Source organism: Monodelphis domestica, chromosome 7 (assembly GCF_027887165.1).
Source record: "Monodelphis domestica isolate mMonDom1 chromosome 7, mMonDom1.pri, whole genome shotgun sequence".
NCBI classification, from domain to species: domain Eukaryota; kingdom Metazoa; phylum Chordata; class Mammalia; order Didelphimorphia; family Didelphidae; genus Monodelphis; species Monodelphis domestica.
Window position 1 is genome coordinate 93,369,123 of NC_077233.1, and position 142,935 is coordinate 93,512,057.

At 45.5% G+C, this 142,935-nt stretch overlaps 1 protein-coding gene and 1 long non-coding RNA gene across 3 annotated transcripts; one reads left to right on the forward strand and one right to left on the reverse strand.

Annotated features, from left to right (window-relative positions):
- Positions 1-12,738: 12,738 nt before the first annotated feature.
- Positions 12,739-62,370, forward strand: COL7A1 (collagen type VII alpha 1 chain). Its single transcript, XM_056805097.1, has 119 exons — positions 12,739-13,157; positions 13,878-13,960; positions 14,400-14,580; positions 14,769-14,928; positions 16,665-16,758; positions 16,848-17,009; positions 18,670-18,833; positions 18,931-19,060; positions 19,298-19,414; positions 19,580-19,726; positions 19,831-19,947; positions 20,245-20,394; positions 20,517-20,651; positions 20,868-21,014; positions 21,197-21,322; positions 21,525-21,668; positions 21,799-21,918; positions 22,052-22,195; positions 22,380-22,505; positions 22,739-22,885; positions 23,007-23,129; positions 23,831-23,983; positions 24,528-24,659; positions 25,051-25,197; positions 25,407-25,543; positions 27,072-27,198; positions 27,402-27,548; positions 27,655-27,827; positions 27,946-27,981; positions 28,073-28,099; positions 28,243-28,278; positions 28,365-28,424; positions 30,068-30,130; positions 30,544-30,579; positions 30,849-30,884; positions 30,987-31,055; positions 31,199-31,267; positions 31,469-31,495; positions 31,603-31,656; positions 31,821-31,883; positions 32,908-32,967; positions 33,187-33,222; positions 33,438-33,482; positions 33,745-33,780; positions 35,317-35,361; positions 35,508-35,543; positions 35,734-35,772; positions 35,963-35,995; positions 36,283-36,336; positions 36,433-36,492; positions 36,589-36,624; positions 36,729-36,809; positions 36,960-36,995; positions 37,367-37,411; positions 37,590-37,661; positions 37,768-37,812; positions 38,065-38,091; positions 38,537-38,584; positions 38,729-38,809; positions 39,288-39,323; positions 39,422-39,457; positions 39,685-39,765; positions 40,139-40,174; positions 40,495-40,557; positions 40,966-41,010; positions 41,227-41,262; positions 41,388-41,423; positions 41,674-41,769; positions 41,992-42,027; positions 42,141-42,176; positions 42,644-42,691; positions 42,804-42,839; positions 43,146-43,259; positions 43,600-43,800; positions 44,098-44,133; positions 44,252-44,296; positions 44,731-44,799; positions 45,905-45,949; positions 46,214-46,276; positions 46,822-46,866; positions 47,569-47,604; positions 47,989-48,024; positions 48,723-48,767; positions 49,075-49,107; positions 50,665-50,727; positions 50,909-50,944; positions 51,061-51,132; positions 51,287-51,355; positions 52,013-52,048; positions 52,182-52,223; positions 52,494-52,538; positions 52,673-52,717; positions 52,962-52,997; positions 53,207-53,266; positions 53,830-53,946; positions 54,329-54,400; positions 54,590-54,625; positions 54,730-54,789; positions 54,981-55,025; positions 55,545-55,580; positions 55,956-55,991; positions 56,092-56,148; positions 56,518-56,589; positions 56,825-56,896; positions 57,161-57,196; positions 57,366-57,446; positions 57,748-57,801; positions 57,918-57,971; positions 58,193-58,255; positions 58,503-58,565; positions 59,315-59,431; positions 59,626-59,703; positions 59,997-60,050; positions 60,187-60,235; positions 60,451-60,486; positions 60,762-60,854; positions 61,006-61,080; positions 61,170-61,343; positions 61,809-62,370. Exons 1-119 carry the CDS (start codon positions 13,144-13,146, stop codon positions 61,832-61,834), a joined length of 8,787 nt encoding a protein of 2,928 aa, XP_056661075.1. The 5' UTR covers positions 12,739-13,143; the 3' UTR covers positions 61,835-62,370.
- Positions 29,878-35,795, reverse strand: LOC130455483 (uncharacterized). Of its 2 annotated transcripts, XR_008913480.1 has the most exons (6): positions 35,049-35,790; positions 33,871-34,045; positions 33,402-33,514; positions 32,027-32,242; positions 30,968-31,083; positions 29,878-30,394 (listed from the first exon to the last, which is right to left on the reverse strand). It is a non-coding gene; the product is annotated as an uncharacterized LOC130455483 (long non-coding RNA). The 2 variants fall into 2 exon arrangements; XR_008913479.1 differs by having other exon boundaries at positions 33,871-35,795.
- Positions 62,371-142,935: the final 80,565 nt, after the last annotated feature.

Here is a 142,935-nt window from a genome sequence, read left to right on the forward strand (position 1 = left end):
GTCCTGCTGGAACTTTTGATTCTCAAAAGCTGTGCTTATAAATACTTACAAATACTACTTGATCATCTACTCCAAACTACACTTGAGCAGGAAATCCCTGTGGGCTTTTAAAATTTTGTGTGTTGGGTGGGATTTTGATTTACCCATCTCTATTGCTTTAGTTCCTGAAGTGGAACTTTGTGCCAGGACCACTCTTTGCCTCTAGTTGTGCTTTTGGGTGAGGAAGATGGCCCTCCTAGGTCTTGCCCTGTGTTCCCAGAGTTTCTTTACTTCTCTTTCTACCTCATTGGGTTCTGCCCTCCCTGATACTTTGAGGTTCTGAGTGGGGGTGTTTAGAGTCCTCTCTGTCATCTCAGGACAAAAGCATTGGGAACCTTGGAGTTCCTGGGCCTGAGCTGTCTTGATCTGAGCAATGCTGGCCTTAATCCACATGATGCTGGTCCCTATTGCTTCTGGTCTGCTCCCTGAAGCTCACAAGATTTCCAGGCTAAGATTTTCTGGCCACTCTAGGGCCTTCTTCAGAAACCCTTAGTTCTTGAAGTGCCCAAACACAAAGCCTTGTGGGTGATGTTTTCCTCTGATGTGTTGGCTCTAGTTTTTCTGTATAGTTCTGAGGTAAAATAAGTCACTTATAGTCTCTTTGGGGATTTATTGGTAGTTATTCAGTCTGGTGTAAACGTTGCTTTTTTGCTAGAGTAGGTACTTGGGAATTGGGAACCTTGCTTTTCATTCAGATGCACATCTTGGCAAGAGCTCAGTGATCTCTCAGTTGCCAAATTTGATGGTCTTTTCTCTACCCTAGTATTTCTTTTTTTCAGCATCTTATATTTTCCTAATCGCATGAAAAGATGAATTTACTAAAATTTTGAGTTACAAATTATCTCCTTTCCTCCTCCTCTCTTTCCTTCTTGAGACAATAAGCAATTTGATATAGGCGTACATGTGATATCATGCAAAACATTTTCATATCAGTCATGTTATTCTGCCCAATATTTCTTTACCTGTCTCCTACATAGGGGCTGTTCTACCACTTTTTGGTAACCTCACCTGTACCTATCAGTGTCACTATTATCTCTATGCAGAGGACTCACAAATAATAAAAATATTCAACTCCAGGGGCCCCCTGTCCTTCAGTATCCCATCACCAGTTGCCTTTTGGACATTTCAAACTGGAGGTCTCAGAGGCATCTTAAAACTCACTAGGTTTATAATTGAGCTCATCATCTTTGCCCCTAAACCCTCTCATCTTTGAAACTTCCCCATTTCTATTAAGACACCATCATTGTTCTTATCCATCAAGGTTGCTAACCTTGGCATTATCCTGGATTTTTCACTTTCCCTCCTACCACATATCCCATCATTTGCCAAATTTGGATATTTCTTTCCTTTAAAACATCTAGCTACCACTTTAGTTCAGGGCCTTATTACCTCTCTCCCAGATGATCACAACAGCTTCCTAATTGGTCTCCTGATCACAAATCTTTTCCCTACCCCGATCCATCTTACACACTATTTTCACTAAATCCAGAACTATTTACAGTGGCTTCTGATTTCCTTTAGGATAAATTATAAACTTATTTAGCTTTTAAAGCTTAAACAAGCTGGTCCCAAACTCTCTCCAGGCTCACTGACCATTCCTCCCCCTTGAAACTCAGACATCCAGACAAACCAGCCTTCTGTCCCCAACATATGGCACGGTCTCTTGCCTTTGACCATCCCCTCTAACCAGAATGCTTTCTCCCTTACCTCTGCCTCATGGATATCTTTTCTTCCTTTAAGATGCAGCTCATGGAGCATCTCCATGCACCTCTTCCCCAGCTACTAATACCTTCTTTCCCAACTACTTGTACTTAACTATTTTGGATATATTAGCATTCTATTGTTACCATTTATTTATATGTACCTGTTAGAAAGTATGCTTACTGCAAATTTTGTTGTTCAGTTGTGTCTGACTGATTCCAAGCCCAGTACTCTATGCATAGCACCACCGAACTGTCCTTACTGTATGTTGTTCATTCTTTTTCCTTATATTCCCAAGGCATACTAGAGTGCCTGGTGTATAATAGAAACTCAGTAAATAATTGCTTATTGAATGATTGATTGTAGACAGCTTTTCATTTTAGAAAATGTTTCCTTATAATGAGTCAAAATTTGATCCTCTGTAGCTTCTCTGTAATCTCTTTCAAATAATGCCTTTCAGGTATTTATTATTTAAAAATTTTAAATGAAAAGAAATGCATTAAATGCCTCCTGTGTTCGAGGCACTCCTCCCTAAGACCACTTCTCCAGGCTAAACCATCCCAACCCAGTTCCTACAACCAGTCCTCCCATGACACATTCTACTAGAATTGAATGTCCTGCCTTAGTGGCTGACTGTCTTTTCCCCAGCTCCCTTGGTCTCTGTCTACTTTGGCTAGTTTCTCCCTCACGGCCTTTTTGATGTATCTGTAGCTCTCCAAATCAAAATGCCCTTCTTGCTGCTGCTCCCCTTTTTGTGTTTCCTTCCCATTTTAGAAGGTAAGCTGCTTAGGGGCAGGAAATGTCGTTGTGTTTATTTGTGTCCTAAGCACTAAGAACTGGGCTTGGAGAGGCTCTGACTTCAGTGACAGTGCATCTGTCATATGAGGACCAGCCTGGCTCAGGCCAAAGAGCCCCCTCCCTAGACGACTGGTCACTGAGTAACAGCTTGGCTTCTTTGTGTCTACATGCTTCCCCTTGGGGCTGGGAGACCGTGGAGAGGGAAGGTGGGAAGCAAGGGCCTTTTCACTCCAAATGGAAAGTTTCCCCAACTTTCTGAGCCCGGCTGTTTGGTTTTAGGATCTGCCTTCCTTCTAGTGGAGGGGGTGGGATCGCACCACAGCTCAGCGGGAGCCTTTCATCTCTAAACTGGGTCTGGGATGTGGCTGCAACAGATGTTCCACCTCAGCACTGGGACTCTGGGGGTGGGGGAATGATTGGCCCAGCTGAACTGGAGGGATAGGGAGCAGGGAATTTGGCCAGAGGAGCCTTCTCAGGTCTTCTAGGGAATATGGGGGAAATGTCTTAGGGACGTTAACACAGACTTTGTGCTGGATCCAGGTGGAAGAACTCTTCCCTTATGAACAAACAGAAGGAGGTGTTTGGGGGACCTGGGCAGGGGGAGGGCTTCAGGGAGATGGGGGTGGGGAGGGGAACACGAGCTGAGGTTTCTATGTTTACTTAAGGACTTGGCACTGAATGAGGCCATGGCAGAGTGCAGATTGTTGCAGGAGATTTTGTCCAGGAACCAAAATGAGTTAGATTCAAAAAATAGTTTTATCTTTTTGTCACGTAGTGGCCACTTGGTGTGGGTTGGGCATTGCCTTGATACTCATTTTATAGGTTTGGGGAATGAGCCTCTCCTGTGGGCAGCTCTGGTCTCTAGATTGGTGTTCCTTGAACACTAGACCTTGACATCCAAATCCCTGAAGTCTCTAAGGCTCCCCAGGCTGATGGGCCTTCTGTCAGCTCTGCCCCTGAGCCCAGAGAGGAACCCTGGGGAAGCTCTTCCCTTATGGCTGGCCCTGGGAGTAGCCCCTACAGTCTGCATTTGGGCAGAGAGGAAAGGAGCCTGCACAGGGGAATTGCTTTCTGTAGGAAGTGCAAAGATGCATTTCCCTCCCCCTATTGCCTCCTTCCAGGCTCACCAGTTTGATTTCAGTCCTACAGCCCCAAGCTGTGTTTTTCCACTTGGTTTCTAAGTATCGTCTGGACAAGGGGAATAAAAAAAAAGTCCATCTCTTGTGAGAGCAAACAAAGCTGAGTCACAGCACCCAGAAACAGCCTGGTGAGCTCAACAGGGCCCAGGCAGGGCTGGGGTTCTGAGCCCCTCTCCCCTCAGGGTTCATGTCTGAACATCCTGAGTGTACGAGGCATGTTAGGAACTGTGCAGCCCGTCACGTCATCCCCTGAATCTGAAGCTGTCAGGCTGTAGGGCTGGGGCTGTTGAGCCTTCATCAAATTAACTTTTTAAATCCCTTTGGAACCAATGAGCAGAGGCCAGAGTAGCAGAAGCTCCCTGGCCTGTCAAATGGAAGAGGCATGGGCCTAGGGCAGCATGATACTTCTGAAAATCCAAATCCGTGCCTGGGGAGGCATGTTGGCTGATGTTTGCTCACATAGGTTAGAGGCTCTTTACATTATTTGTTGAGAGACAAGAGGGAAGAAGATGCCTTTGAGTTCCCTCTGAAAGTCTTGGCTTTCTCCCACTCCTTGGCCTACCATGATCCTCCCCTTTGCTTTTTTCTCATGTGCATGTTTCGGTCAGGTGTGTTCAAGTAGCCTGGTGTAGTGAAATGGAAACTGAAATTAGGCTCAGGAGACCTGGATTCCAATCTCAGTTCTGCTACTAAAGATTGGTGTGACCTTGGATGAGTCAGTTCTTCATTTCAAGCCCAAATGTCATCATTTGTTAAAATGAGTACATTAAACTAAACTTATTACATATTTAAATCTTAGGATCGTTGTGTTGATTCTGGTTGACCTGAGCCTTCTTCCTGGCTCCCCTCACCCTTTTCCCAAAACTTCTGAGCTTCACTAGGATGGATTTTCTGTGCTTGTTCTCTTTCCTTCTCCTAGGGCCCCTTTTACTTGCTCCAGAATAGCCTCATACTTCCTGTCCATTATATTCATATACCAAATATATATCAATATTCATATCCTTCCTTCTCCAGAAAGCCTTCCTAGATGCCTCACTTCCAAGTAGAGATGGTAGGCTTTCAGTCTGATAAATTCTTACTTTGAGACATAGATAATAGGGGTTCACCTTTCACATTGGCTGGCTTGTTTCTTTTTTCTTGTGAGTACCATTCTGGAATAAGATTATATAGCTCTACTGAGTTATCGGAGGACAAAAAATCCTCAGACATTTTCCCCTGCCCTTGAGGTGCTTTTAGTATGGCTGGGGAGACAGAACTTGAACACCTGGAACACAATAGATAATTGCATCAGACTGAGGGGTTCTGAGTTGGGGGAACTCAGTAACCTAAGCTATTTAGTGACTTAGTCCTGGAAGGCTTCCAGTCAGATGGGACCTCAGCAGGACCTTGGAAGATGGGTGGCAGTTGAATGGTGAGAAAGGAGAGCATCCCAGGCGGAGACAATGGCTTGAAGCAATCAATAAGACATCTTATTCTGCTTGAGAATAGCTCTAATTAGAAGATTTTCCTTACAAATAGAAAGATGGCTCCTTGAAACTTCTTCCCACTGGTCCTAGGTCTGCCCCCTGAAACCAATAGCAAGCCTAATTCTTCTTCTGTAGCGTGAAAGGACCAGCAGGCCTGGATTGGAATATCTCTGTTAGGAAGTCATGAGAAATCAAGACTATAAAAGTAGAGTTATAGAATCCTAGAGCTGGAAGGAACCTTATAGTGGGTCTAAGCCCAACTTATTCTAGAAACATAATGCTTCCTTGCAACATCCCTGACCAGTGGCCTCTCAAATTCAGCTTGGACTTTCAGAAATGAACTTGGTACCTCCCAAGGCAGTTCCATTCTACCTTCCGACAACTGATGGTTAGGAAGTTATATAAATCTTCCTCTCTTAAGCTTCTCCTCATTGTTCTGAGTTGTCCTCTGAGGCCAAGTAGAGAGACTTCTACACGACAGTCCTTAAATCCTTGAAGACCTCACCACCCCAAATCTTCTCTTCAGCCTAAACATCACCCACTACTTCATTTGGCCTTTTCTCCTATGACATTGCTTACATTTACTTCCTCTTCCTCTGAATGACTCTCCTAAACACACTCAAGTTGTCAATGTCCTGCCCAAAACGTGGTCCTCAGAACTAGACACAGTATTCCAGAGGTAGTAGTCAGTCTGACTAGGGCAGAGAACAGTTGGACTCTCATCTCCTTGCTCCTGAACCCCAGAGCCTAAGAGCACATCAGGGTTTTTGGCTGCTACATCACAGCATTGACTCATCCTTGAGCTTGTGTTCACTGACTCCATGCCCCAGGCCCTTTTCACATTAGCTTCCCTCTAACCAGGTTTTTATAAAAAGGACTATCTTTCAGTGAACACATTCATTTTTTCTCCTTCCTACCTCCTCCCTCACTGAAAAAAGAAAAAAAAAACTTGTAACAAATATGAGAAGAAAAGCAGAACGAATGACATTGGCTATGTCTTAAAACAAAACAAAACAAAACAAAACTAGGTTGTCACCTAGTACTTATATGGCTGTTTTTTTCCTCCTCCTCTATTAAAAAAAAAAGAACAACAAACCCTTACTTTCTATCTTAGAATCAATACTGTATATTGGTTCCAGTGCAGGGCTAGCAATTGAGGTTTAATGATGTGCTCAGGGTCATCTAGCTAGGCATTGATGGGTCAGATTTGAACTCAGGACCTACCATCTCTAGGCCTGACTCTCAATCCACTGAGCTGCTCCGGCTGACTTCCTAATCTAAGATTGATAACTTTTTAAAGTTACTTTCCCCCTAATGTTAGAGTCATAGCTACCCACATTTATTTTAAATTCACTCCATAATTTCAATTTATCATTCTTGGTGGAACCTGAGTCTGGCATGCAGCATATGCTTATGAAATGTACTGGTATGGTCAGAACTATGTTTAAACCAAATCAATGATAATAACATTGAAAGGAATATGGCCAAGAACTGAATGCTTTGATGTACTACCAGAAACCACTCTTCAGGTTGACTTGGGAAATTAATGAATATTCTGGTTACCATCATTTTGCTAATTATGGATTTTTCTATTTTACCATTTTTCAACCCACTTCTCTCCATCCATGGCTTCTCTGATGTCTTCCTGAAGTCCAAGTACTTTGTATTTATAATATTCATCACATTTTGTGTTCTATTAATCCTGCCAAGAAAGCAGGTAAAGTGAATGTGGCATGATTTATTCTTAGTGAGCCTATGCTGGGTCCGAGTAATAACTGACTTCCTTTTGTAAGTGCCGAAAAATTATATGTCAAATTCACTAAGGGATTCAGTGATGCTTCACATACAGAATGTCTCTGAGTCAGGGTAACACTTGGCTATCTCCAGACCTGTGGTACCTCTATGTGACTTGTATTTGTGTCTCTGCTCCTTAGTCTTATGCCTGACCCACAGTAAACATGTAATAAATGTTTGCTGCCTGTCTTGTTGCCTCTTCTCCAAAGGTCCTAGACCAATCTCCTTAGGATTTGGGTCTGCTAACTTTAATTTAGAGCTGGCAACTCCATGATTTCTTCTTATCTCATTGTGTGTCTTGGATTTCAATTCTTGCTTTAGCATTTTGGTCCTGTCCTTCCTAGGTCTGAATATAGTGGTCCTTAGTGATGGTGACTGGGAGAAGGGGAAGAAAGGAGCCAGATAATCATTGTACAGTTCTTCCTTTCCCCTCTAGAACATTATCATTGATCTGTCTGTTGTTCAGCCATTTTTAGTTGTGTCCAACTCTTCATGACTCCATTTGGGGACTTTATTGGCAAAAATACTGGAGTGGGTTTGCCATTTCCTTCTCCAGTTCATTTTATAGATGAGGAAACTGAGGCCAACAAGATGGAGCGACTTGCCCAGGGTCACACAGCTAGTGTCTGAGGATGGATTTTCTTCCTGACTCTAGGCCTGGAACTCTATCCACTTTGCCACCTTGCTGCCCCATTATCCCATCTACTCTGAGCAATAGTACTATCCTTTGTGATCCTTCCCTTTGTATCCAATGCAATCGATCATCTTTCTGAGCCCAGGAACAGAGTTCAAGATAGCCAGAGTGTAAGCAACATGGCTTGGAAAAGACCTGGAAGTGACCAGTGAGTGGTTGGTCATTCAGCTTTTGCTTAGAAACTTACAGTGATGGGGAGATCACTACCTCCTAAGGCAGATTTTTCCTTACAACAAGCATAAATAGGTCTCCTTGAACCTTCCTTCTTCCTTTTGTTTCCCCACCTCACCATCCCCTTAAAATGCTCCTGGGTATCCCATCTGGAGCCAAGAATAAGCCTCTTCTACCATTAGCCCTTCAGACATTGTAAAGCCATTGATCATACTCTATACATTACATGAATTCCTATTTTCATCTTCCTTATTATGCCTCTTTTCAAAGAAGGTGGTCAAGAGGACCTCATCCAAGGACTGAAGGCCTAGGTAGCCTCAGAGGTGGAGGCTACACTCCCTAACCTCTTTTGGGTGTGAGACACGCCTAGAATCTCCGGTTTTCCTCCACTCTTTTGATTTTGGGGCATTGAGAATCTCCAAGAGGCCACACTTGAGGCTACTGGAAGAAGTTGCCGATTCCATCCTCACGACTCTCCAGAACATCTGCTCCTTGAACTTGGTGCCAGAGTGGGTTGGGGGGATGGGGAAGCACTTCCCTTCAGGCCTCATGGATGACTTGGGCCACAGGGGGTGCCAGATGTCTCAGCCTCGGAGGTCAAACTCCCAGGACCTCAGTGGAGCATAGCCCCAGGGCCACTGACGCACCAAGACTTTGGGCTGGCATCAAAACTCTCAGTGTCAGGGCTGGGGAACAGCTGGCAGCCAGGACTCCAGTTGGCACAAGCATCCATGGGTCCAGTTTGGTTGGAGGGTAGGGACGGTTGGAAGAGGCCTGGAGATCCGGTTACACCTGAGGATGTTTAGTTTGGAGAAGGGATGACAGAGAGGACGAGGATGGCCTTCAGGTGTTTGAAGGGCTGCTGTACAGGAGGGTGTTCATAGAGGAGGTTCGTGTACAGGTTCTGTGATTCTGTGTTGGGGCTCTGAACTTGGGCCTAGCCCTGGCCCTTTTAGGTGGCCAGGAAACTGAGTAGCCAGAGTACTGAACTTGTAGGGACTGGGCATTCAGGCACTTAATATGCCCTTATATGTCTTGATCCCCTTTCCTTCTCATACAGCATTGGCATGCAAGAGAAAAGGAAGCTGGGGGAGGGGAGAGGGAGTTGGTAGCCAATTCCTCAGAAGCAGCTCCCCCCTCCACCTGCCTGACATCACCCCCTTACCCCACCCCTGGACCGGAGGAGGAAGAAATAGGGATTGCTCCCCCATCCTTGGGCCTGGACAGAATGGGCATTCCAATATTCCCCCTCTCAGACCAGAGAGATTCTGTGCCCCCTGGCTCTGGGCCAGCTCCCCCCACCCTCTCCCCTGAAGTTATGTGTGGGTCTGGAAGGTGTGGGCTTGAGGCCCAGGCATAGGGAGGCACAGGGCAGGTGATGGCAGGCGGAGAGCAGCCATCTCCAGGTGGCAGCTGGGCAGGTGCTGACTCGTCTCTGAGGGATCCCTGGCAGCAAAGGCTCCAGTGGCTTCCCCAACCCAACCTTTGTCCCCCAGAAACTCTGGATTCTGGGGGAGCCGGGGCCAGCCCTCCAGTGTATTCCATTTCCCCAGGAGGCTCGGAGTAGGCCCTTTGCCAAGACAGAAGCAGCTTCCCTTGGCATGAATATTCGACCGCTCCTTCTCTAGTCTGGAAAGGGCAGTACTGTGTGGTGGAAAGAGTGGAGGGTTTGGAGTCAGAGACCTTGGGTCTGAATCCTGGCACTGCTCCTCAAAACCTATATACCCCAAGACTAGAAGCAAGGCTATGGCCCATAGAATTGGGCCAGCGATTCGATGCCCGAGTCTAGCAATGGAGGAGGCAGAGATTTGGGGAGTTTCAAGCTTGGGAGAATGGTTGTACCACTAGGCTGTATTGGCAATAAATTGATTCCGTTATCAAGCACTGGAAGACACCCAGCAGGTAAATGGAGAAACTTTGCCTAGAAATCAGGGCTAGAGAGGGGTGCAAATGTCTTGGGAGCAGAGCTGTAGATAGCAAAGGCATGACAGATAATGTGGTGGAAAAAGTCTGGAGGCTGGAAATAAGGAGACTCGGGTTCTATTCTCAGATCTGCCCTGAAGAATAATCAACATATAACTGTAATATATGGGAATAATAGTTTCTTCTTTTTTTTTTTCAAAGCTTGCAAAGTGCTTTGCCTACACCCTCTGGTTTGATCCTCACGACAGCTCTGAGAGGTAGTGCTATTATATCCCCATTTTACAGACAAGAAAACAGGCACAGACCGAGTAAGTGATTTACCCAATTTCAAAGAGCCCATAAATGTGTGAAGCAGGATTTTGACCCAGACCATCGGCTCTGTGGCCTTGGGCAAGTGACTCTTCTTTGTGACCTCACTTTTTTCCCTTTATAAAAGGAAAAGGTAATAAATAAATAAATAGATGGATAGATAGACAGAGAGATAGATAGATAGATGGATAGCTAGTCAGACAGACAGATAGATAAATAGATGGAGAGATGGATGGATAGATAGATCAATCGATAGATGGATGGATGGACAGATAGACAAATAGATGGATAGATAGATAGATAGACAAATAGATGGATAGATAGAGGGATGGATGATAGATGGATGGATGGACAGATAGACAAATAGATGGATAGATAGATCCATAGATGGATAGATAGATAGACAAATAGATAGATAGAGGGATGGATGATGGATGGATGGATGGATGGATGGATAGATCAATCGATAGATGAATGGATAGATAGATAGATAGATAGATAGATAGATGGATAGATAGACAGAGGGATGGATGATGGATGGACAGATAGACAAATAGATGGATAGATAGATCCATAGATGGATAGATAGACAGGGATGGATAGATAGATAGAGGGACGGATGATAGATGGATGGATGGACAGATAGACAGACAGACAGGCAGACAGACAGACAGACAGAGTCTCTAATACTGTGATTTTGATTTTAAAATCTCCCCCAGCTCTTAGTCTCTGTGCTATGTTCTGAGGGCTCTTCCAGTTCTGAAATCTGTGAAGGAAGGGGGAACACGTTTCTTCTGTGTAGACACACTGAAGGATGCCGAGTGAGCCTGGCCTGACCTGGAGACTGGGACTAATTTATTGAACTCAGGCTTTTTAAGGGTAGCCTGAAGCTTCCTGCCCTGAAGTCCCTCCATATGTGCCACCTCCCCCAGATGGGCTGCTGCTGGGGAGATTCCTTTGCAATGAGCTGTCCCTGTGGGTGGTCCATCCCCTTTCCATCTGGGAAGGGTGATTCCCTCACCCCCAGCCTCCCCCAGCCCCCTGCCTCCTCTAGGGACACAGCTGGATGGCATCCTCTGTCTAGAAGGGGCCGAGGGGGACCTCGGGATGAGGGCTGCCACACAAATGTCTGGGGTCGTGGGTGCCATGGATAAATGTGACTTTGTCCATACAGTTCCCACAGGAGGAGCCCTGGCTTCTATGGGGGGCCCCCACACCAGGATCCCTGTTCCAGTTCTGCCACTGATTTCCCCCTTCCCTCCACTCTCTCCACCATAGGTCTGTTAGGGAGGGGTGGGTTTGCAGCACTTCCAGGTGTCCAGGATGGTTTCTAGACTCCCCCCACCCCCCAAATCAATGCCAGCTCCTGAGGTGAGTCAGAGGCTCTATTTTGCTTAGAGCCTCAGTCTTCACTTCTAAAAAATGGATTTGAGCTATTTCTGACTGGGTTGAAGCTTGGAATCCTCCCTCCTCCCAATCCCCCAAAGGCTTACCTCCCTCCCCCTTCCTGTGCCTGAGAAGGGAAAAGGTTCCCTGCCTGCCCCCAGGCCTTGTCTGCGGTTATTTTAGTGCGTGTGTGTGACTAGGGAGAGGAGGGCACTGGGTATGAGTCACCTCCAGCTGTAACCTCCATCCCTCCTGAAACGTCCCAGATCCACACCATCCAATTGCCCCGATGTCTTTGGGACCCCTACATGCCTCCGGCCAAGATCCCCTTCCCGTGCCCTTCAGAAGACCACAAGTTTAGAGCAAAAGGGACCAGAGAGGCCACCTTGTCCAACCCCCTCATTTACAGAGGAGAGGTCCAGGTCCAGAGGGGGAAGTCAATGGTAAAGGGTAGAGCTGAGATTTGAACTCACATCTTCAGATTCCAAATCTGGCACCTTCCACTGTGCCATGTTGGCACTCAATGAGTTCCAACTATTCATTCTCCCTCTCATAGGACTAGCTAGGTGGCTTCTGTGGCTAGAGTGCCCATCCTGGAGTTAGGAAGACTCACCTTTCTGGGTTCAGAAAGTGCCTCAGACACTTATTGGTGGTGTGACCCTGGGCTAGCCCTCGTGGCCTCAGTTTCCTCATCTGTAAAATGAGCAGAAGGAAATTGCAAACCACTCCAAAATCAATGCTGAGAACCCCGAATGGGGTCAGGAGGAGCTGGACGTGACCAAACTACAACGAATGTCATACTAGTATCCATGTTAACATATCTATGAAGTAATTTTTCTATATCCGGATGGGGTAACATGCTCAGGTGAGACAACCTACCTAGGGTCACCTAACTCCTAAGGGTTAGAGGCAGGATTGGAACCCGGGTCTCCTGATTCCAAGCCTCCTGCTGGGCTCGACTGAAAAGGAGATCGAAACCAACCTAGTTTTCTCATGTGGCCACTTCCTAGTCGGGGTGCCTGGGGTCAGTTTCTAGGGGGGCAAGATATTCACTTGTGTCGGAGGTGAGGGCGAGAACGTGAGGGATCTCAGAGGAGGGAGGGGTCCCTGGGCCGGGGGAGGGCTAGGGGGCAGAGGAGAAAACCGAGGAAAGCTTCCCGGAGGAGGTGGGATTTGAGGGCACTTGAAATGCTTGACCAGGACCCGGAGACTACATTTAGAGTATGTCTTCAGATAAACCCCATTTTATAGAGAAGGTGCCTTTGCAGGGGGAGACTCGCTCTACCTGGGAGCTGGCCTCCCCTGACCACCCCTTCTTCCCCCACAAGCACCAGGGGGGACTCTTCTGCAGGGCGAGTTTGGGGCCGGGGGAGCGCAGGGAGAGAATCCCATTCCCGAGTTGGCGGGGTGGCGAGCGGCGGACCGGGTCCAGGGAGAGGACTTGTCGGGCCACTGGCAGACTTCCCTCCCCGGCCCAGGCTGGCCCGAGGCGGGATGGGGTCTGGAGAGGGGGGAGTCAGCCCCTTCCCGGGGCGGCGGCGGCAGGGACGGGATTTGTCCAAGCCAAGAAGCTGGGCGGTGTGCGGGGCTGGGGGCCGGCCTGCCTGGGTCCGCCCCGCCCCTCCCCGCCCCCGCCCAGCGGGATCTCGGGGACTTTTCTCCCGCGGAGGCAGGCGGCGGGGGCAGCCGGAGGACAGAGCTGGCCCTGCCGGGCCCCGGACGGATGGACAGCTCCAGGTAACTGCCCAGCCCCAGGGGGTGGGCGTGGAGCGGAGAGTGGATCCCAGTTTCCCCGTCTCCTAGGACTCTACGGGAGGCCGGCCGGGACGTGACTGCAGGGTGTTAGGGCTGCTTCCCCTCTCGCTCCCGTTCTTCCCGGGACCCCCACCCCCAGGGACCCTCCTGGCAAAGATTCTCCCAGGGAGGGAACCTGGCAAACTCCCCCAGAGGAAGAGCGAGACCCTCGTGGAGGAGGACTCTGGGAGAGGAGCCCACGCACGCTCCTCAGGAGAGAGCCCCCCTCCTAGAAATCCCCCTCTCCGTCAGCCAGAAGGAACCCCCAGAAGCCCAGCCCTCTCCCTCTTTCTGGCTGCTGCTGCTGCTGCTGCTGTTCTCGGCACCTCGAGCCTCCCAAGTGCACCCAGACTCTTCCCACCCCTCCTCCCGGGAAGAAAAAGCCCCTACGGCGGTCCGGGGCGGGCGGGCAGTCAGGGGTCCAGTCTACAGCCTTCCTGCCGCCTGTTCCCTCCTCGGGGCTTTCCCCAACTTCTGCTGGGGATTTGAGGGAAGAAGCGGCCTCTGCCATTACCTGCCCCGCGTCAGACGCCAACCCGGTGTGGGGTGAGGGGGCCAGGCGGGGGCCTGGGGGTCCAGTTCCCTCTTTTCCCCGAGGATCGGACTGGAAGCGAGGCTGTTAGAAAGCAGCCCGATCCCTGGGCTCCAATCTCGCCCCCGCAGGATGAGGCGGTGGTTCCTGCTCACTGCCGGGGTCATCGGAACCCTGTTGGTGCCCGGGAAAGGACAGGCGGAGAGAGGGCGAGGTACGGACAGGGCCCAGACCACCTCGTCCCTGAAACCTCCCCGGAACTCTGGGTTCCTCCACCTCTGCCTTCCCCGCGGGCCTGGGAGGAGAGGAGAGGTCCACCCCCAAACGCTCCCTTCTACCTTCAGCTCCTGATTTGTTCGGGCAGGGGGATCCCTGTTCCTTCTGGGAAACACCCCCAATAGGCTGGACTGGGGCAGAATGGGGGAAGGACCTGTGTCCCCCCAGGCCTGTGCCTTCTGTCACATCTTTCAAAGTTCTGTGCTCTTCCCTGTGACTCCCATGATCCATGGCTCCCACTGACCCAAACCCTCCGTGTCCCGGGTTCGGGGGTCTGCCCGTCCTGGGGGTCCTGGCATCTCCCCTGTTCCCGAAGCTACCCTTGCCACCCCACTGAGTAGCATCTGAATTCCATGAGCTTATGTCCCTAACCCTAGTGACCTGCACCAACCTCTATTCTGCTGACATTGTCTTCCTGCTGGACGGATCCTCCTCCATTGGCCGAAACAACTTTCGAGAAGTTCGGGCCTTCATGGAGGGGCTGGTGCTTCCCTTCACTGAGGTCACAGGGGCTTCCGGTGTCCGCTTCAGTGTGGTGCAGTACAGCGATGACCCACGGTGAGGCCTGGGCCACCTGGAACCCTGAGACCCCCAGAACCCCCCCCCCCCCCAGCTTTTCCCCAAGATCTCCCGGGGCTCCTAAGACCTTAGAAACTCCCAGAGACTCCTAGAGACCTCCAGACCCCCAAATCCCCGAGGAGCCTTCAGAGGCTCCTAGAAGCCTCCCTTCCTCCTTCTTTCCTCAGGACTGAGTTTGGCCTGGATACCTATGGTTCTGGTAGTGATGTGATCCAAGCCGTGCGAGAGCTCACCTACAAGGGAGGAAACACTCGCACTGGGGCGGGATTCAGACACATTGCCGACCATATCTTTGTGCCTCAGCTTGCCCGGCTGGGTGTCCCCAAGGTGAGCCCCAACCTGGTCCCCCAGTTTTTTACTTCCGATTTCTGTCCCGGGCCTCTGCCCCCTTGGAATTCCTCCCGGCTTCCCAAGCCTGATATGAGTGGACTGACTCTTGAGCCTGGCTGGCTCTCTCTTGACAGTCTGGCTTCGGTGTCCTCACTCCACTGAAATGACTCTCCAAAATTACCGGTAATCTCCGTTAGTCTGATGCCTTTTCCCAAGTCTCATCTTCACTGAACTGGCCCTGGACCGTTCTTCCCAAGGGATTCGTCTCTTCTCTCTGGTTTTGTGATTCTGCTTTCTCTGGGTTCTCCTCTTCCCCGGCAGCTTCCTCTTTAAGAGGATCATTACCTCTATCATGCCCCTACCTGTGGGCTATCCCAAGGCCCTGCCCTCTGCCTCTTCTCTTTCACTTGATGACCTCATTGGTTTCCATGGGATTAGTTTGCATGCCTCTGCAGCGGACAGATCTCTCTATCTGTAGATCTCTATCGCTGTCTATGGGGAGATAGATTTAGCATCTCTATAGACATCTTCATATCTAGCCTTAATCTTTTTTTTTAGCTTGAACCCCCCATCATCAACTGCCCATTCGATCTTTCCACCCAGATAGACCATAGGTATCTGAAACTCAATGGATGCAAAAGAGAATCCATCCGTCCCCCCAAACCCACTGCTCTTCTGAACCTCATTTCTGCCATCATTCTTCCCGGCACTCAGGTTCAAGATCTCAGAATCATCCTTGACACGTTTCTCTCCCTCCCTCTCTGTCTCTCTCTGTCTGTCCATCTGTCCATCTGTCTCTCCCTCCCCTCAATTCTAACCCTACAACATCCCTCTGTTCAGTTTCTCTACCCACTCAGCCAGTCCCCTAATTCAGGCCCTCATCCTTTCTGTCCAGGATTATTTGTCTCAAGTGCCTTCCCGGCTCCCCTACATCCTCCACCCCGATGCCCAAGTAATTGTCCTAAATCACAAGTCCGACCATGTCTCTCTCGTACTCAACAAAACTCCTGAGGCCCTCTTATTGCTGGGCTCCATACAGTCCCCTCTTTAGCATTTAAACTCCTTCACAGTCTGGCCCCCATCTTGCCTTTCCAGTCTGGTTCTGCATTACTCCCCCAAAGTGGTTTTTTAGCATTTCTCCCTCCCCTCCGTGTGCCATTGCCTGTCCTCCAGTCCTAGGATGCACTCAGCCCTCCTCTTAGAATCCCTTTGAAGACTCAATTCAAAGGGCAGCCTTCTCATGAAGTCTTTCCTGACCCCTCTAAGTGCTAGCCCTACCTTCTAAATGTCCTCTTCCTATTCATTTTATAGTCATTTTTCTGGGTGTCCCCTCAGTAGAATGTAAGCTCTCTGAGGACAAGTGCTTTCTCATTTTTGTCGTTGAATACCTAGTGCCTGGCACATGGTAGGCACTTAATAAATGCTCATTGATCCTAGCTGTGTGACCCTGGGCAAGTCATTTAACCCCTAAAACCTAGCCTTTGCTGCTCTTCTGCCCTGGAACCAATATATAGTATTGATTCTAAGATGGAAGGGAAGGGTTTAAAAAAAATGCTTATTGAGTGATTGATTATCCCAGAACTCTGACTGACCCTAACTTCTGACTCTGCTCTCCTCTGTCTTCCTGGCCCTAATCCTGACTCCACTCACCCCTGGCTTTATTGGCCTCTACTGGCTATTTCCATCCCTTCACCCCTTACCCTGGGTACGTCCTTCCCTTATCCTCTCTCTAGGTTTGCATCCTTATCACTGATGGAAAGTCTCAGGACCAGGTGGAGCCAGCAGCCCAGAGGCTGAAGAGGCAGGGGGTGAAGGTGTTTGCAGTGGGTGAGTAGGGCCGTGGGGGTTTTGTGTGGGGGTGCCTGCGGAGAGGGGTGCAGGGCCGATGAAGTGAAACTCTCCCACTGGATGCCCAGGGATCAAGAATGCTGACCAGGGAGAGCTTCGAAGGGCAGCCTCAGAACCACCGGATGTTTTCTTCTACTTCGTCAATGACTTTAGCATCCTCAGCACCCTGCTGCCCCTCGTGTCCCGTCGAGTCTGCACCACCACAGGGGGCACCCCCCAGATCCTACCCCGTGAGTACCCCTATTGGAGATCCCCCCAGTTTCTACTAAATTACCAAGCGATCTTCTCTTTTCCACCATCAGGATTCGTTTCCTCTCATTGCTCACAAACACGGTCCTCACTTCACTCAAATGGAGAGAATCAGGAAGGGGTCTAGGCTTGTGTGCAAACTTGAATGTCAACAAGGCTATTCCTCAGTGCCTTCTGTAAGCAGAACACTGGGATTACTCAGTATCAGGGGAGATACAAAAATTTAGATTAAATGGAAGCTTGCAGTCTGTGGGGAGAGAATCTACAAACATGAAGAGCTCCAGGGGCCTTCCATCCCCTACCTGAAAATCCAGTCTCAAGCAAATTCCTTTACTTATCAACAGAGAAAGATGTTTGTATTGTCTTCCTCACAGGCCTTGAACCTTGTATCTGTTACTTAGGATTGTAGAGTTAATTATGGAAGGGATCTTTGAGACCATCTAGACCTTTTACAGATGAGAAATCGTTCCAGAGAACAATGACTCAGTCAAGGTCACACGAGTGGCCAAGTCAAAGAGTAGGAGTTCTAAAGACCAGTTACTCTAACTCCAAATTCAACATTATTTTTCATCATAGCACAGGGAACTTCTCCCTTTCTGGGCCTGTTTCTTCCTTTGAGCTGTTCTAGTGTAGATTCTACCACTTAACTACCTGTGTGAGCCTGGGAAAGTTACTTAATCTCTCAGTCCTCAATTTTTCTCATCTGTAAAATGACAGGATTAGATTAGGTGATCTCTAAAGTGGCATGGATGTCAGGAAGATCGGAATTCAAATCCAGCTTCAGTGAGTAGCTGTGTAACTCTGCCTCAGCTTTCTCATCTGTAAAATGAGCTGGAGAAAGAAATGGCAAACCTTTCTATTATCTGCCAAGAAAACCCAAATGGGGCACAGAGTCAGACAAGACTGAAAATGACTAACTAACCACCACAAGGTCCCTTCCAGCTCTAGGTCTATGATCCCTAAATGAAAGGTAGCATTTTAAGGAGCAAAGAGGGAGAAAAGGACATTCTAGGCAGAGGGGGCCTCCTTGGTAAAGGCACATAGGTACAATACTGAGGGATGTGGACAAGGGATGGCGACTAGTTCAGTCTTAATAGAAAATAGGGCTTGGAGGCGGGTAATAAGAGGTAAGACTAGGAGGGAGAGGGAATCGGCTTGTAGATGGTTTGAAATCCAGGGGCAGGAATCGGAACTTTATTCAGGAGTCTATATGGAGCTACTGAAGATTTCTGAGCAAAAAATTAACCAGATCAGATCGATGTGGTAGGGAGGCTATTGGGGTATTCCGGATACTTAGGATTGAAGGGTTTTGAACTGAGATGGACCTTCAAGATCATCCAGTCTCTTCATTTTGCAGATGAGGAAAAGGATCTGCTAGGTTGATTGACTTGTCCAAAGTCACAGAGATAAGTGTCAGAGTCAAGATCACAGGAGCATAAGCCCAGACCCAAACCTTCTGTCTCCCCACTACACCTGCAGCCCCCCCGGACCAAGGCAGCCAGCCCCTTGTCCTGAATTGGGATGACACCCTATTCCACCCAATTTAAAGTCCTTAAGACCTAAGCCCCGACATTGACCTTTGAGCATGCCTACCAGTCACTTTGGGGGATGGATGCCATGGTCCCCTCTGTCTCCCTGCAGCAGAGGGCCCCCACTCTGGCCCCCGGGATCTGGTGCTCTCACAGGCAACCAGTGAATCCCTCTTGGCTGAATGGACAGCAGCTAGTGGTCCTGTGATCAGCTACAAGGTCCAGTATGTCCCTCTCACTGGGCTGGGGCAGCCTGTGCCTGACCAGCGGCAAGAGGTGAGGAACAAAGAGGAGCAAAAGCTTGGGAGCAAACGGGGGGCTCAGAGGTGGAGGAGCAGTGAACCCTGAGTTCTGTGTTCTCTGGGGGGAGCAGGTGACTGTACCAGCAGGGGAGACAAGGGTCCGGCTGCAAGGTTTGCGGCCACAGACTGAATACCAGGTGACAGTGGTTGCCCAGTATGCCAACAGTGTGGGGGAGGCCGTGAGTAGGACTGCCCAGACTGGTGAGTGATATCTCTCATTGATTTCCTCTGGGGGTCCCCCAAGGCTTCTTAACTCTTCCTCCAGTCTGAATCTGTGACTGACTTCCATAGTCTCCCTATTCCCCCAGCCTGGTACCTCCATGCCTCCCTGGGACTCCTGTCCTCCCAGATTCCCTCCACCCCCATCCGAGGGTCCCTTCCTGGGCTCCTTGGCTTCCGATCTCACCCTACAAGTCCTGGACACCTTCTCCCTCACAGCTGCCCTGGAGGGGCCCAACATCTCCATCCAGAATGCCACAGCTCATACTCTCCTGGTGGCCTGGCGGGCTGTGGCTGGAGCCAGCGGCTATCGAGTGACCTGGAGAAGTTTAGAGAGTAAGATGGGAGGATCGGGGAAAGTGGGGGATCCCTGATGTACCATCCTATGAATAGTCTCCTTCTTCATGGTCGTTTGTCTCAGTCGTGCCTTGTGCCTTCTCACTCCCAACCCAGCCTCTTATCTCCCTTGTCTTGCACTGAGAATATCCCTGCTTCTCCCAGGTGGGTCCTCCCAGCAGCTGGACATCGGCCGAGGCCAAACATCTGCCCTCCTAAAGGGCCTGAGCCCAGACACAGAATATGTGGTGACTGTGACCCCTCTGCACGGCCGGACACCAGGGCCTTCTGCGTCGCTGACAGCACGAACCGGTAAGGATGGGAAGCCGCATTGGGGGAGCCTTGGAGGGAAGGGGAGACCTGGATTTTGCTGGGAGGTTCAGTGAGGAGCTAACCTTTACTGTGTCCTTGGCCAGAGCTGGGCATCATTCAGAACTTACAGACGGTCATCTTGGGGCCCACATCCATCCATGTATTCTGGACCCACATCCCTGAGGCCCAGGGATATAGGCTGGAATGGAGACGAGTGAGCGGTTAGTAAGGGACCGTGGGGGGTGTTGAGAAGGGGAGAGTCTAGGCCTGGACCTGAACCATTCTATTCACCCCAGCTGATACCAGCCCACCCAGAGTGACTTTTGCCTGGTTCTGAACACGAGGGAGGCAGAGACTGTCTCTGAGGGGGCTCTGGGACAGTCTGAGGGAGAGGAAACGGCCCTTAACCTGGGGGGGCCCCGATCTGAAGAAGAGACGCTTCCCCCGCCCTGGTCCAAGGGGCATTCGGCATCCCTGGCATGGCTCGAGTGTTCAGGCCTTTGAACCTGCCCTGCCAGGCTCGGAGCCAACGCAGACGGTGGTGCTGCCCACGGAGGTGACGAGCTATCAGGTTCAGGGGCTGCAGCCAGGCACCGAGTACCGGCTCACACTCTACACCCTGTATGAGGGCCGCGAAGTCGCCACCCCTGCCACCATCTCTCAGACTGGTAAGCCGGGCGGGCCCAGGCGAGGACACAATAGAGGGGTGCTCTGTGCGGGGTCAGTGGTGCTCCTATCAGGGCCCAGGGGGAGGGCTCCGGATTTCAAGGACTTCTCCCTTCCCACCTAGTGCTAGAACCGGCTCCGGGCCAAGTGTCCGATTTACAAGTGGCCGAAGCATCCCCGTCCAGGCGATCGGTACGAGTGGTCTGGAGCCCTGTGCCTGGTGTCTCTGGCTATCGTTTCGTGGTGCGCAACACACAAGGTGAGTGGGGAAGCTGGGCGCTGGGGCCCGATGTCCACTCCCTCCTCAGCCAGTGGCCCCCCTCCCTCCGATTCCCTTCCTATTGGCTCCTCTCTCGGAAGCTGTCCCAGAATGACCCTACCCGGGGTGCCAGGGATCCAGAATACTGTGTCCCCCTTTCTGGCCAGCGAGGGTCTCTGTCCCCGTAGCCAAGCCTTGCTTCCTCTGGTCCCCTAGATGGCTCTGAGAAGACCCAGAGGCTTCCTCCTGACCAGACAAGCTTTGAGCTGGACAGAGTCCAGCCTGGTGTGAGCTATGTAGTGCGCGTGTCAGCCCTGGCAGGAAATCGAGAAGGCACTCCTGGCACCCTCACTGTTCGGCTTGGTGAGGCGGGGATATGTGGATGTCTGCCCTCTGAGGGCTCTGACTTCTGGGGGTGCCAAGCTCCTGGAAGAGCTGGGCCTGGGGTGGGGAGGCTTGGGGGCGGGGATGGGCTAGGACAAAGCGGGCAAAGTGTGAAGTGGTGACTGGTGGGAGGGTCTCATCAGCCCTTGCCCTGTTCTTAGATGCGGAGCCCTTGCCCAGAGTTCCCAGATTTCGAGTGGTAGCGTCTGAGCCAGGCCGGGTCCAGGTGTCCTGGGGGTTGGTCCCTGGAGCTAGCGGTTATCGGCTCACTTGGCGCCTGAGAGATGGTTAGTTGGGAAGTGGGTGGGTGGGGGGCGGTGAGGGGGGCCTGAAGGGCAGGGCAGGATGGGAGGGCAATGGGTGGGGGGCGAGAGAGGAGCTTGATCTGCACGGGGGAAGGAAGGACCTTTAGAGGGCTGTGGGGTAGGGAGGTTGGCCAGAGCACCAGGAACAGCATCTCTGCATGGATTCATTCCTCTCTGGAATCAGGCCACGAGTCCTCCAGGACCCTGCCGGCCGCCTCTACATCCTTTGACATTGTGGGACTTCGGCCGGGGGCCTCGTACCAAGTGTCAGTGTCCGCCCTACGGGGTGTTGACCAGGGCCCCTCCTCGGTCATCACCATCCACACAGGTGAGTCCTCATCTCCCTGCCACTTACACGGTCCCCTCTTGCGCTTCCCCTGGGCTCCCACGACCTCCTTCTTTCCGGTGCCTTCCCTCAGACTCCCTCTCTCCCCAGTCCACCTCTGTGTCTCCCCCAGATTCTCCAGGGTCCGTGTCTGCCCTTCGTGTGATCCATGCTGGGAGCTCATCTGTCAGGGTTACCTGGACGGGGGTCCCAGGAGCCACAGGCTATAGGGTCTCTTTGCACTCGGGCCGAGGTGGGCAGCCCCTGTTCACGAGGGTTTCCGCAGTGGGCTAGTCTGGGAGGATGGTGGGGGCCTTGGTGTCTGATGGGGCTTGGAGGGGCCTCCCGTCGGGCTGGCGGTCATGGAATGCATTCTTGGTCTCCAGGGCCAGAACAATCCCAGCTGGTCCCTGGGGACGCTTCCTCAGCCCAACTCGAGGGCCTGGAACCAAACACCGACTACACCGTGCGCGTCACAGCCCAGGTGGGCAGCTTGGAAGGGCCAGCTGCGTCTGTGGCCGTGAGGACGGGTAAGCTCCGACCAGCTCCTGAACCCAACAGCGCTGCCCACATTCTCTATCACAGCGCTTCTGGACCCGTTACCCCAAGCCCCCGGGCTCCCAGCTCCACTCCCGGCCGGGCTCCCAGCTCCAGTGCCCCAATTCTGCTCTGGGTAGCCGTCTGACGGGCGCTCCTGGGCCCCTTGTCCCGCAGCCCCAGAGCCCGTCGGGGCTGTGTCCAGGCTCCAGATTCTTGACTCGTCCAGTGACGTGGTCCGCGTGACCTGGGTGGGAGTTCCTGGTGCCACTTCGTACAGGCTGGTGTGGGGCAGGAGAGAAGGTGAGCCCTGGTCCTCTGGGCCGGAAGTCGTCCAGCCCCTGACCCTCTTCACTCCTCTCACCCTCTCCTAGACCCTAGAGACGCGGTCTTGTCACCGCCCAGCTCTCCCTCCCTTTAATGAGCTCCTTAGGGCGGCCTCTTCACAGTCCGTCTGGGCCTCCTCCCTTGGGGCCACGCCTCCCCTCCCTCCCTTCTATCTCTGCCCCTCCCCCCATTCTTGTTCTCCTCCACAGGCGGCCCAGAGAGCAGCCAGATGCTCCCGGGAGACACGGACTCAGCTGAGATTGGGGGCCTGGAGGGAGGGGTCAGTTACACAGTCCGAGTGACAGCACTGATCGGGAACCGCGAGGGGGCGCCTGTGAGCCTCACGGTGACCACACGTATGGCCGCGCGGGGGAAGGGTGGTGCTGGAAGGGGCGGGACCTCTGGAAGGGGCGGGGCCTGATCCCGCAGACTGACTTGGGCTGGCTGACCCCCTCTCCTCTCTATCTTTCCCTGCAGCCCCGGTATCTCTTTCTGCCCCGGGCTCCTTTCGGCTACAGCACAGTGAGGAACGGGTGCTGCGCCTGGCTTGGGACCCTGTGCCCGGGGCGGGTGGGTTCCGGCTCCGTTGGCGGCCCGAAGGTGAGGGGTGTGCAAGGCAGACCCCCCCCCCTCACGCACTCAAAAATACCTAGTTGGGGCAGGCTTAGGAGCCAGAGCCCTGCCCAGCCCCCTCCACCTCCATCTTCCACGTCTCCTCCTCCACTCCCATCTCAGGACCATCTCCCTTCATCCTCTTTCTCCAGGCTTTCCTTCCATCATCATCTTCCATTTTTGTTCCTCCCTATCTCCATTCTGCCACTCTCCAAAGCCCCCCTCTCATGGCATCTCCTGCTCTCTCCCTCTTATCTTTTCTCCTATTTCTGTGTCCTCATCTTATACTTCTTTCTTCTCACATCTCCAGTCTTTTGCCTCTTCCTGGTTCCTCCAACCACCTTATCTCCTCTGGTCAGCTAGGTGGCACAGTGGACAGAGTGCTGGGTCTAAATTCAGGAGGAGCTGAGTTCAAATCCAGCCTCAGACACTACCTAGCTATGACCCTGGGCAAGTTATTTAACTTCTGTTTGACTTAGTTTCCTCATCTGTAAAATGAAGACGATAAGAGAACCTACTTACTATGGTTGTTGAAAGGATGAAAAGAGATAGTAATTGTAAAGCCTAGTGCCTGGCACTTTACTTAGTGAGAGTGCTATATCAATGTTATTTACTTTTATTATTATTTTTCTAGTCTCCATCTGTTCTCAACTCCTTTTTCTCTACCTTCTTCCCCCATTCTCCTGTAGGAGGCCCAGAGCAGTCCAGGGTCCTGGGCCCAGAAGTCAGCCGCTATGACCTGGTAGGGTTGGAGCCAGGGACACTGTACCACGTGACCCTGAGCACCTTGGGTCCTTCTGGATCAGGGGAGAGCACACCAGTGTCCCTCTCTGTCCAGACTGGTAAGAGACTGACTTCTGGAAGCTCTTTTCCCCAAACTGAAACTCTCATCTCTATGTTACTTCCCCTTCTCCCTATGGAATATACCACCATCCTTGAACCAAGTACACCTTTCTTTTGGGGCAATTCCTTCCTGACCCAGGCAGTCTGTTGTAGCAGAAAGATGCCTGTATGGGGAATCAGAGCTCCTGGGGTCCAAGTTCTGCCACTATGATCCCAAGTAAGACAATTCCCTTCTCTGGCCCTCAATGGAGATGGGATTGGTTGATCTCTAAGTTTCCTTCCACCTCTAACAACTCAGATTCTCTGATCTTTCCCTCTTCTCTTTCCTCCTCCTTCATGAAGGTTCTTTAGGACATCCATTCCCCACCCCTCATTCTTTCCTGCCCCCTACTCTTCCCCTACCCAAGTTCAAAGTCTGCCCACTCTCTGAATCTTTCCTTGTTCTCAATCCCACTCAAGCCCCACATCTCCCCTTCCAAGACAGCATTCCTAACACGATTTACCTCCCATGACCCAGTACCCGACTCCTGGTCCTGCCCACAGGCCTTCCCTCCCTTACCACTCACCTTCGTACTGTGGAGACCTCAATGGATTCAGTGACCCTGGCTTGGACCCCGGTTCCAGGAGCATCTAGTTACATCCTGTCTTGGAGACCACTTCCAGGCTCTGGCTATAGTAAGAGTGTCTGGCAATGGGCAGGCTAGAGGGACTCTTCAGTGTGGGTGTTGGGGAAGACTTAGCTCTTCCTACCAGCAGCCTATTCTCTTGGGAGATAATATACTTGGGTAGAGGGTTCTCAATGCTATGTTGGGAAGAAATCTCCAGGCTTTATGTGGGAAAAAAGTTCTAGTGCTGTTGCTTAATATGGGCATCCTCAGGGCACTTGGAACATCTGCGAGTTGGGATACTGTGTGTGTACCTAGGTTTTTATGAGGGGGCCTTAGAGGTCTAATGGAGTCCATGGAGTCTTGGGGAGCTGTCTAGTGGCAGGAATCCATTGTGTATTGGGGGGATGTCCCTCATATTTAATCTGTATTTTATCTCCTCTTATTTTCTACCTTGGTAGCTGCCCCTGGGTCCCAACAGACACTTCCAGGCTCCTTGCATTCCCAAAAAGTGACAGGACTAGAACCCGGCGTCTCCTACACCTTTTCCTTAACCCCTGTCCAAGGAAGTAGCCGAGGCCCTGAGGCTTCACTCACCCACCATCTTGGTAAAGAGGGCACAGGGCAAGCATTTTGAGTGGGTATAGAGTTGGGGGATTGGTAGAAGACAGATCCATTGGCCAGAGATTCAAGAGGGAGAACTAGGTCTGCTAGTTATAAGGGATGGGTGATGCTAAGAGGGATGATGGTGTTCCTGGGGAGCCAGTGATAATGGGAACCTCTGAGCACACCTTCTCCCCCCACCCCCCGCCTGCAGGTTGCTCACATGGCCGGGCGGATGTTGTGTTCCTGGTCCATGCCACTAGGGACAATGAGCATCACTCAGGGGTTGTGAAGTCTGCCCTCAGCCGCCTGGTGTCTGCTCTGGGGCCTCTTGGGCCAGATGCGATGCAGGTATTTCTTTGTCCTCGGCCCCAGCCCAGGAAGGGTTCCTTCCTGCTGCTCCCACTTCGAGTTACAAAGGCAGACGTTTCACCTGTAGAGAGGCACTCTACCTGCATGCGTACTTGGCCCCTTTCTGGCTTCTCTTCTTTTTCAGGAATTCTTCCTTTCTTCCTATGCCCAGCTCATTCTGTTCCTGCGCTTTACACCGTCGCAGAACATCAGGTCTAGGAGGGATCTTACACACATCACATCCTTATGTCATAAATAGAGAAACGGAGTCCCTTGCACCAGTGGTCACATAGCCAGGGCTTGGCAGAGCTGGGAGCTCCGATCTCCTGACTCCCAGGCCAAAGCTTTTCCCATTACATCGTGGTGCCTCCACGGGACAAGAGAACAGATACCATTAACTAGAGAATGAAGGGCTTTTGTGGATCAGGCTGCATCCAGTGGAGTTCATCTGTAGTGTAGTCCAACCTTGCTTAGGTAATTGCCATGAAGAGTCCGGCCTGCAGCCCGAGGACCTCGCTTCTGTTCTAGACCTGCTGTTTGCTGAGTCACCCTGGCTTGTCCTTCCTGAATCTCAGTGTTCCAGCTAGTCCCGCCATTCCGTGGTCCTCTGATTCCATAATTTGTTATAGATGTAAAACCTTAAATAGTTCTTTCCCTGGGTCTCCCAGAGTCGCCATTCCCCTTTCTGCTCCCAAGTTCCTGGTCGAGAGCCTGTCTGGCCTTTTATTGCTAATTTGCTCTCGGGCCTCAAATGAATGCTTCCTTTTGACTCCGGGTTCCTGGAAGTTGTGGGATGTCTCCCTGATTGGGCCTCTTTTCAAATAAACCCCCTTGTCAAATGAAGTAATATTTGTAAAAGCCTTAGCACCGGGCCTGGCACTTAGGAGGGGCATAATAGAGGCTCATTTCTTTCCTTTCATTCACTGCCTCTTCCATCTCCAGGGTACAAGTGAGCTTCGTAGCCCAGCAAATGTGGACCACTGCTTTAACTTCTTTAAACTTTACTCTCCTGTAGTCTTTTCCGGGCATCCTCCGTCATTCGGCCCTTCCCCACGCCTCCCCTTGGCCTAGAATTCCCTCTGAGCTGTCCTGAGTCTTTCCTCTGGGGTGCTCCCTTCCATTTCAGTCAGCATATCCGCCTGGCACCCCTCTAGCGCCTTCTCTCTCTAGACAGCCCCTTCCCTCCTCCCCCATCCAGCCCATCTCCAGGGCTCATCCCAAGCCAAGGCCTTTCCTCTACGCCTCGCGGCTAACCGTGGTGGATTAAACAAGCCCTGCTCTGCGGGGCTCTGGAGCCCCGTGTAGGGGGTGGATGCACAGCGCCAGGGGTGGACTGGACGGCAGTCCATCAGGGAGGGCTGCAAACAGAAGTGCCAAGGCAGTTTGGGGTGGGGGGAGACCGTGATCCTTAGCAGAGGCGTCAGCAAAGGCTGATGGCTCAGGCTTTCGAGGCTGGGTTGAAGAATGTCTGTGACTCGGTTCCAGCCTGACGGGACACCTCTCGGCTCTCCGGTCTCCTCCCTTGCAGGTTGGGCTCATGGCCTACAGTCACCGACCTTCCCCCCTGGTCCCCTTGAACGGCTCCTATGACCGAAACTCCATCCTTCAGCGGATCCAGGGCATCCCCTACACAGATCCGAGTGGGAACAACCTTGGTGAGGGGCCGGGCAGGCGAGAGGAAGGTCCCGGAGCTGCCACACAGACTAGGGCCCTTCTCGCCCCTGCCTTCCTTTCTTCTTTCCAGGCTCGGGACGGTTCTTTGGGCTCTCTGTCACCGGCTGTCCCCAAGCATCTGGAATTTGGCGGCTGGGGTAGGGGCGACCCTGGGGTTCCGGCCTAAAAGTTCCTTTTCCCGTAGGTGTTGCCATCACTACGGCCTACAGGTACCTGTTGGCCCCTGGCAGCAGCGGGCGACGCTCCCACGTGCCAGGCCTGCTGGTGCTGGTGGTGGATGGGCCTTCTGGGGACGATGCCATCAGTCCCGCTCGAGAGGCCCAGGCTGCAGGTGAGGGGCTCAGCTTTGGGAGGGTAACTTTACGAATTAGGGGGGCTATTGTTCCCCCTTTAGGAGGGATGGACATAGAGATGACCCTCGGGGAACCCTCTGGCAGGGCTCTCCGTGCTCGTCCTGGGCATGCCCGGCGCCCAGCCAGAGCAGCTGAGGCGTTTGGTGTCTGGTGTGGATCCTGCCCCCGTCTTCATGGCTGTGGACAATGCCCGTAGCCTGGAGCAGGCAGTGGGCGGCTTGGCGACGGCTCTTTGCCAGGCGGCCTCTGGCACTCAGGTGAGGGGTGCACGGGCAGGCAGAGGGGACCCGGGACCTCAAGGCTGGGATTTGGAAGGTGTCTCTGGGGGCGACTTGGATGGCTTTAGCTCCAAGGAGGCCTTTTCTGTGTCCACAGCCGAGGCCTGCGCCCTGCCCATCACAGTGTCCAAAGGTGCGTGTCCAGGGGCTCTGGGGCAGGGAGGAGGGACGGGAGCTGGAGCCTGGATCTGACCCTTTCCCCTCTGACCCCCGTATGTCCTCAGGGCCAGAAGGGGGAGCCTGGAGCCACAGTGAGTAGGCACTGGGGATGGGAGGAGACCGGACACGATTGGAGTGACTGGGAAGGCTTCTGGGAGGGGAGGCGGGGGTGAGAGTCCCACTGGGGAGGGGACGGTCCGTGGCTCCCGCCTCACTGTGCCTTATGTCCTCTCAGGGCCAGAAAGGACAAGCCGGCCCCCCTGGAGACCCGGTAATTGCCCTCCGTTATTCTTCCCCCACTACTTTCCTGTGTCGTCAGACCCCTCCTCCCCTCTCACTCACTCTCTTTTCTCTCAGGGCAGAAGCGGCCCTCCAGGACCTCGGGGGTTACCGGGAGGTGGCGAGAAGGGGGAGAGGGTGAGTAAGGAATGAGTGACCGCTGTCTCGGGTCCTCCCCACCCCCATCACGCTCCTGACTCTGGGCACCACCGGATGAGGCGTCCTCCCCCCACATGCCCTAGGCAGGCTCCTTTGCTCCATCCCAATCAGGCTAGGCACATGACAAAGTCCCAGAGACGCGTCCAGCGCACTTCACTTAAAGTCAGCCAGCATTGTTCAGCGACTACTGGGCGTGAAGCCCTGAGAGGAGAAAGGAGAAAAATGCCTCCCCCTGATCTGGTAGCCAGGAAGGAGACAGACACCTATCGGGAGGAAGGGCCTCAGGAATAGTCTAGGAGGGAGAGCTCACTAACAGCTGGGAGAAGTCAAGGAAGGCTTCATGGAAGAGGTGGCCCCTGAGCTGAAAGAAACTCAGAGAGAACCTGCACTACAACATACACAACGATTACAGCAGTGCAAGTAGGGATAGGGACTGGACCCGAGATTTTCTCCATCTCCAGAGCTGTCAGATGAGGATATCTAGCAATGTAGGTCTGCCTGTCCTCTGCAAAGAGGGTCACCTGGAGCTCCAAGAGGAGAGATGACTTATCCTAGGTCACCCAGCCAGGATGCCAAGTAAAGAAAGAACAAAAACAAAACACAACTGAATACTGTCTAAATGCCTTCTTTGCAAAGGTCAGGGACTGAGAGAACTTTGCAAGAATGTTAGATGGTGCCAACATGTTAGTTTTGTCCCTGCCTCCCTCCCTTCCTCCCTCCCTCCCTTCCTCTCTCCCTTCTTCCTTCCTTCCTTCCTTCCTTCCTTCCTTCCTTCCTTCCTTCCTTCCTTCCTGCCTTCCTGCCTTCCTTCCTTCCTTCCTTCCTTCCTTCCTTCCTTCCTTCCTTCCTTCCTTCCTTCCTGCCTTCCTTCCTTCCTTCCTTCCTTCCTTCCTTCCTTCCTTCCTTCCTTCCTTCCTTCCTTCCTTCCTTCCTTCCTTCCTTCCTTCCTTCCTTCCTTCCTTCCTTCCTTCCTTCCTTCCTTCCTTCCTGCCTGCCTTCCTTCCTTCCTGACTTCCTTCCTTCCTTCCTTCCTTCCTTCCTTCCTTCCTTCCTTCCTTCCTTCCTTCCTTCCTTCCTTCCTTCCTTCCTGCCTTCCTGCCTTCCTGCCTTCCTTCCTTCCTTCCTTCCTTCCTTCCTTCCTTCCTTCCTTCCTTCCTTCCTTCCTTCCTTCCTTCCTGCCTGCCTTCCTGCCTTCCTTCCTTCCTCCTCCCTCCCTCTCAGAGTTAGAAAGATGAGCTCAAATTTGGCCCCAGACACTTCCTGGCTGCGTGACCCATGTCAAGGCACAATCTTTGCCTCAGTTTTCTTATCTGTAAAATTGGGATAATAATACCTACTTCCCAGGATCATGGGGGGGGGAACCAAATGAGATATTTGTAAAGTGCTTAGCACAGTGCCCACAAGTAAGTGCTATAGTTATGTTTTTAGCTATTTTTATGATTGTTTTTATTAGACGAATATAAGTTATGAATGTTAGAATATATTAAAGAAAAACCGTTTCTGAGTCCTCAGGAGAAGGTAGGGTGGGCAATCCTCAGCCCTCTCTATAATGCTCTGTGTTCTAGTTTTAACTCTGGACCATTTCCTCTCACATTGGTCCCTGAACTTTTTGTTTCTTAAAGGGCTTCCCCGGCGTGGATGGGCGACCAGGCAGCCCTGGGAACCCTGGAAGTCCTGGCGTGACAGTGAGTAGATCTCGTGTCCATTAAAGTTCCCTTTTACATGGTGCCAGGATGAGGACTTTTGGTGCCTGGGGCAAAGTGGAGGGATGGCGGTGGTCCTTGGTCCTGCAGACTCCCATGGCTCTCCCCGGGAGGTGGTGGGGTTGGTTCCAATTTCTTGCATTCCTGCTGGGTAGAGTAGCCCACAGGGAAGGATGTGGCATGTGTGTTTGGCAGATGGCAGAGGGGGGAATCCTCCTGTGTAGGGTCCACAGAGGACCAGAGAGCCTGGGATGAGGGTGAGAGGGAAGCACGTTCATCCCTGAGGCGAGTTCCTTAGAAAACTCTGGTTTGCCCACCCTTGGGATAGCTCTGCTCATTCTCTGCTCCATGTCCATACACATGACATGAAGACTGATCTCTGGTTCTGGTTGCAGGGCTCTCCTGGCCGACCTGGCTCTCGAGGAGAAGCGGTAAGGAGCATGCATTCCCCCATCACTTCCCCCAGCCCTTGATGCCCCATGGCCTTCCTCAACCTAGGTGCTTTGCCTTATTTACATCCCTCAAATCCATAGCCCACCTTTAAAGGGACCAGCCAGGGATCTGCTGTCTAATGATGGATGTAAGGGATACAGGAAGGCTCCATGAAGGAGGAGGAGGAATATTTACCCGGATCTGCTTCCTTTGATTTGGGGGGCATCTCTTTCCCATGACCACCCCCTCATTTCTCTTTGTTCTGCAGGGGGAACCAGGCCTGCCAGGGCAGAAGGGGGAGCCGGTAAGTGGTTCTGGAAAGGATGGAGGGCAGTGCCCTTTGGGGGCTGAGGAGAGTAGTGACCGCCATCCATGATCTCTCCTTACTGCTTGCTTGCTCCTGCAGGGGAAGCCTGGGTCTGTTACAGGAGGAGGGGCAGGGCTGCCAGGCAAGAAGGGGGAGCCAGGTGTCCAGGTAGGTGGGGGCTCTGGGACGACTGTGGCTAGGGATGGAGGAAGAGTGGGTTGGAGTTGGGTTGGGACAGGAGGGAAAGATTCTAGAAACCTGCTCTTTTATGACTCTGTTCCTCTCCCCTCCCCTCCCTCGCCTACCCATAGGGACCTCCAGGCCCCCGTGGCTCAGATGGGGACCCAGGCCTGCCGGGGCCCCGAGGAACATCAATAAAGGTGTCATCTCTGAACATTCATCTCTCCCAACCCCCTCACTGCAAATTCCCCCATGTAGCCTAGACCTTAGTGGTCTCCAGGGGGGAGGTGGATAATAGGGGGTTTTGAAGCGTGTGGGAAGGGAAATGGAAGGGGCTGGGGAAAGGGGGAGCTCTGGGGCAGGGGAGTATTCCAGGGAGTCACTCATGATTTGCTTTGCAGGGTGACAAGGGTGATAGAGGAGAGCCGGTAAGTGAATGGGGGAAGGATGGGCATGAAAAGGCATCTAGGGGGAAGGGCTGAGACTTGGGGAGCTCCCATCTTCCCTTTACCCTAACAGAATCCTCTTGTCCCAGGGCCTTCCTGGACCAGGCAGTGGAGGTGTTGGAGGGGGTGACCCAGGGCTGCCGGTGAGTGGGGGGCTGTGGAGAGACTTTTCCTTGGGGAAAGGGTTGAGGGACATACTTCCTGAAGTGAGTTACTGGGGGGCTATTTCCTCCTGGGTTTGGGGGACTCAGGGTCTGACCCATTTCCTCCCCCCGTGATACCTGTGCTGATACTCTTGTCCTCCCAGGGCCTCCCAGGAAATCCAGGGCCCATGGGTCCCCCTGGACCCCGTGGGGAGAAAGGAGACAAGGTAAGGGAGTAGAGGAGCTGGGCACAGGCTCCCCAGTGATGCTGAACCCTTCTCTACTTTGCCCGTGACTTTCGTTCTCGAGCCTATCCCCAGGCCTCTCTGACCCTAAGTCACAGCCGGGCCACCCTTTAGTAAGTCCTTACTGTTTGCAGATCTCTTTGCTAGGTTCTAGAGGTGGTAAAGCATTTTAGCTGAGAGAGGCAGGGAACCCTCAGAAGCTCAGTCTGATTGGCGGATAAAGGACAGACAAATCCTTTTTATGCTCTGGAACATGGGCAAATTTCCCCGGAGAGCGACCGTGGGAGCTGGGAATGGAGGGAGGCAGGGGTCACCATCAGGGCTGAGTCAGGGAAAGCTTCCTGGAGGAGACAGCATTTGAATGAGGTTTTCAAGGATGGACGGGGATACAGGAGGCAAAGAAGGGGGAGAGATGTTCTAGGCCAGGGAAACAGTGTGAGTAAAGGCAAGCTGGGGCGGGGCAGGGGTGTTGGCACAAATACGGGGAGCACCAAATTAGAGGGTCCTGAATGCCAAACAGAGAACTCTGAACTTTGTCTGGTAGCTACCTTCACAGTTCAAGTCAACAAACATTTATTAAGCACCTGATGTATGCAAAGCTCTTCCCAGGGGTTGGCGAAGGTACCAGACATGATAGTGTGAGAGGCAGCGAAAAGAACACATGATCTGGAGTTCTAGAGCCTGCATTCAAATCCTGCCTCTGCTAATTTGTATACATTTGTATGACTTCTGGCCGATTCTTTGCTCTCTCGAGAGCTGAGCTTTCCTGTGATACACTGAAGGGTTTGGACTGCATGGTGTCCAAGGGCTCTCCAGTCTATGCCGCTATCATAAGGCCCTCCTGGAACTCACGCTCTCGAGTGGGGACTTGGCCTCCCCTTACTTCCCCCTCTGGCCTTTTCACTGACTCTTGGGAGGGGGTGTCCATGAAAGCCTGCACTAAAGCCTTCCCAGCCCTCCTGGGTGGCTCTCATACCCACCCCAGCACTGGCTCTTCTGTCCTTAGGGTGAAGGCGAAGATGGATTTCCGGGGCTCCCAGGGCGACAAGGGAACCCAGGAGACCGAGTGAGTAGAGACGGGTAGGAGCAGAAGGGGAGGGAGACGACGTGGCGGAGATCCCAAATTTGGGAGGATGCTGACTGCTCAGGACTCGGAGAAAGGAAGATGGGATGGAGAAGGCGCTGCCGTGATCGGCATCTCGCCAGCCCGGGGACAGTGTTGGGGAGGAATATGTGCTATCTGTGTCTGAGCTGGCCTCCATTCACTAAACCTCACCTCCTCTAGGGTCCTCGAGGACCACCAGGAGAACCAGGAAGCAAAGTGAGTTTTAGGGGCAGAGGGAGCCACCAGGGGTCAAGAACCTGGATTTGTTTTGGGGCTGTCGGTACTTCTGTGGGGAGACCACGGTTGGGGTAGGACTGAGGCGAATGGGTGAGGAGGGCCAGGAAGAGAGAGGGGACGAGGATCTGAGGCCGAGTCCAGAAGTTAGTGCTTCCTACCTGTTTACCTTTATTCTCTGCCATTTTCTCTTCCAGGGAGACCCAGGCCAGCCAGGGTCATTGGGGGAGGCCGGAGAGAAGGTGAGTCCATATGCTGGATGGAGGGAATGATTCTGGAAGATGAGAATCAGTGAGGAAATCCCATGGGTGGTAGGGCTGGAGCTTCCTTGGACATGGGGTTCCCTTGTTCTAGCTAGGAAGCTATGAGATAGACAGTCTGGGGAAGTCTGAACTGAATGTATGGCCTTGGGTCAGTCACTTACTCCTCTGAGCCTCGGTTTCCCCACTTCTAAATTGGGAATGTAAACTGAGAATTAAGCTGATTATTTTTTTCTCCCATCAGGGTGATCGGGGCTTCCCAGGTCCACCTGGGCTGCAGGTAAGCCCCTTCTGTGCTGCCCCCTGTCTTCCCTCTATCTCGCCCACCCTTCATGGAGCTTGGGAATCATTCCCCAGACATGTTGCCTACCAGAGGGCTTCAGGAAGTGTTGAGGTCACGTTGTGTTGGCTGAGGAGGACCCGTGTGGTACAGCAGAAGGTTCCTGAGCAGGGAGTCTGGAGACCTGGCTTCAAGTCCCAGCTCTGCCCCTGACTTGCTATGTCTATGTAAGCTTGAGAGTCGATTGAGATGTCGAGGAAGGAGCCTTGGAACAAAGGATGGGGAAGGGGATGAAGGAATGGGACATCCTGGCATCTTGGATCAGTCACTTCCCTTCTCTCTTAAAGGAGAGCATTGGTCTTAATAATCTCTAAGGTCTCTCCTAGTCCCAAATCCTCTAATCCCCAAGCCCCTTCCTCTGTCTGGGGTTGTTTCTTCCCTGGGACTATTGAGAGGATTGACCTTGAGCTCCAGGACTCCTCTTATCTTGGGCACGTTGTGGCTCTCAGATTGGTTGGCTGGGTTGGGGGCAGGGTGTGGAGGTATCCATCCGTGTCTTCTATTACTTCTCTACCCCAAAACTCCTCTTCCAAATCACCCGTCCCTTCTACTGGCTCACCCAATACTTGGCTCTTTTTTATTTCCGTCTTTTTTTTTAATCCTTACCTTCTATCTTAAAATCAATACTGTGTATTGGCTCCAAGGCAGAAGAGTGGTAAGGGCTAGGAAATGGGGGTTAAGTGACTTGCCCAGGGTCACACAGCTAAGAAGTGTCTAAGGCCAAATTTGAACCCAGTCCTCCTGATTCCAGGTTTGACCCTTTATGCACTGTGCTATCTAGGGGCCTCTTAATCCCTTGGATCTAGAGGCTTCTCTGGATCTTTCTGGCCCCCAGTTCCCCTAAAGGTGATGGAGTTGTTAGACCTGATTTGTACCTCCACAACTTTCCCAGTACTTCAAAGCCCCCCTTCCTAGCCCCTTCATGGTCTCCTTGCTCCCCGACATCCTTCCCCATTGCCTTGGACCTCATCCCCTTCCCTTTCTTGCCCTTGTTGCCCCAAATAACTTCTCTTTGATTCCCCAAGCCCCTCCGCGATTCACAACCCCACCCCACGCCCCATGACCAGGCCACTGCCCCAGAGAGAGCTTTTCGAGGAGCTCTTTCCTGGGCCCTTTTCTTCTTCCTTCCAATGTATTCTTATGGCAGCGACTCCCTTCTGAGTAGTCCACATGAGCCACAGACTCTGAAGGGTGCTCATAGGACACACCAGATAGGCCTGAAGAGGAGGCCATGTATGATGGCAGACCAGATTGGGAAGAGAACCTAGGAGCATCCCGACCCTGGACAGATTCTAGAACAGAGATTATGGGATGGACCCAGTGCCTGGAACACTCGGTCTAGAGGAGCGAACACAGGAGAATACGTTCAGGGGAGCAGCTTGTGAACTTGATATTTTCATCCCCTGCCCGTCTGGCTGTAGCCCCAGGGGCACATGGGAGGAAGAACCCCTCCTTAGGGTCTGTGTCTCTCAACAGGGGGAGCCTGGCTTGTCAGGGAGACCTGGAGCTGAGGGTCCGGAGGTGAATATGGGGGATGAGAGAGAAGGGATGGAAAAAGATGGGGAAAGGCCGTGGTGGAGGGGAGAGGGAAAGGAAGATGGGAGATGGGGGCTGGGGCTCCCTTTCTCCCTCCTTTCCCTGAGAAGAGCTGCTTTGTCTCTTCACAGGGACCTCCAGGACCAGCTGGTCGAAGGGGAGAGAAGGTAACTCAACCTGAGCTCAAGCCAGGCTAAATAAATCCTCATAAGGCTGCCCCTGTGCCCCCCATTCCGGGTACTGAGCCCCTGCCCCAGATCTCTAAGATGTTGGGGAATATGACCATATTGTCACATGGGAAGGGACCCTATGTCCTAGGGGACCCCCATCTTCATCCCATAACTCTCCCCATTTTAGGGAGAACCTGGAGAGCCTGGCAAACCTGGAGAGGTCATGGTGAGTAAGGATGCTGAGGCTGGGGGGGGGGACTCGAGGGTAGAGTATTGCCCCAAGTCCCTTCCTCTGGCATATCCAGCTACCTCATAAAGAGCAGGATGTGCCCTCCCCCCACACCCCAGAAACCCAACATTCCTTGGGAATCCATATGTTCCAAAGGGCCCCAACTTCCTTATCTCTTTGGTTTCAGGGACTTGATGGTGCTGGAGTGAAAGGAGAGAAGGTAGGGGAAGAGCTGGGGCCACTGGGAGTTTTGGAGGATCTGATTTCTTTAATGTCCTGGATAGGGTGCCAGAGGGCCCTGGGAGGAGGGTTGTGCATCTGGGGGAGGCGCAACCAAATTGAAACAATGAGAATAAAGGGAGTGCAAGGGTGGAGTTCAGTGCTATAGGGAGCTATATTGGGGATTGGGGGGTGTCTGGGGACCATGAGGGACCTGGGGGTGCTGCTCTTGCAGCACTGAGACAGCTTGGGGGGTGGAAGCTGGTCTAACATCTCTGTCGTCTGCAGGGGAATCTGGGGCCAGAGGGACCCCAAGGAGCTCCAGGACCCAAAGGGGACCGGGTGAGTAGGTGGAGCCGAGGAGGGATTTGGAAGATGAGAAAGTGGGTCACATAGATTTCTCTTACTCATCTCTTCCTTCTACCTTTTTTCCCACAGGGTCTACCTGGAGTTGGTGTTCCTGGGGATCCTGGCCCCAAAGGAGAGCTTGGAGATCGTGTAAGTGAGTGGGAGGATGAGGGTCTAGGGGCAGAGGCCCAAGGAGGCTGACTCCAATGCTCACACCCCGACTTTGTGTCTTCTCCATCCCCACAGGGTGCGATTGGCCTCACAGGCAGAGCTGGGCCCAAGGTGAGACTGTGACGATTCAAGAGACACGTATTAAGTGCCTACTACGTGCAAAGCATTGCGTATTTGTGTGTCCGAGCGCCTCCTAACTCTGGCCTTGTCCCCAGGGCGAGGTTGGGGCTTCTGGAGACAAAGGGGAGCCTGGACGCCCGGGGCCTCCAGGACCCGTTGGCCCCCGAGGAAGAGACGTAAGACGGGGATTATAGTAGGGGGCCAAAGGAGAGGAGATATTGGGAGATAACTAGGAATTGGAGAATGGCAATGTTGGGGGGGCTGGTTGGAAAAGTACAATGGGGTCAGCAGTGAGGGTGAGAGGATTTTACTGTCTTCTCCCGCAGGGCGAAACTGGAGAGAAGGGGGATGAGGGCCCTGTGGTAAGATGCCCCCCTCCTTCCCATTTCTAGGGCTCCTTATTCAGTGATGATCGATGACCCTTCAGCCCTTAACTATGGATACAAAATGGGCCCGTCTTGGGACTGGGGAAAACTCCCTAGGCCACTTTGCCCTTTCTCCTGCCTCTAGCCGAGCAGCACAGGAGGGGAAGGGGGCTCCCTGCCCCTCTGCACAAAGTCGGCGCCCCCTTCTCAGACAGAAGCATGAGCCCCACAGTCTGCTGCCTCCTGGGTCTGGCCTTCTCTAGATCAGTGGCTTTCTGTTAAATTTCGACATCTGTCTCTCGCTGGGTCAGCCTCTTCCCCCATTTGTCTCTGTCTCTTCTTCTATAGCTCTGTGTTTCTGTTTCCAGGGCGAGACAGGACTGCCTGGGAAGCCTGGAGACCGGGGTCTTCGGGTAAGCAGGGCTTTCCCCCACCCTTGAAGTTTTCCCCCGTATGGCAGGAGAGGCATCAGACCGGCCGGCCAGGAATTGAGATCTTAAAAAAGGAGGGCTGAAGCTGGGAGAGGGGCGCGTGTCTGTGAGCTTGCCTTGGGGGGAGATCACCAAGTCCTGCTTCTTCATATCTGTTCAGGGCATCCCCGGCATTCGGGGCCCACCTGGTGAGAAGGGAGACCAGGGTGATCCCGGAGAGGATGGACGAAATGTAAGTCTCGCACCCAAGCCTCCCACTCTCATTCCCCCCTTTGGTCCCCGATGACCTCTTCCCCACTCCTCGGTTTACTCTCTTGACTCCTGACCCTTCCAACCAGGGCAGCCCAGGACTAACGGGTCCCAAAGGTGACCGAGGAGAACTGGTGAGTGACCCTCTCCTGGGGTCTGTGGGAATCGGAGTTTGGGATTTGGAGTAGGGAGGGGGGTGTCTCGTCAGGGGCGAGCTTCCTGCTCCTGAGCTATTTGTAGGGGACCGAAGGATGTCCAGAAGGGAACTGAAGGGAGAGTTGGGGCTGTACCTAGCAGTCAGGGTGAAGGAACTCAGGCAGTGCCCGGCCCTGGGAGGGGTCATCCTTTTCCTTGATTTCTCTGATCTCAATTTATTTCTAACACAGGGGCCACCAGGACCCCCTGGGAGATCGGTAAGTGGGGAGTGCATGCTTCCTCCACAGCCCTGCTTTATGGCCCTCTGCTATGCCTTCCCTAGGTGTGCGCCTGTGGTTTTTATTAAAAGAAGCAAATTTTAGTTAGCAAAATTTGAATTTCAAATTAAACGAACAAAACATTTAAATTCAATGAGTGAACATTTATTTTCTCTTCCTCCTGTCAGTTAGTGAAGTTGTGCATTGGTCCAGCTAGTCTGGAAAGTAATTTGCCATTAGGCCCCTAAAGTGAATAGACTGCATGTCCTTTGACCTATCCATACCTCCCTAGGTGTCCCCAGGCATCCTGTGTGTGTCCCCATGTCTCCCGGCATTCCCCTAAGATGCCTTCTAGGTCATGGACTCCTCTTATTTCCCCTCCTATATCCCCTCCTATCCCTATATCCTGGGTCCCTCCCATGCCTGTCCCCTTCTGTGCTTCTAGGTGGATGCAGGGCCTGGAATTCCAGGGGCTGGAGAGAAAGGAACAAAGGTATGAGGGCGTGTGTGTGTGCATGTGTGCGTGTGTGCGTGCGTGCGTGCGTGCATGTGTGTGTGTGTGTGTGTGTGTGCAGCAGCGCCTCCCTGGCTGGTGGTGGGGCTGACAGCCCCCTCACTAAAGCTCCTCTCGTTCTAGGGGGAGGCCGGTGATCCTGGAGAGGATGGGGCCCGGGGCCCCAAGGGTGATGCTGGACCCCCAGGATCTCCTGGGGAGAGGGTCTGTATCAGGCGGATCCCTTGGGGAGGTGGGGGGAGAGCGGATTTTATTGGGGCTCCTGGGAAGGCTCCCCAGACTTTCTCTGACCTGATAGAAAGGCATATAGTCAATTGCGTGGTCCCCGAGCATCTGTTAAGCATTCACTGTGCCAGGCACTGGGATAAATGCCGGAAATGCAGACAGGCAAGAACAGGGTTCGTGCCCGCAAGGAACTTGGGCGGTACTGGAGAAGACACCAGTGAATGGCCATGGACATACAAGATTGCTCCACGAGCAGGCAGGGAAGGAGGCCTCCTGTGGAAGCTGGGATTTGAGCCGGCTCTGGAGGGAGCCCGGAGAAGCCGGAGTCGGAGGGGACGCGGCCCAGGGGCTGCGCAGTGAAGGGGGAGAGAGGACGTGAGCAGGGAGGATTTGCCAGGGGAAGTGAGGTTTGGGAGCTAGCTAAGAGGGTCACGGCCTTTGCCCTTCCTCCTCACAGGGCACTGAAGGATTACGAGGGCCCCCTGGACCCCGGGTGAGTGCATCCTTCCCATCCCTGCCATGCTGCCTTTCCCCACGCCTTTCTCAACGTCTCCTGCCTTCTGACCAGTCCTTCATATTTGTTTTGTTCAGGGGGAACCAGGTGACCGAGGCCCAGCTGGGGAGAAGGTGAGGAGGCCTGAGAAGGAGCTGGGCAAGAGGGAGTCCGTGTCCCACCCCTCCCCGAGCTGGGTGCAAGGGGATGGTGAAGGTGGCTCTTGGGGCCTCCATTGCCCAGCCGTGTTGGGGGGGAGTGTGGAGAGAGAGGGTGCTCCTGCTCACCTGCCCACTCTTTAGGGGAAGGTCAGGGACAGCCGTTTGGTGGGTTGTCCCACATGGCTCTTTTCCCTCCCCAGGGTGAGCGGGGAACCCCTGGGTCTGATGGTCGGAACGGACTGGATGGGAAGCCAGGAGCAATAGGACCCCCTGGCCTGAGGGTGAGTCTGGGAGTCATGGAGGGACAGGGGCCTCCTTCCCATCCTCCGAGAGGAGGTGGCCTTCCAGCCCCATTGAACCCTCTCCTTCAGAGCAAGGCTCCGTTTCACCCTCGTCATGTTTTACAGAGAAATTGGGAGGGATGGTGCCAAGACGGCCCAGAGGCCTGGAGTCCATTTTCCCCATCTCAGACATCCCAGACCAGGGTCTGCTCCCCAAGTGTTCTCCTCCTCATTCTCAAGGCCCCCCCCCCACGTCGTGACCACTGGTCACATGATCCAAGGACACACTGGCTACCAGGCCCACTGACCCCTTTGTCTCTGGGCACAAGTGACCCTGGAAACCCCTGACTTTCCTCCCTCTCTCTCTTCCCAGGGTGACACGGGAAAAACTGGGGAGCCCGGAAGAGATGTGAGTTTGTCCCTAGGGGCAGAATACTGTCCATGGCTTTGCCCCCACTGTACTCTTGGGCCAGTTTAGGAGCCCCTGGGAGAGGAGGGAAGAAGGAGCAGAGAGAGGCCAGAAGGGGAAAAGACAGTAGGGGTGTGGGCGAGTCAGGGGGCGTTGTGGAGCCCTTTCCCTCCAGTTTGGGGGGGTGTGTGTGGTGGCCTCAGCTCTCCTCCTGGGGGAAGCCTTAGCCCCATCCTTGGGTGAGGGTGTCCTTTGGGGGTTTGGGAAAGGGGATGCTCCATCCTTAGCTCTGCCATACCAACAGACAGGGACTGTTTCAGGGACTCCCAGGTTTGAGAGGAGAACATGGACCCCCTGGACCTCCTGGGCTTCCTGGAGTGACTGTAAGTCTTGCTGGCCTGAGGCCTCATCCTTTCTTCTTGTTCCATCCAGTACTGGATTCCTTCCCTTCCCCCTCACCTATGTTGGGCTTATTTTGGGACTTTTATTTATTTATTTAAAAAATCCTTTCCTTCCATCTTAGAAGTAATACTGTGCACTGGCTCCAAGGCAGAAGATGGGAGTTAAGTGACTTGTCCAGGGTCACACAGCTAGGAAGTATCTGAGGTCATATTTGAACCCAGAACCTCCCATCTCTGGCCCTGGCTTTCAGTCCACAGAGCCACCCAGCTACCCCCAATCTTGGAATTTTTAAGCCGAGTGGGGTGATTGTTAAAAGTTATAACTCTGATCTTGACTCTTGAGGGACTCCTGACCTTAATCTCTGATGTTTTCTGACTCTGTTCTGATAGGGGAAGCCTGGAGATGATGGCAAACCAGGGCTGAATGGGAAAAATGTGAGTCTGGAGTGGGACTGGAAGGGGGATTCCTGGCCCCCAAATGGTCCATAATCACATACGTATGGACAGTCATACTGGACATGTGGTCAGATGGACACATATGGTCACACTCAATCATTCCACATGCGTGTATTCTATGATAACACAACTCTAGGCCTTGGGGATGGGGAGCTAATATTCTGCCCTGAGGGTGCGCCTTCTTTCTCCACTCAGGGAGAACCTGGAGACCCTGGAGAAGATGGGAGGAAGGTAAAGAGCCCTCCCCCTCCCCCCTGCATCTGGAACCAGCCCTAATAATTCTCCTTCTCCCAACTCCCATTCTCACTCAGTGGGGCCTGGGCCTGGGCCAACTCTGAGCTGTCTGTCTCTGTTAGGGTGACAAGGGCGAAGCTGGATCCCCTGGAAGAGATGTGAGTGGGCCCTCCTTTGAGATTCCTCCTGGTACATGATCCTTGTCCCCACCCCCAGGCTCTCCATGTAGGAGCCCTCAATCTCTCCCCATAACCCTGGCTGCTTCTGCCTTGCCCTGGGATATAGAGTCCCTTGAATAGGGCCTTTCAGGATCCATCATTTCTCGGGACGGGGAGGACACATGGTGGTGAGGGGGGAGTCCCGGAGGACAGAAAGGACTGTCAGTGATATGTACTTTGATCTTTCCAGGGTCGGGATGGTTCCAAAGGTGATCGTGGGGATGTAGGCACCCCAGGACTACAGGGACCCCCAGGACTCCCTGGCCCAGTTGGTCCCCCAGGCCAGGTACTCTCTCTCTCCTCTGCCTACATAGAGGCACATTCCGGGCATCACAGAGAAGATGACCACCCAGGGAAACTGAGTCTGGAGAGGAGATCCAGGATCCTGGCTCCTTCCCTAAGATTTGGAGGCTCTTTTTCTGTGGGCATGGGGGCAGGATGGGAGAGGTGTAAAACAATCCCAGGAGTCCCCGTGCCCTCTAAGATTTAGTTTGTCCATCTCTCTCAGGGGTTTCCAGGTGTTGCTGGGAGTCCAGGACCCAAGGTAAATTTGCTTGGGAAGGGATGAGAAAGACCCCTCCCTCCTTTCCCTCTCCCCCCATAGCTCTCGGTTGGTTGAATTGACACTCCACTTCCCTCTCCCAACTTTATCCTCAGGGTGACCGAGGAGAAGCAGGAGCCAGAGGTGAACAGGTGAAATCCCTCCTTCCTTCTTCTGAGTTTGTCCCTGGCCCACTCTGCCTACCATATGGGCTCCTTCCTCACTCCTGAGCCTTCATGAGTTCTGCCTGGCGCCCTAGCAGGTGTAACGTGACACACCTGCCTGCACATCCTCCCCTCAGACCCAGACCCCGTGAATTCCGGGTGCACACCAGCTCCTCCTGCTTGCTTGCACAGCCTGCCATCTGCCTGACCCTAAATTCCCTTCTTCCTGGGGCCCACATGGACTTCTCTGGGTTCCCTCTTGGCTGCATAGGAACGTGGGAGAGGAGCTGGATCGCTGGGAGTAAAAGACGTTAGAGAAAGGTCTCCCAGCATCTGGGGGTCTGGCAGCACTCTGAGCAGCCGGCACTGCTGGGGGCCCTCCCCTCGAGGAGTGTGGGAAAAGAGGGAGCCTCGAGGGAACCTGGGGGACCCTCACCATGCTATTTCCCCCTTAGGGACTCCCTGGAGAGCGTGGCCTGAAAGGGGAATCAGGCTCTGTGATGGTGAGTGAGACACTGAAGGGGAGGTCTGTGTGTGTGGGGTGAGCATTCACTAGGAGCCTGCCCAGGTGGGATGACATGGGATCATAACCCCATCTCTTCCGTGTCCCCCCAGAACCTAGAACAGTCCCTGGAGTCCCTCGGCATCAAGGTAAGTTGCTGGGAGAGCGGCGGCTAGTATGAAAATGGAGAGGGGAAGGGATAGCCGTCCCCGTGGACGTCCAGAGGAGGGCCCAAGGCCCAAGGCCCGGCAGGTAGAGGATGGGGTGCTTTAGGAGGGTGCTCAGCACTGGATAGCCCTGGGAACAGGTGAGATATGAGAGAAGAAGCTTCCTTACAGGGTCCTCTGGTGAGAGAAGAGGGGCTTGGACATGGGTGCGTGTGTGGCGGCTGTGTGTTTCCTATTTAACCCCCGAGGGGTCTCAGATCTTTTCCAAATCCCTTCTCCCCTTCCAAGGTGTCTACCCTTCGACAAATTGTGCGAGAGGGCGCAGAGGACTTCCATGGCTTTCCTGACCGATTCCGAGGTCAGAAGGGGGAGCCTGGAGAGCGTGGCCCAATGGGCAAGGAGGCAAGTGGGAGAGCTAGGGAGGATGGGAGGGGCAGTGTGGTGTAGTGGTAAGAGCACTGAATTTAGAGTTAGGTGAATTCTAGTTCTGTGACCTCGAGCAAATGCTTTTTCTTGGCCTTTGCTCGTCACCTCCAAAATGAAAAGATTGGATTAGGGGATTTCTAAAGTCCTTTCCAGTGCTAGACTGATGGTCCACTGTCACAAGGGACCAGTGATTTGGGCTCTTCCAAGGAACAGCCGTAGCTAAGTCATTGGGAAGTTAGTTGTAGTAGATCTTCTGATGAGGGGTTCTGGGAACAGGGATTCTTTGGGGACTCACAGAATCATCCTCCTGTGTTAGGGGCCTGTCGGCTTGACTGGAGAACGAGGCTCGAAGGGGGACAGAGGAGACACGGGTCCCCAAGGGCCTCCAGGCCATGCTCATATAGAGAGAGGACCCTCTGGTCCCCCTGGTCAGCCGGGGGAACCAGGCAAACCTGGTATCCCTGGGCTCCCAGGCCGAGCAGGAGAGCTGGGGGAGGCCGGCCGGCCGGGGGAGAGGGTGAGTATGAAGGACAGAGAAGAGGGAGGTGAGGAGTGTGGCGTTGCTGTTGGGGAGAGAGGGCAGGAGGGAGATGTGGGAGGGGGACTGTTCATCCCCGACACAGCCCCATCCCAATATTGCTTTGCAAGGTCATGGGAGTGGGGAGTGAGAGGGGGATGAAGGAGGGAACCACTGGGGAGAGGGGGGCAAGCAGGAGGCTCTGGAGAGGCTGAAGGAGGGCTGAGAATAGGGGCAGGAGGGATGGGGAAGGGCTCATTCTTGACACAATCCCTACAATATGATTTGCTTTTTCAGGGTGAGCGTGGAGAGAAAGGAGAGCGTGGAGAACAAGTGAGTAGGTTGGAGGGTCTTGGGAATCCACGGGGCCTTAGTTCCCCCCTTCCTAGGAGTTCCTGCAATGGGAAGAGGGAGGGGATGGAGGGTTGACTCCTTTTCATCTCATCTACAGGGCAGAGATGGGTTACCAGGGCCTCCTGGACCCCCTGGGCCAAAGGTGAGGCATCCCCTAGCTGTCTTCTGACATCTTCCTAGTCCTGCTGACCTGTCAGTCGCCCCCCTAAGAGGCCTCCCTTTAGAAGAAAGACTCCTAGACTTTCCCCTTGACCCCTGGGGTGGAGTGGTCCGAGAACCTGGCTTCCAGCCCTGTCCTACCTTGGGCCTTCTGTCCTGGGCTTACCCATGGGGTGAAGGGGCTCTACCAGACGAGCTCCCAGATCCCTTCCAGCGCTCCGTCCTATTCATATTATCAGTGCCCCAAGGACGGAATTCCCTGCCGGTACATGTCCCGGGCCGCCGCTGCTGGTCACCACAGCCCGACCCAGACTCCTTATGGCACTGGGGGTAGACATGCGGCCCATTTATCCATCAGCTCAGGGAGACTCTTCGTGAGGGGCTTGGCTGATATGCCCTTATTTCCTCCCTCTCCAGGTTGACATGGAAGGGACAATTTCTGGAATCTCTGGGGAGCCCGGCCCCCCTGGGCTCAGGGGAGCTAAGGTGAGGCTGGCCGGAAGCGGTGGTGACCTGCTCCCCCTGAGCCCCTCATTCCCCTACACAGTTGGGGGTTTTTGTAGTTAGTTGGGGTCTCCCCCTTGCTTTCTGTCTTAGTAACGACTCTAAAACACAGGGGTAAGGGCTAGACAAATGGGGTTAGGTGATTTGCCCAGGGTCACACAGCTAAGAAGTGTCTGGTGCCAGTTTTGAACCAGGTCTGATGCTCTATTCATGAAGCCACCTCGCTGTTCCTTCCCCTATACAATTTTAATGGAAGGGGATATAAGAGAACCTGGGCCCAAGCCTGGCTCCCTTCCCTTCCCTGGGAGCAAAACGCAGCTTTCTGGTGCTCCCTACTCCAGCATGATGTAGTGGAAAGAACACTTGGGAGACCTGGGTTCAAATCTCAGATCCTCCATTTACTATGTGTCATCATGGTTACGACATTTCATCTTTCTAAGCCCTCAGTTTTACTCATCTGTAAAAAGGGGATGATAATGCTTGCACACAGGGGAAAATACTTTGTAAAACGTAAGGTACAAATTGATATTTGCCCTGTTTTTATATTCTGAAGGTAAGCACTCCCTGAAATGAGCATTCCCATAGGTGAATATTAGGAGAATGAAACTGTGAATCTCTATTTTATATTATTTGCTTCTTAAAAGAAGTAAATAGTAAATTCAGTGTGTAACTCATACCACTGGCCTGTTTTTCCGAGCCTCCTTCTGAACCTCCTTCTGCTCTCTTTTGTGCATTTAAAAATGTTTCAGTGACTCTCTCTGTCTTTGGCATCCCTGTTGCCATCTCCCTCCCTCAGAAAGAGAGGAGGGAAATTTTCTCATAACAAGTAAGGAAATCTATACAGTGGCCATGGTCAAAAATGTCTATTTCCTTCTGCATCTCAAGGTACAATTGGAATGAAAACTCTTCCTCCCTTTTCCTCCTTCCTTTTTTATGCTTCCTTTGTCCTCTTCCTCCTTCGCTTCACCTCTGCTGGTCCTGGGCTTGATGATGAATTGGGTGGGCAGTTGGGAAGGCCCGAAGGGAGATGGGAAAGGGTGGGTTCCAGGTCATCCAGGAGTCTGATACAGTTTTCTTTCCCCATTAGGGTGAACCAGGCAGAGATGGTGAACGAGGCCCCAAAGGAGACAAGGTGAGAACCACCCCGGAGCCCCCCCCCCCCAAAGTGGCTTCTCTGGTTGCTTGGCATGTCTTGAGGGACTATAGAAAAATCTGCCAAGCCATTCCTCCCCTCCCAGGGGGGACTCTAGTCTTCCTGGTCATCACAGGGCTCACCAGGGCTTATTATAGATCAAATGTGAATCAATAAATACCTGTGGGCTCCCCTCGAAGGGTGAGGCCGTGTACCCCGGACTGGATTTAGTGCCAAGGTTTAGTCCCTGATTCTGAATTGCAGGGAGAGTACGGAGCCAAGGGGGATCGTGGAGAGGCCGGAGAGAAGGGCCGAGATGGCAGCCCGGTGAGCATTACCCAGATTCTCTGGGCGTTGGGCTCCATGGGTGGGAGGCTGTGTGTGAGGGGAGCTTTGCTTGGGCCTTCACAGGGGCAGACCCAGGAGAGCAACCAGGAGAGTGTGTGGGCTCCCTGGGAAGGGGTGCAAGGTGGACATAATGTAGGACCCCAGCACTGTGCATGTATGTGGGGCATACATTGTATGTGTGCACAGGAGTGTGCATGCATATGCATCTATGTGGATAAGCCATGTGAATGTGTGTGTACGTGTGTAACTATGTTGGCAGGATAATTTGGGGTACCTCGTCCTGTGTGTAGAGGCCACATGGACTGCAATGCGCATAGGACTGCATGGATGGAAATGTTAACCAGGAACCTGGTCCCTGGGGGGGCAGTGGTAGCGATAAAGATGGAGGTGGTGGTGTCCATTTTCAGGGCTCCCGAGGGCTGACTCAGAGGGGGTGAAGGGTCAGTGCCCTGGAGCTTGGAGGGGAGTTGCAGGAGGTGGAAGCTTCTCCCTGGGCTCTTCAGGGTTAATATTGTTCTCTCCAGGGTCCTTCTGGAGAGCGAGGCCCATCGGGGCTAGAAGGAAAGCCGGTGAGTGGGGATCTGGGTGAAAAGAGGCTGGATCAGGCCACGGTTCTAGTGTAACGATGACCTCATAAAGGTGGAATCGGCGAATAATTCGGTTGCCCTGCCAAGCTCGAGGTGCGTCTCCATCATCAAGCTTTGGATCAAGCGAGGAGGATCGTGGGGAGCTAGCTCAGAATACTTTCCAAGGGGCCGTAGTGCTCAGCCTTTGGAATAGCTGGTCCCTGTTTTTCCTTCATTGTTAGACAATTAGGGGTGCAGACAAGGAGATGGAAGAAAGTGGCCAAGAGAGGGTTATATGATATTATATCCTTTGATTATACATCACAGACTCATCAATCACAGATCTAAAGCTAGGAGGGACTGACCAGTCCTCAGGACCAAGTCCCTCATCTTGCAGATGAAGAAGCTGAGGTTGACAGAGCTTAAATGAATGATTCAGAGTTATAAGGCTAGTCGGTGTCCTAGGCAGGGTTAGAGCCCAGGTGCGCTTGACTCCTGGGTCCGGTGCTACCCCTTAGAGGGAATCTTGCCAAAAAGGCCTGGGGACAGCTTCCACCCTCAGCCTTGGATTGCCAGAGCTTTCTCATGATTCCAAACAGCCATGGTTGGCTTCCACTGAAAGGTCATAGGTCAGTCTCCCCCAACCTATATGGCCTCTTAGGCCTCTCTGAAGAAACCCTCTCATCTCATCTATTCTCCATGTAGGGTCCTCAGGGTGCAAGAGGAGCTCCCGGTCCAGCAGTGAGTAACCCCCTAGGCCTTTACCTGATCTTCACTTTCTAGAGGACCCCCTCCCCCACCTTCTGGGGACTCCCCTGCTCTTCTACCCGGGGACCCCTTGGGAACCTTTCTGTTACTGTTACCCCAAGGAACCCCTTTGCTCCCCACTTCCAGGCCACCCTCTCTGTTTCTAGTCCCCGGGAACCTCCTTCACCCATCTCTTCTTCCTCTTGACTGGTTCCCCACCTTCTTCTTGGGGCTCCCCTTTCACTCTGAGATCTTCTTGGTCTTGTAAAACAGGCTACCTCAGTTTCTCCATCTGTTTCGTTCAGGCAGTACTGCGGGTGGAAAGGCTGTGAGGGCTGGCCTTAGGTCTTTCTCATTAGACTCCTTCCTTCTTCCTAGGGCAACCAGGGGGACCCTGGACCACATGGTGTGCCGGTGAGTGAGGGAGGGGTAATGCCGCCGGGGCAATGGCATGGAAGGGAGGTTTTTTTTCTTTCTTCTAATGAGGAATGGGAAGGGAGGGAGAGGAGGTCTGTGATGGCGACGGGGGCTGCCCAGAAACCATCGGAATGACCCGGTTGGGGTTGCCGGGACAGAACTGATGGCCCCGATGAGCAGCATTTCCTGGTGGCCAGTCCAGTGTAGGGAGGCGGCGGTAGGTGACCCACCTCTAGGCCCAATCTGGGCTGGCCCGTAGCTACCAAACGCATGTCCTCCTCTGGGACAATCCTGCCTGCTCCGGGTCTCGCCTTCTCCACTCGGAGGGCACAAGAGCCAGTGAGGACTGTTGTTCGGGGACGTCACGGCTCTAGTTCAGGCCCAAGCCCTCTGGGGAGGCCACCTGGGGCTGCTTGACCCGAGCTCGTAAAGGGGCGAGAAGCCCCGAGACGGCTTGGGAGGGAGCCTGCTGGGCAAGGTGCCTCCCGCCTAGGCCCCATGTCCTGAGGAGCAGCTGAATGGAAGGGGGTTAAGAGAAGCACCCTGGAAGCGAGGCCTGGCTGCGCGGCCTGCCTCCATCCCTTCTTCTGAGGTTATCCTGGGAGGAGGCCCCAAGGTCTTGTCTTAAACGTTCTCTCTGCTTGTCCACCCCTGGCCCTGGCCCTCTGACCCCTTACGTTGAACCTTCTCCCCAGGGACTTGCTGGCCCCCCGGGACCTCAGGGCCCCTCCGGCTTGAAGGTCAGTGACAAGTGTTTCTGCACATTACTTGTGACTCATTCATGTGGGCTGTCTGATGCAGGGACCTGGCAGGGAAGGCTTCAGACTCCCAGAGGAGACGGAAAAGAATGTGGGGTGGCAGGAGCGGGGAACGTCCCCTCTAGTCCTTTATGCACAGAAAACATCCAGCAGGGGACAGCCTGTAGCTGGAAAGATGGAGAGATCGGCCCCTCGGGGGCATCCGAAAACTTGGGGACAGGAAGGGTCTGGTCTGTGGGAGTCTCACATTGGGTTTTCGGTTTCATGGGATCACTTGGCTTGTTTGCAGGGGGAGCCTGGAGAGCCTGGACCACCTGGGCGGGTGAGTGACCCCTCCCATAGGGACTGCTCATCTAGGGTCAGTGTAGGGGAGTCATGTGGATGGGGACATGAAAGGGTCATTTCTTTTTGCACGTTTCCCATATTCACTATTTGAATCTTGATCCAGCTTTGGGGGAAGAGGGGTAATGAGGTGGGGAGAAATCTTGATAAAATTTTGTGTGTTTGTCAGAGAGAGAGAGAGAGAGAGAGAGAGAGAGAGAGGGGGGGAGAGAGAGAGAGAAAGAGAGAGACAGAGACAGAGAGAGAGGGGGGGGGAGAGAGAGAGACAGAGACAGAGAGACAGAGAGACAGAGAGAGGGAGAGAGAGAGAGACAGAGAGACAGAGAGACAGAGAGAGAGACAGAGAGAGACAGAGAGAGAGACAGAGAGACAGAGAGAGAGGGGGAGAGAGAGAGACAGAGAGAGAGACAGAGAGACAGAGAGAGAGGGGGAGAGAGAGAGAGACAGAGAGACAGAGACAGAGAGAGAGGGGGAGAGAGAGAGAGACAGAGACAGAGAGAGAGGGAGAGACAGAGACAGAGAGAGAGGGAGACAGAGACAGAGAGAGAGACAGAGAGAGAGACAGAGAGAGAGAGAGAGAAAGAAAGAGACAGAGACAGAGAGAGAGAGGAGAGAGACAGAGAGAGAGGGGGAGAGAGAGAGAGACAGAGACAGAGAGAGAGGGAGAGACAGAGACAGAGAGAGAGGGAGACAGAGACAGAGAGAGAGACAGAGAGAGAGACAGAGAGAGAGAGAGAGAAAGAAAGAGACAGAGACAGAGAGAGAGAGGAGAGAGACACACACACACACACAGAGAGAGAGAGAGAGAGAGAGAGAGAGAGAGAGAGAGAGAGAGAGAGAGGGAGAGAGAGACAGAGACAGAGACAGAGAGACAGAGACAGAGACAGAGACAGAGACAGAGAGACAGAGAGAGAGACAGAGACAGAGAGGGAGAGAGACAGAGACAGAGAGGGAGAGAGACAGAGACAGAGACAGAGAGAGAGAGAGACAGATAGAGAGAGACAGAGAGAGAGACAGAGAGACAGAGACAGAGACAGAGAGAGAGAGACAGAGATAGAGAGAGACAGAGAGAGAAAAACAGAGAGACAGAGACAGAGACAGAGACAGACAGAGAGAGAGAGAGAAAGAGCGAGAGTGAGTATGTCTTTGTATGAAATCTATGATAGACCTATAAGAATATACCAGCCCTTACTCTGTGAAGTGAAAACAAATTAGTTAAAAGAAAATACAACAAAATTCCATGGATCTGCCTTATTCCAGATCTACTTCAGATCATCGTTAGATGTTTAACATTTTTGTATCATGTAAATAAAAATGAAAAATATAGTTCCATAAAATGAAAATTAAGAAATTTTCATAGAACAAAAAGTAGGGGACTGACGTTACTGTTTTCTCCTGATCCGGTCTCCTGATGAGTGGAGGTGAGGTCTCCCATTAGAAACTCAGACTCTGTGGGACGGAGGGAACTCTGGGAGTGGGGGAGGTAATTCCCTCTGACCGACCTCAGCTTCTTTGTCCATCCCTGTCTTCATTGTAGGGCCTGCCTGGTCCCCCGGGGGTTATGGGTCTGTCTGGCCCCCCAGGTTCCTCGGGCCTTGTGGTGAGTAGCGATGTCTGTCTCCCAGCTTCCTGGGCTTTGTCTAACTCCCAGCCCTGTGTCTGGGGGTGTTTCTCCTTTCCGGTCTCTACACACATTGTATGTCCCGTGCCTGTCCTGTTCTCACTGCCTTCACATCTCCTCCTCTCTTCCCTCCCATCATGTTCCTTTCTCCTCCCTTCAGGGTCCCCAGGGTGCCCCGGGTTTACCAGGCCAAGTGGTGAGTCCTTGGGCCAGGAAGGGGGGCAGGAGTTGCCAAGGGAGGTAGGGTGGGTGGAGGGGAAGGGGGCAGGAGATGGTAACAGATAGAGAGGGTTAATGCGTGTTTCATCGTAGGGGGAGACGGGGAAGCCTGGAGTGACGGGCCGGGATGGCAAAGATGGAGAAAGGGGAGCTCCTGGTGTCCCGGTATGTTCGAGGGCTGGAAGGAGGAAGATCATGGGGAGAAGGAGGAGGGGTGAGAGGGATGGGGTACAGTGTTGGGGGGAGTGACAAGGATGAGGGAGTTGGGACAGGCAGATGGGCAGGGTAGAGGTCAAACTCTAATGCTCTTCTGGGGCAGGGACCACCTGGCCTGTCTGGCCCTGTTGGACCCAAAGGGGAGCCTGGAGCTACAGGACTGCCAGGACAGGTAACTGTGACAACATGGCCCCATCCCCTGCCTATCATCTCTTCCCCTGCACTCCCTCTACCCCTAGTCATATCTCTAAACCCCAACCATTCAAGCCACCCCAGGGCTTTGGGCATGTCTTCTTGGTTTTGAAAAGAACTCCAAATCAAGAGTCAGAAGCCCTGGGTTCAGGTTCTGAATGTGTTAGTAACTAGCCCTGTTTTGGGCAAGTCACCTACCCCTTGGGGCCTTCCTTAGTTTTTTCCTTTGTAAAATGAGAAGGAGCTGTTGGGAGGATCAAAAAAGAAAAATACTTTGTGCTCAGGAGACTCAAATTTGGGGTCAGGGGAGGTGGGTCCAAATCTAGGTTCTTCCATTTACTAGACACGTGTGACCTTAAATCGCATCGCTGTTGGCCTCAGTTTCCCCACCTGGATAAGGGAGGATTCCCTTCCTACTTAAACTTCATGATCGCAACAACAATATTAACGAAAATCTGCCGCTAAGCCTTTAGTTCCTATTCTTGTGTAGGGCAGGGTTTTCTTCCCATTCTACAGGAAGCTTAAAAAGCAAAAATTCGTCCTAGTCCTCTCCCTGCCCCCCCCCCCCCCATATGCCTCCGATGCGGGGACATAAAGAGCTGGTACAGTGGGTCATTGCGTCTCTCTCCCCTCCCAGGCTGTGGTGGGGCCGCCTGGTATGAAGGGTGAGAAGGTAAGTGAGTTGAGTCCAAGGCCCAGGGAGGAGTGGGACAAAGACTTGGGGTCAGGTGAAAAGTCTGGGGAGGGGAATGAATCCGGGTCCCCAGAGCCTCCTCTGTTCCTGATTCCCATCTCCTCTTTCTCAGGGAGCCCCTGGAGGCCTCGCTGGAGACCTGGTGGGAGAACCTGTGAGTGTCTCCTGGGTACCTGGGATTTCCATAACCTGTAGTCAGTGCCCTCTAATGCCTTGGACAACCATCATAACCCTTACGATCACCCCTAGAACGATCTCCCGGCCCTGATCAGTGACTCTCCCAGGGCGTCCGTACTGACCCCCGAGATTCCCCCAAGAATGGCCATCTGTGGCCTCCCCTGGCCGCCCCTCCTTAGTCCCCTGATCAGTGGCTTACCCCTGACCCTCTGCCATGGACCCCCATTCCCTGATCCCATCTCCGCAGGGATCCAAAGGAGACCGAGGACTTCCTGGGCCTCGAGGAGAAAAGGTGAGGACTGGACCCCTCTCTCCGAGTTCACTGATGCGAGGTGGGAGGGAGGGGGAGCTGGAGTACTTGGCTCTGGAGAGGAAGGGGAACCCATGCTTGGTCGGGGCCCCCCACTTCCTTTCTTCCTTCTGCAGGGTGAGGCTGGACAGCCCGGAGAACCTGGAGACCCTGGAGAAGATGTAAGTTGGGATGGGGCCAAGGAGCACATCTAAGAACATGTAAAAAGCCAGACACACTTAGGGGGCAGTTGTGCCTTTATATATCACACATATGTTATACACGCAACCTACACACACACGTGTGTCTGAGCACATGTGTCGACTGTCATGCCTGAGCACACACATGCATGTATTCCCATGTTGGAGCACATGTGTCCCAGGTCACACATTAGAATTCTCCACTTCATGTGTTTGTCTTTCACAGGGCCGGAAAGGGGCAGCAGGACTTAGGGGTGAAAAGGTGAGAAAGCCGACCTTCCCCTCCACCCGCATCCCACCACGGCCATTTCCCCCCAATTCCATCCTTCCAGCTGGGCTTTCCTCCTCTCTCCTCCTCTCCATCCCCTGGAGCTCTGGGCTCCCTCCCCCTTACTGTAGTCGTTGTTGGGAATGAGCCTATCCTGAAGGTCTCTTAGAATCCTCTGCATCAAGTCCCCCTTCTCTCCTCAGGGCTCCATGGGCGTTGGGATTCAGGGCCCCCCTGGATCAGATGGGCCTCCAGGCCTGAAGGTGAGAGCACCCCCTCCCCGGCTTGAGCTGGCAGTTGAGGGGGAAGCAGGACTAGAGAAGAAGACATCCTTGGAGTGCTTTGGGGACAGGAGAAACTGGGAATAAGAAGATGGGAATCGTGGAGGCAGCTGGGTAGCTCAGTGGATGGAGAGCCAGGCCTAGAGACGGGAGGTTCTAGGTTCAAATGTGGCCTCAGACACTTCCCATCTGTGTGACCCTGGGCAAGTCACTTAACCTCCATTGCCTAACCCTTACCACTCTTCTGCCTTGGAACCAATACATAATATTGATTCCAAGATGGAAGGTAAGGGTTAAAAAAAAGGGGGGGCGGGAATCTTAAGAGATACTAGGGTGGGAGTGGAGAAAAGCCAACATTTTGAGTTCTGTGACTTGGGCAAGTCCTGTTTGGAATTTAGTTTCCTCCCTGGTAGAAAGAGAGGACAGACTCAGTATCTCTTGGATTCTGTCTGGTTCCATGACCTGGAGGGGTGAATAAGGACCACCAGGAGGTAGGATGGATGAAAGGGACCCTGCCTCATGATCTGGGCCTCTCTTTACTTTAGGGTGACTCAGGCCTTCCAGGCCCTCCTGGACCCCCAGGAGCACCAGGTGTTGTCGGATTCCCTGGACATGCAGGCCCCAGAGGAGAGCCTGGGCAGCCGGGCCCTTCTGGAGAGCGGGTAAGGGGGCCTGTGGGATGGGTGGAATAGGGGATGCTCCCCAGGGGAGGAAATCTTGTAGCCATTCACACAGTCAGCATATCTGTAGAGGGAGCACTTTATTTCTGGAGAGACTGAAGAGAAGCAGAGACGGGTCCTACCGTGGAGAGTTTACAGACCCGGGGAGACAGCTGAGAAACAGAACTGCCAGGGAAGACACAGTCTGGGGAAAATGGAAGAGCATTAGACCCAAGGGAGGAAGAGAGGATTTAGAAGGGGTTCTCTGTAAGGCCTCTAAATTGGGAGAGATTGGGGAGATTCTCACCATGGAAGGCAGGCCCCCCAGCTTTATTTTACTGTGTATGGGGGCCCTAGTTCCCTCACCCTCTCATTTTTCCTTCAGGGTTTGATGGGTCCTCCTGGGAAAGAAGGGGCCCCAGGGCCTTCTGGGCTCCCAGGACCAACTGGGCCAGCGGTGAGTCCTAGCATCAATGTGTCAGAGGGTCCATGTGTCCAAAATGCTCCCACATCTGGGTCTCTGTGCGCTCCTGCGCTTATTCCTGACTTGGCCTAGCTAAGGGACACTACGCGTCCTCAGAGGGCATGAGGGCTAAACCCCCAACACCCATTCCCCTCCCCTTCACATTTCTCTGTCTGTTCACAGGGAGCACCCGGGGCCTCTGGACCCAAAGGAGACAAGGTAGGAGAAGAGAGATGAGGGAGAGGCTTGGAGAGAGGAGGAAGAGAGGTGTCTCCCTCCTGCTCCCCACTCCGCTAGACACAAGCTCTCTCCTTTTTTATCAGGGAGATCCTGGAGTGGGGCAGCCAGGAGCCCGAGGAGAGAGAGGGGATCCAGGCATCCGGGTGTGCATTCCTTGAGGATGGGTGACTCCATTGCTGTAACCAGGCAGCATCCACTGCTCCTAGCCTGGGGGGAGGGAAAAGCCACCCACAGACCTTTAAAGCATCCCCCACCAAATCCTCGGCTCCCTCAAACTCTTGCTGGCCTATCTCTGTGACCCCTGCATGTCTGTGACACCTGACTTCTCTTCTAGGGTGAAAATGGCCGTCCAGGGCTGGAGGGCGACAGAGGCCCTGCAGTAAGTGTGGGATGTAAATTCTAGTGGATTCATTCACGTGTGCCGCATTTATTGGGCATCCCCTGTGTGCTGGGCAATAGGGGTGAGGTCAAGTTGGGTGAGACGCAGTCTCTGCCCTCTTAGGGCCCATCAGGGAGATCAGACAAGATGGACGACAAGATAAGCATCTTTGAAAGGACCACGTGCTGTGTGAGGTCCTGGGGGAGAGTGGGGGTCCCTGACCCCCAGAAGTGACCCCACCCCTCCACAGTCTCCTAGCACGGACCCTGCTCTTGTCGTTGCCTCCCTTGCTGGCCTCAGTGGTCTCTGTTTTTGCCCTTTCCCTCGTTGGACTGTCAGTTCTTTGAGAGCAGGCTGGGTTTTTTGGGTTCCTGTGGCTGAACGCAGGACGTTGTGCCTGGACATAAGGACCAAAGAGATTCACCCACGTCTCCGAGAGAGCCCAGGCTGGATAGCCTTATCCCTAGTCCTTTCTCCAGAAGACTTCCTTAATTCTTCTCTCCCTTTCCTCTCCCATAGGGCCCTCCAGGGAACCGGGGAGAACGAGGGGACAAGGCAAGTATGTGTGGGTAGTTTGGGGCCAGGCCCTTATCTGCTACACCCTGGGGAGTGAGGGAACAGATTTGGGTATGCATGTGTGTGTGTGTGTGTGTGAGCACACGCGTGTGAGGCCATGAAGAGGAGAGGCGTCTGGGAGGGGGATTGTTAAGGCCGAGAAATCTATCCCATTCTTCAGAGTTGTAGGATCTTGGGGAGACTTCCTACCCCCTCTGGGTCTCAGTTTCCTCATCTGAAAAATGAAGAGGTTGGACAAGATGGCCTCTAAGCTCTTGGCTAGCTTCAAGTCTTATGATCTCATAAAACCCAGTGATCTTGGCCTTGACCTTTTCCCTCCTTCCGCATTCCACCTTCCTCCCCTTTCTCTGACAGGGTGATGTGGGAGCCCCTGGCCTGAAGGGTGACAAGGTAAGACTGAGAAGGGAGGAGGGGAGAGTGAAAGGAGGTAGCCGCAGCTGGAAGTGGGGCAGGATCAAGACTCATTTCTCTCCCTCTCCTTCCCCGTCAGGGTGATACAGCTGTGATCGAGGGGCCTCCTGGACCTCGGGGCCCCAAGGGAGAGGCGGTAAGTTGGGAAAGGGAGCGATGGAGTGGCTATGAGGAGGGGATTGGGGGAAGCTTTCTCAGAGTGGCCTCTTCCTGGGAGACACTCGCCTTCTTCTTTACCCCTTCCCCAATGTCCCTTACATAAAAATTAGACTTGTGAGGGCTACGGTTTGACCTACTCCTGATAAAGAAGCTAAGGAATCAAAGGAGTTAGGTGGCAAAATGTTGTAACTCCTCTCCTCTTCACTGTACAGGTCGGGTCAAGAGGGAGAAACTTAGCAATGCCTGGTGGCTGAGCCTGAACCTGGAGAGTGAAGGGGAAATGACATTTTCTCCAATGGAAACATACTTTTTTTTCCATCACTGTCCCCTCTCTTTCCCAATTCAGGGTGACCGAGGCCTCAGAGGCTTGGACGGTGACAAAGGAGCTAGGGGGGAACTTGGCCTTCCTGGGGAAAAGGTAAGGATGGCAGCTGGAGCAGAGTTAGGCAGGGGTGGGACAGGGGCCGAATGGCGTTCTCCAGAAGCACGTTGGTGTAATGGGGGTAGAGCCGGACTCAGAGCACCTCCAGGCACTGGTGTCTTGGCCTTCTCTGGAAGATGAAGGAGGAAGTTGGGCTTGAGGACCGTAGCTCTCTCTGAACTCTGAATCCATGAGGGCATTCTGACACTTCTTCCTACCCCAATCTCTGCAGGGCGTGAAGGGAGAACTGGGAGACAAAGGCTCTGCCGGCTCCCAGGGTGTTCGAGGCCCCATGGGGCAGAAGGTGAGAGCTTCCCTCTCGGCACACAGGACACAGCCCAAAGGCATACATGTTGGTGGTATATGTTCCACTGGCCTTGGATGTGTAGATTACATGAATGTCCTCTGAGCTATCCCTAGTAGATGGTGGTAGAATGCGGTCCCGACTGCCTCCAACTTCATGGGTTCCATGTGTCAGGGGTGGGTGGTGCCATGACCTTCTGTGTTCTCGGCTTGATGCCTGGGGTTTTATCCTCCCCCCCACCCACACGGACTCTTCTCTCCACAGGGCGAGTCTGGTGACCCAGGGATCCCCGGGGCATCGGTGAGACATCTTTTACTTGACTTTCCCATCCTTAGCCCACATTTCCTATGGCCTAGCCATGATCCTTCCCATGGGTCCATGACCATGACCTCCCCGTCTTCCATTTGATTGAAAAGGACTCTTTTCTGTGTTCCGGTTCCTCCTTTGAGACCCTTACTCTCCCCCTCAGGGCCTCTCTGGGAAGGACGGAGTTCCTGGCATCCCCGGTGAGAAGGGAGAGGCCGGCTACATGGGCCCTCGAGGTCCCAAGGTGGGTGTAGCAGGTGGGAGCTTGAAGGGGCCCCCAGAGTTGTGTCCAGGAAGGATGGAGGCCTGAGCTTGGGGTGAAGGCTGGGTGTCAAGATGGTGGAAGGGAGTTGGTGTGGTCCAGTGGGAGGAGCCCTAGCTGAGAATAGGTCAGGGACTTCTCTTTTCGATAACGGATGGAACTGGACGGGTCTCTAGGGTCCTTTTCAGCTAAAAAGGGATATGATTTAGTGGGCCAGGGTGGAGAGACTGAACTGGTGATGAGGGGGATCAGGACTGTGGTCTCATCAGAGTCTGCTCTACAGGGAGATCGCGGCCTGAAAGGGGCCTGTGGCCAAGACGGGGAGAAGGGGGACAAGGTAAGGCACATCCCGGGGAAGAGATCGGGTGATGTTAGGGGGCACGTCTTCATCAGACGTCTGAATTACCCTCTCCCTCATTTTTGTCTTTTTTGGGGGTCTTCCTCCATCCTTAGGGGGAAGCAGGTCTCCATGGACGGCCTGGGCTCCCTGGAAGGAAAGGAGACATGGTGAGGAGTATGGGGGTAGCCAGGGGCACTCACAGATGGGGGCTTTCCATCACATCTGGAGGCAGTGGGCTCATATTTAAAGGGAGAAGAGTGTCAACACTTCTCGGGAGCTTTGCTTTCATTTGGCTCTCCTCGGGGGAGGGCTCACTCTGGTTTGGGGGGGTGGTCAGATCTGGGTCATGTGGGTAAGTGGGACTAGACTCATTCTCATTCTTTCTCAGGGGGAGATGGGGCTACCAGGCCTGTCTGGGCACCCAGGAAAGGAAGGTTTGATTGGTCCCAAGGTATGAAGTTGGAGGGGGGAACCCTTTGGCCCTTTTGGTCCTACAATCTGAATCTGAGCCTCACCAGGCTGCTGAGTGGGTGTATGGATGTAGCAGCCCCCCTTGGTGGGGAGGGGGTGGAACTACGGGACTGGGGGGAGTAGGAGTCTGATGGGATGAAAGAGAGAGGAGTAGAGCTGGAGGAGGTGGGGCGTGGGGGAAGGGGGAGGATAAGGACCCCCTGAGACTTACCATTTCCCCCCATTAGGGCGATCGAGGTTTTGATGGTCAACAAGGATCCAAGGGTGACCAGGGCGAGAAAGGGGAGAGGGTAAGTAAGAGAAGAGGTCACGATTCCATGTCGGAACCCAGATACCTTCTGGCTGAAGCTGGCCTTGCCCTTGACTTTTCTGAGCCTAATTACTCATCTCTAAAATGGGGATTAATAATAGAACCTCCCTCTCAGGATGGGGGTGAGCATCAAGCAAGATGATACATGGAAAACACTCTGTTAGCTTTTAAGGGCACTAGAACTGTCTCCTCTTATTTAGGGCAGTGTGGCCCAACGGATAGGCTGCTAAACTTGGAAGTCAGGAAGCTGTGGGTCCAAATCCCACTACCTGTCCAACTTTGGGCAAGCCATATAACCTTTTGGAGCCTCAGTTTCTCCATCTGTAAAACAGGGACAGGGTTGTTGGCAGGCTTGGAGATAGTTTCTGTCAAGGACTTTGTGAGCATTTCCTTGAGACAGACAGACACACAGACGCACACATCAATATTAGCCTGTTTTTATCTGGACGTTGATCTACAAACACGTTTAAGCACCTACTATGTTCTGGCTAAAGCACTGAGGATGTAAAAACCAGTCTTTGCCCTGAGGAGGCTTCACTGGTCTAGGGGAGCTCCGTAGCCCCGATGCCTTAGTCTCGGGGACTTAGTGGGACACCAATATGCGCGCTCTCAGTCGCTACAAATCAGAGGCTGGATTTGAATCCTGGACTTCCAGGTCCGCCACCCCAAGCCGTGCCTCCAAGTGTGGCCAGTTGCTGTTATCTTCATCATGTCCTCTCTCTCCCTCAGGGAGCTCCTGGTGTTGGGGGGATCCAAGGCCCCAGGGGCAGTGATGGAGCCTCGGGACCCCCTGGGCCTCCAGGCAGCGTGGGCCCTAAAGGTCCGGAGGGCATCCAGGGGCAAAAGGTGAGTAACCAACTCCCCAAGCCTGCTGTCACCCTGTCCACGGCCTGGGGCAGCATCCCCGATCCCCACTTCTCATCCTCCTCCATCTTGGAGCCTCCACTTTCTGTACAAGAAAAGGGATATCTTTTCTGAAGGGAGGGAGGGGGTGTTGGGGCCTCTGGCTCATCATTTCCCCCCTTCGTTGCCTCCTTTAGGGCGAGAGGGGTCCCCCTGGGGAGAGTGTGGTGGGTACCCGAGGGGCCCCTGGAATCCCCGGAGAGCGAGGGGAGCAGGTGAGTCTGGGCCTCTGAGGGAACGTGCTGGGCTGGGGGGAAGGTTCCAAGGACACCTGGAGGCCTGGCGTGCTCCCCTGGGCTGCCTCTCCGCGGGAGGGAAGAGGGGGCCAGGGCTCTGTTTGGTAACTCTGTTGCACCAGTTACGTTGTAGTGGGTATTGGAGATGTATTCGTGCCTTATCCAAGGCTAAACTCGGGGAGCGCCGAGCTCTAGCGCTTCCAGCTCAGCCCGGGGCTCTGGGTGCAGCAGGCACTGAGTGCTGGTAACCGAATTGCATTCCTGTCTCACAGGGGAGCATAGGCCCAATGGGCCCCCGTGGAGAGAAAGGGGAAGCCTCCATGACGGTGAGTGGTAGCACCCCACTTTCAGAGGCTTGGGGGAAAGGGGCGAGGGAGGAAGCAAAGAAACAAACGGGGGGCAGGCCAGACCTCTCCCACCCGGGATGGGGTCTAACCTTGGGTCCCCTTTACGTCCTTTCAGGAATCTGACATCCGGAGCTTCATTCGTCAAGAGATGAGCCAGCATTGCGGTGAGGAGGAGTGGGAGAAGGGGAGAGGAGAAGAGGGGGAGCCCCGGGGACAGTCACCGCCCTGAGCCCAGGCTCCTGTGGCCCGTTCCTCCTCTCCCCCTGTCCCACCAAGGGTCTCCCGATTCCCTGTGGGTAGCGGAAGGGAGGGGGGAAGGCGAGAGGCAGGACCTGCCTCCTGGGGCTCTGGGAATGAATGTGTGCCCTTCTCTCTCCAGCCTGTGGGACGGGCCAGTTTATCTCTTCTGGATCAAGTAAGCCTCCTGTCTGGGATCAGGCCTTGCTCCTCACTTCTAACCCCATCCATTCCTTTAGACTTTTAGCCCCTTTCTCTCACTCTCCCTTCATCTCCTTCTTCCCTTCCCTTCCCTCGGCATAGCCCCATCTTTGGCTCTCCATCTGCCTCCCTTCTGAACCTGACTCTCCCCTCTGACTCATCTCCAAACCCGCCTTGGGTTCCCCAGCCCCGCTCTGTGCTGCCCTCTGCCCAGAGCCTGTGCCCACCGCGCCTGGGGCTCTTCCCTCCTAGGACCCCTTCCCAGTTACTCTGCAGACACGCCGGGCCCTGGCCCCTGGCCTCGTCCGGTCCCTGTGCTGAGGCTCTCCCACGCCGAGGAGGAAGGTGAGTCTTCAGAAAGTAGCGTGAGGGTCACCTCCGGCCTGGGTCCAGGATGGGAACGGTGGGGCCACTCCGTGGTGAGTGCCGAGGCCCGGCACGAAGGCTGGGCTCTGGGGGAAGCTGGGTGAACCCAAGGCCCAATGTCCTCCCCCAGGCCCGGGGCCTCCCGAAGATGACGAGTACTCCCTGGAGGATTACGAAGACGCAGAGGAGCCTTGGGCTGGCCATGGTGAGACCTTCCCCCCACATCCGCCCCAGAGTTCTTGACCCGGAAGCAGCCCCTCCCCACAGCTGAACTCTTCCCGGCCTCCGTCTCAGGTGTGTGCTCTCTGCCCATGGATGAGGGCTCCTGCTCCGATTATACCCTGCGATGGTACCACCGCCCCGGCAAGGGCTGCCATCCCTTTGTATTTGGTGGCTGTGAGGGCAATGCCAACCGCTTCAGTTCCCGTGAGGACTGTGAACGACAGTGTCTACCCCATGGAGGCCCAGGTATGTCTGTGGGGTCTGGGGGGAAGACACAGCCTCAGCTCTTGGGGAGCCCTGGGGCTGAGAGGGAGGCGATTCCCAGCTTTAAGGAAACCTCCCCTTGAGTGGTGGGAGTCGATCAATAACGAGTGAGCCCCCAGAGGTGCCAGGCATTGTGCTAAGCCCAGGGGATATAAAGAGAGACAGAAAAGGTAGAAAATGTTATTCTTTGCCCCTAAAAACTGACCATTTAGTGCAGGAGGCAACACAGAACAGGCCTAATAAATGCTGGACTGACTGAGTGGGGGAGGCCTGACCCCTCACCTCAGGGAGCCCCCAGTCTGAGGCAAGGGGACTGTCTTTGAGAGGGGAAGCCGAGTCCCTGTAGTTATTTGGGGAAAGTTTTCTGGAAGAGGGGGTGGCTTTTCAGAGAGAAGCTCGTAGGCACAGCGAGGGCTGCTCAGCCATTCTCTTTCTCATCCTCCCTAGGTGCTCCTGCTGTCTCCCAGAGTTGAGCTGTCAGAATGGACAGTGTCTGGGCCAGGCACTGGTCCCTGCCCCCTGCTGAGGGGGAGCGAGCACTCAGCGGACCCAGGACCCCTGGAGGGGCTCTAGGGGGTTGCAGAAGGGCCTGGAAGCCCAGCCCACCCCCACATCCCACTTTAACTCCCTCAGATGGGGCTGGATGGGAACTTGGTGCTACATGGGTGTGTGCGTGTGTCTGTCGATTTCTGTGAAACTGTATCCAGTGGGCGGGCCAGGGGTCCCGGGCCCCCTCCTTCCGGAATTCTTCCTCCCGCTCGATTCCTGCCCCTGTCCTCCAGGCCTGAATGATGTGGGGGACGAGGGCAGGTGGTGCTGACAGAGCTGACCTCCAATGGACTGTCCGTCTGTCTGGCCCCTGCTTCGCTGCTGGCTCTGATGGTGCTGACTCGGGTCACGGACCGGGGACGTGGGGAAGGGGTGGCCGCTGGCTCTGCTCTCTCCCTCAGTCGGCTCTTTGGTCCCAGACTGGGGTATGTTCTGGAATCATTAAAGCTGCTGTTTTCAAGGGTGCCTGCTTCATGTCTCTGAGGGGAGGTGGGGGCTGCAGAGTTCAGGGTGGGACGATGATGTGGAGGAGGGACTAGACCAGGCCACGCTTGGAGGAGCTGACAGTGTTTGTGGGGGATGTGAGGGCCACAGAAGCTGGGCTGGCAGCTCACTTCTCTCTGGAATTCCCATGGGCTTGCTTATCCATTTCTAACTCTTTTTCTATGAAAAGGAATCTTTTATTTTTATATCACCTTCATTTTCAAGTAGATCCCGTCTTCCTGCCCTACATAGCCATCCGTTGTCACAGAGGATAAAACATGCAAAACTAACATGTCACTGAAGTCTGCCAGTAAACCCAGTGTTTCTCACCTGCAGTCCCCCACTTCTGCAGAGGAGAGAGAGGGGAATGTCCTCGTTTCTTCTTTGGGCCCAAACTTGGTCTCTATAGTTATGCCGTATGCTGTTCTACCCTCTTTATTTCCACTATTGTGGGCTTTGCCTCACTTCTTTCTGTTGCTCCGGTGTCTTCTGGTTTTTGGTCGGAGGAAATCTGGAGACCCAAAGCAGTAATGCTTCTCTCTGATAAGCAGAGGGTAGTCCTGGGTTCAGGGTTTTGCTGCAGTCCCACCTCTGGGTCTCGATTCCTTAGATTCATTCTGCATCCCTTCTCTTGGGTCTCTCTAAGTATCTACCATTTCCCTCTCATTGTTTTATTGGTTGCTGGGTTTTTTTTTTTGTCTCATATCCCTTAGAAGATATTTTATTGATGCTTTTTTGAATTTTTTTATAGTTACTTGCCCATAAACCCCATCCCCCTGACTCAAGAAAAGCTCTTAAGTAAAACACACTGGCACTGTCCAACAACGCATGCACCATGGGATAGCCGTAGTACTCCACCTCTCCAGACACAGAGAAATGGGCTTCATCCAGGGGTGCGATAGAGCCAGCTCAGATGGTTTTAGAGAACCTATTTTAAAATTTCAGTGTGAGCACTTAGACCCTGGAGGTCAATAAAGGCTACACATCAGGACCTGATTTATTGTATGATTATCTAGACTTAAGAAAATGAGGGAGAAATGTTAGCAATGCAGTGGGGGCAGCTGGGTGGCTCAGTGGATAGAGAGCCAGGCCTAGAGATGGGAGGTCCTAGGTTCAAATCTGACTTCAGACACTTCCCAACTGTGTGGCCCTGGGCAAGTCACTTAGCCCCGCTGCCTAGCCCTTTCCACTCTTCTGCCTTGGAACCAATATATAGTGCTGATTTTAAGGCAGAAGGTGAGGGTTTTTTAACAAAGTGGATGATACGTATAATTTCTACCTCCAGAGAGCTGGTTGTTAAACAGTTACTAGTCTCTGGTTTTATCATTATTCCTAAGGGATTTTCTTCCCTCATTGTACCCCTGGCATTTAATCCAAGTTCTGAAACAGCTTTGCTTCTCCTGTGTTACTTTTGCCTGATCTGCTTTAAATGTTTCCAGGGACTGATTTAGACAGCATCTAGATGCCCCTCCAGGAGCTTGAAAAGATTGGGGGAAGGTAATGGGAGACAACCTTAATTTTGAGGACCCCCATCCTCTAGAGCAGGAAGTTCAGATTCTAACCTTTAACATTATTTCAGGAAACAAGCTGGTCTGGGAATTCTGTAGGAGCTACTGTACTTGCTGCCATATTGGGCTTTTGAATCCCTTATATTCCAAAATTCTCCATTTGGTGAATATGTGGCCATAGTTTTTTTTTTTTAATTACATTTTATTTTTTCCAATTAGATGCAAAAACAATTTTTGACATTCATTTTTTTTAAATGTTGAGTTCCAAATTCTCTTCCTGAGAAAGGAAGCAAGTTGTTATAAATTATATGTGGGCAGTCAAGCAAAACATTTCTACATAAGCCATGTTGCAAAAGAAAACAGCCCGGAAAGGCAATAAGATATACTTAGATGTGTATTCAGATTCCATCAGTTTCTTCTCTAGGAGGTGGAAGACATTTTTCATCACAGTCCCTCCCTGTGGAAATTCTCTTGGCAATATCGTATGGCTCAGAGTAGTGACGTCATTCACAGATGATCATTGTGCAAGACTGCTGTCACCGTGTACACTGTCCTCTGGGTTCTGCTCATTTCACTGTGGAACCCATCATGTCCGTCTTTCCGGGCTTTTCCGAACTCATCCCGTTCATTGTTTCTTATAGCACAATAGCATCAAGCTTATACCCCAGCTCGTCAGCCGTTCCCTAACTGACGGGCACCCCCTCCATCTCCAATTCTCTGTGGGAACATCGTTGGTTCACAAAAGCTCGGAAGGTTTCTGGTCCAACCCTTAGCCGAGCAGGCATCCCTTCTGAAATACTTCAAGCAAGTGACTATATTCTGGAAGTCTCCAGGGATGGAGACTTACCACTTCTCAAGGCAATCCGCTCTGCTTTTGGCCAGTGCTCGCCATCCTCATGTCGTGGTGAAACTCGTTTCCCTGTCACTTCTTCCCGTGTCCCTGCTTCTGTCCTCTCCTACAGGGGCACAAGGGAACACATCTATTTGAATGCATAGGAGGGATCCCCAGGCACTGGTCCCCTCCCTCATTGCAGTGCAATCACTTCTGGCAATGATGACATCTCCTAATAAAAAGTCTCAAACTCCCCATTGCTTCCAAGTGGTCAGGGCTTTCACGTAATACAGCACAAAATTTCCTTGGCAAGTGAGTTCATTTTCTTATTCTTGGGTTGCCCTGTTGGAGATGACAAATTTCCCTAAAAGTTTCTATTCCTGGGCTGCACCATTGGGATTGACTTTAAAAGGGAAAGTGGGAGAGCTGGGTCAGAAAGAGAGAAGCCAGTTGGAAACATAGACTCTGTTTTTGGGGGGGAGAGGAGGAAGCCTGTGTCGCCAAGCCCAGTCTCCCATGGAGCCATGTGCTCTAAGGACCCACAGACACCAGGGTTCCATGTTCTGCAGGGATGGTTGATACAGCCAGTGGCTGAGGGTTAAGGAGTTGCCAGGTTGCCTGGGGAGCTGTAGGAACATGAAGCACCAACGATGAGGAAGGAGGGAGCTTCTGCAATGGAGAGGAGAGCCACAATGGGGAGCAGGGCCAAACTTAGGTGTTGTCTCTCCCTGGCACTGTGAGTTCATTTGGATCTAGCAGCCTCAGGAAAGGGTAATGGCTCTAAGTCCCTTTGGGAAGAGTGTATGCTCTAAGCTAGTATCATGACGATAAGTAGTTCCCTGGGAGAAGTGGGGCCCCCCAGAGGGAGTATTGCTTGACTCTTAAGCAATTGGAATCATTTCCCATTTCAAGAGGTGCCCACTTAGGTCAGTACCATTAAATCAGGGAGAGCTTCCTGGGGAAGCAAGATTTTGGAGAGGAAATGTGAGTTGTTTTGATTGTTTGGGGGCTTAGGAAGGAATCCTTTGCATTTTCTAGCTATGAAATAAGGCTTAGAGTTAATGTTTTATTAGTCTGAGTGTTTGCTGAGCCAAATTCTAATGTCCTCAGGGAAACCTGAAGCCAAAATAAGAGAAAGGGAGAATTTATTGAGAAGTTTCCCAAAGTAAATACTCTCGGTGAAAATCTAAAGCTCTGATTACAAATTCAGGGCTTTTGGCCCCGAAGCCCAAGTCACAGCTGCACAATTTGGGACAAGCAAGATCAAGGTGGCAGTCAGGGAAGCGGATAGAGAGATCATTGATTGCCTTGAGAAGGAGGTATGAAGAATCAGCCTTTCTATTGACAGTCTGGATAATGAAGGACCCTGATTGAGATCATGCTGTCAGAGGAGAAAGTAAAGGAACTGGAGATGAGAGGCAGTTCTGTGTAGTAGAGGGCTAAACATGGATTCAGGAAAGCAGAGTTCCAAATCTGCCTCCAACCCTTATAGTCTGGGCGAATCATAACTTGGCTGAACCTCAGTTTCCCCATCTGTAAAATAATACCTGTGATCCCTACTTCATGGGTTATTGTAAGGATGAAGTGTGATAATCCAAGTAGAGCGTTTTGCAAAGCTTTAAAGTGTGAGGAGGAAAAATTGGTCATCATCATGATGTTTAATCCAGAGAAGACTTAGAAAGAATCTGATGGCTGTCTTCCAGTGTTTGATTGGAAATCAGCTTGTGATCTCATTGGTACTGAAAAACTCCCGGGTGAGGAAACTTCTTTCCTAATATAGATTAAAAAATTTTTTTGAGAAGTTCCCAAGATCAAACCAATTCTATAAACCTGGAGCTTTGGTTCTGAGCTCCAGTTTACAAATGCACAATGCTCTGTTGCCATGCCAAAGGCACAGCTGCACAGTTTGGGACAGACTGGGCCAAAAGCAGCTGGCAGGGAAGCAGGAGGGTCACTGACTTCTGCGGGGGGGGGGGGCACACTCAAATAGAAACAGGGGTCACTAAACTGTACATTGACTTAGAAAATCAAGTATGAATACTATATTTTTATTTACTTTGTTAAACATTTCCCAATTACATTTTAATCTGGTTCACTGGCTAGAACACCGAGAGATTAAACAACTCATCCTGGTCTCCCTGGATTCCAGGCCAGTCCTCCAGAATGATAGTAATGGCTAACAATTATAAAGCACTTTAAGGTTTTCAAAGAATGTTACCTAGTTTGCCTCAAAGGCGCTATTCTTACCCCATTTTACTGATGAATGAACAGAGGCAGACAGAGGTTAGAGGCTGGAGTTGAACTCTGGTCTTCCAATATTCTATCCACTGAATCGCCTGTCTTCCTCGATGGAGCAATGATCCTGGGCCGCCTTAAAAGACCCGAGCTTGGCTCTGTATCTCTCCTTTCCCACACCTACTTCTACCATGCTGCATTCTGCTTCTCCAGACTGCTTTGTCAGAGTGGCCTTTCTTCAGACTCCTAGGGCTGAATTCTTGGCCTCCAAGCTTGGGAGCTCCTCCATGCTTCTGAGGAGTATGGAACTGGGCGTCCATGGACACCCAGGCTTGTTTTGGAGTTGGCTTCTGGATGGGAGGTCACTGGCCAGTAGAGGGTAGCAGCTGCTTGTGGTAGCAGGTCTGGTAATGAATGATTCCTTCAGTGGACAGATGCATTAAGGGTCCCTGACGCCGCTCCTCCATTCCCTCTGTGCTCCCTCTGTTTCTCTGATGCCAAGATGAATGTCTCGTTGAGCCTGAGAGATGATTCTCTATTTTCCTGGACCTTCTGAGGGCTTCCGGGCACTATTCCCTTTCTTCCTGTGTCTTCCCCATCTCCTTCCTCTGATGGCCTTGGGCCTGCCTTCTCCTCTAAATCTCTTAGTGTCTAATAGAGATCCACTAATAGAGGAGGTGATGGATCAATGACCAAAAATACTGTTTGATGTATTGACTGTCCTTTCTGGCTCTCCACCTTAGAGGCGTTTCTCCTTTCAATGCTGATTCATTCTGGACCTTTCTGGACTTAGTCTATATCTGAGTGACAGTGGACAGAGAGCTTTGTCCACAGCTGGGATCAAGGTCTAGTCTGGACCTCTGGTTAAGCGTTAGTTTGTCTTGTTTTTGGTTGGGGGAAGCTGGGTGGGGAGGGTCAAACTTCCCTCCATACAAAGTAAGCGAAGATGTAAAGAGAGGGTAGAAAAAGAAAGAGAGGGCCAAAGATCAAACCCCAGGGGTTGCTCATTGGTGGGAGCATGGAAAGATGTGGGGTCTGAGAAAGAGCAGTTAGATAGGTAGGAGTAGAATTAAAGCAAAGCAATGTCTCAAGGCAAAAAAAAAAAGAAAAGAAAAAAAGAAAATATGGGGAAGCTATGTGGCTCAGTGGAAAGTCAGATGGAGTCAGGAGGACCTGGGTTCAAATTTAACCCCAGAGATTTCCTGGTTTTGTGATCCTGGGCAAGTCACTTAACCCCAATTTGCCCAGCCCTTCCTGCTCTTCTGCCTTGGAATGGATACTTAGTTTTGATTCTAAAACAGAAGGTAAGGGTTCAAAAAAGAGAGAAGGTTTCAGAGACAGAGACAGAGACAGAGAGGAAGGGAGGGAGGGAGAGAGAGAGAGAGAGAGAGAGAGAGAGAGAGAGAGAGAGAGAGAGAGAGAGAGAGAGAGAGAGAGAGAGAGAGAGAGAAGGAGGGAGGGAGGGAAGGAGAGAGAGAGAGAGAGGTAGGTTATCCAGAAAGGGAGAGGGGAATCAATGGTGTCCAATACTGCCAAGAAATGATGGAGGATGAGGACAGAGAAAAGATGGATGGCCGGATTTGGGGATTACAAGGTCATGAGCAAATTTAAAACAGCATTGGTAGAGGGGTTAGGCTCAGAATTGAGCAGTGAGTGGGCAGTGAAGAGTCAGTGAGTATGAATGACTATTTCCAGAAGTTTGGCAGCAAAAGGGAAGTTGGGGATAAATTGGTGGCCAAGTCTGAAAATCATAGCCTGGGTATTTGCAGTGGAGTAAAAGGTCCTGCCAGGTCCCCTCACCCCCCAACCCCGATCACTCTCTAGGTCCTTGGCTCTGATGCAAAACTCCCACACCTTTACATGTGGGATGGTGGTATTCTTGACCTGGGTCCCCCAGAAATCCCATGTGACCCATTTGTAGGATCTTAAAGAATCCTACAAGGTCCATGAGCAGCATATCAGGGTAGAGCCCTAACTCTTTGGTTTAAGCCTTCCTAGGGTAACTAGTGCTGAGCCTAAAGTCAGGAAGACTCATCTTCCTGAGTTCAAATCCAGCTTCAGGCACTTATTCATAAGTCATGCTATATTATGAAGTAGATTAATCTCATTTTCTTTTCTGACAAGTTTGCTACTCTAGATTAGGAGAATACCTTGGCTATAGTATACATGAATTTTAGCACAGAATTTGATAAAGTCTCTTATGATGTTCTTGTGGGCAAGATGAGGAAATATGGACTGGAGAATAGGATAGTTATATGAATTACTGGGCCCAAAGTAATGATTAATGCATCAATATCAATCAGGCTGAAGTCCTCAAGGATAGAGCAATAAAATGACTCAGAAGAGCAAGGAAATGCCCAGGCAGGACCCTTCTTATCATCAATAACTGCCCTGAAAAAACATGACACCTTTGCTTTCCTTTGTGTTACTGCCTGGGAAATAAATCATCGATTAAATTCCACATGGATTCTAGATGACAATTTAAAACATCCTGTTTGGGTCTGAGACATGAAAAAATGCTTCTATCAGTTCTAAAAAATGATGTTGGAGGCATTGTGCTATTGAGTAGGTAGGAACAGAGGAGATATGTAGCATTTCCACTCTATAGCTTCCATCTCTGACATGCTGTATTGTGTAGTCCAAGGCTCCTTCCTAGCACTTACAGTTTATATTCTATTGTCCCTTCCAGGCCTAATATTCTATGTCCAGTGTTCTAAGGTTCCTCCCAGTTCTGACATTCTGTGTCCTATGCTCCCAAGGTCCTTTTCAGCTCAGATAGTCTGTGTTCTAAGGCCCATTTCTGACATTCTATATGCTCTACGATCCCTCTTAGCCTTGACAGTTAATTCTGAAATGGCAAAGGTGTGGTTTATTGTTGAAGGTGGTTTATAAATGCCTACTACTTCCTTTCTAGTATTAGCATTACGAATGCCTCCTATTTGTGTATAGATGAATTTCTTAAAGATTTTGTAGAAATGAGAAAGTATGTGACCCTGGGCAAGTCACTTAACCCCCATTGCCTGGCCCTTACCACTCTTCTGCCTTAGAACCAATGCACAACATTGATTCTAAGATGAAAAAAAGGTGGGGAAAGTGGGCTATGAACTGAAAGAAATTCAAGTTCTCGTGGTCACTTCTTTGGATATTAATCTTGTATTACCAATCATTGCCCTCACAGTTGTGTTACCTCCTTTATATACACTTGGTTCTAAGCTGATTATTTTTCTTGTCTTTACTCTCAAGTTCCATTCCTAAGAACATACTAGACTATGATGTCAAAGTCTAAGGGTGGTATTTCCACTGTCCTTAGTGGGGAAAATTTTTTGCCATAATATCTTTTCAAAGTCTTTTCCCTTTTTCTTCTGTATGCAATCCTCTTTCAATTTGTATCCCTGCCATTCTGACAACTTTGCTTAGATGTATATCTTGCCAAACTTTCTTTAAATTGCTTTTATCCTCCACCGCTTCCCTCTGATTCATGAGATGAATTGTTCATAATCAACTTTCATTCTTCATAATATTTTACAAATGAGCTAATATTCCTACAATATATGGTCTTTAGAAGCTATTTCTTTCCATTTGGAAAATCAGATGTTTGCTAAGGAACGGCCTGGGCTCTTTCAGTCTTGTGACAATTAGTTTACGTCAGTTTTAAAGTTGTTACCCATCTATTAAGAAATGAATAAACAAATTTTGGTATGTGAATGCAATGGAATATTACTATACGCTTAAGAAATAGTGAAAGGACAGCTAGGTAGTTCAATGGATTGAGAGCTAGGCCCAGAGAGGGGAAGTTCTGGGTTCAAATATGACCTCAGATTCTTCCTATCTAGGTGACCCTGGGTAAATCACATAATCTCCATTGCTTAGCCCTTACCACTCTTCTGCCTTGGAAGAATCCAAGAGGGAAGGTGTAATGGTTAAATTTAATGTTTAGATGCAATTTATTTACCAAAATAGAGTGGAAACAATAAAGTAGTGAAAGAAGTTAGAGAAAATACTTATACTAGTCCTCAACTAGGAGGGCTGGTAGTGAGTAATGCCTCCTCCAAGATGGAAGCTAGTCTCTTGGGAAACTAGGAAGGAAATCAGCCTTTTCACTCACCCAACCAAGTAGTCCAGGAGTCAGAGTCTAAGTTGAAGTCAGGATCCATGCTGCAGTCTCTAATGAGGTTCCCTGGAAGACTAGGAGACACTCCCCATGTGACTCAACTTCACCAGACTGCCAGCCCAATGATTTCTGTGGCTTTTAGGGCAGTTTCCTATCCTCGCCCCTCTTCACAGGGGCCAATCACAGTTTCCAAAATTGTCACACTTCTCATCCTCTGAAGGTAGCAACTCTACTCCTAGGATTCACACCTTTGGATTCACACGTTTCTGAGTGTGTGAATTCTTAAAAGAATTCAAAAGTTTTTGCCTGTTTGAGTTAGAAAAAAGGATGGAGCTCTTCCAAGTATCTTTCTGGCTTCTCACCTCTAAAGATCTTAAATCTCCTCCTAAGACTAAGAGTTTGTGGACTTCCCTTACTTTAGAGTTAAGTATGGGTATATTGCTTTTGTTGATTAATTCAAAAGTAGACAAAAGAGAGTTAATCCTGTCTTTAGTCTAGTGAGGTACTAAGCAAGGGTACTTCAGTTATTGTTATTCCAAAGTGTTAACTTCAATTAGGCCAAGAGAACAAAGGATTACTTTTTCACAAGTGCAAACTCAAAAAGAATTTCCTTTCACAAAGGTTAGGGTTAAAAAAAGTGAACATGATGAATACAGAGAAGCATTTAAAGATTTATATGAACTGATTCAGAGTGAAGTAAGCAGCCAGTAAATAAATAATTGTCACAACAATGTGAGTAGAACAACAAAATAATTGGAACAAAATTATTTGCAAATATATATGCAAAATTATCACAAAATCATAATGATCAAAATTGACTCAAAAGAAGAGAGGTGAGGCGAGCTTTCTGATTCTTTGAAGAGTTGGGAGTTGATACATAGGTGAGGAACACTGCATAACACATGAGATTTTTTTGATATATTGGTAAGTTTTATGGAACTCCTCTCCACTCCTTTTCTTCCTCTTTAAATATTCTTTATTATGAGATACAGATATCAGGATATTGGGTGGAGCAATAGATACAGTGGGAAATGTTGGTGATATAAAGATAAAAGCAATCAAGTTTTTAGAAAATAGAATATTAAAGTTGAAAATTATGCAGATACCTTTTTTTAAAAATTTACTTTCCATAAGGAGGACATACCTCATTCTTTTTTTGGAACAGGGTATCTTGCTCTGAAAACATGTCCCTGAGATAAGCTATATCTACTGCTTCCTGATATCCAGCTGTTGCTAAAATTAATGTGATTTGTTTAAATTATTTTTGTTAACAAAGCAGAATGCTGTCTAAAAGTGGTGCATAAAGGAATTCTTTTACTTTAAGTTCAGAGTAGATGCTTCCAAATGTGAGTATTTACCTAGTTGGCCAAATAAAATGTTGTTACTGTTCAATTATTTTTCAGTCATGTCCAACTCTTCAGGACCATATTTGAGGTTTCCTTGGCTGAGATACTAGAGTGGTTTGCAATGTCCTTCTCCATCTCATTTTACATATAAGGAAACTGAGGTAAATAAGATTAAGTGACTTGCTCAGGGTCACAGGAAGTATAAAAGGTCAGATTTGAACTCAGGAAGTTGAATCTTCCTGAGTCCCAGTTCTGTACTCTATCCACTATGCTGCCAGTCAAATGAAATATCTTTTTACTTAAAAAATAAAAATAAAACTTTTTGAACTTTTGCATAGCATTTATGTAATACTTTGAAGTTTTACAAAGCGCTTTACATATGTTATTCTAAGGAATTAAATTAAGGGTTTGATTAAATATTTGAGAATAATAAAATAATATGGTGGTCACTGTTTTAAAATATTATGGCTCAAGTCAAAATGACTTTTTAATAGCTTTTATTTACAAAGAAGTGGAAAGAGTGAAAGTAGAGAAATACAAAAAGAGAGTAGAGAAGATGTCTAGCCTATCCCACTAAATATTGCTTTGATGCTCAGCCCAGCAGGGCTTGTTCATGCTCCACCAGACCCACAAGGCCTCCTCCAAGAGAAGGAGGCCTCTCTTGAACTAATATATCTCCAGAAGCCAGGAAAGGAAGGCCAGCTATTCACTTGCCCAAGAAACAGTCCAAGAGCCAAGGTACCTTCAAGAGGCAGGTCACCAGTTGAAGACAACTACCGAATATGGAGACCAAAGAAGATCAGGACGTTTATAGTTCTTTTTGTCCCTTCCCCTCTTCACAGGGGTCAATCACAGCTTCCAAATTGCCTAGCCCTACCCCAGGGGGCGGGGGGAGCATTGTCTATGGGATTCATACCTCTCATCCTCTGAAAGTGTTAATTCTTATCAAAGTATTCACAAGTTTCTGATTGATTGTGTTGAAAGGGTGGAGCTCTCCAAGTAAATGACTTGTGAATTCTCTTATTTTTAAGTTATTTGTGAATTCTCTTACTTGATGACTAACAAAAGTGTTAAGTAGAGGTTAAGTAAGTACTAACTCAAAATAGATGAAGAGAATAAAAGAATTCCCTTTCACATTATCTCACTTTATCCTCACAGAAATCCTGCAAGGTAGAAGCTCATTTTACAGATGAGAAAACTGAACCTGAAAGAGATGAAATGATTTGCTTAAGATTTTATCTAATGAGTGTCCAAAGAAGAATTTAAATTCAAGTATTCCCTACTCCAATATTTCAACTAATTACACTACCTGGTACCTTTAATTTCTGATTGAATTAGAATAGTTGGTGTCAGTGTAATTTCTGTTGTCCATTTCTTATTTTTATTTTCAATTATTTGTTTAAATAGTTCAGGCATAGGGCAGCTAGATGTCTCAGTAGATAAAGAGCCAGACCTAGAGTCAGGAGGACCTGGATTCAAATCTAGCCTCAGATACTTTCTAGTTGTGTGACTCTGGCCAGGTTATTTAACTCCATTTGTCTAGTCTTTGCCCTTCTGTCCTAGAATTGCTATAGAAAGTAAGGATTTAGGATTGTCCACAGGGGAAGAGCCAAGACGATTGCTTAGTAGCAATGAAAGCTGAAACCCCTCTGAGAATCCTTCCAAACCAATCTTTAAAAAGTACCTCAAAATTACAGTAGTCAAAAACCAATAGCAAGACAGAGTGAGGGGGGGTCTTCTATTAAACACAACTTGAAAGGTAAGCAGAGAGGGTTGATTTTCATTGTATAAGGGGGAACTGGAAGCAAAGCTACAAACAGAGGAGGTCAATCCCCCCCCTACTGTGCTAGGTTCCAAGCCTGAATAAGACCAACTTCAGAATCCAGGGACTCAGGCCACACCGACAAAAGAGTACCTCAGACTTCCCTTGTGAAGTCCCAGGTTGTGGCACCAGCCTGCAGTGAGGCTGGAAGTCCATAGCATTGGGTTCTTCCAAGATTTACTGTGGTGAAGACCTAGCTCCAGGGCAAAATAGCTCACAGTGGTGAGCCCTGAAACCAGCAGCAGAGGAGATAAAATCATCAGTTTTAAGAATTCTCAGTCCATAGGCAAAAAAAGGCTGGGAAAATGAGCAAACAGCAAAAAAAACCCTAAACCTAGAAAATTTCTATGGTAACAAAGCAAAGCACAGAATCAACAAGGGATAGTGAGATCCAAGCAATCACAAGCAAAACTTCAAAGAAAAATGGAAATTGGCCTTAAGCATTGGAAGACCTCAAAAAGGAATTCAAAAATCAAATAAAACAGGTCAAAGAAAAATGGGGAAAAGATATGAAAGTAATGCAAAAAGAAAATAGCTTAAAAAACCAGATTGATCAACTCAAAAAAGAGGCACAAAAATCAAATGAAGAAAAGAATTTCATAAAAAGTAGAATGGACCAAATGGGAAAAGGAGGATCAAAAGGTCATGGAATAAATTCAGTTTTTAAAAATTAGAATTGGGCAAATAGAAACTGACTTCATGAGAATCAAGAAACTATAAAACAAAATTCAAAGAATGAAAAAAAGAAGAAAATATGAAATATCTCATTGAAAAGACAACTGACCTGGAAAATAGATCTAGGAGAGACAATTTAAGAATTATTCGACTACCTTAAAGTCATGACCCCAAAAAATCCTAGACATATTACAAAAGATTCTCCAAAAATCTCCCTAGATATTCTTGGATGAGAGAGTAAAATGGAAATGGAAAGATCTACTAATCACCTCCTACAATACAAATCTTCAAATGACAACTCTCAGGAACATTATAGCCAAGTTCAATAGCTCCCAGGCTGAGGAGAAAATACTGCAAACAGCTAGAAAGAAACAATTCAAATATCATGGAGTCAGTCAGGATTATATATGATCTGTCAACTTCCACATTGAAAGACCAGAAGGTTTGGAATAGGATATTCTGGAAGGCAAGGGAACTGGGTTTGCAACCAAGAATCACCTACCCATCAAAACTGACTATATTGTTTCAGGGGAAAGTATGGCCATTTAATAAAATAGAAGCTTTCCAAGCATTCCTGAAGAAAATACCAGACTTAAACAGAAACTCTGAAGTCCAAATACAAAATTCAAGAGCAGCATAAAAAGGTAAATAAGAAAGAGAAAAAACTTAAGGGTTACAATAAGCCTTCAAATTGATTATACTCCTATATAGAAAGATTATAATTGTAACTCTAAAAAATTACTATTATTATCATAGTAGAAGAAGTGTACATAGACAGAGCATGTTGTATTAAGCTTTTGATATGAACTAGGGGTGAAAAAGAGGATTGTACTTAGAGAAATGTGAAGAGAGAAGCAAAATGGAGTAAATTATAGCACATAAAGAGGCATGGGAGGGGAAAATACTATTACACTGGAGGGGAGAATGAAGGTGGTGACAGGTAATACTTAAACCTTACCCTCATTGGAATTGGCTTCCAGAGAGGGAAGAACCAGATTCACTAGGATATACAATCCTATCTTACACTATAAAGAAGTAGAAGGGGGAATAGAGAAGGGGATGATGGGGAGGGGAGAAATATAATGGAGGGAGAATTTGGGGGAGTCACTAAAAGACTATAGAGAAGTAGGAGGGAAATGAGAAAGGTGGTGGTGGAGAGGAGAGTAATATAAGGAATGGGGAAGGGGGAGTGATTAAAAGCAGAGCACTGGTATGGAAGGAAAGAGTGAAAAGAGGAAGGGCAAGATTAAAGAGGAAATCAAGATGAAAGGGAATACAGAGATGGTAATCATAACCGTGAATGTAAATGGGATGAATTCACCCATTAAGTGGAATCTAGTAGAGTGGATTAAAAAAAACAGAATCCTACCATATGTTGTTTACAAGAAACACATTTGAGACAGTTGACACACACAGAATAAAAGTAGGAGGTTGGAACGAAATCTGTTGGGCTTCAACTGAGACAAAAAAGCAGGAGTAACAATCATGATATCAGACAAAGCTAAAGCAAAACTAGATCCGATTAAAAGAGATAAGGGAACTAATTACATCTTGATAAAAGATAGTGTAGACAATGAAGACATATTACCTAATATATATATATATATATATATATATATATATATATGCACCAAATGGTATACAATCTAGATTTTTAAAGGAGAAACTAAAGTATCCTAAGGAGGAAATAGGCAATAAAACTATACTAGTAGGGGACCTCAACCTTCCCCTATTGGAACTAAATACATCTAACCAAAAATAAATAAGAAAGAAATAAAGGAAGCGAATCAAATTATAGAAAAGTTAGGTTTAATAGATATCTGGAGAAAATTGAATAGGGATAAAAAGGAATATACATTCTTTTCAGCAGCACATGGTACATATACAAAAATTGACCATGTACTAGGGCATAAAAACTTCACAACCAAATGCAGAAATCAGAAATAACAAATGCAACTTTTTCAGATCATAATGCATAAAAATTACAATAAATAAGAGTTCATGGAAAGGCAAATTAAAAATTAATTAGAATAGAAATAACTGAGAGGCAAAGTCAAGATGGTGGCTTAGAGGCAGCAAAAGTTCAGACCTCTGAAAACCCTTCCTTACCAATTACAAACTAAATGTGCCTAGGGGACTGAAAATCAAACCTAACAACAAGACAGAGCAACTGCTGGACTCAACTTAAAAGGTATGCCCCCCCCCCAAAGCCTGAATTTGAGAACACTCAGATTTAAGGGGAAGGAAGAAGGAAGGTCCAAGGACCCCTCCCCAATCTAGAGCACTGAGCCTCCAGAGGTAGCTGGAACATCTGGGTGGACAAGGGTGCTGGTCTAGAGGGAGTACCTTGTGGACAAAGCTGTGCCAGGCTCAGAGCATTGAACACAGGTAACAGGGAAGCAGTTGGAGAAGAAGCACAGAGTAGGCAGCCTAGTTGCAACAGCAGATTCACTCCATATTGCCCTCCCCCCCTTACCAAGGTTTAGGCCCCAGGGCACATCCAGCACTACAAGTTCAAACCAGCTGGACTTAATCTCATTGAAGTCTTCAGAGGGCAGGGAAGCTCAAGCTCCAACACCCCTCCCCCACAGACTGCGCTGAGAAACTTGCTGACTAAACTCCAAGGGAAAAGGCTGACAGAAAAGCCCCAAACCACAGATCCAAAACATAATGAGAAGAGCAAGAGTGCAGGAAAGAACAAGGGAAAAAGAAGGGGCGAATATGAGCAAACAACAGAAAAAGAAAAAAGAAATTACAATTGACAGCTTCTATCCAGGCAATGAACAAAGAGCAAATGTAACAAAGAAGGATGAAAAAACACCAAGCAAAAACACAGAAACTCCAGCAAATTGGATACAAACTTTGGAAGAACTCAAAACACAATTAAGAAAGCCTGAAGACAAATGGGAAAATAACTTAAAAAGCAAGATAAGTCATCTGAAAACAGAGGCACTTGAACTAAAACAAGAAAATAGTGTCTTGAAAGTCAAAATTAATCAGCTTGAAAATGAGACAAAGGAGATGAAAGATCAGAAGGAGAAGGATGACCAAAAAGTCAGGGATGAAATCCAGGCTTTAAAAACCAGAATTACAACAACTAGAAGCAAGCGACTTCACAAGGCAGCAGGACACTAAAACAAAATCAAAAGAATGAAAAAATTGAGGAAAATATAAAGCACCTCATTCACAAAACAGAAGATTTAGAAAATCGTTCCAAGAGAGACAACTTAAGAATCATTGGTCTACCAGAAGACCATGATGAAAGAAAAAACCTGGACATCATCCTACAGGAAATTATCCAAGAAAAGTGCCCCGATATTCTAGAACAAGAGGGAAAAGTGGAGATTGAAAGAATCCCCAGATCACCTGCACTTAACCCCCAACTGACAACACCCAGGAATGTTATAGCCAAATTCAAGAACTATCAGAACAAGGGGAAAATATTACAAGCTGCTAAGAAGAAGTCATTCAGAAGATACCAAGGAAGTACAGTGAGGCTAACACAGGATTTGGCTGGATCTACACTGAAGGATCGAAAGGCATGGAATATATTATTCCAGAAAGCAAGGGAACTAGGTCTACAACCAAGAATCAACTACCCAGCAAAACTGACTATATTCTTACAAGGGAAAGTATGGTTATTTAACAAAATAGAAGAATTCCAAGCATTTGTAAAGAAAAGACCAGACCTGAACAGAAAATTTGATGCCCAAGCACAGAACTCAAGAGAATCATCAAAAGGTAATTAAGGGGAAAAAAAGAAAAACAAAACAAAACAAAAAACCCCAACTTTTTAAAAAGAGACCCAATAAGTTAAAATGACATGTATCCCTATAAGAAAAACTCTTAACTCTTAAAAATTGTTATCACCTGAGTAGCTAGAAGAATTATACTTAGAGGGAACAGTGACAAACTGTGTAGGATGAAATGCCAAGGCATAAATATGTATATAGATATATGTATGCATAGATATATATGCATATATGTACACACACACACACACACACACACACACACATATATATATATATAAACAACTAGAGCTAAAAAAAAGAGGTTAGTACTAAGAGAAGTGGGAAAAGAAACAAAAGGGGGTACATTTATTTTTCACAAAGAAGCACATGGTGGGAGGGTGGGAGAACATCAATATATTGGAAGAGTAAAGAGGTTGGGGATAGGAAATACTCAATTATTACATGCATTGAAATTGACTCAAAGAGGGAAGAACAATCAAATACATTGGGGCAGAGAATTGATTTGTGCCCTATAGGGAAGTAGAAGGGTAACAAATGGACTGGTGGGGAGGGAAGTATTACAAGGGAGGGATAGGGTAGGGGTAGATTAAAAAGACTATAAAGAAAATAAGAGGGGAATAAGAAGGGGAGTTAGAAAGGGAAGTGAAATAAGGGTGGGAATTAGGGGGACTGATTAAAAACAAAACATTGGTGTAGAAAGAAATAGTGATAGAAGAAAAGGCAGGATTGGGAGTGGAAATCAAAATGCTGGGAAATACACAGCTGGTAATCACAACTCTGAAAGTGAATGGAATAAACTCACCCATAAAACACAAGCAAATAGGAGAGTGGATTAGAATCCAAAATCCTACCATATACTGTTTACAAGAAACACACATGAGGAAGGTAGACACCCATAGGGTAAAAGTAAGAGGATGAAGCCAAATCTATTGGTCATCAACTGATAAAAGAAGGCAGGAATTGCAACCATGATATCTAACAAAGCCAAAGTAAAAATAGATCTAGTCAAAAGAGATAGGGAAGGTAATTACATCCTGATAAAAGTCAGTATAGACAATGAAGAAATATCAGTACTCAACATGTATGCACCAAATGGCATAGCATTCAAATTTCTAAAGGAGAAACTAGTGGAGCTCAAGGATGAAATAGATAGAAAAACTATACTAGTGGGAGATCTGAATCTTCCCCTACCAGAACTAGATAAATCAAACTGAAAAATAAATAAGAAAGAGGTAAGAGAAGTGAATGAAATCTTAGAAAAATTAAAGTTAGTAGATATGTGGAGAAAAATAGGGACAAAAAGAATATGTCTTCTTTTCAGTAGCACATGGTACATTCACAAAGATTGACCTGTGTTAGGGCATAAAAACATTTCAAACAAATGCAAAAGAGCAGAAATAATAAATGCAACTGTTTCAGACCACAATGCAATGAAATAAGTAGTAAGGCTACATGGAGAGGTAAATCAAAAATTAATTGGAAATTAAACAATACAATTCTCCAAAATCAGTTAAAGAAAAAATCATAGAAACAATTAATAATTTCATTGAATAAAATGACAATGATGAGACATCCTTTCAAACTCTATGGGATGCAGTCAAAGCAGTACTCAGGGGGAAATTTATATCCTTGAGTTCATATATTAACAAATTAGGGAGGGCAGAGGTCAATGAATTGGGCATACAAATTAAAAAGCTAGAAAGTGAACAAATTAAAAATCCTCAGATGAAGATTAAATTAGAGATCCTAAAAATCAAAGGAGAAATTAATAAAATTAAAAGTCAAAGAACTATTGACTTAATAAATAAAACTAGAAGCAGGTACTTTGCAAAAACAATTAAAACAGACAATGTACTGGTCAATCTAATTAAAAAAAGGAAAGAAGAAAACCAAATTGACAGTATCCAAAATGAAAAGGGAGACTTCACCTCTAATGAAGAGGAAATTAAGGCAATCATTAAAAATGATTATGCCCAATTATATGGCAACAAATATGCCAATCTAGGTGATATGGATGAATATTTACAAAAATATAAATTTCCTAGACTAACAGAGGAAGAAATAGACTACCTAAACAGCCATATCAGAAAAAGAAATTGAACAAGCCATTAAAGAACTCCCTAAGGAAAAATCCCCAGGACCAGATGGATTCACAAATGAATTCTATCAAACATTCAAAGAACAACTAATCCCAATATTATACAAACTATTTGACAGAATAAGCAAAGAAGGAGTTCTACCAAATTCCTTTTATGAAACAAATATTTGTGATGATTAAAATAGTGGAAGACATGTTCTTCAAGCCAAGTTAAAAAAAACTGACAGATAGAGCAAGTAATAAAGCAAAGAGATAAAGGAAAGAGATTTCACAGAAACTTTTTTTAGGGTTTTCTCACCAACCTCATGGTCAGCCATAAACTGTGATGATTAAAATAGTGGAAGACATAATCTATGGCAGATATAAGAGTGGTTTTTAAATTGTGACCGCAGAAAATATGGTTTCAAGACAGTGTCTTTTTTAAAAAATCAAATATAAGGTGGTCGCCAGGGGAAAATTCCCAGTTATTAAATATACCCAAGTCAGCTGGGTTTTATAGAGATTTTAATTAATACAAATGAGGAATTAAAGAAAGGGAGAGAGAGAGAAAAAAAGGAAATAATGAGAAAAAGATAGGCCAGGCCAGCCCTGGCCGACCCAGGCCCAAGCCCTAAGAGAAAGATCAGTCAGTCTTTTATCCATTCACCACAAGATTTGTCCAAGCAAAGATTCTAGTGTTCAGAGAAACACCAGCTGCCTCATCCAAATCAGCTTTCCTAGCTGACTCTCCCGAGAGAGACCCAAGAGAGACAGAGGCTCCTCAGAGGGAGTTCCAGTGAGAGACTCCTGTTCTCAGTTTCTCCTCTCCTTTTAAAGGGCATTTTCTCCTATGTCACCTCCCCTAAGTTCTCACATCTACCAATCACAGTAGACATTTTCCAAAGGACAGACCATTCTTAATTCACACCTAAGAAGGCTTGAACTTTTGATTAAGTTCACACCTGAAAAACCTCTGAGTAAGTTTCTCACCTCTTTGCTCCTTGTAAATTCACAAGTTTCCTGACCTTTATAGGTTCTTAGCACCCTTTTGTATTAGATCTAAAAATAGGCACAGCTTAAGAACTTTTGCCTTACTATAAGTATGGGTTTAAGTATTTTTCATTGTTCAGCAAGGATTTTCTTCCCCTAAAGCAGGCTTAAGTAGGGGTGGAGTAGAGGTCTCACATTCCTGATCTAAGTTCCTTCATTATTTAAAATGGGGAATGGTCTTAACCAAACCTTATGAAGTAGGGTCTGAGAATTTTTAAGGTTCACATATGGTACTGATTCCAAAACCAGGCAGGTCAAAAACAAAGAAAACTACAGACCAATCTCCTTAATGAATAGAGATGCAAAAATCTTAAATAGAATATTAGCAAAAAGACTCCAGCAAGTGATCACAAGGTTATTCATTATGACCAGGTAGGATTTATACCAGGATTGTAAGGATGGTTCACTATTAGGAAAACCATCCACATAATTGACCATATTAACAAGCAAACTGACAAAAATCACATGATTATCTCAATAGACACAGAAAAAGCCTTTGACAAAATACAACACCCATTCCTATTGATAACACTAGAAAGCATAGAAATAGAAGGGCTTTTCTTAAAAATAATAAATAGTATATATCTGAAAACATCAGCAAACATCATCTGAAATGGGGATAAACTAGAAGCCTCCCCAATAAGATCAAGAGTGAAAAAAGGATGCTCGTTATCACCTTTATTATTTAACATTTTACTAGAAACACTAGCAGTAGCAATTAGAGAAGAAAAAAAAATTGAAGGTATTAAAATAGGCAATGAGGAGGCCAAGCTATCATTCTTTGCAAATGATATGTTGGTCTACTTAAGGAATTCTAGCGAATCAACTGAAAAACTAGTGGAAAAAATCATCAACATTAGCAAAGTTGCAGGATACAAAATAAACTCACATAAGTCATCAGCATTTCTATATATTTCCAACACATCTCAGCAGCAAAAACTAGAAAGAGAAATCCCATTCAAAATCACCTTAGACTAAATAAAATACTTAGGAATCTATCTGCCAAGACAAACACAGGAACTATATGAAGACAACTACAAAACATTCTCCACACAATTAAAACTAGATCTAAACAATTGTAAGAACATTGATTACTCATGGGTAGGATGAGCTAACATAATAAAAATGACAATCCTACCCAAATTAATTTACTTATTTAATGCTATACCCATTGAACTACCAAAAAACTTTTTTACTGAATTAGGAAAAAAAATAACAAAGTGCATTTGGAAAAACAAAAGATCAAGGATTTCCAGGGTAATCATGAAAAAAAATGCGAAGGAAGGAGTCCTTGCAGTCCCAGATCTCAAACTATACTATAAAGCTGTGGTCATCAAAATAATTTGGTACTGGCTAAGAGACAGAAAGGAGGATCAGTGGAATAGACTGGGAGCAAGCAACCTCACCAAGACAGTCTATGAGAAGCCCAAAGATCCCAGCTTTTGGGACCAAAATGCACTATTAGATTAAAAACTGCTTAGGAAAATTGGAAGACAGTGTGGGAGAGATTAGGCTTGGATCAACACCTCACGCCCTACACCAAGATAAACTCAGAATGGGTGAATGATTTGAACATAAAGAAGGAAACAATAAGTAAATTATGTGAACATATATAGTATACACATCAGACCTTTGGGAAGGTAAAGATTTTAAAATCAAGCAAGACATAGAAAGAATTACAAAATGTAAAATAAATAATTTTGACTACATCAAATTAAAAAGCTTTTGTACAAACAAAACCAATGTAATCAAAATCAGAAGGGAAATAACAAACTGGGAAACAATCTTTATAATAAAAACCTCTGACAAAGGTTTGATTACTCAATTTACAAAGAGCTCAATCAATTGTACAAAAAATCAAGCCAATTCCCAATTGATAAATGGGCAAGGGACATGAATAGGCAATTTTCAGTTAAAGAAATCAAAACCATTAATTAACACATGAAAAAAGTGTTCTAAATCTCTTATAATCAGAGAGATGCAAATCAAAACAACTCTGAGGTATCACCTCACACCTAGCAGATTGGCTAACATGACAGCAAAGGAAAGTAATGAATGCTGGAGGGGATGTGGCAAAGTTGGGACATTAATTCATTGCTTGTGGAGTTGTGAATTGATTCAACCATTCTGGAGGGCAATTTGGAACTATGCACAAAGGGTGCTAAAAGACTATCTACCTTTTGACCCAGCCATAGCACTGCTGGGCTTATATCCCAAAGAGATAATAAGGAAAAAGACTTGTAGAAGAATATTCATAGCTGTGCTCTTTGTGGTGTCAAAAAATTGGAAAATGAGGGGATGCCCTTCAATTGGGGAATGACTGAACAAATTGTGGTATATGTTGGTGATGGAATACTATTGTACTTAAAGGAATAATAAAGTGGAAGAATTCCATGGGAACTGGAACAACCTCCAGGAACTGATGCAGAGTGAAAGTAGTAGAACCAGGAGAACAATATACGCAGAGACTGATACACCATGGTACAATTGAATGTAATGAACTTCTCTATTAGTGGCAATGCAATGTCCCTGAACAATCTGGAGGGATCTATGAGAAAAAACACTATCCACATGCAGAGGAAAACCTGTGGGAGTAATAACACTGAAGAAAATCTACTGTTTGACTACAAGGGTCGAGGAGATATGATTGGGGATGTAGATTCTAAATGTATATCCTAGTGCAAATACCAACAACATGGAAATGGATTCGGATCAAGGACACTGTCGGCTATGGGAGGGGAAGCAGGAGGGGAGGGAGGAATAGAAAATGATTTTTGTATCCAAGGAATAATGTTAGAAATTGACCAAATAAAAATGATGTTATTAAAAAATAATTTTGATTATATAAAATTAAAAAGTTTTTGTACAAACAAAACAAATGCAACCAAAATTAGAAGGGAAGGAACACATTGGGAAACAATCTTCATAACAAAAACCTCTGACAAAGGTCTAATTACTCAAATTTATAAAGAGCTAAATTAATTGTACAAAAAAATCAAGCCATTCTCCAATTGATAAATGGGTAAGGGATAGCAATAGGCAATTTTCAGATAAAGAAATCAAAACTATTAATAAGCACATGAAAAAGTGTTCTAAATCTCTTATAATCAGTGAAATGCAAATCAAAACAAGTCTGAGGTATTACCTCACTCCTAGATGATTGGCCAACATGACAGCAATGGAAAGTAATGAATGCTGGATGGGATGTGGCAAAGTTGGGACATTAATTTGTTGCTTGTGGAGTTGTGAATTGATCCAACCATTGTGGAGGGCAATTTGGAACTATGTCCAAAGGGCACTAAAAGGCTGTCTGCCCTTTGATCCAGCCATAGCACTGCTGGGTTTTTACCCCAAAGAAACAATAAGGAAAAAATACATGTACAATAATATTCATAGCTGTGCTCTTTGTGGTGTCAAAAAATTGGAAAATGAGGGGATGCCCTTCGATTGGGGAATGGCTGAACAAATTGTGGTATCTGTTGGTGATGGAATACTATTGTGCTCAAAGGAATAATAAACTGGAGGAATTCCATGGGAACTGGAATGACCTCTAGGAATTGATGCAGAGTGAAAGGAGCAGAACCAGGAGAATATTATACACAGAGACTGATACACCGTGGTACAATCTAATGTAATAGACTTCTCCATTAGTGTAAATGCAGTGATCCTGAGCAACTTGGAGGGATCTATGAGAAATAACACTATCCACATTCAGAGGAAAAACTGTAGGAGTAAATACACTGAAGAAAAACAACTGCTTGATTACATGTGTCCAGGGGATATAATTGGGGATATGGACTCTAAATGAACATTGTAGTGCAAACATCAACATCATGGAAATAGGTTTTGATCAAGGATACTTGTTATACCCATTGGAATTGCACGTCAGCTATGGGAAAGGTGGGGGGGAGGGAAGGGATGAAGGAATATGATTGTTGTAACCAAGGAATAATGTTCTAAATTGACTAAATAAGTAAATCAATTAATTAAAAAATAAAATAAAATGATCAAAAGAGAAAAAAAGAAACTAAATAACTCTTCAATATGGGTGGGTTAAAGAACGAATCCCAGAAACAATTGCTAATTTCATTGAATAGAATGACAATGAGGAGACAACATATCAGAACTAATGATATACAGCCAAAGTAGTACTCAGGGAAAAATTATATCCCTGAATGCTTATATAAATAAAGCTGCCCAGCCATGATCTCACCTCACCAACCTCGGTGCCCCCTGGAGAAGAGCCTGGCTGGGCGGTCTGCCCCAACTCCTCCCTGTTGGTGTCTCCTCCTTCCTGCATCACTGCACACCCCCTGCACAAGCCCCTAGACTAGGTCTGGACTGACCCTACCATGAAAGAGATGAACAGTTGGTCCCTTGGGCTCCCTGGGCCCCAAATTTCCTTAAAAAAAACAGAGAAAAAGCAAATCAATGAATTGGGCATACAACTAAAAAAACTAGATAAAGAACAAATTAAAAATCCTCGATTAAAGACTCAATTGGAAATCCTAAAAATCAAAGGAGAAATTAGTACAATTAAAAGTAAAAGATGTATTGAACTAATAAATAAGACTAGGAGCTGGTTTTATTTTAAAAAGCCCAAATGAAAATGGTGGAGTATTGGTTAATTTGATAAAAAAAGAAGAGAATCAAATTACAAATAACAAAAATGAAAAGGATGATTTCAACTCTAATGAAGAGGAAATTAAAACAATTATTAGTAGCTATTTTGCCCAGTTATATGACAATAAATCTGATAATCTAGGTGAAATGGGTGAACATTTATAAAAATATACATTGCCTAGATCAACAAAAGAGGAAATGGAATACTTAAATAATCCCATCACTGAAAAAGAAAACGAATAAGCCATCTATGAATTCCTCAAGAAAAAATCCCCAGGGCCAGATATATTCACAAGTGAATTCTGTCAAACATTCAAAGAACAACTAATTCCAATACTATACAAACTATTTGGCAAAATAAGGAAAGAAGGAGTTCTACCAAATTCTTTTTATGACACAAATATGGTGCTGATACCTAAGCCAGGAAGACCAAAAACAGAGAAAGAACATCACAGACCAATACATCATATTATATCACAAGGATTATTCACTATGATCAGGTGGGATTTATACCAGGAATGTAAAGCTGGTTTAATTTTAGGAAAGCCATCAGCATAATTAACCATATCAATAATCAAACTAACAGAAACCACATGATTATCTCAATAGCTGTAGAAAAAAACCTTTGACAAAATACAACACTCATTCCTATTGAAAACACTAGAAAGTATAGGAAGAAAAGCACCTTTCATAATAACTAGTATTTATCTAAAACCATCAGCAAGTATCATCTGCAGTAGGGATAAATTGGAAGCCTTTCCAATAAGATTAGGAGTGAAGCAAGGATGCCCAATATCATCACTGTTATTTAAAATTTTGCTAGAAATGCTAGGGTTAGCAATTAGAGAAGAAAAAGAAATTGAAGGAATTAAAGTAGGCAATGAGGAAAACAAATGATCACTCTTTATAGATGATATGATGGTATACTTAGAAAATCCTAGAAAATTAATTAAAAAACTAGTTGTAATAATAACTTTAGCAAATTTGCAAGAACCAAAAGAAACTCGCACAAAATATCAGCATTTCTTTATATCTCCAGCAAAAGTCAGAAACAAGAGTTAGAAAGAGAAACTCCATTTAAAGTCACTCCAGACAATATAAAATACTTGGGAATCTATTTGTCAAGACAGATGCAGGACACAAATGAACACAATTACAAAACACTTTTTACACAAATAAAATCAGATCTGAACAAGTGGAAAAACATTAATTGCTCATGGGGAGGCAGAGCTATTATAATAAAAATGGTGGTCCTACCTAAATTAATTGACTTATTCAGTGCCAAAGCAATCAAACCACCAAAAAAACTATTTTTATAGAACTACAAAAAATAATAAAATTCTTTTGGAAGAACAAAAGTTCAAGAATATCAAGGGAACTAATGAAAAAAATGTGAAGGATGGTGGCCTAGCAGTACCAGATCTTAAACTGTACTACAAAGCAATGATCTTCAAAACAATCTGGTACTAGCCAAGAAATGGAAGGATGGAGCAATGGAATAGACTAGGGGTAAATGCTTCAGCAATCTATGCTTAGATCCTTGGTTTTTATAGACATGCACGACCTCTTAAAGCACATAGCCAATTAGCAGCATTCTGTGGAAACTTCAAATGGAAAAATAAAACATTTCCCAGGAGACAGGAGAGAGATGAAGAGAATCAATCAGAGAGAAAAAGGAGTGTTAAAATGAAAATAACATGATTTATTATCAGAATAAGAAAACCTTCCCTATTAAAAGGCAAAAATCAAGGGAAAAGGAATAAATACTTTTATAATTGTGGAACCAAGGATAGCAAGTGATTGTTACAACAGTGGATGAAACTATTAACTTTACTGTGTCCTTTCATAGGACTTGGGGGCTTTCTAATATTAGGTTACCTGGGAGTTGAAGGATTCATATATATATATATATATATATATATATATATGTATGTATGTATATATAGTTAGTCCATCAAAAGATCATAAAATGATTGTGGTTCCACTTTTCCTCCTACATTGCCAAAGGAGACCATGACACAAAAAAGATTAAGAATTCTTAATATAAAAACTAGGATCTTAAGAAATTAAGGTGTGAATGGGTTGATGGGGATATGATTGGGGATGTAGACTCTAAGTGATCACCCTAATGCAAATATTAATAATATGGAAATAGGTCTTGATCAATGACACATGTAAATCCCAGTGGAATTGTGCATTGTCTATGGGAGGGGGGTGAGAGGAGGGGAAGGAAAGAACATGAATCATGTAACCATGGAAAAATATTCTAAATCAATTAATTAAATAAAAAATTTCAAATAAAAAAGAAATTAAGATGTGAGGAGAGAAAAGTTCATGTAAAGATTTGGAGAAGGGAGATGGAGATCATGCATGAGGAATAATAAAAAGGCCAATGTGGTTTGATCTCAGGGAGTATAAAGAGAAGGAATGTTTAATAATTCCAATCAGTATATTTAATAAGTTTACTAAGACTGGAAAGACAGGTTGCAACCAGATTGTGAAGGGATTTAAATATAAATATAAATCAGAAGAGTTTAAATAGAAAACAAAAGAGTTTTTATTTGATCCTAGAAGGGATAGGAAGTCTCCAAAGTTCACTGAGTAGTTAGCCAGGAAGAAAAGTTTGGTGACTGTGTACAGACCAGATTGGAATGAGGAGAAACATGAGTCAGGGCAACCAATTCAGAGATTACTGTGATAGTTCAAGTAAGAGTTGGGGAGGTTCTGAACTAGGCTGACAGCTGGGTAACTAAAGAGAAAGGAATGGATTTGAGGGATGCTGTGGAGTTAGAGATAAGACTGATTGGACTGTGGAATACAGGAGGGTGAAGAACTGAGGATGGAAACACTGAGAATGCAGTAAGCTGGTGATGTCCTCTACAGAAAGAGGGAAGTTGTGAAGAGGGCTGGGTTTTGGGGAAAAGATAATGAAAGATACTAAGTTCTGTTTTGGACATACTGAGTTTGAAATGTCTACAGGACAGGTCCAATAGGTTATATAAGACTGGAGCTCAAGTAAGAGATGAATGAGTTATTGAAATTGTTGCCAAAAAGAGGAGAGAGAGAGAGAGAGAGAGAGAGAGAGAGAGAGAGAGAGAGAGAGAGAGAGAGAGAGAGAGAGAGAGAGAGAGAGAGAGAGAGAGAGGAGAAGAGGATCCAGGACAGAATTCTCTTATTCATTCATTAAACATTGATTAAATGCCCATCATGTGTAAGAAACCCACCAGTCCATGATGGGGAAACTGAAGTACAGAGAGGGAAAAAGGCTTGGCCAATGTCACATAATGCTAAATAGTGGGAGGCAGGATTTTCACTTTCTCACTTTATGCTTCTTGTGAGTAGGGATCATTTTTTAAAACATTAACTTCTATCTTAGAATCAATATTGTGTATTAGTATCTGAGGTCAGATTTGAACCCAGGACCTCCCTGCTCTAGGCCTGGCTCTCAATCCACTGAGCTACCCAGCTGCCCCTGGAATTATTTCTTAATGCATTTGTATCCCCCAAACCTAGCTCATACTAAGCAAGTAGAGAGTAAATGAATAATTTAAATAAATCCTTGTTGATTGATTAACGATTAAGGCTAGTGTTCCTTTCACTGTATCACATTGAATAAGAAGTATGTAACCAGGACATTGGCTTTGGTGAAATAGCCTTGGGATAGGTTTTCTTCCTGGAGAGGGGACTGGTCTTGCTCTATGTTATACTATATTCCTAGGGGAAACCATACATGTCCTTTATCATTAGCACCTCCCAAACTATCTTCACCTTATTATCCAGGAAACTCCTTTGGACCCCCCTGTGTTGGAGATCCCAGTAGGAATCCTCCCTCCGTATCCCAAGTCCAAGAAGCCTGGAATCTAATTACAGAAAATAAGGAATGACTAGCAAAATATTAATTGTAAAAAATCTGGCCACAATGGATGATCCATTGATGAAGTATGAACAAGTCCTTAAGTAGATGGAAGCCTGGCTATTGGCTAAGAAATCCTTGACTGGGTCCCATGTGGTCCTTAAAAGATAATCAAATGATTGAAGAATCAGTTTGAAAGAGCTCAAGGATAAGCCTGAATAGGGGAGAAGCTCTGCTCCTGATGAGAAATGAATGATGTATGGACCTGGAGAAAGGAAGGCTTCCAGAGGCTTCATGAGAGTAGAAGATATGGTCTTTGAGACCACTACTACCAGAGAGGGTGGTTAGGACTCTGGGCTGAGGTTGTGTGGGCTGCTTGACCCAAGGAACTCCAGGATGGATGTTGTACTGCTGGGGAAACACCAGCCCCTCCCCAGAGACTCCAACATAGTATTGTTGTATTTTCTCTTGTTCTCTTGGGCTTTGTCATGGCATCCTGACACTTTTTTCCTCTGGGCACAAGAAAAGTGTGTTTACCTTTCTTGGTTTTAAATGTTTACTTTATCCCAGTAAAAGAGTTAAGCACAGGCACTTGCTAATCTGGGTCTGCAACTGGAAAGTTAACAGTGAGGAATTTTGCTAGTTTGGACTGAGAGCTAAATCCACATACACCACATTATTTTTTTGCTCCAAATTCCTAGATCAGAAAAAAAATATTTATCCTAGGAAAACCATCTAGTCAATGAGTCAGTAGTAATATGAAGGTGTAAATAAGAATGGTTTAATAACCTTGCTAACCTTATCACCCCACAACTGCTATACCTGTCTCTTTCCCTAACCATTTACTTCCCATATCTGAGTAATAATATTTTTGAGGCTCTAGTTCTTCTGGCCTTCTCCTCTTCCTCCTCACTATCAATGTTATAGCATTTATATGGGGCAGCTAGGTGGTGCAGTGAAGAGAGTGAAGCTTGGAGTCAAGAAGACTCCCTGAGTTCAAACCCAGCCTCACACACTTACTAGCTGTGTGACCCTGAGCAAATAACTTCTCCCTGTTTGCCTCAGTTTCCCCACATGTAAAATGTCCTGGAAAAGGAAATGGCAAGCCACTCCAGTATCTCTGCCAGGAAAACCCCAAATGGGGTCATGAAAAGTCAAACCCAGCTGAACAACGAAGTGTGAATGAAGACATTTGGGCAAAGACAAAAGTTGGATCTGCAAAGCAATGAAAGCTCAGAACATTTGGAAAACAAATCATCAGAGGAGGGGAGAGACCATTCCAATGGAAGCTTGAAAGAGGCAGTTAGGGGCTCCAGTTGCCTGGGACTTCACTTGGCTGCTTCTGCTTGAAGGTAGAGGACAGACCCCCTTCATCTCCTCTCTGGCCATTGCCTTATACTTATACTGTGAGCTGAAGAGATATTTGATCTTGCTCAGAAGAGACTTGTTGGCAGTGCTGCTATTATCTACTCTTAGGGGGAGATTTTTTTTTTTCTGAAGAGACTTTATTTCAAAAGCCTTCAATCAGCAAGATAATTCAGAATTAGGGAGACCCTAATTTCCCTCTTTCCCCAACCTCATCTTCTCCCCTTCTCCCCAAAGAATTAAAGATCCTTTAGTTAAAGTACTAGTTTGTAGGATTGGTTATTAGTGGAAAAATTTACAATTTACAATCTGTGAGAAAATCTCCATCTAGACAGTTGGGAAGGAAGAAACAGGAAGTAGTATAGGGGAGGGGCTCAAGATTCAGCCTCTTTCTTTTGCTTACTTTCTGGTGTAGCATCTCTAAATTTCCCCCACTGTAATTCATCAAGTTTTCATCTCTAGTACAGAAGCATGCATATACTTTAAGGTTTGCAGAGCACTTTTCTAAAGTTATCTCATTTGAGCCTTCTAACAAGTCAGTGAAGTCAGTACTGACTCCCTTTTTCAACTATTTATTACTCTCCTTTTCTTTCTCTCCCATGTTTCCTTCATCTCCTTTTATCATTTCTGTTGCTCTTCTTCCCCTCTCCTTCTTCCCTTTTCTCCTTCTCTTTGATTCTCTCTCCTTCCTCACTCTCTTCTTTTACTTCCTCTCCTCTCCTCTCCTCTCCTCTCCTCTCCTCTCCTCTCCTCTCCTCTCCTCTCCTCTCCTCTCCTCTCCTCTCCTCTCCTCTCCTCTCCTCTCCTCTCCTCTCCTCTTCTCTCCTCTCCTCTCCTCTCCTCTCCTCTCCTCTCCTTTCCTCTCCTCTCCTCTCTTCTCCTCTCCTCTCCTCTCCTCTCCTCTGCTCTCCTCTTCCCACACCAAAGTCCCTCAGGAGGCATATTTGTCCAGCCTAGCTACACTGTTAATTAAAAGTGGCCTCCCTCTGCCTTCAATTATCCAGTCTGCACCAGAAGCAAAAAGTAAAGTGTAAATAGAATTTTGTACCCTTGGACTTCATCTCCCAGCATCCCTTTCCTCTTTCATCCCCACATTGTGTCATTTTGGTGATAAAAGTTTGCTGTAACCCTGCCTTTTTTTCTTCCTGAGTTCTCCTCTTCCCCTACCTTCATTGGACTGTGGTCAGGTTATCTCTTTCTCTCTCCTTCCGCTTTTCGTGGGCCAGGAAGCTCCTCTTGCTCAGGCTATCATTTTCCTTTACTTCGAGTTATTATTAATAAATCTTATAAAAATACAATACTTGGAGTAGTAGATATTAATTTTTAATCTTACATTTCTGACCATAATAAGCCTCTGTATTTATTGGGTGTTTCTTACTCTTTTCAAAACAATCCTCTTTCGTGACCTCATTTTGGTGAACCTAACAAAACACTTGAGGAACTACATGAGGCAGGACTCATTACCCCCCTTTTACAAATGAGGAAACCCCCCAGGCACAGAGGAGATAAGGGAATACTACTCAGATCAGGAATCATTACAGGGCCAGGAAGGTAGGTGTTGCTTGAGGCTCCTGGCTGAGACAGGTGGATTTGGTGGTCCCACTGATCTGACAGATCATCCCTTTCTCTCCCTTACTCTCATCATCTGTTTGAGCCAAGGCTGGGCTGGCTGATCCCCAGACCTACTAGTTTGCTGTAACTTGTTTGCAAAAGGCTCAGGGATCTCACATCTACCCACAGCTTTATCTTGTGCATATGTCAGATAGAAAGCTACATTTCAATCAGAGCCTTATCTAAGCTGATCTGTAGTCTAAGATAGTCTAAGGTAGGCTTTATGCTTGGACTCCCATTCCCACTACCAGGATGCTCCCCATCCCTTTCCAGACAGAGGAGATCTTTGAGTTGTGAAGCAGTTCCTACAAGAGAGTCAAAGTCTCCTTCCTATAATCTCTCTATATAATAATTTGTCCTTCACACTTATTACTGTGCAAAGGGATTTTCTAGCCAGTCTCTTCTACTGATTCCTCATAGCATCCCTGTGAGGAATTGGGATAAAGCTTATCTCCATTTTACAAAGGAGGAAGTCAGAGAAGACATACCCAACAACATACAGATCCTAGTGTCCAATCACTCCACACCTATGTGCCCTGGTCTGCCCTCCATTTGAAGGGAAGATGCCCTTCAGTGGGTTGCTCCTTTTCTTCAGGGAAATGGTGTTCTCCCTCACAGAATCTTGGCACCAGAAGGTACTCCAGGCATATCTCAGAATTTCTTCCACACTCTTCGGGACAAGTCATCATCTTGCCTCTATTTGGAAACTGACTATCTCTAGAGCAGCACTTCCATCTTTGGACAGCTCCCATTGCTGGGAGTTCCTAGGACACTGATGGAGCCCTGGGCTCATGTTTTCAGGCTCCATCAGCAACTTGTTGTGTGACCCTGAGCAAGTCCTTTCCCCTCTCTTGGCCTCAGCTTCCACATTTCTAAAGTGGAGAATACTGTTTTATGCCTCCCTTCTAGTGGTATTAGGAGTATTTACATAGGTAATATTTTATAAAATGATTTGAGCTCGAAAGGGTTGAGAAATAGTGATTTATACCATTTGTTTATTGACAATATACACCTTCTCCATGGAGAATGGCCATTCTTCCTGAGTGCTTTGTTCCTTTCCTGGGAAGGTGTTACTGGGGACTGACTAGGAAGTGCTGTCACCCCCCAAAATGATACATACCATAGTTCTCTAGCCTCAAATTTTTTGAAAGTTCAATATAGCCTTAATATTACCAGTGTACCTCATTTTGCACACAAATTATTCTTGAAAAGTCATGATTTAATTTTTTGGTACATTATATCATTTTAATGTACTCAGACTTGTTTCTAAAAGGAATCAACATGAATCCTTTTGTAAAAAGGAGTAACCATTCTAATTGATTTGTGTAAATCTGGATACACAATGAGTTAATTAAAGCAAGATATCACCTTCTAAAAAAAATTCCTTTGGAGCCAAGTGGAACAGCCTTCAAATACTTGGGCACAACTATTATGTATCTTCCCCACTCCCACTCCTCCAAGTCTTCTTATGGCAAGATTTCCAATTCTCTCACTCTTCTACTCAATTCAATGGGTATTTATTGAGTTTAAGTAACTGAGTTGAGTTGAGACTACAAAGCCCTTATCTTCTGCCTTAGAATCAATACTGTGAATTGATTCCAAAGCAAAAGAGCAATAAGGGCTAGGAAATGGGAGTTAAGTGATTTGCTTGGTCACACAGCTAGGAAGTGTCTGAGGTCAGATTTGAACCCAGGACCTCTTGACTGTAGACTTGGCCCTCTATCCACAATGCCAGTTAGCTGTCCCATTCCCATAACAGTTTAAAATTGATCTCTGTAGTCAAACCTTTTCCAAGACTGTCATGAATACAAAGGATGAATAAAATTTGATCTACTGGAAAGAGTACTGGATATAGAATTTTTAAAAAACCCTGGGTTTAAAATCTGCATCTGTTCTTTATTACCTCCCTTTACTACCTTTACTGCCTTAGTTAGTTGTTTAACCATTCTGGGCCTCAGTTTGCTCTTTTGTAAAATGATCATGTTGGATTGGATGACTTTGATGGTCTCTTCTAGTTCTAAGACTATAAGTCTATAAATTGAAATGGTTCCTTCTGGAAGTATATTTTCATAAAAGAACTGTTGGTCCACAAAGCAAACCAGTGTACAATATTAAAAGAAAAGAAAATTGGACTGATTTTATCATTAAGCTGTGATGTTTTGGATGAGCTGAATCCAAGAAAAATAGCGAAAAGTATTTCACCTGTGAGCTCCAAATATGATAGCTTAGTAGCATTCACAAAAGACCAATTATCTCATTCATATTCAAGGTGACTTTGAAGATTTTTGAGGTAAAAGTATCACTCCCTCCTTCCTTCCTTCCTTCCTTCCTTCCTTCCTTCCTTCCTTCCTTCCTTCCTTCCTTCCTTCCTTCCTTCCTTCCTTCCTTCCTTCCTTCCTTCCTTCCTTCCTTCCTTCCTTCCTTCCTTCCTTCCTTTAAAAAAAAATCTTTACCTTCTGTTTTAGTATCAGTTCTAAGACAGAGGAGCAGTAAGGGTTAGCCAGTAAGTATTAAGTGACTTCTCCAGTGTAGGTAGGAAGTGTTTGAGATCAGATTTGAACCCAGGTCCTCTGGACTGCCATGTGTTTAAACAAAAAAGTCTCTGAATAATTTTTTGCTTGCCAATTTCTAGCCTTCTCTCTTTTCTCTGTCTCCATGGTGGCTTCTTTCTTTCCTAACCTCATGGCTTCATGGTCTGACTTGGAACATTTTCCACTTCCCTTTTCTGCCCTGTTTTTCAATCTTGGTCTACTTTACCACCTCCTCTGTTCTCAGTTACCTTGAGTTCTCTACCCTGGCAACAGGCTTAGTTCTCTGTCTCTGTCTTTGCTCAGTCTCTGTCTCTTATATGTCTGTCTCTTTTATTTCTTTGAACCCAACCTCTGCAAATCAGAAAGGATCTGAGAAATTAATTTATACTGAAGGAAGAAGGGAACTAGAATCTCCTTTACCTGCCTGATGGCAAGGTGTGTACCAGGCTATCTCTTTTGGCCCCATACAACTCTTAGAGGTTACGAGATTTGTTCAATCTAGGTAGTGGGGTACATAAACTGGAATAATGAAAAAAAGTCAAGAGATGTGGATTGGAAATTGGCTTCTGTTCCTTACTGGTTATATGACCTTGGGCAAGTCACTTCTCTCTGAACTTGTTTCCTTGTATGTCAAATGAGGATAATAAAATGTGACTTCCTGATACAGAGTTGCCATGGGATTGCAATGAAATAAAGTGCTATGTAAATGTGAGCTATTATTAGTAATTAGTATGATCAATAATTACTAATAATAAGTACTTTTAGCATTTTAATTTTTACATATTTTCTATATATACATATATAATATGTAATATTATATATAATATGTATATATAAATATATGTAAATATATAATAAATATATATAATATATATTATTTATATATTATATTATTATTATTTTTAGATTATCAATAAAAAATAAAACTAGTAAACTATGGTATACTAAACTAAAATGTAATATATCATAAATAATAGCTAATAATACATAATAATGAAGATACTAAACAATCAACATCCATAGAAGACTTTAAACTTGCAAAGTGCTTTATATACATACAGGTGGCACAATGGATAGAGTGCCAGTCCCAACTCATCTCTGTGAGGTCATATCCAGCCTCACATACTTACTTATGTGATCCTGAGCAAATAATTTAACCTGTTAGACTCAGTTTCCTCTTCTATAAAATGAGATGGAGAAGAAAATGGCAAACTATTCCACTGTTTTGTTCAAGAAAACCCCAAGTGGGGTCACAAAAAGTTGGACATAACTGAAATGACCAAAGAACAACTTATGTCCATTCTCTTATTTGAGTCCATAGTTATTTGCGTGTTGTCTCCTTTATTTGAATGTAAGCAGGGATGGTGGTTTGTCTGTCTTTCTGTCCCCAGCACATAAGCACTTAAATGCTTCTAGACTGACTTGTGACATACAGTGACATGAGAGGTAGGTGCTATGAGTACCATTGGCATCAATATCATTAGTGTTGTTATTTTACATATCAGGAAACTGAAACTCAGGCAGGTTACTTGACTGCCCAAGATATTGCAACTAGTAAATGTCATGGACAGTATATATATATCTATATATATATCTATATATATCTATAGATATATAGATATATAGATATATAGATATATAATTTTTTTCTTTTGTAAACTCTTACCCTTCTGTCTTAGAATCAAAACTATGCATTGGTAAGGGCTGGGCAATGAGGGTTAAGTGACTTGCCCAGGGTCACACAGCTAGGAAGTATCTGAGGCCAGATTTGAACCCAGGTCTGACTCCCTATCTGCTGAGTCACCTAGTTGTCCCCTGTGGGTAGTATCTGAACTCAGATTCTTCTGATTCCAAGTTTATCTTGCTATCCAATAATAATGATGAAGAGGATAATGATGATACAGAAGGAAAAGAATAAACATTTACATAGCACTTTTTACCAAATATTTATAAATATTTATAAAAATAAATATAAACTTATAAATTTAGAAACAAATATAAACTTAGAAATTTAGAAATAAATATATTATCTCATTTGATCTTCACAACAACCCTGCAAGGTCCTATCCCCATTTTACAGTTGAAGAAACTGAGGCAAACAGAACTTGCCCAGGACCATAAAGCTATTGAATGGCTGAGGTTGGATTTGACCTTTCTTTCCAACTCCAGACCTACTGCTCTATCCACTGGGTCACCCAAATGCTTTTACTAGAGGAAATAAAGGAAGAATTGTGGGATTTCAGATACAATGACAGGTTGTGAGCCCTGTGGGTTTCCTTGACTTATATAGAGTGCAGAGAGCTAGCTGCCTATTCTTCCTGCCCAGCTGGATGATGTACAGGGCAGTGTAGGAGGGTGGGAGGAGCTTCCAAGCACCAGATCTGTCCCTATTCCTCACATCCCGGAGAGCTCCCTCAGGCACCAGGATGTGGTGGGCTGGGTGGAGTTCTCTTGTCTGCTCTGATGGGGGTGTGGCTGGGTCTTTTTCAATAGCCTTCTGTCCTTGGGTCCCTTAGAAGACAAAGCTTGCATTCTGTTCCAAGCCTTGAATTCTGCCTCCTTCCAAGCCCCAGTTGGCTTCTTCTTCCTTCTCTAACCTGCCTTCCCCCTTACTTTCCCCAGCTGTTTGCCCCTTCCTTGGGCTTTCTTGGTTGCCAGCTGTGACTGATAGTCAAACTCCTGTAATTTCCTCCAGAAGGTCACCTGATCAATCCAGCCTACCCCCAACTCTCCCATATGAGTAACAAGAGCTCTTGTCTGGAATCAGAAGGGTTTGGATACTTTGGGAGTTCTCTGGGTTCCCTTTCTTCCTCTAGTGCTCAAGCTCCCACCTCTGATTCTAGTTCTGCTCTGGGGTCCTAGGCTTCTGACTGGTGAGTCATCACCATAACTGTTGTTTCCAATGTCCATCATGTTTAACTCTTTGGGACCCCATTTGTGGTTTTCTTGGCAGAGATATTGGAGTGATTTACCATTTACTTTTCCAGCTCATTTCACAGATGAGGAAACTGAGTGCAACAGGGTTAAATGACTTGTTCAGGATCCAGACCTGAACTTAGGAAGAGGAGTCTTCCTAATTCCAAGCTTAATGCTCTAGATACCACCTAACTGCCCCAGCATCATAACTAACCTAAGCCAGACTCAGCACACTGCTTCTGGCTAGCTTAAGGCCATGACAACATGCTCAGGTGGCCCTACCATCTCCTACTTTCCATTTCCATTGCTGAGAATTGTAATCAAATCAACATTATCCTACTAGTCTTCCAGGAAAGGACATGTTGATCATTTCTGTGGCTTCCAAGATCTAAACACATGTCCCTGGCTGCCACTTCCCAAATATTTGTCTCTCTTATTAGAATGTAAACTCCTTGAAGGCAGGGACCATTTTGCTTTTTCTCTTATTGTTCTTCAGTGTTTAGCAGTGAGTTTGGTACATAGTGAGTATACTTAATAATTGCTTTTTTTATTCATTCTACAAAATAAGGCAGTTAGACTGTAGGATCTTTAAAATATCCTTAGCCCTAGTCCTATCCTATCATAGAATTGGAAAGACCTTTGAGACCATTTGATTCAAATTTCTTATTTTTATAGAGGAGAGAAAGATCAGGAAAAGAAAGCTATACAAAGATGAAGGACCTTGAGAAGAGACACTAGAAATAGAGAAAGAGGAATGAGGGGAGTGGTTAGGTAATTTCTGAGCTATTATTACTCTCATTTGTATTATTATTTTAAATTGCAAATTTTAAATTCTTCTTGAGAGTAATTTTAGGTTAAGAAACATGCTACCTCTCCAAATCCAGAAAATGAACTCTTCTTTTGAAGATGCCTCCACAGACCACAAACTACATCAAGAAGATCCAGAAGGAACTTTGGATATGGTTGATTGAACTGAAGGTTGATTGAACATTTAATTTGAATGTATACTCTTATGCCAAAAGGGGACTGCTCCCTAACTGGTTGTTTTTGTCAATGTGCCTAGCAATTATTGGTTTTGTTCTCTTTTCCTCTTATCCTCAAATTATTGCAATTTCAAAGTTGGTATGTTTATAAGACCCACTGGAGAGACTAGTCTTCCATGGGTCTTGGGGGAAATGTATGATTGAAAATCTGTTACCCTAAAAAAGAACTACATATCCCAAGAGCCCACTGACTTCTTGTCATTACGTACTTCCTGTAGGTAGAGGTTAAAGGGCGTAGGCTTTGGAGGCTCCTCTCTCTGATATAGAATTGGTGGTGATGGTGGTGAGTGGGATGGCTAAAAATGGCTAACCAGCCATGGGCATGTGGTCTTTATTTTGTATTTTCTTTATTACTTGATTTTTAATGATCATTAATAAATCTCTGGTTTTGCTGTCTTTCTTTCTTCTATTTCCCTCTTATCTCTAACTATTGTAGTTTCCTCTTAGAAGGTGAAATTTTGTATGTACCTGCAGTTAGAAGAATTTAGAGGTGCAAGATTATTATGTTTAGTGATCATTTGGGGAGACTAGTCCCCCAATCATCATCAGGGGGGATTGTGAATTTTAGATTTTCTACACCCTGATTAGTTTTAAAAATCCTAACAAACAGGAATGTCTACACCCCTACTTAAGGATTAAGTGTTGAGGAGGATGGCCTATGACCAACATGTGCTAGTAAGTGACAAATAAGAAACTACTGACAGACCCCCTGGGCTGTCCTAAGTCAAACTTAAGCTACCATTGGTACATGTGAGATGCAGGAAGTGATGTAAAAAAGAGTTCATATATTTTGCATCTCTTCCTCTCTCCAGTCTCTTTGGCGGAGAGGTGACTCTCTCATGGAGACTTGGCTCTCTCTCTGGCTGGTATGGCTTGTGGCAGTGTGCTGGGCGTCCTGGAGGTTTGGTGGCTTGAGGCTTGCTGGTGAGGTAACTGAGAGAAGCTCTGTAGCATGGGTTAGGTGAGGCATCTTCCCTGAGCAACCTGGGCGAGTGTTTAGGCTGATTCCTTTTTCCTTTTCCTCCTAAAATGCTGTCCTCCTAGGATACCCCTCATCTTGGAGGAGGCCTTGTGGCTGGAAGCCAAGCTAGATTAAATCTTCTTAGAAGGCCTCATGGCTGAGTTCTCTGAACTTCCCTTGGCTTAGGCTAGGCCGGAGAAATTTTATACCCCCCCCTCTCTTCTTCTTAATTCCTTCCCTTTATAGTAATTATAGCGACCCTCCATGGAGTCCTATATGATTTTTATCTGTGGGTAATAACCTGAGATGGAGAAGGGGAACTAAGGAAATGGGAGAATAAAAAGACTCAAAGACAACAAGTTAGAAGATATGGGGAGTGATGCAAACTCCGAGGAAATATGAGGAATAAGAAAATACATGGGGAATCACAACTCCTTAATGCCTCCTATGGACAAGAGTGCTAGAGGATTAACAGGAAGCATAGGGGTGACAGCATCACTAGGAAATAAAGTATGGCGGGAGTAACAACTCCTTAATGCTTCCTATGGACAAGAGAATCTAAGAGTCTTAATAGGAAGCATTGGGGTGACAGCATTGCTAGGATCAGCAGGAAAAGATAGGACAGAGCACTTTGAAGATACAGGGAAGTAAGAGAGTAAGAGAAGAGGAGGGAAGAGAGGGAATTTGCTCTTGTTCCCCAGTATTTATTGGAGGTTTTAGGAATGTGGATTGGGAGGAGATCAACACATAGGTAACATGGCATAGGTCTTAACATTGGTTGAATTGACAATGACAAGATCAAAGAGGAGGAGATTAATCCACCCCGCAGCACTTTGCAAATGAATGTAGTCTGAGCCAGGGCATGGCTGTCAACACCCTAATGGAACCTGTGCTTTGCTAATGAATGTAGTCTGAGCCAGGACTCTGGCTGTCAACACCCAGCTCAGGAATTTGCTAGTCCTTTGGACTGTCCCTTTCCATACCACGTGTCTGGTAAATGAATATACAGGATACAATATCAATACATCAATCATACTTCCAAGATGCCAAGATGCCTGGCATACTACAGTAATATTGCTACATAAATATGCTACATAAAATTCCCAAATTGACTTGAGTATTTTTACTGGAATCAAATTAAATCCCTGGCAACCATTAGTATAACATATTAGTCAAAACCCCAAAATTTACCCCTTACACATCCCACTCTGCTCAAATTGTGAATCATTTCTTTCATAAACTATTCCATTGAAAGTGGGGCTTCTGAGAATTTGAGGACCAAGATCATCTGAAAAGCTGTGAACAAGAACAAAGGGAAACAACATAGAAATCAGAGAAATATTGTCCTGCAGGTCAGATGTAATCAAGCAGAGTTTTGTATCTGGCCAAAGACTGGAAGGACTTGGCTGGCAAAATATCCAGGACACAGCCTTATCTACCCGAATCTGAGCTGAATTATAGAAATAGAAGGGGAAAGGGAAAGAAACATTGTCTATGAGGAATTCCTATATAGATGACTGCAATAAGGGATTCCATTCCCCCCCAAATAGAACCAAAGGAGAGGAATTTGAGCTCCTTAGTGATTTAGGTTAGACATATGTAGAAAATTTCTGAAAGTGTCGATTGTCATCTTGATTAGACTTCTGGTTGGCCCCAGAGGGCAGAACTAGAACCAACCTGTGGTAGGAAAGCAAAGATTTCAGTTTGAGAAAGGCAGCCTTATATAGTGCATAGAGTGCTAGACCTGAGTTCAAATTCCTCCTTTGTCTAATACAAGCAGTATGGCTTCAGGCATGTCTCAATATCTCTGGGTTTCAAGTGTCTCGTTTATAAAGAGAAGACTTTGGACACTAGGGTTTTCTAGCTCTAAATCTATGCTCCTAAGAACTTTAGGACCATGGGAGCTGTCCAAAAATGGCTGCCTTGGTTGGTTCCACTGAAGATGAGTTCTCTGTTACAGAAAGAGTTGAAAAGGAAACTGAATTTATCAGGGTTTCTTTAAATGCCTTCTAAGGTCCCTCCCAAATCTAAGTTTCCAGGATTCTGTCAGTTCCTGAGAGGGGTGATTTTTTGGTTTGTTTTCAAACCCCTCATTCATTTTTCCTTTGTGTTTAGGTGATTTTTAGTATGCATCTTCTCCCCTCCATAGATCTTTACCTAAATGATCTCCCCGCTGCTTCTCTGTTCTGGTTCCTAGATTTTTTCACATTAATACATTTCCTTAACATGCAATTGTATTGCCCTATCCATCCCTACCCTTTTCTTCTATCCTGCATTTTTTTCAAAAATTAATTTTGTTTTTACTCTGAACTTAAATTCTAAAGAGAATTTAATTGCATTTGTATGTTCATGTAGAACAGAAATTGAGGATTGTACATGACTCTGCAGGTCTCTATTAAGTATAGCTTACTTATCTTTTTAAGCATTGCTTCCTTCCCCCATAGGGAAATTATTCCCTAAACTTTCATTTTTTAAATTTGTAATTTTGTCTAATTGATTAATTTAGAGGATTTTTCCAGGATTGCAACCCCCTCCCATATCCAGTGCACAATTCCACCGGGTTTTACAGGTGTCTTTGGTCAAGACCCATTTCCATATTATTATTTTTTAAACCCTTACCTTCTATCTTGGAGTCAATACTTTGTATTGTCTCCAAGACAGAAGAGTGGTAAGGGGCTGGGCAATGGGGGTTAAGTGACGTGCCCAGAGTCATACAGCTGGGAAGTGTTTGAGGCCAGATTTGAACCTAGGATCTCCCATATCTAGGCCTGGCTCTCAATCCACCGAGATACCCAGCTGCCCCCCTATTTCCATTATTCCATTATTCCATTCCATACTATCCATTATTGATATTTGCATTGGGGTGATCATTTAGAGTCTATATCTCCAATCATATCCTCATCAATCCATGTGATCAAGCAGTTGTTTTTCTTTTGTGTTTCTGCTCCCACAGTTCTTTCTCTGGATGTGGATAGCATCTTTCACATAAATCCTTCAGAAATGTCCTGGATCATTGCATTGCTGCTAGTACAGAATAAACTTCCATTTTGAGGAAGGGTCTAACTGCACCTCCCTTTAAATTTATTTTAATTAAAAGACAAAACAAAACTTTACCTTCCATTTTAGAATCAATACTGTGTATTTGTTCCAAGATAGAAGAGTGAGCAGGGCTAGGCAATGAGGGTTCCATGACTTGCCCAGGATCACACAGCTAGGATTTATCTGAGGTCAAATTTGAACCCAGGACCTCCAATCTCTAGGCCTGGCTCTCAATCCACTGAGTTACCTAGCTACCTCATAAAATTTTTAATTTTTATTAACTTTTACCTTCTATCTTAGGACTGGTTAGTATTGGTTCCAAGGCAGAAGAGAGATAAGGGGTAGGCAATGGAGGTTAAGTGACTTGCCCAAGGTCCCATAGCTAGGAAGTATCTGAGGCTATATTTGAACTCAGGACCTCCTGTCTCTGGGCCTGGATCTCAATTGACTGAACCACTTTGCTTACCTTATACCTCCCTTTTCAATTTCCTTTTATGTGTCTTCTTCCATTAGAATATATTCTCAAAGGCAGTGGTTGGTTTTTTTCTTGCTTGTGTTTTCTCCCTAACTATGTGCCTGGCACATAGTAAGTCCTTAATAGCTGGTTACTGACTTGGCTTGACTTGAACATGCAAAATAAGGTCAATCTATAGCTTTCAAGGCTGACTTGCTCCTGACAGTAGTTATACAGTTTTCCTCCCTGGAGATATTTCAAGTTGGCCTAGATAGTCATTTTCCCAGGGGTCAGGCAGAGCTGACTTTGGCAGAAATGCAAAGGAAAAGGAACTGTCTTTGATTGGAAGGCGTCACTAGCCCCCACCTAGGCTTGTCCTCCTTAAAGAACACTTCCTTCTCCACCCCTCACCATGCCCAGGCCCCCCTTCTAAATGCGTTGATCAATAAATATTTACTAAGCATCTTGTATGTGCCTTAGGATGCTAAGTACATCCCAATGCAATTTGGGCCACATTAACAGAAGTCTAGAATTTGGAGTGGGGGAGGTGATACTGTCCTGTTCTCCTTTATACCAAAGGCAAATGATGCCTTGCAGTTCTGGGGACCACATTTTAGAAAGGATGACGACTTGATGGAATGGAAGACAAACTAGGACCAGGGGTGACTGGAGACATGCCAAATGAGTTAGAGTTTAGCCTAGAGCATCCAAGACTTGGGGGAGTTGTGATCTTGTCTCTGAGTCTTTGAAGGGCTGCCATAGGAAAGAAGAATGAAAGAAGAAAGAAGTTATTCTCCTTGGCTCTATAAGGAAGAATCAAGAGCACCTGGTGGTCTAAAGTTCACAGGGTAGATGTAAGGAAATTCATGCCATAAGGAAAACTGAGAGCTGGTGGCATTCCAAAGTGAAATAAGCTGGGTTGGGAGTCAATGAGCAATCCTTTCCTGGAAGATGACCACTTGTAGAGATCCTGCAGAGATTCCTGCTCACATAGAGTTTAAACTGGATGACATCTGAGGTTCCTCCCAAGTTCCTATTCTGTGATTCTCTAGAGGTCTGATCACCTTAAGGACTAGGGATGATTCTAGATATCGACAGGGTTAATTATATTCTTCAATGAAAAAGTGTAAGTTAAGTATATCTGATTTCCATGACATCCACAGTCACTTCAGAGACACTTTCCCACCATTCCAAATAGATCACAGGATCACAGAATTTAGAGCTGAAAGGGACCTTAGAGTACACTTAATCCTAGTCAATAATTTTACAGATAAAGTAACTGAGGCTTGTAGATGTTGAGCGACTTACTCAAGATCACACAGATAAAAAGATAGAGCTGAACATTTGAACCTAGGTCCTCTGACACCAAGCTCAGTACTCTTAAAAACAAAAACTTGAATGCCTCTGTTCATTAGGTACTTTTCCTTCCCAGTCTCTAGGTAAAGCCCTCATTAATTTTAAACCAAGCATGTCTGGAAGTGGCCTGTTTAGTTGTTCCTTGGGGAATCCTCTTCTAAAGTGAAGAATCTTTTAGTGATGTCTAATATCAATCTCTTGATCATTTTTTAGTACAGATTTTCTTAGCCTGAATTTTGTTTTATTTTGCTTGTTTTATTGGAATGGATCTTCCATATATTAGGAAGCCTGATGCTATTTTTATAGATTTAGTATGAAATATAAAAGGAATGGAATAAAAGGATAAGATTAGCCAACTGGAAGTGCCTCTGTTCTGCTTTAAAGCTGAGACACTAAAGTGTGTGTTGTTTCAATTTAGGTGGCAAGTTCAAGTGTAAGTGCCTCTGAGCTGTAGGTATCACTACACATAGAAACACACATATTAATTTATTTTCTACATAGCTTATATCTCTTCCTTTTATCCAACACAAAAACAAAAAGTATTTCTAAATGTGATGCTTCTCCTTCCTTCCTTCCTTGCTTCCTTGCTTCCTTGCTTCCTTGCTTCCTTGCTTCCTTGCTTCCTTGCTTCCTTCCTTCCTTCTTCCTTCCTTCCTTCCTTCCTTCCTTCCTTGCTTCCTTGCTTCCTTCCTTCCTTCTTCCTTCCTTCCTTCCTTCCTTCCTTCCTTCCTTCCTTCCTTCCTTCCTTCCTTCCTTCCTTCCTTTCTTGCTTTCTTGCTTTCTTGCTTTCTTCCTCCTTCTTCCCTCATCTCCTTTGGTATATACTGCTTAGCAGTAGAATTTTTGAGCCAAGGGGATAAACATTGTATTTATTTTATTTGCATAAGTGCAAATTGCTTTCTAGAATGATTGTACTATACATGTGCTATTCCACCAAGAATACATAAGTGCACTATCTTTTCATTACCCTCTCTACACTATTTTTCATCTTTCCCCATCTTTCTGAGTTTTCTGGGTGTAAGACAGAAGCTCAGTGTTGTTTTTATTTGCATTTCTTTTATTATTAATTATTTGAATAATTCTTCCCATATGGTTACTGGTGGCTTGTATTTTTATTTTGAGAACTGTTTCTTCATATCCTTTGACCATTCATCTATTGGATAATAGCTTTTGGTCATATGTATTTGGTCTTACATATATTTCTTAGTTGTCTATGTATCTTGGATCTTCTTAGAGATACAAAGATTTCTCTCCCTCTCTCCCCAATCCCTTCCCTTTTTAGATATTATCTTTATTTCCTTTTTCTCAATTACATGTGATTAAAAACCCCTTTTTTCTATCTTAGAATCAATACTATATGTTAGTTCTAAGGCACAAGAGTGGTAAGGGGCTAGGCAATGGGTGTTAAGTGACTTGCCTAGTGTTACACAACTAGGAAGTATCTGAGGTCAAATTTGAATCCAGGAAGTCCCATCTCTGGATCTGGGTCTCTATCCACTGAACTACCTACCTGCTCTAATTACATGTAAATTGATCTATCTGTCTGTCTGACTGTCTGTCTGTCTATCTATCTATCCCAATTACATGTCATAACAAATTTCCACACAAGTTTTCTTAAGTTATATGATTGAACTTAATTCCCTCTCTCTCTCTTCCCCTTCCTTTTCCAATGCTGGCAGGCAATTCTATCTGGGTTATACATGTATTATTATGCAAAACAATTCCATATTGGTCATTTTTGTGAGTCAACTACATGTAATTTAAAATTTTTCTTTTTATTTAATTTATTTAATTTGAGTTCCAAATTCTTTTCTTCTGTCCCCTCCCACTTTGAAAAGGTAAGCAATTCGATATTGATTATAATATGAAGTCATGCAAGCCATATTTCCATATTAGTCATATTGCAAAAGAAAACACAGACCCTTCCTCACCCCAAAACGTTTAAAAAGTAGGCTTCAATCTGCATTCAGATTCCATGAGTTCTTTCTCTGGAGGCAGATAGAATTTTTCATTATAAGTCCTTTGGAATTGTTTTAGATCATTGTATTGCTCAGAATAACTAAGTCATTCACAGTTGATCATCATTGCAATATTTCCATTATCGTGTACCATGTCTTCTTGGTTCTGCTCACTTCACTTTGCATCAGTTCATATAAATCTTTCTAGGTTTTTCTGAAACCATCCTGATCATCATTTCTCATAGCACAGTCACACTACATTAATCATATACCCCTACTCATTCAGCCATTCCCTAACTGATGGTCATCCCCTTAGTCTCCAATTTTTTGCCATCACTAAAAGAGCTTCTATAAAAACCTCTTCTCTTTTTATCTGAGATGTGTTCATTTTGTTTGTGCAACAGCTTTTCAACTTCAAATAATAAAACAATCTATATTGTTATATGTAATTGCCTCTTTCCCTTGTTTTATTAAGAATCCCCACCCCCCTACCCATAGCTGTGAAGGGTATGTAAGCATATACACAGAGGATACTAAGTAATAATTGACTTTAAAAAACAATCTTAACTTTCTGTCTTAGTAACAATCTAAAGCAAAAGGGCAAGGGCTAGGCAATTGGAGTTAAATGACTTGCCCAGGGTCACATAGCTAGATTGTAGATTCTAGGAAAAGTTTCATGCAGGAGGTAATATTTAAATTGAGTCTTGAAGTTGCTAAAGACTTCCAGAGGGGTAGGAGAGGAAATAATATAGACCATATATGGGTTGGATTAAAAAACAGAATCATACCATATGTTTTCTATAAGAAATACACTTGAGGCAGGTAGACTTACACAGGGTAAAGGTAAGGAGGTGGAACAGAATTTACTGGACTGCAACTGAGACAAATAAGGCAGGAGTAGCAATTATGATCTCAGAAAAGCTAAAGCAAAATTAGATCTCATTAAAAGAGATAAGGAGGGGGGCAGCTGGGTAGCTCAATGCATTGAGAGCCAGACCTAGAGATGGGAGGTCCTAGGTTCAAATCTGGCCCGACACTTCCCAGCTGTGTGACCCCTGGGCAAGTCACTTAACCCCCATTGCCTAGCCCTTACAACTCTTCTGCCTTGCCAAGATGGAATGTAAAGGTTTTAAAAAAAGAGCACATCTTGATGAAAGGCAGTATAAATAATGAAGAAATATCAGTACTCAACATATATGCACCAAATGGTACAGCATTCAGAGTTCTAAAGGAGAAATTAAAGGAGCTTAAAGAGGAAATAGATAGTAAAATCATACTAGTGGGGTATCTCAACCTTCCCCTATCAGAACTACATAAATCAAACCAAAAAATAAATAAGAAATAAGGGAAGTGAATGAAATGTTAGAAAAATTAGAGCTAAAAGAGATTGGGAGAGAAATAAATAGGAATAAAAAGGAATATACCTTCTTTTCAGTAGCACATGCATATATACAAAGACTGACCATGCACTAGGGCATAAAAACATTGCAAACAAATGTAGGAGAGCAGAAATAATAAATGCAATTTTCAGACAACAATGCACAAAAATTAAAGTCAATTGGTTTATGGAAAGGCAATTTTAAAATTAATTAGAAACTAAATAATATAATTCTTCCAAACTGGTGGGTCAAAGAACAAATCAAAGAAACAAATATGGGATACAGCCAAAGCAGTACTCAAGAGGACATTTATATCCATTAGTGCATATATCAACAAATAAGAGAAGGAAGAGATCAATGAATTAGGCATACAACTTAAAAAAATAGAAAGAGAACAAGTTAAAATTCCCCAGATAAAAACCAAATTGGAAATCCTAAAAACCAAAGGATAAATTAATAAAACTGAAAGTAAAAGAACTATTGAACTAATAAATAAGATTAGGAGCTGGTATTTTGAAAAAACAAATAAAATAGATAAAGTATTGGTTAATATAATAAAAAAAGAAAGAAGAAAATCAAATTAATAGTATCAAAGATGAAAAGAGTGACCTCACCTCTAATGAAGAGGAAATGAAGGTAATTATTAAGAACTACTTTGCCCAACTATATGACAATAAATATGACAATCTAGGTGAAATGGGTGAATATTTACAAAAATATAAACTGCCTAGATTAACAAAAGAGGAAATAGAATACTTAAACAATTCTATCTCAGAAAAAGAAATTGAATAAGCCATCAAGGAATTCCCTAAGAAAAAATCCCCAAGGGCCAGATGGATTCACAAGTGAATTCTGTCAAACAATTAAAGAATAACTAATCCCAATATTATACAAACTATTTAAAAAAATAAGCAAAGAAGGAATTTTGTAAAATTCTTTTTATGACACAAATATAGTATTGATTCCAAAGCCAGGCAAATCATAAACAGAGAAAGAAAACTATAAACCAATCTCCTTAATGAAAATAGATGCAAAAATCTTAAATAGAATATTAGCAAAAAGACTACAGTAAGTTATCATGAGGATTATTCACTATGACCAGGTGGGATTTATACCAGGAATGCAAGGATGGTTTAATGTTGGGAAAATCATCCATATAATTGACCATATCAACAGAAATCATATGATTATTTCAATACATGCAGAAAAAACATTTGACAAAATATAATGCTAATTCCTATTGAAAACATTAGAAAGTATAGAAATAGATGGGCCTTTCCTAAAAATAATAAACAGTATATATTTAAAACCATTAGCAAGCATCATCTGCAATGGGGATAAATTAGAAGCCTTCCCAATAAGATCAGGAGTGAAGCAAGGATGCCCATTATCACCTCTATTATTTAACATTGTACTGGAAATGCTAGCGGTAGCAATTAGAGAAGTAAAAGAAATTGAAAGGATTAAAGTAGGCAATGAGAAGGCTAAACTATCACTCTTTGCAGATAAGATGATGTTCTACTTAGGAATTCTAGAAAATCAACTAAAAAGCTAGTGGAATTAATCAACAACTTTAGCAAAGTAGCAGGATACAAAATAAACCCACATCAATCATCAGCATTTTAAAATATTTCTAAACACCGTAGGCAATATAAAATATTTAGAAATCTATTTGCCAAGACAAACATTATTATTATATGAATTATATGAACACAACTACAAAACACTCTCCACACAATTAAAACTAGATCTAAATAATTGGAAAAACATTAGCTGTTCATGGGTAGGATGAGCTAATATAATAAAAATGACAATACTACCCAAATTAATTTACTTATTCAGTGCCATACCTATTAAACTACCAAGAAACTTTTTTTTATAGAATTAGAAAAAAATAATAATGTTCATTTGGAAGAACAAAAGATCAAGAATATCAAGGAAACGAATGGAAAAAAAGTGAAGGATGGAGGCCTAGCAGTACCAGATCTTAAACTGTACTATAATGCAGTTATTATCAAAACAACATGGTACTGGCTAAGGGACAGAAGGGTGGATCAATAGAATAGACTTGGGTTAATGACCTCAGCAAGATAGTGTATGATAAACCCCCCAAATCCCAGCTTTTGGGACAAGAACTCACTATTTGGCAAAAACTTCTGGGAAAATTGAAAACAGTATGAAAGATATTAGGTTTAGCTCAACATCTCACACCCTATATCAAGATAAATTCAGAATGGGTAAATGACAAATATAAAGAGGGAAATTATAAGTAAATTAAGTGAACATAGAATAGTATACCTGTCAAATTTATGGAGAATATTATAAAATGTAAAACGAATAATTTTGATTACATTAAATCTAAAAGTTTTTTTACAAACAAAATCAATGCAAACAAAATTAGAAGGGAAGCAACAGATTGGGGGAAAATCTTCATAACAAAAACCTCTGACAAAGGTCTCAATTTCTCAAATTTATAGGAAGCTAAATCAATTGTACAAAAACAAAATCAAGTCATTCCTCAATTGATAAATGGACAAGGAACATGAATAGGCAGTTTTCAGATAACGAAATCAAAACTATCAATAAGCACATGAAAAAGTGCTCTAAATCTCTTATAATTAGAGAAATGCAAATCAGAACAACTCTGAGGTATCACCTCACACCTAGCAGATTGGCTAACATGACAGCAAAAGAAAGTAATGAATGCTGGATGGGGATGTGGCAAAATTGGGACATTAATGCATTGCTGGTGGAGTTGCGAATTGATCCAACCATTCTGGAGGGCAAATTGGAACTATGCCCAAAGGGTGCCCTTTGATTCAGTCATAGCACTGCGGGGTTTTACCCCAAAGAGATAATAAGGAAAAAGACCTGTTCAAGAATATTCATAGCTGTGCTCTTTGTGGTGGCAAAAAAATTGGAAAATGAGGGGGTGTCCCTCAATTGGGGAATGGCTGAACAAATTTTGGTATCTGTTGGTGATGGAATACTATTGAGCTCAAAGGAATAATAAACTGGAGGAATTCCATGGGGACTGGAAGGCTCTCCAGGAACTGATGCAGAGTGAAGGGAGCAGAACCAGGAGAACATGGTACACAGAGACGGATACACTGTGGAACAATTGAATGTAATGAACTTCTCTACTAGCAGTAGATGCAACAATCCAGGACAGTCCAGAGAAACTTATGAGAAAGAATGCTATCCACATCCAGGGAAAGAACTGTGGAACCAGAAATGCATTAGGAAAATATATGATCAACCATGTGGTTCGATGGGAATATGATTGGGGATGTAGACTCTAAAGGATCACTCTATTGCAAATATTAGTAATATGGAAATAGGTTTTGAAAAATGATACATGTATAACCCAGTGGAATTGCTCCTTGGTTCAGGGAGGGGAGAGGGAGGAGTGGAGGGAAAGAGCATGAATCATGTAACCATGGGAAAATAATCTAAATAAAGAAATTAATTTTAAAAAAAGAAAGAAAGAAGGAAAGAATAGAAAGAAATAAGAAAGGAAAGAATAGAAAGAAAGAAAGTCAGTGGAGACAGATGAGGAAAGTCAGCCATAAGTATAAATGTCTTTAATTCTGGTTGAAAGAATACTTTAATGAACAAGTGATTTGTCTTGATAATAGAAATGTAAATAAAACTCTAGTTAATGAGTTTTCCGATTGGTCGTTCCTTCCTTCTGCAGAATAGTAGATGTCTTTTTTATTTGTGACAGGCACAGGCCTGAGGGAGTATGGGACCATAGCATTTCCCCCCCAACCACTACATTCCCTGGTTTGGCCTCATCTGGCCCAGTCTCCTCACCCTCCAGGCAGCTCACTATCCCATACAGAAGGTTATTTATCTGATTTTGAAAACCTTCCAGAGCTTGCAGTTCCACAAGCCCGTTCAAGCCTTAATTTAAACTTATAGCCAAGAAGTCTTTCCTTATATCTTAATGAACTTCTGCAAGGTTGGGTCCCTGCCCCCTGCCATCTTGTTCCATCTTCTGGAGAATCAGAGCATTCTCTCTGATTATAGGGTCATAGATTTGGAGCTGGAAGGAAATTTAGAGGCAATATAGTCTAGCCTACTCATCCACAGAGTGGGAAAATAAGACAACAGAGGGCACAAGACTTGCCCAAGGTCCTACAGCTAATATATAGCAGAGCTGGGATAGTCTTTTGACTTCTCATGCTGTATCCTCTCTTGTTATATCACACAGTCTTCTTCACAATTATAGCATCCCAGAATGTCCGTTCCTCTAGGAATTACCTAGTCTAGCCGTCTCCTTTTACAGAGAAGGAAACTGAGGTCCATTGAGATAAAGTGATTTGTCTAAAGTGATGGCCAAGTGGCAGAGTCAGATCCATTGTCTCTAAATCTAGCACTCTTTCTACCATGTTGGGTGTCAGCCATGGCTGGTAAGGCTAAGTAACCAGTAGACCTCAGGGGGACTACGGCCACATAACGGAGGACAGACGGTTGTTTGTTCAAGGACTCACTCTGCTGGGAGTGCTGAGTGCCCTTGCTTGCATGGACACGAGATCCTTTTAGTTATGATTACCCATCGATTGGCCTGCTCCAATAATGTGAGATTGCTGCATATTTCAAGAGGTAATGTGATCCCCTCCTGACAGCTAATCAATGCACATTCTCTTAAAGAATGGCTTTGCCCTCCTGGCTGGGTGGGGGAAGCTGGGTGGAGCAGAGCCCATAATTCCACATTGACCCAGGGCTCAAAACCCTGCTTTTCCTGGCGCCTGGCTGCTGGTGCCAGCAGTGTGGTTGGTACACAGGGCGCTAGACTTGGAGCTAAGAGACCCGAGTTCTCTCAAGCCTGCTGCTTAGGCGTTGGGTGACTTTGGGACCTCCCTTCATCTTCTTAAATGTTCTCTGCCATATTCTCCACCGACCTCATGATACAGGGTGGGCAAATGGGGCAACTTGAAGAGCAAACCTTGCTGGCTTCCATTTCTTTAGGGATTTCAAGCTGGCCAAACCCTTCCCTCACCCTTGTGAGGTAGGGAATGGGAATATTGCCATCCCAATTAAAAATCAAACTAAACCTTTATTTTTGGTCCTAGTAGCATCTCTAAGCCAGAAGGGCAAGGACTAGGCAACTGGGGTTAAGTGACTTTCCCAGAGTTACACAGATATAGGAAGGGTCTGAAGTCAAATTTGAACCCAGGTCCTCCCAAATCCAAGACTTGTGCTCTAACCACTGTACAACCAAACTGCCCCTGCATCTGGTATTAAGAGACCTGGATACAAGTCCCATGTCTGGAACTGTCACTGATAATTTCTTTAACTTCGGTGCATTTTTGGTTTTATCCTCTGTTAAAATGGGGATGGAGAGGTAGCTATATAGAACCCCAAGAAAGTCACTTAATCCCAGTTGCCTAGCCCTTCTCTCTCTTCTGTCTTAGAAGAACTGATAACTAAGACAGAAGGTCAGGATTTTCAAAGCAGGAAACAAAAACAAGACTATTTCTTGCTTGTATGTGCTAGGGCTTTAAGAAACGGCAAAGTGCCCTACCGATGACTAGTCATTTATCAAGTGCCTTCTCTGTGTCAGGCACTGCACCAAGGTCTAGTGATAGGAAGGCGAAAGATGAACCACCTCCGAGGAGCTCCGCCTCTAACAGAGGATCCAGATCCAATGCAACGGGTGGCTTTCTAAGTCTCGGCTCACATTATTCCCCTTTGCACATCTTCTTCCAGTCAAACTAGCCTGCTAACTAACCGCACACATTTCATCTTCTGCCTCCATTCTTTGCCCATCTCTGGAATGTCCATCTCTCTCACAATCACTTCTTAGACTAAGGTCTTTCTTCAAAGTACAGCTCAGCGCCACTTCCTATGTGAGCACTTTCCTGATTCCCCAGTATTGGCAGAAAGCAATATCCACACCCATTGTAGAGTTGGCGCCTACAGTACTTTTTATTTATTTATTTTTAAACCCTTATCTTCTGACTTGGAATCATACTAAGAATTGATTCCAAGGCAGAAGAGTGGTAAGGGCTGGGCAATGGGTGTTAAGTGACTTGCTCAGGGTCACACAGCTAGAGAGTGTCTGAGTCCATATTTGAACCCAGGACCTTTTTTTCCAGACCTGGTTCTCTGATAATTGAGCCATTGAGCTGTCTCAAAGAGTTTTTAATCTACTTAGGACATCTAGGATTCATGATCCCATGGACCATAGTTATCTTCTGAGTTTTCTTGCCAAAGATACTGGAGTAGTTTACCATTTCCTTCTCTGCTTGATCCAGTGGATATTTTTGTCAAGCAATTAGAGGTTGAGTGACTTGCTAGGAAGTGTTTGAACTTAGGTCTTCCTGATTCCAGGGCCAGTGCTCTAACCACTGATCTATAGCTGCTTCTAACAATCCTTTATACTTTTATTTAGAAATGCCCTTATTTATAAACAAGTCTGTTTTTAGATGAATTACTACAGTCTATTTGATAGTATTATATTTAAAAATTTCTAATCAATATTCATTAATGATATTGATTCATAATTCTTCCATGCTTTCTCTTTTGCAGGTTTTGGCACAAGGACTATATTTATGTCATGATATTTGTTTTTATTTTTCTTAACCCCTTACCTTTTGTCTTAGTATTACTTCTAAAACAGAATGGCAGGAAGAACTAGGCAATTGGGGTTAAGTGACTTGCCCAGAGTCACATAGCTAGGTGTGTATGTGTGAGGTCAAATTTGAACCCAGGTCTTCCAGACTATCTACCTGTCCCTGTATCATAATTTTTGTAAAGCACTTAGCTTCATAGTGCATGGAACATGGTAGATATTTAATAAATGCTTGTTTTCCCTCATATCTTCCATCCTCATAAAAATTGGCAGAAAGCTTTCTTTATTATTTTTTAAGGATAATTTGTACAGTGGAAGTATTCATTGTTCTCTAAAAGTTTGATAGAATTTTTCTTTTCTTCAAAAAAATTATTTATTTATTTAATTTAGAATATTTTTCCATGGCTCCATGATTCATATTCTTTCCCTCCCCTCCTCTCTTCCGCCTCCTGTAGCCAAAGAGCAATTCAACTGGGTTTTACATATATTACTGATCAAGACCTATTTCCATATTGTTATTATTTGCAGTAGAGTGATTATTTGGAGTCTAAATCCCCAATCATAACCCCATTGAATCATGTGATCAAGCAGTTATTTTTCTTATGCATTTCTACTCCCACAATTCTTTCTTTCTCATAAGTCCCTCAGAAATATCCTGTATCATTGCATTGCTACTCGTAGAGAAGTCCATTACGTTCAATTGTGCCACAGTGTATCAGTCTCTGGGTACAATGCTCTCCTGGTTCTGCTCCTTTCACTCTGCATCACTTCCTGGAGGTCATTCCAGTTCACATGAAATGCCTCCAGTTTATTATTCCTTTGAGCACAATACTATTCCATCACCAACAGATACCAAAATTTGTTCAGCCATTCCCCAATTGAAGGGCATCTCCTCATTTTCCAATTTTTTGCCACCACAAAGAGCACAACTATGAATATTCTTGTACATGTCTTTTTCCTTATTATCTCTTTGGGGTACAAACCCAGCAGTGCTATGGCTGGATCAAAGGGCAGACAGCCTTTTAGTGCCCTTTGGACATAGTTCCAAATTGCCCTCCATAATGGTTGGATCAATTCACAACTCCACCAGCAATGCATTAATGCCTCAACTTTGCCACATCCCCTCCAACATTCATTACTCTCCTTTACTGTCATGTTAGCCAATCTGCTAGGTGTGAGGTGATACCTCAGAGTTGTTTTGATTTGCATTTCTCTAATTATAAGAGATTTAGAGCACTTTTTCATGTGCTTATTGATAGTTTTGATTTCTTCATCTGAGAACTGACTGTTCATGTCCCTTGCCCATTTATCAACTGGGGAATGTAGAATTTTTCTGTAAATCAGTCAAGACCAGTTTTTTCTTCTCTTTATTTCTTTACAGCTAGTTTTATTTCCTTTAATGAGATTGGATTATTTAAGTTCTTTATTTGGGGTTCTGGCAGTTTGGGTATTTTATATTCTTGAAGATAACACTCTATTTTTTTTTTTATTGAACAGCATCTGACTGAGCAGAATAGGTTCTGATAATTAATTCTTCTGGTTTTATTGTCCACAAATGTTTATTAAGTGCATACCAGGTGCAAGACAGTGGGGCTACCAAAGCAAAAACGAATGAGTCTTTGTCCTCCAGAAACTGACATTCTACTGTTCTACTGGGGGGATAACCATACAAAGTAATACAAAGTCATTTCAAGAAAGGAGCAAAAGGGAAGTGAGAAAAGATCTCACAAAATAGACTAGCACTTAAATTGTGCTTTGAGGAAGGACAGGGATTCTTTGGGGATGCGGGGGATAAGAGGACATATTTCAGATTTCAGCAACCATGGGGGCAACCGGGGCAAAGGCATGAAGATGGGAGAAGGAATTTTGCATATGGGAAAATCGGCCCATTTGACACAATTGAAGTGAAGTAGAAGAATATGAAATCAATCTGGAAGGGTAGATAGAAGCAGATTATAAAGGGTTTTCGATGCCAAACTTTTTATATTTTTTATATTATGCAGAAGGCAATGGAGAACCATCGAAGCTTCTTGAACAAGGGAGTTATATGTTCATATCTGCCTTTTAGGATCATCTTTATGTTCTCTAAAAGTTTGACAGAATTTTCCCGTAAATCCATCTCTTGCTCCTCCTTTCTCTCCCTGTCTCTCTCCACCTTTCTTTCTCTCTCCTCTCTCCCTTTTTCTGTCTCTGTCTGTCTCTGTCCTTGTCTCTCTGTCTGTCTGTCTCTCTCAAGAATTTGGACTTTGAATTTGAACCCAGTAGGAGCTCAGTAATTGTTGAATTGGTTTGAAGCAAGCCAAGGAATCTTGGACTCTCAAGATTAGGAACAACAGTAGGGGGCAGCAGAGGCATGATTCACACCCTTCCACCCCTTGGGGGGCATCCACAGGAGAGATGGTAGGGGCAGAGACAGACAGACAGACAGACAGACAGACAGAGACAGGCAGAGAGGGACCCAGGGATTGAAGTTAGGGTATGTTTGGTGCGTGTGTGGAAAGGCAGTGGAAATGAAGGAACAGCTGGACTAGCTGAAGTAGCAGGAAACCGAGCAGTAATCTAATGAGGCTGATGGGAGAAACAAAGGAGAAAACTGAAACTTGTAGATTCAAACTCAGGATATCAGACCTGGATGAGATTTTAGAGATCATTGATTGAGTCTAATTCCCTTCACTTTACAAAAAAGCAAACTGAGCCTCGGAGAGGAGAAGGGATTTGCCTAAGGTTCCAAAAGGAGTAAATAGCAGAAAGACTGAACCTAGGTTTCCTCCCCAGAGCTATAACTAGCAATTTCAGCACCAGGGAAAGCAGCACCAAGTGGGTTAAACCCACCTGAATATTTCCTCAAATTAATATTGTAATTTGCCATGTGAAGATAATGTAAGAAGTAATTTAGCCAAATTTAGGCAAAGGGCTTAAGGGTAGTAATCTGAAATTCAGATACAAATGGTAACCTCCTGGGAAATGAAAGATTTTAAGACCAAGCAAGAATTAGAAAAAATTACAAAATATAAAATAAATAATTTTGATTACATTAAATAAAAAAGTTTTTGTACAAATAAAACCAATGCAGCTAAAATTAGAAGGGAAGCAACAAATTGGGAAACAATCTTCATTATAAAAAACTCTGACAAAGGTCTAATTACTCAAATTTATAAAGAGCTAAATCGATTGTACAAAAAATCAAACCATTCTCCAATTGATAAATGGGCAAGGGGCATGAATAGGCAATTTTCAGCTAAAGAAATCAAAACTATTAATAAGCACATGAAAAAATGTTCTAGATCTCTTATAATCAGAGAGATGCAAATCAAAACAACTCTGAGGTATCACCTCACACCTAGCAGATTGGCTAACATGACAGCAAAGAAAAGTAATGAATGCTGGAGGGGATGTGGCAAAGTAGGGACATTAATTCATTGCTGGTGGAGTTGTGAATTGATCCAACCATTATGGAGGGCAATTTGGAACTATGTCCAAAGGGCACTAAAAGGCTGTCTGCCCTTTGATCCAGCCATAGCACTGCTGGGTTTGTACCCCAAAGAGATAATAAGGAAAAAGACATGTACAAGAATATTCATAGTTGTGCTCTTTGTGGTGGCAAAAAATTGGAAAATGAGGGGATGCCCACCAATTGGGGAATGACTGAACAAATTGTGGTATCTGTTGGTGATGGAATACTATTGTTCTCAAAGGAATAATAAAGTGGAGGGATTCCAAGTGAACTGGAACACCTCCAGGAAGTGATGCAGAGTGAAAGGAGCAGAACCAGGAGAACATTGTACACAGAGACTGATATGTTGTGGTACAATAGAACATAATGGACTTCTCTATGAGTGGCAATGTAATGATCCAGGACAATTCTGAGGGTCTTATGAGAAAGAATATTATCCAAATTCAGAGAAAGGACTGTGGGAGTAGAAACACAGAAGAAAAACAACTACCTGATCACATGGGTTGATGGGGATATGATTGAGGTTATAAACCCTAAATGATCACCCTGGTGCAAATATCAATAATATGGAAATAGGTCTTGACCAATGACACATGTAAAACCCAGTGGAATTGTGTGTCAGCTATGAGAGGGGAGTTGGGAAGTGAAAGAACATGATTTTTGTAATCCTGGAAAAATACTTTAAATTAATCAATTAAATAATATTTAAAAACAAAAACAAATGCCCCCCCCCCCCCCCAAATAGTATATAAGGATCCTTGTGGATGCATATGGATTTAGAAAACTACAGATTGAGACTTCCGGTCAAGATGGCGGCTTAGAAGCAGCGAAAGTTCAGACCTCGGAAACCCTTCCTTACCGATCGAAAACTGAGTGCTCCTAGGACACTGAAATTCAAGCTGAACAACAGGACAGACCTGGGGAACCCTATTCCTGGACCTGGGTCAAAAGGTATGCCCCCCCAAAAGCCAGAACCCTAGATCACTTGGATCTAAGGGGTAGGCAGAAGGAAGGTCCCAGGACCCATCCCCCCCCAACCCAGAGTGCTGAGCCCATGGCAGCAGTGGGAACCTCAGGGCTGGCAAAAGGGCCTCAGGGCTGGCTATTCTGAAGGACTCACCTTGAAAGCAACCTGAGCCAGTCTCCGGGGTGCCCAACACAGACCACAGGGAAACATAGAGAGAAGGGGGAAGCCTGTAGCCCCCTGGCTGGGTGCTTCCATCTGAGTCTCAAGGGAGGTTCCAGCTTTAGGGCACCAGCTGAACCCAATCCAATCAGGAGCCCTCAGAGCTACTGAAAGGACAGAAACCTCAGGGCCGGCAAAGGGGTTGCTCCAAAGAGCTTACCTTGAAAGTAACCTGGCCCAGTCTCCGGGCATTCAACACAGACTGTAGAGGAGGAGGGTTTTTTTTTGTTTTGTTTTGTTTTTGGTTCGGGGATCATTTGGCCCACACCAGCTGAACTTAATCCCATCAGGAGCCCTCAGAACCCAGGGAGGCCAGGACCTCTCCCCCCTTAGAGAGCAGGGTCTTCTGAAAAAAACAGAAACCTCAGGGCTGGCAAAGGGGTTGCTCCAAAGGGCATTCCTTGAAAGCAACCTGGGCCAGTCTCTGGGCATTCAACACAGATTGTGGAGGAGGAGGTTTTTTGCTTCAGGGCTCATTCCACCCAAACCAGCTGAACCTAATCCCATCAGGAGCCCTCAGAGCCCAGGGAGGCCATGACCCCTCCACCCTTAGAGAGCAGGGTCTTCTGAAAAAACAGAAACCTAGAGGCGGAGTCAAGATGTCAGCCTAGAAGGAGCATAGACCTGGCAGCCTGGCCAGAGCTTTGGAGATCCTCCATATTTTCTCCAGCCATCCAGGAAGTTTAAAACTCAGAGTAAACCCATCCCAACCAAGCTGAACTTAATCCCATCAAAAGTCTCCAGAATGCAGGGAAGCCCAGGCTCCCCACCCATCCTCATTGACTGCTGGATTTTAAGCCAATCAAAAGCCTCCAGAGGACAGGGAAGCTCAAACCCCCAACAACCCTCCCCCAGAGACTACACCAAGAGATCTTCTGTTAAAGCTCCAAGAGGGGAGACTGATAGAAGTCCCCCCCCCCCAAAATGAGAGGAACAAGAGCACAGACAGATATGGGGAGTAAAGAAGGGGTGAATTTGAGCAAACAACAGAAAAAGAAGAAAGAACTACAATAGACAGCTACTACTAAGTAAATGGATCAGAGGGGGAGAGATCAGCAAACCATAAACCAGAAATCCCAGCGAATTGGATACAGGCTGTGGAAGAACTCAAAACACAATGAAGAGAGGCTGAAGACAATTGGGAAAAGAACTTAAAAATTAAGATAAGTCATCTGGAAACAGAGGCACTTGAACTAAAATGAGAAAATAGTGTCTTGAAAGCCAAAATCAACCAGCTGGAAAATGAGGCAAAGGAGATGAAAGATGAGGTAAAGAGGATGAAAGACGATCTTCAAAGAAAACCAGACCAGAAGGAAAAGGATGACCAAAAAGCCAGAGATGAAATCCAGGCTTTAAAAACCAGAATACAACAACTAGAATCAAGTGACCTCACAAGGCAGCAGGACACTATAAAACAAAACAAAAAGAATGAAAAAATTGAGGAAAATGTGAAGCATCTCATTCACAAAACAGACGATTTAGAAAATTGTTCAAGAAGAGACAATTTAAGAATAATTGGACTACCAGAAGACCACGACAAAAGAAAAAGCCTGGACATAATACTAGAGGAAATTATCCAGGAAAACTGTCCCAAGATCCTAGAACAAGAGGGGAAAGTGGAGATTGAAAGAATCCACAGATCACCCTCTGTATTTAATCCCCAACTGACAACACCCAGGAATGTTATAGCCAAATTCAAAAACAATCAGATGAAAGAAAATATATTACAAGCTGCCAAGAAGAAGCCATTCAGATACCATGGAAACACAGTGAGGTTAACACAGGATCTGTCTGCATCCACACTGAAGGACCAAAAGGCATGGAATATGATATTCCAGAAAGCAAGGGAACTAGGTCTACAACCAAGAATAAAATACCCATCAAAACTGACTATATTCTTTCAGGGGAAAGTATGGTCATTCAACACAACAGAAGAGTTTCAAGTATTCATAAATAAAAGATCAGACCTGAACAGAAAATTTGATGTCCAACCACAGAACTCAAGAGAATCATCAAAAGGTAATTAAAAAAGAGGGGGGAAACACAAACAAAACAATAACAAAAATTTTTAAAGAGACTCAATAAGTTAAAATGATATGTATCCCTATAAGAAAAGAGGTCATTGGTAACTCTTAAAAACTGTTGCTATCACCTGAGGAGCTAGAAGAATTACACTCAGAGGGAACAGTGACAAACTGTATAGGATGAAAGGACAAGACATAAATAGGTATATAGATATATGCATGCATAAATACATATACATGTGTATATATATATATACACTCATGACTAGAGCTAAAAAAAGAGGTTATGACTAAAAGAAATGGGAAAAGAAACAAATGGGGGTAAATTTATATGTCACAAAGAAGCTCATGGTGGGAGGGGGGAGAACATCGATACACTGGAAGGGTAAAGAGGCTGGAGATAGGAAATACTCAGCTCTTAAATGTACTTTGAAACTGACCCAAAGAGGGAAGAACAATCCAATCCATTGGGGAAGAGAATAGATTTGCGCCCTATAGGGGAGTAGAAGGGTAAAAAACAGACTGGTGGGGAGGGAAGCAGTACAAGGGAGGAAGAGGGTGTGTGTGGGGGAAATTTTAAAAAGACTACAGGGGAAAATAAGGGAGGGAATAAGAAGGGAGGGGGTAGAAAGGGTAGAAAGGTAGAAAGGTAGAAAATAAGGGGGGGAACTAGGGGGACTGACTATAAACAAACATTGGTATAGAAGGAAATAGTGAAAGAAGAAAAGGCAAGACATGGAGTAGAAATCAAAATGCTGGGAAATACACAGCTAGTAATCCTAACTCTGAATGTGAATGGAATGAACTCACCCATAAAACACAAGTGAATAGCAGAGTGGATTAGAATCCAAAACCCTACCATATGCTGTCTGCAAGAAACACACATGAGGAAGGTAGATACGCATAGGGTGAAAGTAAGAGGATGGAGCCAAATCTATTGGGCATCAAATGATAAAAAGAAGGCAGGAGTAGCAATCATGATATCGGACAAAGCCAAAGTAAAAATAAATCTAATTAAAAGAGATAGGGAAGGTAATTACATCCTGATAAAAGGCAGTATAGACAACGAGGAAATATCTGTACTCAATATGTATGCACCTAATGGCAGAGCATCCAAATTTTAAAAGGAGAAACTAGAGGAGCTCAAGGATGAAATAGATAGAAAAGCTATACTAGTTGGAGATCTGAACCTTCCCCTATCCGAACTAGATAAATAAAATAAAAAAATAAATAAGAAAGAGGTGAGAGAAGCAAATGAAATCTTAGAAAAATTAGAGTTAGTAGACATATGGAGAGAAATAAATAGGGACAAAAAGGAATACACCTTATTTTCAGCAGTACCTGGTACATTCACAAAAATTGGCCATGTACTAGGGCACAAAATCATTGCAAACAAGTGCAAAAGGGCAGAAATAATAAATGCAACCTTCTCAGACCACAATGCAATAAAAATAATAATTAGTAAGGGTACATGGAGAGGCAAATCAAAAATTAATTGGAAATTAAACAATATAATTCTCTAAAACCAGCTAGTTAAAGAACAAATCATAGAAACAATTAATAACTTCATTGAAGAAAATAACAATGGTGAGACATCCTTTCAAAACCTATGGGATGCAGCCAAAGCAGTACTCAGGGGGAAATTTATAACCTTGAGTTTATATATAAATGAATTAAGAAGGGCAGAGGTCAATGAATTGGGCATGCAAATTAAAAAACTAGAAAGTGAACAAATTAAAAACCCTCAGATGAAGACTAAATTAGAGATCCTAAAAATCAAAGGAGAAATTAATAAAATTGAAAGTCAAAGAACTATTGATTTAATAAATAAGACTAGAAGCTGGTACTTTGAAAAAACAAATAAAATTGACAAAGTACTAGTCAGTCTAATTAAAAAAAGGAAAGAAAAAAACCAAATTGACAGTATCCAAGATGAAAAGGGAGACCTCACCTCTAATGAAGAGGAAATCAAGGCAATCATTAAAAACGATTATGCCCAATTATATGGCAAAAAATATGGCAATCTAAGTGATATGGATGAATACTTACAAAAATATAAATTGCCTAGACTAAAAGAAGAAGAAATAAATTACCTAAACAACCCCATATCAGAAAAGGAAATTGAACAAACCATCAAAGAACTCCCTAAGAAAAAATCCCCAGGTCCAGATGGATTCACAAATGAATTCTATCAAACATTCAAAGAACAGCTAACCCCAATACTATACAAACTATTTGACAGAATAAGCCAAGAAGGGGTTCTACCAAATTCATTTTACAACACAAACATGGTACTGATCCCAAAGCCAGGCAGGTTAAAAACAGAGAAAGAAAACTATAGGCTAATCTCTCTAATGAATACAGATGCAAAAATCTTAAATAGGATACTAGCAAAAAGACACCAGCAAATCATCACAAGGGTTATCCACTACAATCAGGTAGGATTCATACCAGGAATGCAAGGATGGTTCAATATTAGGAAAACCATCCACATAATTGACCATATAAACAAGCAAACCAGCAAAAATCACATGATTATCTCAATAGATGCAGAAAAAGCCTTTGACAAAATACAACACCCATTCCTATTGAAAACATTAGAAAGTATAGGAATAGAAGGGCCTTTCCTAAAAATAATAAACAGTATATACCTAAAACTATCGGCAAACATCATCTGCAATGGGCAAAAATTCAAAGCCTTCCCAATAAGATCAGGAGTCAAACAAGGATGCCCATTATCACCTTTATTATTTAATATTGTACTAGAAACACTAGCAGTAGCAATTAGAGAAGAAAAAGAAATTGAAGTTATTAAAATTGGCAATGAGGAGACCAAGCTGTCACTCTTTGTGGATGGTATGATGATTTACTTAAAGAATCCTAGGGAATCAACCAAAAAGCTAATCGAAATAATCAACAACTTTAGCAAAGTTGCAGGATACAAAATAAACCCACATAAGTCATCAGTATTTCTATATATCTCCAACCCAGTTCAGCAGCAAGAATTAGAAAGAGAAATTCCATTTAAAGTCACCTGAGACAATATAAAATACTTAGGAATCTATCTGCCGAGACAAACACAGGAACTATATGAACACAACTACAAAACACTCTCCACACAATTAAAACTAGATCTAAACAATTGGAAAAACATTGATTGCTCATGGGTGGGACGAGCTAACATAATAAAAATGACCATCCTATTTAGTGACATACCCATTGAACTACCAAAAAACTATTTTACTGAATTAGAGAAGACCATAACAAAGTTCATTTGGAAGAATAAAGGATCAAGGATATCCAGGGAAATAATGAAAAAAAAATACAAAGGAAGGGGCCTTGCAGTACCAGATCTCAAACTATATTACAAAGCAGCGGTCATCAAAGCAATTTGGTACTGGCTAAGAGACAGAAAGGAGGATCAGTGGAATAGACTTGGGGTAAATAACTTCAGTAAGACAGTCTTTGACAAACCCAAAGACCCCAGCTTTTGGGACAAACAACCAGTATTTGATAAAAACTGCTGGGAAAATTGGAAGACAGTGTGGGAGAGATTAGGTTTGGATCAACACCTCACACCCTACACCAAGATAAACTCAGAATGGGCGAATGACTTGAATATAAAGAAAGAAACTATAAGTAAATTAGGTGAACACAGAATAATATACGTCAGACCTTTAGGAAGGGAAAGATTTTAAAACCAAGCAAGACTTAGAAAGAGTCACAAAATGCAAAATAAATAATTTTGACTACATCAAATTAAAATGTTTTTGTACAAACAAAACCAATGTAACTAAAATTAGAAGGAAAGCAACAAATTGGGAAACAATTTTCATAACAAAAACCTCTGACAAAGGTCTAATTACTCAGATCTATAAAGAGCTAAACCAGTTGTACAAAAAATCAAGCCATTCTCCAATTGAAAAATGGGCAAGGGACATGAATAGGCAATTTTCAGTTAAAGAAATCAAGATTATTAATAAGCACATGAAAAAGTGTTCTAGATCTCTTATAGAGATGCAAATCAAAACAACTCTGAGGTATCACCTCACACCTAGCAGATTGTTCTACATGACAGCAAAGGAAAGTAATGAATGCTGGAGGGGATGTGGCAAAGTAGGGACATTAATTCATTGCTGGTGGAGTTGTGAATTGATCCAACCATTCTGGAGGGCAATTTGGAACTATGCCCAAAGGGCGCTAAAAGACTGTCTGTCCTTTGATCCAGCCATAGCACTGCTGGGTTTGTACCCCAAAGAGATAATAAGGAAAAAGACATGTACAAGAATATTCATAGCTCTTTGTGGTGGCAAAAAATTGGAAAATGAGGGGATGCCCTTCAATTGGGGAATGGCTGAACAAATTGTGGTATATGTTGGTGATGGAATACTATTGTGCTCAAAGGAATAATAAAGTGGAGGAATTCCATGGAGACTGGAACAACCTCCAGGAAGTGATGCAGAGTGAGAGGAGCAGAACCAGGAGAACATTGTACACAGAGACCGACACATTGTGGTACAAGAGAATGTAATGGACTTCTCCAGTAATGGCTTTACAATGTCCCTGAACAACCTGCAGTGATCTACGAGGAAAAAAACAAACAAACAAAAAAACTATCCGCAAACAGAGGACAAACTGAGGGAGTAAAAACACGGAGGAAAAGCAACTGCTTGACTATAGAGGTTGAGGGGACATGATCGAGGAGAGACGCTAAATGAGCACCCAAATGCAAATACCAACAACAAGGAAATGGGTTCAGAGCAAGGACACATGTGATACCCAGATGATCGCCCATTGGCTAGGGAAGGGGTGGCGGGGGTGGGGGGAGGAAAAGAAAATGATCTGTTTCCAATGAACAATGTATGAAAATGACCAAATAAAATAATGTTTTAAAAACTAAAAAAAAAAGAAAACTACAGATTAACATTGTCTGTATTTTATTGCATTTTTATTCATTTTGTTAAACATTTTCTAATTGCATTTTAATATTGTTTGGACCACATTATAGCCTCTTAGCTGCATGTTTGACACTTCTAGCTTAAGGTATAGAATAACAGACTTGGGGGAGGGGATGTTAGAGAAAAGCTAGGCAACCCTAGGGTATCTGAAATCCCATATTCTTTTTTAAAAATTTACTTGAGAGGCATTCATTAGACTTATTATCCTTGGTAACCTTGGTAATGAGAAAAGGGAGAGACTAGCTCTCTTGGAAAATATGGAGGGAAAGGGAGAGCCGGTGGGTTCAGAGGCCTTCTCTGTTGTCAAAGTCACCCAGAATCCAAACCTCTTCCCTACTCTTCAGTCAACATCTGAGCTTATGCTTCTCTTCCCACATTCTATTCTACTGAAGGACAGCATGTGCTAGATTTTAGCATCCTCTCCAATTTCCACTACAGTACAAAGCCCTGACAACCTTGCCATAGTTATGGCTCTGTCCCTGACTCTACTTGTCCACCATATCACACTGCTTCCGGTGGTCTGAAACTAAGACCAACAGATTAGATTATCAGCTTGAAAAAGGCATAGGGAAGGCAAGGGAGCAAAGGGACTAGGAACAGGAGGAAAGATCAAATTTACAGACATCCTAAGGACAACAATTCATCCTTTGATCCTGGTTAAAACATAATAATATAATCTCAATCTTTTTTTTCCTTTAAATCCTTGTCTTCTGTCTTAGAATCAATATAGTTCTAAGGCAGAAGAGTAGAAAAGGCAAGTCAGTTGGGGTTAAGTGACTTGCTCAGAGTCCCATAACTAGAAAGTATCTGAGGTCAGATTTGAATCTAGGACTTCCTGTCTCTAAGCCTGACTCTATCCACTGGACCACCTAACTGTCCTTAATCCTCACTCCTGACCCCAAATACATACACTTTCATTGGTAACTGGAGTAGCCATTAGAACCTCAAGTGAACAAAGGATCTCCAAACTCTCCCTTCTTTCAAAGAGACCAATATTTCCATGGAGAATATGTTTACATGGCTCCCTACTTCCATGCTTGTTGTTCTAGGAGAGCTAGTGCTGCCCTTCCAGAAAGAACTGAGCTGGGCTACTTTAGGCAAGCTCTGAGGGCCAGGGTAGTCAGTTAAAAAAGGCATTGGACCTGGAATCAAGGGGTTTGAGTTCAAGGCTGTGCTCTAAAATTCCTGGTTGGGTGAGTTATTCCTCTTTGAGCCTTTGTTTCCTTATTTGTAAAACAGGCATCCTAATCTTTGTGCTATCTTCTTTAGGAAAGTGAGGAAAAGTGCTTTGTATACTTGAAAGCTCTCTAAAAACAAGAGCTCTCATTATTCTGTCCACCTCCTCTAAGAAGCCTTCCCTGAAGATCAGTTCAGTCACTTCTGTCTTCTGTGGGCTCCTTTAATACTTATTATTTCTGCAAAGAATTTGTGGTTCTGGAAACGTTTGCTGCTCATTTCCTTGAGACTTCAGGTAAGTCACTTAGCCTCTCTGTAACTCACTCTTCCTAGCTGGAAAGTGGGAAAGTTAGCTTGATCTCCTTTTTCCAGGACACGAGAGCAGTGAACCCGGAGCAGGGGGGCCTCCCTAACTTTGTGCCCCTTCATTTATGTGTCATTTTTCTTACCAGTAAAATGGGGATAAAAGAATACAATAAATATATAGTAGGGACCTACTATATGCAGATCACTGTGCTGGGGGTCAGAAGGCTGCAAAATAACAATCCCTTCTTCATTACCTTCGGCACCTGCTCATTATGAGTCCAGTGCTTTGTAAGCCCCAGTGGGCCAGGGAAATGGGAGTTATCTCATTGAGCAATGGCAGATGGACAGCTGCTTGTAAAGGTGATGCAGAGGGGTCCAGAGACCGATTGAATGCCAGGTCTCATCAGTCCAGAGCAGCCAAGATCATCGCCATTTCCACACTGAAAATTGTCCCTTTGCCCATTAAGATCCGGAATCAGAGTTCCAGATATGGGCTGAAGAACATTGATCTGAATGGGAATGAGATTTTAAATTCACCAGGTTCCTCCCTTCTAGGAACTCAGGGCCCCCAGTGTGCTCCAGAGAAGTCTCCAGCCATATCTAAGAGAGAGAAAGATGTCTTAAGAGGAAGGAAGATGCACTGTACTTTTGAAAGCATAATTTTATTGATCCTTGTTGATTAATTGGTCTTATTCAATTACTTGTTTTCACTGTAGAAAAAGTCTGCTCCCCTCCCATATTGGAGGTCCAGTCCTAAACCGGAGAAGGGGCTTGCTTTGTCAGGCAGTTGGCATGCACTGCTGACAGACTGGTATGTTTAGAAGATCAAACCTGGTTTCCTGGCATATTTCATCTTTTGCTTGTTACAGGCTGCTGCAGAGCAAATAATAAAATGAACAACAATGCATTGTGCTTTCAGGGATCCCAGGAAAACCTTGTTTTCTGCACGAAGCCTCTCCTGATCTCTCCCTTCTCTAAACTCTAACCACCCTATCAGTCTGACACCGAATCACAGTTTGGGGGCTGTGAATTAGCTATTTCCTGGGTGAGTCTGTCTCAGACTGAGCTCCTTAAGGGCCGGGGATGGGTTAGGGTCTCATTTGTTTTCCTCTGATGGAGCACCTTGAGGAGGGGGACTAGGTTAACTCTTCCTCTGTCTCCTTTAAATCACGAGCCCTCTGAGGACAGGGGCCAGATCAGTTTCTCTTCTGTTTCTTGTCTAACCCATGAGTTCTGGGGGCAACTAGATGGCTCAATGGATTGAGAGCAATGCCTGGAGGCCGAAGGTCCAGGTTTAAAATATGGCCTCAGATACTGTACTTCCTGGCTATGTGACCCTGGGCAAGTCACTGAACCCCCCACTACCTAGCCCTTACCATCCTTCTGCCTTGGATCCAATACATAGTTTGATTCAAAGATGAGAAAGATAAGGGTGTTTTTAAAAAACAAACTATGAGTTCTGGGAATGTCCACCTCCAGAGAATAAGCTGAAAAATGGAAACATGAAAGACACCATCTCTCTCTCTATCATTTTGTCTGTGGCGTGGGGGCAAGAGAGGGAGGCTGAAATCCTGGGAATAAATTCTATTTAAAAAATAAAATTTAAAAAGAAAAAGAAACAAGAAACTAAAAATTATATATATATATATATATATATATATACATATGTTGAAAGTGCTTAGTAATGGGAAAATAAAGAAAAGAGAAAAATAAAGTTAAAAAATGAAATAAACTATGAGTCCTCTGAGGATAGAAGCTAGACCTGCTAGGCCCTCTCCCAGCTTTTCCTCATTACTCTTGGACCTTCCCTTCCTAGCCTTTCTCCCACCTACACTGAGGGAGAGAAGACTATTCATTACTTATAGTCTTGAGGAGAGGTGGGTGGTGAGATGAGGATAAAGGGGTGGCTCACTAATGACCGAGCAGTGACTGGAATTGAAATCTCTGACATTTAGTTACTTGACTGTTAGTTGGGCTTTTTGTAGGAAAGGAGAAGATCGGAAGATGCCAATTCAGGTTAGAGCAGAGAATTAGTGTAGGGAGTGAGGGAGTAAGGAAACCCTTGGGAGTGCTCTAAGGCAAGGCTGCTGTTTTCATGCTAACATCCCAAGTCAGAGAAATTGAAGGGAGAGCAAGCCATAAAGAGCAAGGCATCATGGGGCAGAGGAGAGAGCCCTGGACTGCTGGGCTCCAGCCCCAGCACTGTCATTAATTTGCTGCCTGAACCAAGTCCTTCCTTTCTCTGGACCTTTCTGGGTCTTTTTTCATCTATAAAACGAAAGAGTTCAATAATACAGTTCCTATGAGCCTTTCCAGCTCCGACATTCTATCTTTGTATCCATTCTGGTTCTTCCATTCTCTGTTCTAACTTCAACATGTTGTTAAGGTAACTTTTTGTTAATGCAGATGAGCAGAATGGGCATCAGACAGGGAAATGTGTCAGATGAATAGCTGGGGGAGCAGGGCATGGAACACCTGCTGGCTATGGGAAAGAAATGGGCTGGAGTCCTACTGTGTCCTCTCCTCTAAGAAGGGATGACCTCCCTGTGAGAACTGTTACAATGAAAAGCTCTTCATTATTTCAGCTTCCTGGCAGGAGGAGAGCTAGTCCAGTTAGAATATTCAGAGACTGTGATCTCCAGTTCACAAGTAATTGGTTAGAAAGTACTTAATCCAGCTGAAGAGTGGGTAAAGTAGAAACTGGGAGAACTGGGTGTAAAGAAAGTGAGGATTACACTTCAAAGCCTCAAAATTGAGTCATAGACTCTTTGGCTGGAATTATAAACTCATTTCTAAAATCTAATCTGAGGAACCACTGCTGGGTCACCACAGGGGCGCAGGTACTCCACCATTCACTGTTCTGCACCCAGGTGTTCAGTTTGAATAGCTGTAGTCATGGGGGACCCTGATTCTAATAAGAGGAATTAGGATCTTTCTTCCCACACTCAGTGACTTGTTAACCATCCTCCATTCCACTCCAGTGTCCCAAGGAAGATTTTGCTTAGAGTTTAGTAGGTCATGACTCATATTCAGAGTTTACTCTAAAAAAGAAGATCCAAAAAGGGATTTATTGTACAATGTGAATCAGGTAATTTACTCCTTCTCCTGAATTACAAAAATGCCAAATAAAGGGCACTTACAAGTGCGCAATAAGGAAAAGAAAACTTTTTTTAGATTAATTAATTAATTTAGAATATTTTTTCCATGGTTCCATGATTCGTGTTCTTTCCCTCCCCTCCTCCCTCCCCCCTCCTGGAGCTGACAAGCAATTCCACTGGGTTTTACATGTATTATTGTTAAAAACCCATTTCCATATTATTAATATTAATATAATATGATAATATATTAATGTAGCATAATCATTTAAGGTCAAAGTCCCCAATCATATCCCCATCGAACCATGTGATTGGTCATATGTTTTTCTTCTGCATTTCTACCCCCACAGTTCTTTCTCTGAGTGTGGATAGTGTTCTTTCTTGTAGATTCCTCTAAGTTGATCAGGAACATTGCATTGCCACTAATGGAGAAGTCCATTACATTCGATTGTACCACAGTGTATTAGTTTCTGTATACAATGTTCTCCTGGTTCTGCTCCTTTCACTCTGCATCAATTCCTGGAGGTTGTTCCAGTTCACATGGAATTCCTCCAGTTCATCAAGGAAAAGAAAACTTAGAACAGGATTTGGTGACAACTTAAAACTATTGTTAAATATCTGCTATGAAGCTGATGGAAATCAGAAAGCAGTTGGTGGGATGGATAATTAAGCATTTTACATTTCACCTCAGCTCTGCACTGTCACTGCACTCTAAATTTGAACCTCCTCTGAACATGGAGCTCAACTATTCTATAGTCAACAGGCTCCTGGATCTGCCGCAATCAACTTCAACTACTGGATCCAGATCCTCTGGTCCTCTTGAACTCATCAGGTCACTTCTCAGCCTGGGCACATCCACCTACCTCAAGGCTAATATTCAATCACCCACTTAAAGACACAATTTAAAAAAGGCAGCCAGGGGACTCATTGTAAGGTCATCTAGTTGAGTTCATGTTCCACTTGAGAGCACGGCCCATAGAGAGAGAACGTACTATTTGTTCCACGGAAGATTCTCATCCAAGTAAGAGGTGAAGGGCTGCTTCCTTTTGTACACACTCCTAATCATCAGTCCTTTGTGCTCCAGTCCATCAGCCATCATATCATATCACAATGCACAACCCTCAATGATGAGTCATATATGGCCAGAAGCAAGAATCCCCAGAGCTTCCATGTGTTTTCCTAGAACCTGGAATAGTAACTCTGAGCATCCTCCATGATGTGTGCTAGTGGGTGGGGGTGGCAGAATAGGGGGAGAGGGAATGGCCCCTAATACATGAAGAAGGATGATGGCCATTTATGAACAGTAGCATCTCATAAAACTAAGAGAAACACCTAATGTTAAAAACCATTTAAAAGAAAACTTGGCAAGATATCCAGTTAAAGAATGTCTTCCCAAGGAAATTCAAGGATGACTACAAATAGAAGTGAAATGGAAAAGATTTGCAAAAAAAAAAAATTCAAGAAATGAAACCCCTCTCACTTGGACCCTAACATCTCAGTCCCTGTGGTGCTTATAGAAAAGGTATTCATGGGATAGAAGAAATATGGGAAATTGGACCAGCTGCATGTCGAGGCAATCCAGTTATAAGGGTACCTAAGGACCAATTTACAAGATAGATATCTGAAGAAGGGAAAAGTATGAAAAGTGTGGAAAGAATATAAAACATTATTAGCAATAAAAATAATGACTATCTTTCCACAACTTCTCCACCATTGACTCTTTCTATCTTTTATTATCTTTTGCTAGCTTGCAAGATGGAAATAAAACCCTTGGAGTTATTTTGATGTCCATTTCTATCATTCTTAATCATATGGAACATGTTTTTTCATATGGTCATTCATAGCTTTCAATATTCTTTGTTTAAAAAATGAATGAATTAGGAATATTTTTCCATGGTTACATGATTCATGTTCTTTCCCTCCCCTTTTCCTTCCCTACTCCCTGAGCTGACAAGCAGTTCCAATGGGTTATACATGTATCATTGTTCTAAGCCCATTTCCATATTATTAATATTTGCAATAGAGTAATCATTTAAAGTCAAAATCCCCAATCATATCCCCATCAAACCATGTGATCGATCATATGTTTTTCTTCTGCATTTTCAATCTTTTGAAAACTTTATATCCTTTGATCACTTACTTTTGTTCTTATTTATGTAAATTCCATAGAATCAAATGAGGTAATATTTGTAAAGGTCTTGGCACAGTGCCTAGTACATAGCGGGCACTTAATAAATGTTTATTCTACACACACACACACACACCCCGCCTATAAATTTTTAGATACCCTGCTTTTGTAGTATATCAAGTACAAAGACGTTTCCTACTCAGCTATTTCTTTTATAATTTTCTATTACTTAAAAAAAATTTTTTTTAAACCCTTACCTTCCGTCTTGGAGTCAACAGAAGAGTGGTAAGGGCTAGGCAATGGGGGTTAAGTGACTTGCCCAGGGTCACACAGCTGGGAAGTGTCTGAGGCCAGATTTGAACCTAGGACCTCCCATCTCTAGGCCTGACTCTCAATCCACTGAGCCACCCAGATACCCCCTCTTTTACTTTGTTTTTTTTTTTAAACCCTTACCTTCCATCTTGGAGTCAATACTATGTATTGGCTCCAAGGCAGAAGAGTGGTAAGGGCTAGGCAATGGGGGTCAAGTGACTTGCCCAGGGTCACACAGCTGGGAAGTGTCTGAAGCCAGATTTAAACCTAGGACCTCCCATCTCTAGGACTGGCTCTCAATCCACTGAGCTACCCAGCTGCCCCCTCTTTTACTTTTGATAGTACAAAAATTCTTAAAGTTTATCTAACTGAACTTGTTTATTTTGTCTCCGATTGCCTCTATCCAATGTTTGGTCAAGAATCTTCCCCTTAATGATAGTTGTGCAAAATGCTACCTTTAATTTTCCTTGATTTTTTTTTCATGATGTGACCTTTTATATTTAGGTATTAATTTAGACCTTTTGGTGTTTTATGGTGTAAGGTGCTGGTCTAAACTTAGTTCTTGACAAACTACTTTCCAGTTTCCATAGCAGTTTTTATCAAATGCAGAGTCTTTCCCCAGTAATCTATGCTCTTGGACTCCTCATTAAAACACTGTTCTTCTGTTTCTCATTTTTCTGGCCTTTGTTTATCTAATCTTCCTATATTACCTACTTCTGATCAAGGCAGGTGATCATAGCATAGAAGAGTGCTGGACTTTGAGCAGGGAATACCTGGGTTCCCATGTTAACTTTGACTTTTTTTTCAAGCTATGCGAACTTGGGCAAGTCACCTTGGTGAGCTTTAGTTTTATCATCTATTTAACAAAGGAATTAGACTAGATTGACTCTCGGGGCCATTCCAGCTCTGAATCTATGATCTTCTATATAGTACTGATCTATTTTTCTATCTTTTAACCCATACCAATTAGTCTTTAACTTACAGACTTAGAGTTTTAAGCCTCAAAGTATAATCTCCCCTTCATTTCAACTTTTCCCCCACTGACCCTCTCCACCTGCCTCATTTCAACTTTTAAAAATTGTTATTTTCTATGAGAAAGAATGCTACCCACATCCAGAGAGAGAACTGTGGGAGTAGAAACACAGAAGAAACAACAACTGCTTGCTCACATGGTTTGATAGGAGTATGATTGGGGATGTAGACTCTAAGTGATCACCCTAGTGCAATTATCAATAATATGGAAATAGGTCTTGATCAATTACACATGTAAAACCCAGTGGAATTGCTCGTTGGCTACATAAGTGGGGTGGGAGGAGGGGAGGGAAAGTACATGAATCATATAACCATGGAAAAATATTCCTAATTAATTAATTACATAAAATTAAAAAATTATTATTTCCTTTGAGATTCTAGACCTTTCATTCCTCTCAATTAATTTTTATTATTTTAATCTGGTTCTATGAAGTTACCTCTTGGTAATTTGTTAGTTATGTTGGTTCTTCACTGCCTTTTGGGTCAGGTCTGATTTTGATTTTTTAAAAACCCTTACTTTCTGATCTAGTAACAACTCTAAGGCTAAAGGGCAAGGGCTAGGCAAATGGGGGTAAGTGACTTGCCCCAGATCATACAGCTAGGAATGATGTTTTTCGTTGATGGTGTCACTGTCACCAAACTCTTGAGATTTCAGTCAAAAAGAATAAGGTAGCCTTTAATTGGCTTCAGTAGGAGAGGCAAGGTGTCCAGATTAAGGCAGGTGACAGATAGTCTTACTGTCTTCTACCCTAGACGGATCACACTTGAAGATTTGTGCTTACTTTTCATTCTTAGAGGATATAAGTTCTTTTTCTAGGAAGGACCTTCTCTAACAAGCTAGGGGGTGGGATGAGATACAGAAAAGAGGTAACAGGATGGAAAGAACACTGGAATCTATGGCAGATAAGGATTTGTTGACACAATTAGCATTGTTTAGCCTCAGGGAGAGATGGCTTAGGGGAAATATGATCTCCATCTTCAGTTTGATGGCTTGTCTTATGGATGAGGAATTGGACTTGTTTTGCTTGGCCTTCAAGAGAAAAACTAGAAGGAATGGGTAGAAACAGCAGGGAGAAAGATTTTAGCCAGATGGATATAAAAAAGAATTCTCTGACAATGAAAGCCATATGGTGTAGTGGGAAAAGAAGTAGATTTTGGCTCTCAGTGAAAATCCTTCTATTTTAAAGCTGTGTGGTCTTGAATAAGTCACTTAATGATTTTCTCTGGGCTTCTGTTTTCTCATCTGGAGAATTAGGAGGTCAAACTAGATGATAGTCAAGATTTCTCCCAATTTGAAGTTCATGATCTGTGAAAAATAAGCTCTAAATCCTAGGATCCTAAAATCTAGGTAGACTTTCTGGTTTTCTTCTCTGGATACTGGCCATCATCTCTAGTTAGACAAGAAAGTCTAGGAAAAGGATCAGAATGACTAATGATGCTCTTGGCTGAAAAAGGAAGGAGAAGGGAAAATGTGAATATGAGATAACATTAAGAGATGACAACAGGTATATAGAATTTACAAATTTGCAAAGCTTTTTGCATACAAGACTTATTTGAGCCTCACAACAACAAAGTGAGATAGGGACTAAAGGACATTATTATTTTCATTCAAACTGAGGCCCAGAGAGGCTCAGTCAACAAACATTTATTAAACTCCTTCTATATATTAAGCATCAGTGATCCTCCCCCCCCCAATAATCACATAATTAATAATCATCAGAGACATCTTCCTGGTCCCCAAACCATTACTCTATCATTAAAGTACCTTGTTTCTTTACACTAAATAAGTGGGCTATGTTAATAGATTTCCCTAAATATTTCCCTTAGCCAGAGTATAAAGTAGAATAGGTCAGCACTGGAAGCAGTGAATTCCCCAACGTGAAATGCCTCTAAGTAGAGGCCAGCTGACCCTTGTCAGAGTTTCATGGTCAGATATGGATCAGACTAGATACCTTTTGAGTCCATCCAATCTGTGAGAATCTTTGAGGTCCTAGGCAGGACAAATCTAGATTCTGCAATGCTATCCAGGAAGTATAGAACAGTAGGAGTCTTGGACAGCCAGTGAGGGGAGTCCATGAGACCGTGAGGAGAGCTGAAGATGATTGAGTAGGATTCTGCTCTCTCTTTATTTCTGTCTCTGCCCCTTTGTCTCTATTTCTATCTGCAGTATCTGTGTCTTGGAACTAAAAAACTACCTCTTGCAAGTAGGAGACCAGGCCAGGTACATAACTAGACCATACGCCTTCCAGAGCCTTGGAAATTTGGTGCTTGAGGTCATTTATGGTGACCTAGAGGGTCAACCTTGTCACTTATGGGATGGGATCCACTAAAACCTAAGAGGTCCACTCCCCACATCCTATATCCAGGTTGTCCTAAGATTTAGAGCTGTTTCTCTGTTTCTGTTGGTCTGTCTGCCCATCTCTTTAGATACTGGTCATCTTGCTAAGTCTGACAGGAAAGAAAAAGATTGGTTTCAAAATGACTGATGATGATGCCAATGAACAAAGTTCTGGGGGATGGATGCAGCTCTGCTGAGTAAGCAAGGCCAGGCTGAGCTAATGAATTTCCCTGAACACTTCTCTCAACCAGAGCAGTAAGTGACAGGTGCTTGGCAGCTTGGAAAGGTGATAAAAAGCTGGCCAAAACACCACCCCCATACAAAGGAAACAAGTTAAATATTCTAGGAGCTGGGAGCAATCCCATTAATGATTCTGAATTATTGGCATCCTTGGGGACTGGGAGACCCACCAGGGAGTTTGCAGAGTAAAATAATGGGCAGTTCAGGACCTCTTTGGACTTGGCAGAAGGGCCACAATGAACCTTGTTACCAGCTAGGAGGTAGAGGGGGAAAAGGGAGAACAGATGAAAGGGAGGGAGAGCAACAGAAAGCTAAGGAATCCCTCTTGTACGTAGGAGACTATGCCAGGTATATGGTGATGCTCTCCAGAGAATTGGAAATCTGATACTTAAGGCCATTTATGGGGATCCAGAGAATTCCACATCACCATTTGGGTGGGATCTGCTAAAACCTAGGAGGTCTATCCCCTACCCCACCCAAGATTTGATAAGATTTAGAGCTAGAAGGACTTTAAACATCTTCTAGTTAAACCCTTCATTTCTTTCTAAACTATACCTTTTATTTTATTTTTATTTTTGTTTATTTATTTAAAAAAAAAAACTCTTACCTTCAGTCTTAGAATCAATACAGTGTATTGGTTCCAAGGCGGAAGAGTGGTAAGGGCTAGCAATAGAGGTTAAGTGACTTGCCTAGGGTCTCACAGCTAAGAAGTGTCTGAGGCCAGATTCAAACCTAAGACCTCCTATCTCTGGGTCTGACTCTCTATCCATTAAGCCACCTAGATGCCTCCCACAACCCTTCATTTTTTTTGAGACAAGTAAATTGAGGCGCAAAAGATGTTAATAGATTTGTCTAGTCAATTTTTGAACATGAATAAAAAGTCATGTTTTGAACCTGGAAGCCAGCCAGAATTTCTACAGTAAGATTTGTCAACCTTCATAAAGGAGAGGGAATATAGAAAAATCCTGATAATAGAAGAACCAGCCTATAGTGCATTTGAAAAAGATCTGGAATGGACTTCAAGTTCAATGAGTTAGTGTAAATAGCAGTGAAAAAAAGTGTTTTTAGACTGTTTATGGAAGCTTGAGGTGTCCTTAACCAGGGAGTTCATAATCCTGTGCTGCTCTGCCCTGGTTAGGCCTCAATTTTGTTCAGTTTTGGAAGCCATATTTTAGGGAGGACACTGGCAAACATAAGCAGGTTTAGGTATATAGGGATAACCAGGATAAGAAACCATATGATGGTTACTTCTAGGGATAAAATAGCATTTTGTTTTGTAATATGAAGTTTGAAGAAGACTTAGGAGTGACATGAGATCTGTCTTCAAATAACTGAAAGGCTTTCCTATATAAAAAGGGTTAGACTTGTTTTCCTTTAGGCATTGGAGGTAAAACTAAGAAGCTTGGGGAGAAGTTATAGGAAAGTAGCTTTTGGCTTCATAGAGGGAAAACTTGCTAATAATTAGTGGGGTACAGAAGGGAAAAAGGGAATGCCTTGGAAAATAGTGGGGTCATCCTCATTAGAAGGTTTCAAGGAAAGTTTGGATTATCCTTTGTCATGGATATTATAGGGGCAAATTAGGTAGTACAGTAGAAGAGCACCAGGCCTGGAGTTGGTAGGAATTGGGTAAGTTTGGCCTCAGACACTTTCTGGCTATGTGACCCTGAGCAAATTATTTAACCTCAACTGCCTAACCCTTACCAATCTTCTGTCTTAGAATTGATATTTAGGATCTATTGATTCCAACATAGAAGGTAAGAGGGTTTTTTTTTTTAAGGATATTATAGTAGGAATTCAGCTCAGGTACAGGTTAAACTAGATGCCCTAGGAGACTTTCCAACTATGAGTTTTGTTAATTCTATAAGGGATTCTTAAATTTTTTGGGGACGTGGACCTTTCTGGAAGTCTCTGAATCCTTTTCAGAATAATGCTTTTACATACATAAAATAAAATATATAGGATTACAAAGAGAACAAATTGTGTTGTATAGATACTTAAGAACTAACTCAATCCATCCCTGGATTAAGAGCCCTCTCTTCTAGGATGATCTCTAACTTCTGTCTCTAAATTCTATGGTTCCATTATCCTAAATAGGACTATTCCATGAATGGAAGAGCTATGGACTGAAAGACTGGGGAATATTTAATCCAACACTAATAAATCACTTCTACTGGAGATACTCTAAGAAGACTGTCTATCCCACTGGGGATAGAATGGGACTTTCCAGAAAGGCAGAGCCTCATTGAGATCATTCAATGCATTGGGAAGGTGTGGCTAACCCTGGACCCTCCAACTCAAGAGGCCATCCAGAATACAACCAAATATTACTGTGAACCAAATTACCCTGTGCAAATATACTCTCTTTGGTCCATTACTCTGTTCATTATCTTTATCTGGTTGACCTGTTGTTACCTGGAAGTTGATTTGGGTCAAGGTACCTAGGGATGCTTTCTTTTCCCTTGAACTTTTTACTCTGCATTTCTCAATCAACCCTGCCTTCCCTGGGATCCTTCAAGATTGCTTAGATCCCATCTTTGGCAAGAGACTTTTCTAGTCCCACCCCACACACCCTATTTTATTTACACTGTGCATATCTTAGACCTTCATAATTGTTTACATAGCTGTCCCCCTCGTTAAACTGTGAGTTCCTTGTGGTGAGGAACTGACTTTTGTCTTTCTTTTTATTCTCGGAGCTTAGCACAGTGCCTGTTACATAATAAATATTTTTTAAAACCCTTCCCTTCTGGCTTAGTATCAGTTCTAAGACAGAAGAGTAGTTAAGAGTAGGCAATAGGGTTTTGAGTGACAGGGACACACCATGAGGAAGTGTCTGAGGCCAGATTTGAATCCTTATTCTCCTGATTCCAGGCCTAGTGCTCTATCCACTGTGCTTCCTACCTGCCCTACATAATGAACATTTAATGAATTATTGCTAATTAATTGACCCAGATGGTGATACTGTCCAAATGCTTCTCATTTGCTGTTTGCTTTTATATGGTTTGAATCCACTTCAGTGCCCAATGGACAAAGATCCTTTTCAAGAGCAGCAAGACATTGTTTAATCTCTGACCATTTTGATCCTTGGCTCTGTGTAATAATAGCTGACATTTATATATAGGCTTTAAGGTTTCCAAATCACTTTATGCAGGGGTTCATTGGACCTAATAAGTCTTTGTTTCAGGCCTCCTGAAATTATTATTAGGCTCCTACCTCAAACCTGCTGGACTCTCAGTTGGTTCTCTTTCTTTCTTCTCCTCTGCCTCACTCCCTCTTCAGGATGTAGAGGTTTCCCAGTGCCTGCCAAGTGGGACAAGACAATACACCTTCACATCACAAGGCAATGCTGGTATCCTTTCACATCCACTGAGGCAAGCTGAGGTGGGTAACCTTGGATTTTATCAGACAATAGAACCCTAACAAAAGCAAAGAGCTAACAGGCTGGAGCATGGGGCCTGACACATTTATTGCTCAATAAAAATCTATCAACTTAATTTGATTTGGTCTGAATTGTGGTATGCTTGTGGAGGAGCTATTTAGGAGAGGAGGTGGGGTTCCCCTCTAGTAGTTTCATGGGATCAACTCATTTCAGACCTATTTTGGCTTTTGGCCTAGTTGAGGATCTTGGTTGAGGGTCTCAGAGATTTCTAGCATTTAGCCACGGTCCCTTCCTCCTCATATGCTCCCTCTATCATCCTCTGCCATCTATAACAATTCCTCTTTCCCCATCTCCCTTCCATCTGGCTCTTTAGAATTATCTGATGTGATTATCCTGGAATTAAAGGCTAACATAGATTATTAAGTGGTTTATCTTGTTGGGGGTCATCCAGGGGGGGAGGGGAGTGAGTTATGATGGTAAAGTCATAGGAAAGAATCCAGAACAGATTTATTTGTCCATAGATGGGCCATCCTCAGGGCTTCACATGGAACAGAACTCTTGCCATGTAGAGTCCCTAAAGCAAGTCAGACTAAATCACTGATAGCAAGAATTATCCAGAATCAATCCCTTCTCACAAACAAACCTCCAGTGGGACAGACCAGAGCTTTGTGAAGCAGCAGGAACCTGGGAAACAGACACAGTTCTGGCTATGACTGAAATAGTCATATAACCTTCCTTCCTTCCTTCCTTCCTTCCTTCCTTCCTTCCTTCCTTCCTTCCTTCCTTCCTTCCTTCCTTCCTTCCTTCCTTCCTTCCTTCCTTCCTTCCTTCCTTCCTTCCTTCCTTCCTTCCTTCCTTCCTTCCTTCCTTCCTTCCTTCCTTCCTTCCTTCCTTCCCTTCCTTCCCTTCCTTCCCTTCCTGCTCCAGCACCCTGACTCTCTTTGCTAAAGCCTTTTCCCATTAGTTTGTAAGCTCCTCAAGGGCAGGAACTATCCTTCTTTTTCTTATTTGTATCCCCAGAACTTAACCCAGAACCTGGCATGTGGTAGGGGTTTAACAAATATTGATTGTATTTGATTATATTGGATACAAAGAAAAATGAAAGAGATATTTTGGTGTTGAGACCCCTTTCCCATCTCACTCTGATTTTATGGTTCTCTCCTCTGCTCAATAGTCTATGGATTCCACTTGGTTCCCTTCTACCCATTCCTCATAGACAAATCCAGGTGTCATAATAGATAATGCACTAGGCTTGGAGGGAAGAAGTCCTAAGTCTGAATCCCGCCTTAGATGACTACTAGCTATGTGACCCTGAGCAAGTGAGCTTTCTCCTCTGGAAAATGGAGAGAATAAAGGTACTTATCTCAGTTCTGTGATTCTAGGATCCCATTGTAGCCTCTTCCCCTTTTATTCAAGACCCTGCAATGTATCTGGGATATTATCTTGGATGTCTGGGATGATGGGCAGGATAGAAATCATTGTTGGAGGTTGTGACTGCTCTAGGAAAAGACAACTTCTGTCTCCTTCCTTCCTTCCTGGTGGTGACAGACAACAGAAATGTCACAAGAAGTGAGAAGTGAAGAACGTGTCTAGATGACAGATTCAGTGTGATCTGACTGAAACAGGCAGAGGTCCTGGGGCTAAGCACCACTCCTGCCAGTTATTAAAGCCACAATTGGGGGAGGAGGTGAGGGGAAAGGGCAAAGGACAGTGCTAACCCAAGAAGAAGCCACATGGAGGCAGTACAGGAAAGATTGCAGCTATTTCTGTGGTTTTGTTTGCCTAAACTAATAATGTTTACCATTCCCTTCAACTCTTTCTTTGCTCTTTCTTCCCA

What these genes read in the sequence shown, in the direction of transcription:
- COL7A1 (XM_056805097.1), top strand. An exon ending in ATGGGCCTCCAGGCCTGAAG is followed by an intron (nt 53,267 to 53,829) that starts GTGAGAGCACCC and finishes TCTTTACTTTAG; the next exon opens with GGTGACTCAGGCCTTCCAGG. An exon ending in CCGGAGAGCGAGGGGAGCAG is followed by an intron (nt 59,704 to 59,996) that starts GTGAGTCTGGGC and finishes CCTGTCTCACAG; the next exon opens with GGGAGCATAGGCCCAATGGG.